Genomic DNA, 121,896 nt, shown 5'->3' on the forward strand with positions numbered 1-121,896 from the left:
GAGAGAAGTTGTTGTCGGGCCCGGAATTGACATAGCTGTAACCATTTTTATTTAGCTCTTTAGTATACTCATTGGTTCCTTTTCTTCCTCTTAACTATGTAAAGTTGTTTTTCCCAGGCTCGCCAAATTCTTAAGGTGGGGGGGGAGAAGGAGCAAATAAATAGTGAAGATTGTTTTGGATAGGTTTCCCATGGGAACAGTGGCTGCTCCTGGTGAGACCAGAAGGTGGAGATTGAAGACGCTGGCTACTGTGGATTGAGTGCTATTGGAAAATATGACCTTGATGGGGTGTTTCTAAGTTACAATATTATGTGGTGTTAATTCCAGTTTGGGTCAGATTGGGAATTAAACCAGACTTTGTCAATTTGATGTCTACTCAAATAAAAAGAATTGTTTAGGAGATGGACTCTGCTCTACTTTTTTTTTTAGTGGGTTTCATTACCTGGAAACCTGACAATTGTATTCAAAGATGCCTAATTTGGCCAATAAGAGCCAAGGAGCTCCTAACTTCCGACTGTATCCTCAATCACAGATGAAGCAGGCTGGATTTTATCCTTGGTGAAAACTATTTAAAGGCTGCTTTAAAACTGGAACAGCCAACTTTATTTATTTGCTTTATTTATTTATTTGCTTTATTTATTTATTTATTTATTTATTTATTTATTTGTCAAACGTGTATAGGATAGAAGTAGTTTGTATAACTATAACATAAGTTTTAAAAATGTAACAATAAAAGAGGAAGAACAATAGGACAGGGACGGTAGGTACAGTGATGCGCTTATGCACGCCCCTTAGGAATGGGGTGGGGTCCACTGTAGACAGTTTAAGATTAAAGTTTTGGGGGTTTGGGGAAGAAACCACAGAGTCAGGCAGTGCATTCCAAGCATTGATCACTCTGTTGCTGAAGTCGTATTTTCTGCAAAATAAAATAAAACTTGAAGCTGTTTCAGCTATGGGCTGGGTAGGAGACAATAACAGTATCAAGAGGAGATGGCAAAGAGCAGAGGGAGGGGAGGAAGAAGAAGAGGAAGAAGACTGTAGCATCAAGCAGCTGCAGGGGTTACCAAGACAGTTTGTCCAGTTTGAAGGAAGTGAGAAAAACCCCAATGTTCAGTATCAAGAGAACAGAAACAATTCAACTTCCCAATAATCAATCAATTCACAGTAAAACACAATGTAGCCTCTATCTCACTAGACCTTGTGGAAGGAGAAGCAGAAAGAACATAACACCGCAACATTTTTGTTTTGGTGGGTTTTTGGTTCATCTCGTTTCCTGGTTCTAAAATAAAGGAGAAGGGAACTACATTCATGTTACGATGAAATAACATTTACCTTGTTTCAATACACAGTTTCAGCATTTTCCCTTGACATCTATTGCAAATCTGAACTATTAAGTTCCTTGCTGCTTATTTGATCTCTCTAGCTTCCTTCATGTCACAAAAAATAAATAAAATAAAACTACCTTTTGTATTGACTTGTAAATCTTTCTTCTCCTGTGTCATATTATCAAAAGATTTTCCCTACATTAACTCTGTAACTTTAACAAAACAAAATCCTTTTAGGCTGTTTAATGCAACTGATCAACTTTGATTTATTTCCCAGAATTGTGCAAGTCCAGTGGATTCAGCAGAACCAGCTATTTGATAACCAATGGTGGGTGAAATGAAAAGATTCCACAGAACTGTATATATAGTGATATAAATTCATCAGGGTACATTTCATCCTACATCTCTTCCCCACATGAATTTTAATTTACAGATTAAAGGAAGAAAATCCAAACCTGAAATCTGCTACCCATGTGTGTGTGTGGCCTGATTGACAAAAAAAACCCCTATCCTCAGCCACTTTCCCAAAAAGGAGGACAGATTTTCACTATGGCAAGGGAAGAAAGCAACCCTTTTAAAAAAGAGACATCTGGTTATATATCTTCAGATCAGAAATGCTATCTTGCAAAAAGCATTTATCTCTTTAGAAGAAAACTATTGCTTAATGGCCCTGAAAGTACAAAAATAGTTTATACCACCATATAGTTCACAGAGATAGAAAGAGAGAATAAATAAAGAGCCACTGCAAACAAAAGGAAGGAAACCCAATCCTAGTTAACTGCTAAAACCTTAATTGACTAGATATGCAGGCATGGACAATTTTTTAAAGAACCATTTTCCCACAATAGAAATTATGGGAGTTGAATTACATCTCTAGGGTATGTTTGGCCAAAATAAGCAGTATGTGGAACCACATGTCCAAGCAGATGGAACAATTAGCTTTATTTTTAAATCTCTCTCTTATATTTAAAGCAAACCATAGAAAAAGGGATACATTGCTTTTGCCTGAAATTTAGATTGCTGGAATGAAAAAATATATTTGAAATTAGACAGAAGCGTAGGATATTGGTTGTCTATGCATGACATAAACTGCTTAGTGAGGAATACTGATATTTTCATAATGTTCGTCCATCGTGTTCGAAGAGAACCTTGACATTTAATGGGTTGTGGGCTGTACGTGATGTGCCCGCAGGTGGCTGATAAGGCCTAAATGGGCACAAAATGTTCTGCTACGTGTTGGGCAGACATGTATGGGCACCATTGTCACAGCATTGGCAGCTCTGACTTTGTGGAGTGCTCGCTTCTCTTCTACTATGAATGTTCTTCTGGCCTCAGAGGTCTGGCAGCCTTGGTGGATCAGCATGCGCCATGTTGGTCGATCTTGTGCCAGGGTTTCCCGGGAAGTGGTGTTAATAGCAAGGGACTTGAAGGAGATGTTCAACGTGTCTTTGTATCGCTTCCTTTGCCCCCCATGTGATCGCTGTCCTTTAGACAGCTCACCACAGAGGAACTGTTTAGGGATGCAATAGTCTGTCATCCTAGCAACATGACCTTCCCTGTCTGGGCTTTCATTCTGCCGCACGAATCCCAGCGACCGGTTAGGTCCCACAGAGTTGGCCTTCTTCAGGTCCCGTCGACTAAACAATGTCGTCTGGTGGGACCCAGAGGAAAAGCCTTCTCTGTGGTGGCTCCGACTCTCTGGAACCAGCTCCCCCCTGAGATTAGGATTGCCCCCACCCTCCTTGCCTTTCGTAAACTCCTTGAAACCCACCTCTGCTGTCAGGCATGGGGGAATTGAAACATCTCCCCCTTGCCCATGTTGTTTTGGTGTTTGGTTGATTGTGTGCTTGTTTTTTATATATATTGGGGTTGCTTTTATGAAGCTTTTAACTTAAAACTGTAATTAGAAACATAGAAACATAGAAGTCTGACGGCAGAAAAAGACCTCATGGTCCATCTAGTCTGCCCTTATACTATTTTCTGTATTTTATCTTAGGATGGATATATGTTTATCCCAGGCATGTTTAAATTCAGTTACTGTGGATTTATCTACCACGTCTGCTGGAAGTTTGTTCCAAGGATCTACTACTCTTTCAGTAAAATAATATTTTCTCATGTTGCTTTTGATCTTTCCCCCAATTAGATTGGTAAATATTAGATTTGTCATTATGTATTGTTTTTGTCATTGTTGTGAGCCGCCCCGAGTCTACGGAGAGGGGCGGCATATAAATCCAATAAATCTAATCTAATCTAATCAGAAGGATGGGAGTTGATGGCAGGCCTGCTCTGGAGCACCTTATCCTGCTACCAGATCCTCAGAATTCTACAGACGCAGGTCATTTAGAAGTGGTCCAATTGCCTAGCATTTCTCATGTATACAGTCCAAATCTCACTGGCATACAACAGTGCCACTGCACTACTGCTCGTAGATTTGAGCTTTGTAGCAAGGCTTATTCCATGTCGGTTCCACACGTTGGTCATTAGTCTGCCACATGCAGAGCTTGCCTTGGCGATTCTGCAGTTGACCTCAATGTCAATTGTCACTGCACAGGAGAGGGTGCTGGCAAGGTATGTAAATTGTTCCACTGCTTTTAACTTCTGTCCCTTTACTGTGATGGTGGGATCTTGGTATTTATTTATTTATTTATTGGATTTGTATGCCGCCCCTCTCCGTAGATTCGGGGCGGCTAACAACAGTAATAAAAAACAGTATGTAAATCCAATACTAAAACAACTAAAAAACCCTTATTGTAAAACCAAATATACATACAAACAAACATACCATGCATAAATTGTAAAGGCCTAGGGGGAAAGAATATCTCAGTTCCCCCATGCCTGACAGCAGAGGTGGGTTTTAAGGAGCTTACGAAAGGCAAGGAGGCTGGGGGCAATTCTAATCTCCGGGGGGAGTTGGTTCCAGAGGGCCGGGGCCGCCACAGAGAAGGCTCTTCCCCTGGGCCCCACCAAACGACATTGTTTTGTTGATGGGACCTGGAGAAGGCCCACTCTAAATTTTGTATTTGGCTTTTGGACCTGGCTGATGCATCACTTTGGTCTTCTTTATGTTGATAAGGGGACCAAGTTGTCGCATGGTGCTGCAAAATTATCCACACTGCTTTGCATTTCTTGCTCTGATCCAGCATTCAGGGCACAGTCATCAGCAAAGAGGAGGTCACGTAGCACAGTCTCCTTTATCTTGGTGACAGCCTGGAGCCTTCACAGGTTGAACAGTTTCCCATCAGTCCTGTACCTCAGGCTAACTCCCAAGGAACTGTTCTGGAAGGCATCTGACAGCACGGCTGAAAACATTATACTGAACAAGGTTGGTGCCAATGCACGTCCTTGCTTGATGCCGTGTCTTAGCTGTTGATGATGGGTCATTTTGATAAGCAGGATGAGAATTAAGATAATCCTTCCCCTTAGGCTTCTACAATGTATGCACGGTATGTTTGTATGTATGGTTGGTTTTATAACAAGGGTTTTTAGCTGTTGTAGTATTGGATTTTTACATTCTGTTTTTTGTCACTGTTGTTAGCCGCCCCGAGTCCACGGAGAGGGGCGGCATACAAATCCAATAAATAAATAAATAAATGTATTTTTTAATATTATTGTTATTATTGATTTTTATTATTAGATTTTAACTGTTTTTATTGTTGTTGTATTTATTCCGATCGTTAGCCGCTCAGTCTCCTTTTGAAGTGAGCAGCATATAAATACGATAAATTAGACAACTAGACACAAGAACAGTTTTTTCCTGAATGCCATCGCTCTACTAAACAAATAATTCCCTCAACACTGTCAGACTTTCTACTAAATCTGCACTTCTATTCTACTAGTTTTTCTCATCATTCCTATCACCCATTTCCTCCGACTTTGACTGTATGACTGTAAGTTGTTGCTTGTATCCTAAGATTTTTATTAATATTGTTTCTTTATTGCTTATTTGACCCCTATGACAATCATTAAGTGTTGTACCACATGATTCTTGACAAATGTATCTTTTTCTTTTATGTACGCTGAGAGCATATGCACCAAGACAAATTCCTTGTGTGTCCAATCACACTTGGCCAATACAATTCTATTCTATTCTGTTCTATTCTATTCTAATTATTCAGATAGATAGATAGATAGATAGATAGATAGATAGATAGATAGATAGACAGACAGACAGACAGACAGACAGACAGACAGACAGACAGACAGACAGACAGACAGACAAATAAATCAGGAAGGTGAAGGCAATGTATGCCTTCCTCACCCACATTTGGCTGAGAGAGAATGACCAGCCCAAAGTCACCCACTGGGTTTCTGTGGCCCAGAATAGTTCTTGAACCTCAGTATCCCCATTGCCTGTCCAACAAAAGTAACAGCACACTACACTGTCTCCATTTATGTTCACATGCCATAAAGTTAGTGTTTATTAATCTTAGCAGCCCCACAGACAGGACAGGATATTCTGTTCTCAACTTGGCCTTTAATCTCCCAGTGTTGCTCCGATTACCAAGCTTATCCAGCCCAACGTTGCTCTGATAAGCAAGCCTATCTTTGCTGCTTCCTCTTTTTCCCTCCATTATAGATGCTTTGAAGAGGCCGGGTCTCTGCATGTGTTGCAATTTGAGCCAGTCATTTTTCTATTGAGAACTCTTGATTTCTCTGTTATCCATTTGTTTGTGATGATTTGAAATATGAACTTAGACATACTGTTTAGCAAGTTGGCTTCCGAGTACAATTCAAGTACTGGTTGTCACATATTAAGCCTTTCATGGCCCAGGGCCTGAACATCTGCATGATCACCTGTCTCCAACAGTATTTGCCCATTAGGTACATTTGGGTGTGGCTATACTACTCAATTAAAAGCTGTGAGCTTGTAGTACTAAGGAAGTGGAACTTCTCTGTCATTGACCTGCTTTCTTGAGCAGTATCTCTCCAGAGATACATATAACCCTCTTCTGGTTTCTGGAAGGTCCTTAAGACCTGACACTCTTTCCAGAACTGGGGTTAATGTGTCTCTGGAGATCCTGGATTACTTTTTATAGTTATATGGCTTTTTAGTTTGGGTTATATTTTTAATTGTTTTAATGTAGGGGTGTCAAACTCACACCGTCATGTTGTTGTCATGTGACTTATCACAACTCCCCCCACCCTTTGCTAAATGGGGGGTGGACATGACTACAAGTCATGCATCTGGCCTGGGGCCTGTGAATTTGACACTCCTGGTCTAATGTACACCACCCATAGACTTTTGGAGTTATCAGCCATAATAAATTTATAACATCTGTACCATCACCAGCATCAAGTCACAGGTAATACAGTGGTACCTCTACTTAAGAACTTAATTCGTTCCGGGACCAGGTTCTTAAGTAGAAAAGTTTGTAAGTAGAAGCAATTTTTCCCATAGGAATCAACGTAAAAGCAAATAATGCATGCAAACCCATTAGGAAAGAAATAAAAGCTCGGAATTTGGGTGGGAGGAGGAAGAGGAAGAAGAGGAGGAAGACAGACGCTGCCTGTTGTATCCTGAAATGGCTACCTTGTAACGCTGTAAATAGTTTGTTCCTCTTTTCCAGCGCTGTCTGAGCCCAAGCAGGAAGTCGCTCCTGATTGGCTCAGACGCGGCCGGCTCTCGCTTTGGCGGGAACCGCAAAAGTATAAAAGAAGCGGCTTCTCCCTGCAGAGCCAGTCGGTACTCGCTGAATCGTCACTTTACCTTGCTGAGCTGTCACTTATTCTCTGAGCTGAATAAAAGTACCGATTGCTCAAACCCTGTCTCTGGGTCTACTTCACTGGCGACGAACGAACGGAAGAACTTCGCGTGCAACATGGACAAAATCCAGATCGGCCAGGCTCCAGAACTTTTCGATGCCGAGAAAATGACTTGGGACGAGTACATGGCCACCTTCGAGATATTCCTCGAGGCGGCGGGAATGCAGGACGCCGGAGCCGATCGCAGACGGGCTATTTTTCTAAACTACTGCGGCGCAGAGATCCGTAGACTTGCCCAAACTCTCACCGAACCAGAACAAGCAAGAGCCACAGCGTGGGACGTCCTTCAACAGAAACTAGCGAGCCATTTTAAACCAACCAGACCAGCCGTGGTTTACCGGCATCAATTTCACATGATGGCTCAGAGAGAAACCGAGTCGATAAGCCAATTCACAACGCGGCTTCGAACGGTACTCGCTCAATGCAAGTTTCAAGATCCGGAAGCTCGCCTCACCGACGCCTTGATTTTCGGCATGAAGAACCACACAGTGAGAAGTAAACTCCTCACCGAAGATGAGCCGACTCTACAAACCGTAATCAAATTAGCGCAAACCGCGGAAGCAGCCGACGCAGCGGCAAGAGAATTAAAAGAGCACGGAAGGCGAGAAACCATTGCCAAAATCGACGCCGAGTCTCCCAGCGCCATGGGAACAGACGTCCGCGGCCAGCTAACTAGCAACGGGGACGACTGCCTCCTCCTGCAAGACCAACCGAGACACCCTAGAGCTACTCATCCAGCCCCCTGCGCGGGCTGCCGGGGAAATCACCAGCGCCATCGATGCCCGTTCCGCGACACCACTTGCCGCCGTTGCAACCGGAGAGGCCACATCGCCATCGCATGCAGGGCAACGGCACCAGAAGAAACTTTTGCCACACAACAATACCAGCGACCCCAAAACCACCCCCCCCAATCGCGAGAAAGGAGACCGTTCCGCAACTCGGGTCAAAGGAATTACCCCACCGCTAACCGAGACTACAATAGAGGTAACTCTCAATATTCCGTGAATAACACGGCAACCAAAAAGGGGGCTAAAATTGTTATCTCGTTGTTGCTAAATAACCAGCCTTGCTCAATGGAGCTAGATACGGGTTCGAGATATACCATCATGCCCTGGGAAAAATTTAAGCTATATATGCCTAATGTGTCTGAGGCTGACCTAATTCAAACCTCTTTGGTGATCAGAGACTTCCAAGGGGGGGTAATCTCGGTCCTGGGAACTGCAAATGTACCTATTGTATTTAAGAATGTCAAATGTACCCTTCCCATGCTTATTGTGACGGGGGCCAAACACTCCCTGCTAGGGCTAGCATGGATGGAACCGTTGGGGATTGAAATTTCGGGTGTGTGTAATGTAAACTGTGATATTATGCCTAACTTTGTGAAAGAATTCCCTGAAGTGTTCAGCCCCACCTTAGGATTGTATAAGGGAACCCCCATATCTTTCTCTATTGACCCCAAGGTCCCACCAGTTAGACTGAAACCTCGCAGGGTTCCCCTCCCGCTTCTCCCCAAGCTAGACTTACAGCTGGACAAACTCATTAGTCAAGGTATCTTGGTCCCTGTGGAACAGGGGCCATGGGAAACTCCCATAGTGACACCCCTGAAGCCAGATGGCTCCTTAAGAGTTTGCGCTGATTACAAATCAACCCTGAATAAGGCACTCCAACACCACCCCTACCCCATTCCGGTTGTGCAACAACTCTTACACTCCCTGGGGGAGGGGAAAAGGTTCGCAAAGATCGACCTGGCGCAGGCTTACCAGCAACTTCCGGTCGATGAACAAACAGCAAACGCTCAAACAATTGTAACGCACAGGGGGGCTTTCAAATGCACGAGGTTACAGTTTGGGGTGAGCATAGCCCCAGGGATATTCCAGAGCATCATGGAACGCCTATTGTCAGGGGTAAATGGGGCCATCCCATATTTTGATGACATCTTAATTGCAGGGGAAAACCAGGAACAAGTGAACAAAAGAATAAGGGAAGTACTTAAGAGGCTACAGGACAAAGGGTTACGAATCAAGCCTGATAAATGTGTCTGGGGAACTAACAGTATTGAATTCCTAGGATATAAAATAGATAAGGAAGGTATCCACCCCACAACTGAGAAGCTGAGAGCAATTAGAGAAGCCCCAGAGCCACGAGATAAGAGTGAGTTGCAAGCATTTTTGGGCCTCCTTAATTTTTATTCCGTTTTTTTAAAGCAGAAGGCAACAGTAGCAGAGCCTCTCCATCGTTTACTCCAGAAGGAAGCCCGCTGGACATGGGGGAAAATTGAACGTGAAGCCTTTGCTCAAATAAAAAATTTACTAACTTCTAAAAGTGTAGTAGTCCAATATAGTGCCTCACTACCCATTAGGCTCACGTGCGACGCTTCGCCGTACGGCATAGGAGGAGTCCTAGCTCACGTTCTACCTAATCAGACAGAGGCCCCAATAGCATTTTTTTCAAGAACCATGACCAGCACGGAGAGAAATTATAGCCAGTTAGACAAGGAGGCTCTGGCATTAGTGGCAGGGGTAAAGAAGTTTCACAATTACATTTTTGGAAGAAATTTTGAGCTAGTCACTGACCACAAACCCCTACTAGGCCTGCTAGCCCCCAACAAGCCCACTCCACCTTTTATGTCTCCAAGACTAATCAGATGGGCCCTTTTCCTCTCTGGGTATCAGTATGAGCTCACCCACAAGGGGGGGAAGGAAATCAATCATGCAGACGGCCTCAGCAGATGCCCCATAGCAGACTTGGTAGAAGACCCTGTTCCAACCACAGACGTGCTAATGATAGAACTCGAGGAAAACCCACTAACCACAGCAAAAGAGGTAGCTGCACACACGCAGCAAGACCAAATCCTGAAACAAGTAGTGAACTGTGTTCTAAAGGGATGGCAAAATGATATTGTTAAACCTGAATTGTGTGATTTTAAGAACAAAAGGCTTGAATTGTCATATGTAAAAGGTTGTTTGCTGTGGGGGGACAGAGTGATCATCCCCAAACGCCTAAGGGAAAAGGTACTCAGAATGTTACACGTGGGCCATCCTGGGATTGTCAGGATGAAGAGCCTAGCAAGGGGGCATTTATGGTGGCCAGGGCTTGATGCTGATATTGAAAGTTGGGTTTCAAAGTGTGACCCGTGCCAAGAGTCTAGGCCCAATCCCCCCAAAACAACTCCGGCTGAGTGGGAACAGCCTGCTGGCCCTTGGTCTAGGATCCACATTGATTTTGCTGGCCCAGTGGGGTCTCAGTATTTCCTAATAGTGGTTGATGCTTTCTCCAAATGGTTGGAAATAATAGCAATGAACAACATAACCACAAGTGCCACTATCAAGGTATTGAGCAGACTGTTTGCATCCCATGGTTGCCCTGATCTATTGGTGTCTGACAATGGACCACAACTAACAGCCAGGCAATTCGAATTATTCCTAGATGGCCTGGGGGTCAGACATGCCCTCATCTCGCCTTACTCGCCCTGGGCTAACGGGTTGGCAGAACGTTACGTAAGGGTGGCAAAAGAGGCATTGCACAGGTCAGGCCCTGGAGATGTGCAACAGAACTTGGACCAATTCTTATTAACCCAGCACATTACCCCTAACTCGCACACACATGTAAGCCCTGCAGAGTTATTGATGGGGAGAAAGTTGAGGTCACCACTAGACAGGTTAAACCCAAGGTTCTGTTTGAATAATAACCAAATGTGCATAAAACCAGAAAGAGAAATGTATTTGGGTCAAAATGTATATGTAAAATGCTTTGATGGAAATGTAAACTGGATGAAGGGAATTATTGTTAAGCAAAATGCACCCAAGACTTATATTGTTAAACTGGAGGATGGTCGTTTGTGGAAACGACACATAGACCACATTCGGAAACGAACTGAAAACCAATTACAACAACCCGCTGACTCGGACTCTCCCCCCTCAACAGACTTTTATACATTGCCCGAACTAAGAAACACGCAGAGAGACTTATCGGGCCAGGGGGAACCATCCAGCGACGCCGAGCCATCCTCGTCCTCCGAGGCCTTCGTTGGGCCCGCCAGGCCTAGTCCGCCGCACCGGGAGAACAGCGGCGAGCCATCCTCCACAGTCAGTGGCGAAGGAGAAAATGGACTGCGCAGGTCAGCGCGAGAGTCTCGAAGGCCTCACCGATTGGACGACTTCGTCACGTGGCTTTCTTGATGGATGGGTCCAACTATGAGGGGAGGGGTGTTGTATCCTGAAATGGCTACCTTGTAACGCTGTAAATAGTTTGTTCCTCTTTTCCAGCGCTGTCTGAGCCCAAGCAGGAAGTCGCTCCTGATTGGCTCAGACGCGGCCGGCTCTCGCTTTGGCGGGAACCGCAAAAGTATAAAAGAAGCGGCTTCTCCCTGCAGAGCCAGTCGGTACTCGCTGAATCGTCACTTTACCTTGCTGAGCTGTCACTTATTCTCTGAGCTGAATAAAAGTACCGATTGCTCAAACCCTGTCTCTGGGTCTACTTCACTGCCGAAGGAAGAAGAGGAGGCGAGGGGAATCAAAAAAATCCAAAACTTTAAGGCTTTAAAAAAAAGAGGGACTCTGAGGTGGTGAGGAGGAGCAGCACGCACCTCCCATACACCCAACATGAGACTGCCTTCCATACACTGCACCAGAGAAGGAAACCCAGGGGGAATGGCAGGAAACTGGCCAGGCCTTTGTGCTGCTCTCAAATTTCCTGGGAAATTTTTCCGGGATCGGATTCTTAAGTAGAAAATGATTCTTAAGAAGAGGCAAAAAAATCTTGGAACACACGGTTCTTATCCAGAAAAGTTCTTAAGTAGTGGCATTCTTAGGTAGTGGTACCACCGTATTACAATTTATAGAGAAATATTTTGGAAATAATGGTCTTTGTCACATTGTAGATCTGTCACATTAGGTAATAAGCTCAGTGGAAATAATGTAATAGACCAATATTATGCCCTTTGTTCTTAATTAAGAAAGTTTAATCCCATCATAATAAAACAAAAGGAAATAAAATTGTGCTGCTTTGTTGGCTAGCCCCTAAATCACAAAAGCAGATGTTGTAGTGAAAAGACAATAGGTAACATGCCTGGTAGTTTATTATTTGTACATAAAGATTACTAAGTAAATTGCACATAAGTGATACCGAAGAGGGTTATAAATCATTTGCCTAGTTAAGATAATGGAATCTTTACTTCAGTAGATTATGTCACGAAATATAAAAGCTTTCAGATAGATTGAATACTGTATAATTAATAATAGCCTTTGTAAGGTTTCAAGCAGTTCTAGAACAGTTGGGAATAGAAATTGCTACATAATGTTAACCAAATTCTTCTCACTGGAAAATGCATGCCTGAATCTTATTTATAGGCACTGGGCAGAACAATCATATAATTGCCCCACAAATCTGTAGGCTGTAGTTTGAACTGAAAATAAGATTCTGTATGTTGTTCAATAGAACTCAAAGATTCTGCATTAAAAAAAAACAACAACCAAGGAACTGTGTGTTACTGTGGTGAAGAAAATAATACTATCTTCTATGCAATTATTAAAGACAGAGATTAAATAGAAGAAGCTTAGCCTCATTGATTCATGTTTAGGTAACCGGAATGAAATACTGTAGTGCAATGAACCATAGGTTTTCCTTTTTTTCCAAGAGTTTACAGCCTCATTTTGCTGAGGTTAATGTGTTCTGATATGGACTTCACAGTATTGTTTCAGGGTTTGGGAATTACCTAAGAATGTGGCCTTAATTTTTGTCACAGAAATTTATTTATTAGTTTGTTGAATTATTACCAGCCACCCATTCACAAGCAATTCTTGTTTGCAGATGAAAATGCAATAATGAACTTCTATGAAAGAAAACAAGTCATGCCCTAAATTCCTTGCTCTTATGATCCCAGGGAGTGGTGGAATCAGTGTAGATTTTAGCTCTTAATTTAAGTGTCTTGGTTAATTTGGCACATAAACCTCTGTGACAGCTACTGAAAAATATGTTACTCAAGAATTCTATTTTGTATGCAATTGCTTAATCCTTGGTGGTATTTCTTAACCTCAGCAACTTTAAGTGGCTGGGGAATTCTGGGACCTGAACTCCGCACTTCTTAAAGTTACTAACACTCCTTCCTCTTCCTATTTTACCCACAACAGCAACCCTGTGAGGTGGATACAGCTGAACATGACTGACCCAAATCATCCAGTTGACTTTCATAGGTGGAACTGAAACCCAAAGTCTCCTAGATTCTAGGCTGGTGTCCCAAACTGTATAATTTTAATCATACTTCATTATTGTTTTATGGTATTAATGTTGTATCTGTTAACTGCCTTGCGCATCATTAATATCAGAATATATCATCAGTTCCAACAACCTCCTTGTCAGTTCTTTTTTGCTAAATCTAGCTACACTTAGAAGTTAGAAAGGCTGAACAAAAACCCTATGGGAAAAATGCATTTTATTGCTACCTCCAACCTCTTTCGGAGAAAGACTAACGTGATTTGGCAATTATGCATGAGATCACATTAGGTTCTTGGCAGGCCTATGAGCCTATGGATATATCTTATAACAACAGCAAATTACACATGGAAAATGGTTGATCCTATTAGGCTATTGAAGATATCAAAAGGAATACAATAAAGGAACACAGATTAATTACTAAGGAATGAAAAAGGCAATTTGCTATATAGTACTTGCTCGCCCTTGCCAATCTTTCTGGTTATTCTGCAATTAAGCAAGATGAGCTCTTCCACTTTTCCATAATCCAAGCTCTTCAACAAATTATTTACTGTAACTTTATGCAGCAAAATGTATTACCAAAAGGTGCCAGATTGTATCCTCATGAAACTTTGAGGGCATCAGTAGACCAGAAAATCAACCAGACAAAATGAAACAATCGGGTAGTTAAAGTCATAGAGATCCCCAAAACAGGAATACCCAAAATCTATATTAAATAAAAATGTAACTGTACGTTTGTTGAGGACATCAAATCTCCGAAGGTTTTTCACCAATTGCTTTGAAATTTTGACACAACATTGCATTCGATCACAGCCCTTTTTATATATCTATATTATATAGATGTCACACATGTGACAGTTAAAACCGGTGAAAAACATAGGATTTGGCTGGTGAACAACATAGGAGCCGTGTTTTGATTATTGGCTGGTGAAAAAACATGGAGTTACTTGGCATGAAGACTGGTGACAAACATAGGAAGCGCGTTTTGCTTTTTCAAATGCCACAGGACTTTGTGTTTTTCAACTGCCACAGAACATAAAGGAGCCATAGATTAGATTGCCTTCTAAGTATTGCATGCTTGGGTGGAACCAAGAATCCTGCAAGGTAGGTCGCTCTTATCGTCTTTCGGCAGATGGACCGGGCCAGTCTCTTAAAGCAATCGGGGGGGCAGGGAAGGAGGGGGAGAGAGAGATGTTCAAATGTCACCCTGCTCTCTAAAGTTAATTTCTTCCAACTCTGTTCTTATGAGTGCATTGAGCAAGGGGTTTGAGTCCCAGTGTTCCCTCTAATTTTTTTGGGGGGTGGGCAGAAAAGTATAGTGTCTGAGCGGCAGTCCCTTTGGGACTGGGCGGCACAGAATAAATAAATAAATAAATAAATAAATAAATAAACAAACAAATAAACAAACAAACAAACAAACAAACAAATTAAAAAACCACCCTGTTTTGCCTCAGAGAATTTCAAAATAAAATACTGTACTGTGTGTCTATAACAGTGAGCTCATAATAGGGCAACTCTATCAATATCAAAATGCCACTTAAATAGTTGAGCTAGTTTCAAACTAGATTTTGATTTTCTTTCTCTCTTCCTTACTCCCATTCTTTTTCTTTCTCTTTTCCTTCCTCTCTCTTCCTTACTCCCATTCTTTTTCTTTCTCTTTTCCTTCCTCTCTTTTTTATATCTGTTTCTCTCTCTCTTCCTCTCTTCCTCTCTCTCTCCTTCCCTCTCACTCTTTCCCTCTCGGCTTCTGGGCAGGTTTGGAAAACTCTGAGTTGATTATGATTTTTAAGTGAGCGATTGCTCACTGCTCAGCTTAGAGGGAACTATGGGTTTGACTAGAAGACCTCAAAGGTTGAGCCAGAGCAATGCATGGCTGGGTACGCTAGTATTTAATAAATCTGTCCCTTTACACATGTAGAAGTATGCCATAAATTAAACTATCAATATGCAACTCATACTGAACTGATTTTCTACAGCAATGGCACAATTCTAGCACTAGTCATGTGTTATTTCCCATATTTCTTGAGTGGCAAAGTTAGAATTTGCAACTGTCAAAAAAGAAAATGTTGTAGAATATTTGTGCAAGGTCATGAATTAAGGCAAAGTTGATCACGTCACATGATGTATTGCAATATTTTTTTGCCTTTGCAGAACCAAGGTGGGTGTGGCCTAGGTATGATGCATCCGGCCCATGGGCCCCCAGTATGACACCCCTGGATTAAAGGATTGGGATCAGATAAAGAATTATCTGAATTGGATTATATCTGTTTAAATCTAATACAGTGGTACCTCTACCTAAGAACGCCTCTACTGATGAACTTTTCTAGATAAGAATCGGGTGTTCAAGATTTTTTTGCCTCTTCTCAAGAACTGTTTTCCACTTATAACCCGAGCCTCCGAAACTGTAACCAGAAAAGGCAGGGAGAATCCTCCGTGGGGCCTGTCTAGGTATCTCCTGGGAGGAAACAGGGACTGAAAAGGCAGGGAGACGCCTCTGTGGGGCCTCTCTAGGAATCTCCTGGGAGGAAACAGGGCTTCCACCCTCCCTGTGGTTTCCCCAATCACACACATTATTTGCTTCTACATTGATTCCTATGGGAAAATTTGCTTCTTCTTCCAAACTTTTCTAATTAAGAACCTGGTCACAGAACATATTAAGTTCATAGGTAGAGGTACCACTGTAAATGAATGCTTTCCATGTGATGCAAATAAATGTTGATAATATTCTTGAACTTTAGAATGGATTCTATCAGCTTCTGACCCTTGTTCTGGAATTACTGACTGTTACTGCATTCAGTTGCAAATATTTTATTGTTGCCACTGCAACTAGGTATGTCTCTATTTGGTATACATCATAATCTTTCAAACAAAAAAGGCTCTTTTAATTACCAAAGCATTACTAGTTCAGCTCAAATTTCTTCTTTTGGCCATTAGCTACCTATAAATCTTTACTGACTGAAAGAAACTTCAATATGCTAAAAATGGAACTAAGCCTCAGAAATGATAGTACAGCAGAAGCAGGGAAACCAAACAATTGGAACTTTTGTTTGAATTTATTGGCTTGTCAAATTTATATGGCTGCCCATCTCAAACCAGGTGACTTTGGATGGCACGTAATAAAAATACTCTATAAAGCCAGTTAAAACTATGAACATAAACAAAGGAAAAAATCACAAGAGGAAAGATATATATAGATCAGAGGTAGGCAACATATAGAATAGATAATAGATATTACAGCAGCACGCAAGTTCCCTATTACCAGGAGATCCCAAAACTTGCTGAAAAATCTAAAGTTTAAGGAATTTTCCCAAGGGTTGAAGCTAACTTCACCTCAGGAGGGTTGGTGTTCCAGGGGTAGGTCCCATGGTAAGATGGAACTCCCTTGAGTAAGATGGGATCTGCAACATGCCTGTCCTGCTGGATCTGATGGGACAGGTAGAGGTAATTGGAGAGAGGCAAACCCTCAGATATGTGGCCTCATGCTATGTAGGGCTTTAAAGCTCAAAACCAACAACTTTAAGTGGACCTGGAAGCAATGATAGCTGACATATTTGAATGAAGGCTGTCCAATGTATTGTCCTTTTAGAAGCCCATACATTTTGCACCAGCTTTCAGGTACTTTTCAAAGCATATTTATTTGTTGGCTTGCTTGTTTGTTTTTGTGTGGCTGTCCATCACACCAAGTGATTATGGGTGGCAAATAAAATTCTAGATGATTTTCTATATAGAGAACCATTGGGGAAACATTGTTAATCACCTAAGAAAAGCAAAACACTCAAATTAGAAGCCAGATAGTGTAATAAAACTGAATGTGCTTTCAGTATATTTACTTGGCTGTCTAATTAGCTTGTATTCAAATAGTAGTACAATTCTGTGCAATGCTACTGTACAGTCATTGCTTAAGACAGAGCAACCTGACCGCTGTCCTTCACACTTTGGTGACTTCCAAATTATACAATTGTAAATATATTCTACTGCCTTCGAAGATATATTCTAACTGCCTTCGAAGATCATTTGAAAGTTCAACTATGGAAGAATGCAGCAACTTGCATATCTATGAGGCTGACTGATCTTAAGGTATATTTACAGTGAACAATCTTTGGGACTGCCAGTTCACCTGAATCCCATTCATGTAAACCCTGAACTCTTAATATTGAGATTGATAGGCTTAAAACACTTGTATCCCAAACTATTTAACAGATCTCCCTTCTCTTGCATATTCCTTTCCTTCATCTTCCAAACATGTTCTGTTTTCAGCCCACTCAAAATTTTGTTGAGTGGTTAAATTGATCTTGACTAAGATTATCTGTAACAATTACAATGTTGTGGACACTTTGGTCAAGATATTTTTTCCTGACAAAACCATAACAAAATATTTTTTTTGTTTTTAAAACAAAAACAAATGGGAAAACACACTATAATGATAGTATGAGTACCCTGAATAGTTCAGGCACACAAAATATATGTTTTATTTTGCAAGGTGATATAATCATTTAAAGGAAAGCATCTGACTTGGAGCATATGGTCTTGTGAACTATTTGAAAGAACCCAAATATGTTTGGACTTACTTCAAAGTTGCAGAAATAGATACACATGTAGTTATTTACAAAATAAGCACAGAATCATATTTGCTTCAGCGTTCACCACTTCATAAGCATGCAAAAAAGTTCTTTATCATGTCTGCTAAAGTTCAGTATAAATTAGGAAGTCGATGGATTCATATTTTTATTTAGATCAAAATGTGATTTATTTGCTTGTGCTTTATTATGTTGTGAGAAACAAGTTTGTGACTTATTCAACATTGGAGTTAAGAAAACCACAATTTATCAGACTAAATCATTTGCCAATGACAAGTCTTTGTTTCCATATTAAGTTCACTTTCCTGAATTAATCTGTACACCGGAATTCTATAAAGGGAAAGAGGGTTAAAATTAGATGCAACTAAATGTTCTATTCCACAGTTCAGTGATTTGTTAAAGCCAAAAGATGGCAGAACATTTTAAAGAGATTTCTTCTACAGACTCTGATCCAGTGTGTCTATTTCTCCTTATCCAAGTAACATGAACACGAGTCTTCGGAGAGGGGCGGCATACAAATCCAAATAAATGAAAAATAAATGAAATGAAGGACTATTGAGAGGGAATACCGTATTCATAAAAGATATATGCAAAACCAAGAAGATTTAATTATTGTATTGTTCCTTGCCCCTGCAGATTAGCCTTTGATTAGGTCAAAGGTTCATGTAACAGTTACCATTGCTCATTGCTTGGGGTTGTTTTGTAGATACCTTTGAGTCATGAGTTCCTTTCAAGGTATGTACAGTCTGCAAAGCAATGTCAAATGAGAAATGAAAAAAACAATTAAGCTTGCTGCAACTGTTGGAAATGCATTTAGTAACACTGAACAATAGTTATCTAAGGTTTGTAGTGCACAAGCATGCGGAATACTAAGGAAGAAAACGCTCACATTGACACTTTTAAATTTTAGTACTACAATGCAAAATACAATAAATATTTCAATATTGCTGTATAATTAGGGATATATTTAGATCCTTCAGTCTAGTTTCCCTTCCCAATTCTTGAGTCATATTAAAAGTTGCAGCGTATTTATTATATAAGCCAGCTGGAAGAACAGGCTACATGTAAATCTAGGCAGTTCTCTTGGTTTTGTTTTGGCAATTTAAATTTCTTTTCTGTCAATATGAGAGGTTCAGTAGGCTTTATTTGTTTTGCTCAAATTTTTACATCGTTTACTTTGACTGAAAACTAATTAAGAATATCGTTTTCTTTCATTAACATTTAAAATGTTATGGTCTTTTGAGAAATGGCTCAATTCAAACTTGGTATCTTAAAATATCAAAACTTTTTTATGCATAAACAGATGAACATCCCAAACTTGGGAAAACATAGGTGTGTATTTCCATGGATGGGACTTTTACCATACATGACAACAACAAAACCGCAACAAAAACCATTCCAGTGATTTCCTGATCTTCAGAATAATTTTCAAAATGGTTTATTATTTGCTTTCAGAATAATGTATCATAAAAGATAACAATACTATATAAAACTTCAGGAAAAAAGAGAATTCGTTAAAAAGCAGCAAACTGGAACCAGCATCAGAAAGAATGTACCTATCAGAGATAAAATTACTGGACAAAGCACTGGATATGTACTATAAGAAAACAAAGTTCAAGAGGAGACTGGAAAGGTTAAGAATTTAGCAACAGGCTTATTTCTTTCAAGGATTCCCAAAACTGAAAAATTCACCTCTTATTGAAAGAGCCCCTCTCTGGTTAGATATGATAATACAGTAGTCCCTCGCTATACCGCGCTTCACCTACTGCGGCTTCACTTCATCGCGGGTTTCTGAGGAAGTCGATCGGCAGATTTAAACTGCCCGCCGAACTCGATCGGCAGGGTTTTTTTAAAAAAATATCTAAAATTGTAAATACAGTGATCCCTCGATTTGCGCGTTCTCGATTAGCGCGAAACGCTGCAACGCGGTTTTTCAAAAAATATTAATTAAAAAATAAGTCCGCGTTTTTTTTCCTACACCACGGTTTTTCCCGCCCGATGACGTCATACTGATTGCTGATTGGCCAAAATCTCGACCAATCGTTGCAAATGCAAAAAAGGAAGGAAGGAGGGAAGGAGGGAGGGAGAGAAGGGAAGGAGGGAAGGAAGGAGGGAGGGAGAGAAGGGAAGGAGGGAGGGTTGCCATTGCCATTGCCGCCAGCGCTGCCCCAAGAAAGCCGGTGAGAGGAAGGAAGGAGGGAAGGAGGGAGGGAGAGAAGGGAAGGAGGGAAGGAGGGAGGGTTGCCATTGCCATTGCCGCCAGCGCTGCCCTGTGGGTAGCGGCGAGGAGCCCGGAAAAATCACCATTGCATTGCCAGCCTCCGAACTTGCGTCGCTCCACCTTCTGCGCATGTGCGGCCATGGAACAAAGGGCGCGCATGCGCAGATGGTGTTTTTACTTCCGCATCCAGTATAACGCGGAAATCGGTTAGCGCGGGAGGTCTTGGAACGTAACCCCCGCGCTAACCGAGGGATCACTGTACTGTATTTAAATACTGTATCTAAAATAAATACTGTGTGGGAAGGGTTTATAAACACTTAAAACAATGAAAACTTACCAAACAATTACAATATAAATACTTAAATAAGTACTATCAGTCGATAAATTCCCCATCGCGGATTTCACCTATCGCGGCCAGGTCTGGAACGTAACACCAGCGATAGGTGAGGGACTACTGTAGTGTGACATGCAAGAATTTTGTGCAAGAGCCTTTGTGATTCCAAGTCCTGGCTCCCAACAATTAGAACCAAGTTCTGAAATGGGCCAATGAATTTTGGCAAATGATTATACTGACATTCAATTTGATCACAACACACAATTTTAGACTGATTACGGACAACCTAATATATAATAACACAATACTAGCTTAGAAATGGCATCTTTGAAAAAAAATGTACAGGCACTATAATGTTGTATTTTTATATTGAAACATATATAATCATGGTGATTTCATTAGTGATGTCCCCAGGATTAGTTCTTCAGTTAAAAATGAAAATGTGGGGATCAAGTCCTATAAAATAATTTACATATTAATAATTCACATATCATTTCACTGCTACAGAATAGAGCCATTGTGGGGCAATCACTCTTGATAAGGAAGTCTATGGAGATTCTCAGTCAACCAGGTTATGGCTGTCCCAAAAGTGCTGGGACACACTGAACTTGGTTTTTTCGCTTCTCATCTTCATCTCTGAAGAAGCAGCTTCTTGGGTGTGAAATGAAACATCTTCAAAGAAAAAATAAAGCTCAATTAACTTTTTTTGGGGTGGGGAGTTTCTCTTTGGCAAAGCAAATCTTGCTTGTTAGAATGCCAAGACAAAGGCTAACTTTTTGATATGGCCCAGAAGATTATATTATATTATCATTAGCGTTGGAAGGGACCTTGTAGGTCATCTAGTCCAATGCCCCCACTTCAAGCAGGAGTACCTACATTATTTTGGACAAATGGCAATCCAATCTCCCTTTGAGAGTCTCAAATGTTGGAGCTCTCACAACCTCCGCAGGCAAACTAAGAGTTCCACACCTGCTTGCCTGTTATACCTGCAGATGCTACAATTCACTTTTCTCTCTGTGTTAGATCTTTCAACCCCGTTTGGTGAATATTCGGAGCCGAGAACCTTCTAAATGCATCTAAAATCGGTTCCCAATGATGCCCAACTAGCTTCACATCTGGCAGTTTTGCATTGCCAGAATCCAACTGGAGAGCACCAATTAAAGAAGGGTGGGCAATACTTACACACTGGCTGTTAACCTTATGCAAAAGCCTCCCCCCCCCCCTCCCCGAATGGATGAAGCTGCGTTCTTCTACCCGGGCGCTAACCTTATTTTATTTATTTATTTATTTTGTCAAGTACGTATTGGTAGTGTAGATAGATATAACGCTGTTTATATACATGAGGTGGGTACTAATAAGGAGGAAACATTAGGACAGGAACCGTAGGCACGCTGGTGCACTTATGCATGCCCCTTACTGACCTATTAGGAATCAGGTGAGGTCAGTAGTGGGTTGCTACTGGTACAGTAAAGGACGGTGCACCGGTAGTGATTGCTGTGCTACGCACGCAGCTTCAGTTATCTTGCAAGCGCACTCATGTGCCCCAGCATGTTTTTGCTTCTGCAAATACTCAGGAAGCAAACCAAAGGCTCAAGGTTGACTCAGCCTTCCATCCTTCCAAGGTGGGTAAAATGAGGACCCGGATTGTGGGTGCAATATGCTGGCTCTGTTAAAAAGTGCTATTGCTAACATATTGTAAGCAGCCCTGAGTCTAAGGAGACCGGCATAAAAATTGAATAAATGAATGAATGAATGAATGAATGAATGAATAAATAAATAAACAAATAAATAAATAAATATTACGAGGGGATGAGCGTACGCGTGACATTTCAAGGAATTTTTGCTTCTGTGCACACGTGGAAGAAAAAAAATCATCAAAATTTCACACGTGTGCGCAAACACAGAAGCAAAAATACAAAAATGCACACACAAAGTAACTGAATCTGCGTGCACAGCACACCAGTAGCAGTGCTAATGAGAATCCATCCCTGGATGAGGTCAACAGTGGATAATCTAAGGCAGTGATCGCAAACCCATGGCACGGGTGCCACAGGTGGCATGCGGAGCCATATTTGCTGGCACACAAGCCGTTGCCCTAGCTCAGCTCCAATGTGCATGTATGCACCAGCCAGTTGATTTTTGGCTCTCCCAAAGGCTCTGAGAGAGTGTTTTTGGCTTCCAGAGAGCCTCTGGGAAGATGGGGGAGGGCATTTTTACCCTCCCCCAGCTCCAGGAAAGCTTTTGGAACCTGGGGAGGGCAAAATACGAGCCCACTGGTCCCACCAGAAGTTGGGAAACAGGCCTTTTCCAGCCTCCAGAGGGCCTCCGGGGAGTGGAGGAAGCTGTTTTTAGTAATATATATAAAGAAAAGGATAGAAGATATAAAAATAGGAGGGAAGAAATGTGAAAGGAAAAAAATATATATGAGATAAAGGAGAGATAACTGGACAGGGGACCGAAGGCACACTAGTGTACTTATGTACGCCCCTTAGCAACTACTCGGTTGCTGAAGACGTATATTCTACAGTGAAATTTGGCGCGGTTTACTTTGAGTATGTATCTGTTCTGTGCTCGTGTATTGTTGTGGTTGAAGCTGAAGCAGTTGTTGACAGGAAGGACGCTGTAACAGATGATTTCATGGGCTATGCTAATGTCGTGTGGAAGGCGACCTAGTTCTAAGTCTAGGATTTCAAGTCAGGTTGCGAGTAGAAGAGCGGAGGGATCTTCTCGTACAGTATCTCTGGACGCTTCCTACTGTATTGATGTCCGAAATGCTGGCGCGAGGGAGCTCCCGACGCCTTCCGAGGCGGCGATCACCCGAAGGTAAGCAAGCCTCGGCTATACATACACCTGCACGCCTTTGTCGGCCCCGTGCGTGCGTGCGTCGGGGCGTGCGTGCGCAAGAGTCGCATCCTCCCTTCCTCCCTCCCTCCCCCGCGCTCACCGCTGGCGTGGGCTGGTCGGGAAGAAGGGAGAGGGGAGGGGTGTAAAAAGCGCCGCGGCTTTCCCATTGGCCGCTTGCCGGAGTGCCGTTTTCCCTAGGCTCGGCTCCAAAGAGCGTGCGGACGATTTCGAAAGGGGAGGCCGTCGCCGGAAAAAAAAAAGGGAGCGAGAGGGTGAGCGAGCTGGAAGGGGCGGGTTTTTTCCTCCCCGGTCCTCTCGCCGCCCCAGCAGAAGGAAGCTCCCTGCGCCAAGGAGAGCTCCCCGGCGCGCCTCCCCCTCCTCCTGCTGTTGCGGCGGCGACTCCCCCAGACTGGGGGGCTTCCGTCCCTTTCTCGCCGGGCTGCTTCCCTCGTTGGCCAGCGAAGGAGGGGAGGGGGCGGAGAGTGGGGCAAGGCCTTCCCAGGGAGAGCCAGGAGCCAAAGAGGGGAAAGCGCAAGGCGCTCCTTTGCGCTCCTCCGAGCAGGGCGCAAAAAAGGGGGAATGCCCGCGCCTGGCTAGCCGGGAGGATTTCAGGCAGCGGCGGCTCCTCCCGGTTGCACGTCCTAGTTGACCGGGTAACGGAGGTTGTGTGGCGGCGGAGCAGAATTGCTGAGGAATGTGGCGTCCGTGCGGCTCCTGGCTCAGGTGAAATGGTGGCTTTGGGGGCTCCCGCTTGCGGCGCGGGCGAGAAGGTGAGACGCGCGCGAGGAAAGCGGCGCGCGCGGAGTTTTAAGGAGGCGCCTTTCTTTCCTAAGCGAGGCGTTGTTGTTCTGAGGGGGAGGGAAGAAAGGGGGGTGACTTCTTTTTTCTTTCCCCCCCCTTCCCCTGGCTGTTGTTTCCATTTCGAGGCGAGGGGGAAGAAGAAGAGGCCGGGCGACGAGGGGAAAAAAAGACCCCGGCGGCTTCCATTTCTTGGAAGGCGGATTTTTTTTTTTAAGGGAGCGAAGTTAACCAAGCCGGCGGTGTCCACCCGGGACCGCTCTGCTTTCCTCAACCCTGCTCGCTTTCCGGCGTGGTGTATATATGGTGGACCTGTGTAGAAAACCGTGACATAACCGCACCCTTCCTGCAAACATGGGCATTATAACTCGCCCCTTGTTTTGTTTTTTTCCCTGTCTCTCTTCTCTAGAGCTTAGCGCCATGCATCTGAAGTCCTGGAAGATCCTACCGAGCTGGAGGTGATGACTTGAAAGGCAAAGGCAGGTTGTTGGAAGCTGGTTGTGGGCTTTTTTTTTTTCCCCTTCCACGGCTTATCATGACTGTCTTCCGGCAAGAAAACCTGGAGGATCACTACGAGGTTGGAGAGGAACTCGGAAGGTAAGAGTACCTGTTGGGAGGAAAGTACGTGGACTGGGTGGCCTTGATTGATTTTTTAAGAAATGTCCCTAGGAGACAAAAGCAATAGCGTTTAGACTTATATACCGCTACATAGTGCTTTTATAGCCCTCTCTAAGCGGTTTCTTTATATTATAATTGCACATGAAAACAGAATCCGCATATTGCCCCACAGAGCAAGTGTTTTGGGTTGTGAAGAAGGCTGGAAGGTTATGGTGACCACAACATATCATGGGAGCCAATCGGTGGCATATGCACAAATCAGTAAACTGGGAACTGGCTAAGTGCTTTTTTTTTTTTAAGTCTTCTGTGGATTGTGAAATCAGGCTGCTTGATAGATTGCTGTTTCTGTCTGGCATGCGAACCCAGAAATGTGGGTTAATTGACTAAACTCCAGTTCAGTTGACCAAGATAATAAATATATTGTAGGAACAAAGTCACAGGACTGAACTGTAAACGTGTTTACCATTCATGCATTCCAATGAGCTGATTAAAATGCTGCAGATTAAGAGAGATGGTATCTTTTAGCAGCTGCATGCCTTTTAAGAGGGGGATCATTAGACCACCAATAAAATGTATTAGGCTATGGCAAGGAACTGAGTGTTGATACTGGTGTTATGTAGGCATTTTCCCTCAATATTCTGATGAAATTACCTCAACAATGATTCAAAGCAACCTCTTCGTTTAAAAAATACTGGATTGAAGAATATTAAAATTGTCACCTCTATGTTTGTTTTATGCTGATAGTAACTGATTATAAGAACAGTTTGCTTGATCCCAGCCTCAGCAGTAAATTGTTAGTGGATGTGGTAGAAAACAAATTGGTATTAATCTATTTAGTTGCATCTTAAACCTTAATATGGAAGGTTCTGAATCCAATTTTTTTTTAATGTTATCCATTTTGTTGACACTTGATAATTCTCAAACTATCAGAGTTCTCTTATTCATTTCAGTCAAATGTCATATCAATTAAGTTATCATCATTATGCAGTGTAGTTTTAACAGAGATTCCATGTAGCTTGTTGAACATTATAGCATGCTGGGTGTGTACCCAATAGGTTTGTGATAGGAAAAACAAAACACTTGACGACTGATTATACTTCCATTTTATTTTAAATCTCTGAGTTTAATTGCTGAACTGCATTTGTTTTAAAGTGTTCAATACTACATTCTGGTTGTCTAGATATTTTTAGGCTTTCAGTAAAATCCCAAAGTGAATAGTACGTAAATGCTTCCATCTCAAGTATTATAGTACTCATATACCCTCATAATTAGCCCGTAAAGAAAGTTTAGATTGAAAGTTTGCTGTGATTTCCAAGCCATAACAAAAACAATATGAAGGTTGGCAAGATTATTGGGAACCAGTTTAGCAATTTAGATGTCAACGCAAATTTGTGTGGAAACAATGATGTAAACAAAACAAATATATCAACTTGCAGAAAGACTTCTAGCCGGTGAACTGATGAGCTATGTAAACTTGGAAATGAGTTCAAAATAACCCCTAAGTTTGGACTTTTTTGAGGAAGCATTTAAATTATGGTCTTCTTGAATTTACTTCTTAGTTATATACAATTAAGAGAACCAATTTAATTTGGTTAAAGATACCAGGCTAGGAACCAGTCACTTTCTCTCAGCCGTAGGAAGAATGCTATAGCAAACCACTTCTGAAAATTTTTCAAGAAAACTTCCAAAATTGCGAGAAGTCATCACTTACTTGATGACATGAGTTTATTTTTTTATGTGCAATTATAATATAAAGAAAAGACAGGGTTTTTTTTTACTTTTAATTATCAACACTCAAATTATTTTTGAAATAGGCAAGAGTTTTACTGTATGTATTAGGAACTGACTATATACTGATTACTCTATGGCTACAGGGAAAAATCCAGGCCTCCTTCACATTAATAAGAAAATAGCAACTAGGTGATTAACTTGAATTCTGACATCATTCAAATTAATTTTCTACAGAAAATTATAGGCTACTGTGAAAGTAAAAATAAATTTATCTCATTTTATTCATTGTTATTTTATATGCAATATGTAGCTAATTATAATGTACAAGATAATTGTGGGGACTGTTTTAATCACTGAGCACTATTTTAAGAATTTCTAATTGTTGCCAGGAGTCTAATGTTAATTCAGAATAGTAATGAGAATAAATTGTAACAGCATTAAATGTATACAGAATTAATGTAAGGAAAGGATTCAAAATAAAGAATGTATTAAATAGGAGATTCTTGGGTTCTAAATACCAGGATAAAAAAAAAAGTTAATTTGCAAAAAATAATAGCTTGTATTTCCCTTTCTTAACTGCTGCAAAATTTGTAGTGAGCTATATCTTTTTGTTGTTCAAAATTAACTGATGTCAATTTGCTGTAAACATGCCAAAACTGCAAAATGTACTGTATCTTATTTGAAAAGATAATATATGATTACTAACCAAGTACATTTTATTTCATAAATTGAAATTTGTCTGTTAATCTCTATGGGACATGTTAAAAAGTTGTCTGAAAACTCTTAACTTGCTTTTATACTGACTTGCAACACCAATTATTTTACTTCAGTATAATTTTATGCCTCTAAATGGTGATAACGAATGTGTAGTTTACATTTGGTAACAGTGATTTGAACCCACAGCCATATTAGCAAAATAATTACGGGTAGTACTCCCTTGCTTGTAACTTAAACAGCAGTTATAAGCAACCAACACATTGTACAGTTTCAGAAGACCAAAACAGATTTCTGTTCCATTTAAGAGGAAATTATTATGAAATGCATGTATGCCTTCGCTGTTGCATTTTGTCCTTTGTGGTTATGAACAGTGTGACTGTGCATTTTAAATACTGTATTCTCTGGTCTGTTTGATATGCTCTGCTGTTTCAGGGACTCTATATGTAGTTGCCAGAGTGCTACATTCTTGCAATACTTTTTTTAATTATCTTTGATGAAAACAGCCCAGTAATTTGTTCCCATGACATTGGCTTAACATTAAACCCAGCATTATATTGACCTTGAAATTTTAAGATTAACCTGAAGTGAAATAGTTTAAATGATGTATCTGAAATACCTTGTACTGGTAATATTTGTTCAACAACAGAAATTGGGACCAGGAATTCTAATGCTAAAGGACACATTTGTAAAGTGCATTACATGACCATGCCAACTTACAGTAGCAGTCCCATTTGACATTATCAAAATACTCCATTGTGGTTGTTAAGTGTGACATCGTGTGATTGCCGTTTGCCAAAAGCCTCAATCACGACTATATATTGCAGGGGTGCTGCAAGGACACAATTTTGAGGACCATCTGTAAGTGCCTTTGTTCAGTTGTACTGTCTCTGAACAAGAATTGTTAATCGAGACAAAGTCATGGGATCAAGCAGATATTTTATGATTATTTTTTATGTTTGGTATGTATGTGTTGTTTGGTTTTAAATGATGGGGTTTTATATGTTTTTTTTCCTTTTTAATATTAGATTTGTTCCACTGTAACATTGTTTTTATTATTACTGTATTGTGAGCCGCCCTGAGTCTTCGGATAGGGGCGGCATACAAATCTAATAAATTATTATTATTATTATTATTATTATTATTATTATTATTATTATTATTATTATTATTATAGTACAGCCTCAGTTATGTCAGAATAGGAATAGAGCTGGAAGGGACCTTGGAGGTCGTCTAGTCCAGTCCCCTGTTCAAGCAGGAGACCCTACCATTTCAGATAAGTGGCTGTCCAGTCTCTTCTTAAAAATCATCAGTGATGAAGCACCCATAACTTCGGTTTCACTGGTTAATTGTCTTCACTGTTAGGGAAGTTTCTCCTTAATTCCAGGTTACTTTTCTCCTTGATTAGTTTCCATCCATTGTTTCTTGTCCTGCCCTCTGATGCTTTGGAAAATAAATTGACCCTTCTTCTTTCTGGCAGCCTCTCAAATTCTGGAATACTGCTATCATGTCCCCCTAGTCTTTCTCTTCTCTAGGCTAGCAAAGTCCAAATCTTGCAATTATTCTTCTATTTGTTTTAGTCTACAGGCTTTTAATCATCTTAGTAGCTCTTCTTTTCACTTTTTCAAAGTCTCAACATTTTTTTTGTAATGTGGTAACCAAAAGTGGATGCAGTATTACAGATGTGATATTACTAAGCCTTTATAAAGCAGTACTAACAATTCACGTCATTTTGATTCTATGCTTCTCTATATACAACTAAGGATTGTATTAGCTTTTTTGGCAGTGGCTGCACACTGCTGACTCATGTTTACGTGATCACTAGGACTCCAAGGTCCCTCTCACACACGGTGGATAAAAATCATTGATTTTTTAAAAATTGGATCTTTTTTATTTAAATTGGATTTTTTGAAATTTTTAGAAACATAGAAGACTTTTTTATCAAATTTATTTTAATAAAATGTTTTTGGAGTAAAAATCTATCTAAAGATAGTTTTCTATTTAAGATATATTAATAATGTATACAGCATGAAATAGAGCTTAGTTATGTAGCATGAGCCTGTATATATGGCCTGCAATATTTCAATTTTTGGTAAACTCATTCAATGAATCCAAACTAAATAGGAAATCTTCATTTTGTTTGCAAATAATAACATTAAAGATTATAACTACCAGCAAGAATTACATTTAAAGAGCACCTGTCATTCCAGATCCATCATGGCAGCGCCTATTAGCGAGCATCCACTCACCTACTGCCTGCCGTGTCCCTCAGCTTGTAAAGTGAATGGGATTGTCGATGAGTCAACAGCGGGTCAGAGGAGCAGCTGCAGAATAGAGATGACAGTTGCTATTTAAAAATTATGATTTAAATTGCGTTGATTTAAATCAAATCCACCCTGCTCTCGCAGTTACTGTTTTTGAGCCAGATTTCACCCAATCAGTACTCGTACCTTTGATTTTTCCTGCCCAGATCTAAAACATAGCTTTTTTTTACATTCAATTTCATTTTGTTGGATAAAGCCATTATTCAAGTCTGTCAAGATCTTTTTGGATCCTGAAAATTTCTTCTAGGGTGTTAGCTATTCCTGTCAGCTTAGTGTCATCTGCAGATTTGATGAGTTTCCTTTCTATTCCTCATCTAACTCATTTATGAAGATACTGAAGAGTACTGGATTTAAGACAGAACTTTATGTTACCCCACTGCTTACTCTTCTTCATGTAGATGTAGCACCATTAAGGACTACTCATTTAGTACAGTTTCTCAGCCAATTACAAATCCATCTGATAGTAATGCTGTCTATCCCACATTTTTCTAACTTATCAAGAAGTAGGTTGTGGTCTACTTTGTCAAATGCCTTGCTGAAATCCAAATATACTATGTCCATAGCATTTCACTGGTCTACTAATTTAGTCACTTTGTCAAAGAATGAAATAAGATTGGTTTGGCATGATCTGTATTTAAAAAACTAGCTACTAATTATAGCTTTATTTGTTTCTAGGTGTTTGCAGAGTGGTTTTTTTACTTATTTTTTCCAGTATCTTCTCAGGTATTGATGTTAAGCTGATTGGTCTGTAGTTTCCTGGATTTCCACCACCACCCCTTTTTTTTTTAAGATGAGAATTACATCAGCTCCTTCAATTCATGGTAGATTCTGTCTCACATCTGAATAGAAATACAATTTGTACAGTCAGATGTACAAATAGGCCATTTCTCTAAATACAAGTTTTTTTCAAGTCAAATAGAGATACTATTTCCCATATCTGCAATCTAATCCTTAGTGGCATTTCCTTGCCAATTGCTTCAAATAGATTGAAATTGGTTAAGTGCAGAGTTCATAAATGGCAGTGGGACTTAAATTATAAAAAGCTTCCTTTGAATCTCTTACTCACTGCTATAAAACAATACAGCACCCAATTTTCTGAAGGCTAGCTGCTTAATTTAGAGGAGCTCTTACCTCAAATCAATGTTTCCTCATTTGATTTAGTACATGCACATCTAATTGCTTTTTAATGCAAACTTTACATTAATTTTCTTCTAGTTTCTGTACAATAAAAATAAAGTTAAGGAGTAGAAGAATAGAAATGGAGAATAATATGAAAAATATAAATAGTATAGTAATCTGGAAAAAAATATTGGTCCAACCAATCAGTGGTACCACTTGACATGTGTGCTAACATCGAAATTCCAAAATATAAGTAGTCATGTAGAATTGTACGTCAGCTATGGCATTGGAGCAACACAAAGTATAAAACTTACTTCTTCCAACATTTAAATCACGAAAGCTGGCTGTGCTGCTTTATATTAAATGTTTTATTTAGGGGAACTCTCCAGTGCTAGAAATGCCCTAGTTACAGAACCCAGCTAGATTGCCATACTGCATACTTTGTTTCAATTGCAATTATATTTCATCAAGATGAAACCTTGAGCTAGGTTAGAATTAATTTAACTCTCGGGGGGAACACAATCCTCTGCAAAATGGCATGGTTTGCAATTTGGGGGGTCTGCAAACTTGCAACTCTTGCTTGAACAACAGCTGGAGGTCCTGGCTAGGAGACATTTTGACCACCTTCACTTATACAGCAGCTGCAACTGTTTCTAGAGAAGCTGCTGTGTCAGTGCTTCCTGTCCTTGCCACTATTACTCTACTTGGGTCTGCTTGTGAAGACTACTTGGCAATTGGTTCAATATTCAATAGGATAATTGTGGAAAGTACATTTGTTGCTAGTTTCTAGGTACACTTCAGAGAGTTGGCATTAAAAGTTTTTGTTTCAGATTTTTGTTTCCTCTGCTGTTCTGTTTAAGAAAAGTAACAAATCTTCTGTTCCCGGGTCACCCTGACCCGGACCGAAAACTCTTCATTTGCAGTGCTTATGTTTGGTCAATTTGAATACTTTTTTCACTTGGAAAGTAGTCTGAACATTTCTGCACACAATGATATGAAAATTGAACTGAAGAAATTAATCCTTATTGGTTTATTTTGCACATAAATATGCCTCCCCCCCCCCGTTTTTGTGAATTTTCTTTAGGTTTATTGATAATTATGCCTGCAAAATACATTCTATTTTACTAAAGTTGGTATGGGATTGGTAGCTTGAACATTTCTGAACATAATGATATGAAAATTGAACTGGAAAAATTGATGCATATTGGTTTATTTTGTTGATGAAATGCACGCCCCCCCCCCCCGTTTTTTTTAAATAGTCTTCACTTTATGGATAGTTTTGCTAGCAAAATACATTCTATTTTACTAAAGTTGGTGTGGGATTGGTAGCTTGAACATTTCTGAACATAATGATATGAAAATTGAACTGGAAAAATTGATGCATATTGGTTTATTTTGCACATAAATGTATGCCTCCCCCCGTGTTCAATTATTTCAATTTATATAAAAATTATGCTGTTAATTTCAAACTTACATACTTTTTTTTAGTAAAATGGATTTGTTTCATAAAATTAGTTCTCTGGCTACAATGTGGTTGATTTTCAAAAGGATATTCCAAATATTTCTAGACAAATATGTATAAACACTGACAATAATGGCACATAGCAAGGCCGGGGGGTGGGGGGTGGCCCTTTTGTGGCAAAAATAAACCAATAAGAACCATTTTTTTCAGTTCATTTATATTTTTCTTATATTCAGAAATGTTCAATTTAGTATATCAAACCTTTTGGGGGGAAATTCCTTAGGGATTTGTAGCCTTAAAAAATAGAAATTGACACGATATTAAAAAAGGATGGGGGGAGGGGCTTTTTGATCAAAATAAAAATCTAAGTCTCAATTTTTCCAGTTCAATTTTCATATCATTATGTTCATAAATGTTCAAACTAGTTTTCCAGTTGAAAAAGTTTTCAAAAAGATCAAATTCAAGTAACTAAAAAAATTATTTTGGTCCGCTCATATACGAACAGAAACAGATTCGAAGTTATGATTTTTTTTTGCCCAGAAAACAATTAGCCACCACCCCAAAAATACTTTTTGATGATCAGCATTGTTAAATTGAGTAAATTAATGCCTAAGATTTTAAAGAATATTTCAGATTTGGAGCATAAAAAAATAAAAAGTGAAAATGGTTGCAAGCAGCCGAGGGGGGGGGGGAGGCCTTATTTCTGATATTAAAAAACCAATAAGAATCATTTTTTTCAGTTCCTTTATATTTTTCTTATATTCAGAAATGTTCAAGCTACCAATCCCACACCAACTTTAGTAAAATAGAATGCATTTTGCAAGCAAAACTATCCATAAATTGAAAAAAATTTCACTAAAACGGGGGGGCGTGCATTATATCCGCAAAATAAACCAATAAGATTTACTTTTTTCATTTCAATTTTCATATCATTGTGTGCAGAAATGTTCAGACTACTTTCCAAGTGAAAAAAAGCTTTCAAAAAGACCAAACATAAGCACTGCAAATGAAGAGTTTTCGGTCCGGGTCAGGGTGACCCGGGAACAGAAGATTTGTAACTTTTTTTGCCCAGCAAAAACTAAGCCCCCCACCCCCCTAAAAAAAATTCTCATAGAGAGAACCCCTGAAATGATGAAAAGTCATGAAATTTCAAGTTTCAGATATGCAGGGAAAATTTTTTACAGGGACTCAAACTTGGCTTCGGGTCGCATACGACCCGAACAGAACAGCAGGGTTTAAATAGCACCTTCGTATCCTGTGCATTCTGTTCAGGAAGAGATCCTGAACATTCATTCCTACCTCTGGTTGAGAGGACAGCAAACCTTTTCTGTGTTTGCCCAGCCTAACAGATTTCGTTGTTAGCTCAGGAGTAGGCAAAGTTGGCTCTTCTATGACATGTGGACTTCAACTCCCAGAATTCCTGAGCTAGCATGATTGGTTCAGGAATTCTGGGAATTGAAGTCCATAAGTCATAGAAGAGCCAACTTTGCCTACCCCTGCTCTAGATGAATAGATGTCTCCTCCCAATCATCTGTTAGGAAAAAGACAAAAACTATGGAATCAGAGTAGCTGTTACTTGCTGTGTCTGGCAACTGCTTTTACTTTATGGTTTTTATGTTGATTCTTGGAGTTTATGTATTTTCTAATACGTGTTGTGAGTTGTAGTTTTGTCATTTGCCTGGAGCTGATGACTGGAGTTGTATAAAAATGCTGTGAAATAAATAATGAATAGGGAAATGCTGTGTAAATTCAGATATACACTAATGCAAGCAGCTATATATATCCTTGAAACTATGGATAACATTATTAGGTCTTAAAATTAAAATTAATTGCTGATTATATATTTAATATATTATAATGACATGCCCTAGAATGTCATTCAGCTTTTGCTTCCTACAATTAGAGTGGTGTCATTTTCAATTTCACAGGATTGAAATGGTTTTGACTGCAGTAATATTTGAGAAATATAATGGTATATAAAAAGCTTATGAAGTAACAAAATGCTCAGAATAGGTTCTTGTTTCAAATCTAATATTTGGGAAAATTGCAGGTCCTTACACTGATACTTGCAAAAAAGATCTGCAAAAATAGTATGTTAGGGGATGCACCTAAAATATATTTTGTTTCAAACTTAGGGGGGTGGGGCCAAGTATTCTTTCCAAGCTAATTTGTTTCACAGGATAAAGATAGAAAAATTGTTTAATGTCTATAATCCAATGGCCAAAACAAAATAGGAAGTTGAAGGGGAAAAAAACTTATTTCCTCTAGGTTACAAAAATGGAAGAAATGGTAATCCATATCAATTGGTATGTCTCATCCAACCTATGAAAAAAATCTGGACAAAGCGATTATGCTATGTTCAAATTTGGATAAAGTGTGGCTATTCTTAGTATGGCTTATTGAAAGAATTAAATTTCATAAATCATGATTGAATTTTATTATACAATAATATGAAATTTGATTCCTTCAATAAGCCATATTTAATAGAAGCAGAGTTTAAGTTGGAAGTAATATCACATTCTCTTCTGGTAGCCATATTACAGTAGAATGTCTGAGCTTATCAAATTTTGTAAACTGCTTATTCTTATGCTTATAACATTTAATGAATCCCTGATTTTTAGTTATAGTTCTATGTGATGTCCAAATTAACAAAATATAGTTAATGATGAAATTTTCAAATCAACCTATCACAGAATTGGGATTACAAACTATAATTACACTAATAACATAATTTGTACTGCTGAATAGAAAATTAAAGATGGAAAAAATAAAGTAGACAAGATATTGAAATGCTTCAGTGATTTGATGTACTATCTTTAACTACTGGTGTTATTAAGATAACATAAATGAGCCCTACCAAACACAATACGTATTGGACTTTCATATTGCATATCCCTGCCTCCTCTGATATACATAGCCACCAGTAATGGCTAACGATTTTTCCCTCGGGTGCCAAAAGTATGCATGTGTGCAAGCCCACACCCATAATACAATGCCATCCTGCGGGCCCCACGCATACGCACTGCCCCACCCCCTGTGCATGCGCACGTGATCTCTGTGCTTCTGTGTGCAACCAACACCCCGTCCGCCCCATTTTGGGCCTAGCAGGCCTCCATGAAGCCTCTGGAGGCCAGAAACTACTCATTTCTGGACTTCAGGTAGGCTTGTCTTTTTGCCTTCCCTAGGCTCTGGAGGCTTTCCTGGGGATGACAAAAATGACCTCCCCTGGCTCCTTGGAGGCCCTCTGAAAGCCGGAAATGATCCATTTCCTGACTTCCTGTAGGCCCGTTTTTCACCCTCCCAGAGCCTCCACGCAAGTCTTGTACTTACCTGGCATCCAAAATGGGCCAGGTGGAGACTACTGGAAGGGGAGGGGAGGGGTGGCTTGGGCGGGACCAACCAAAAACCAACTGGCCAGTACACACACATGCACACTAGCAACTGGCCAGTACACACACATGCAACTTCTCATATGCCCACAGAAATGGGTCCGCATGCCACAGGTTCACCATCACAGTTATATACCAAAACTTGAAACTTCTTTCATTTTAGATTAAATGCAGTTTGTGGTCAAAACTGGACAAAATTTCTATGTAATGTTAACTATGCTTTATTGAAAGATGCCAGGTTTAATTTAAAATTTTGGCACTGCCTTTTTTTAACCCTGCTGTTCTGTTTAAGAAAAGTAACAAATCTTCTGTTCCCGGGTCACCCTGACCCGGACCGAAAACTCTTCATTTGCAGTGCTTATGTTTGGTCTTTTTGAAAGCTTTTTTCACTTGGAAAGTAGTCTGAACATTTCTGCACACAATGATATGAAAATTGAAATGAAAAAAGTAAATCTTATTGGTTTATTTTGCGGATATAATGCACGCCCCCCCCATTTTTGTGAAATTTTTTTCAATTTATGGATAGTTTTGCTTGCAAAATGCATTCTATTTTACTAAAGTTGGTATGGGATTGGTAGCTTGAACATTTCTGAACATAATGATATGAAAATTGAACTTGAAAAATTGATGCATATTGGTTTATTTTGTTGATGAAATGCATGCCCCCCCGTTTTTTTTAAATAGTCTTCACTTTATGGATAGTTTTGCTAGCAAAATACATTCTATTTTACTAAAGTTTGTGTGGGATTGGTAGCTTGAACATTTCTGAACATAATGATATGAAAATTGAACTGGAAAAATTGATGCATATTGGTTTATTTTGCACATAAATGTATGCCTCCCCCCGTGTTCAATTATTTCAATTTATATAAAAATTATGCTGTTAATTTCAAACTTACATACTTTTTTTTAGTAAAATGGATTTGTTTCATAAAATTAGTCCTCTGGCTACAATGTGGTTGATTTTCAAAAGGATATTCCAAATATTTCTAGACAAATATGTATAAACACTGACAATAATGGCACATAGCAAGGCCGGGGGTGGGGGGTGGCCTTTTTGTGGCAAAAATAAACCAATAAGAACCATTTTTTTCAGTTCATTTATATTTTTCTTATATTCAGAAATGTTCAATTTAGTATATCAAACCTTTTGGGGGGAAATTCCTTAGGGATTTGTAGCCTTAAAAAAATAGAAATTGACACGAAATTAAAAAAGGATGGGGGGGGGAGGGGCTTTTTGATCAAAATAAAAATATAAGTCTCAATTTTTCCAGTTCAATTTTCATATCATTATGTTCATAAATGTTCAAACTAGTTTTCCAGTTGAAAAAGTTTTCAAAAAGATCAAATTCAAGTACCTAAAAAAATTATTTTTGGTCCGGTCATATACGAACAGAAACAGACTCGAAGTTATGATTTTTTTTTGCCCAGAAAACAATTAGCCACCACCCCAAAAATATTTTTTGATGATCAGCATTGTTAAATTGAGTAAATGAATGCCTAAGATTTTAAAGAATATTTCGGATTTGGAGGATAAAAAAATAAAAAGTGAAAATGGTTGCAAGCAGCCGAGGGGGGGGGGAGGCCTTATTTCTGATATTAAAAAACCAATAAGAATCATTTTTTTCAGTTCCTTTATATTTTTCTTATATTCAGAAATGTTCAAGCTACCAATCCCACACCAACTTTAGTAAAATAGAATGCATTTTGCAAGCAAAACTATCCATAAATTGAAAAAAAAATCACAAAAACGGGGGGGGCGTGCATTATATCCGCAAAATAAACCAATAAGATTTACTTTTTTCATTTCAATTTTCATATCATTGTGTGCAGAAATGTTCAGACTACTTTCCAAGTGAAAAAAGTTTTCAAATTGACCAAACATAAGCACTTCAAATGAAGAGTTTTCGGTCCGGGTCGTATGTGACCCGAACAGAAGATTTGTAACTTTTTTTGCCCAACAAAAACTAAGCCCCCCACCCCCCAAAAAAAATTCTCATAGAGAGAACCCCTGAAGTGATGGATAGTCATGAAATTTCAAGTTTCAGATATGCAGGGAAAATTTTTTACAGGGACTCAAACTTGGCTTCGGGTCACATACGACCCGAACAGAACAGCAGGGTTTAATTGACTAAGTTAAAATTAACTGTATTTAGTGTTCAAATAAAAGCATATAAAGCAAATAAAAGAATGAAGCACGTTGAATGAAATTATAATTGTTAGGTGTATCAAGTGCATAATTAAGTTTCTGCATTTAAAAAAAAATATTTCACTTTTAAACTACAGTATTTCACTTTTATTTGAGACAAAGCCAGTAAAAGTTCATTCTGGGTTAAAACTGCATGGCATAATTTCTTGTAGATTTAATAATGGGTAGATATTTTAAGAAGTGGTTCAAAGAAGCTTGTATTTATAGAAATTAACTTTCTTCTGTATATTCATGAATTTCCCTTTAAGAAACATCGTGGATGGGATTTTTTTTTTCTGGACAGGCAAGGTAAAACATGATGGCATCTTTCTTGCCTGTAGCAGAAACATTTTATGTCTGAATGGATTTCATACATGCATGAATGCTTTTTCAAGAAAGTAGGTCTTGTGCCAGCAAGGTGAGATAGAGTATTTTTCCACTGAAAATTTTCCATTTCTAGATATGCACTGCTTGATTAAATTAAATGAATGTAATATTTATTTATTTATTCATTCATTTATTTATTTATTTATTTATTTATTTGACTTGTATGCTGCCCCTCTCCGGGCTTTGGGAAAAATAAGGTGTGTTTTTTCCCGCATAATTAACTTTATGAAGTGTGTATGCATTTGCTTCTTTGGATATAATTAAAATATATGCTGCCAATTATCAGTATCTTCATTTTTTTTCTTAAAATTGTGCGAGCAAAATCTCAACTTTTGTCTATCTGACCTTTCCTCGTCACCTTTCATAAAGTGTCAGGATTGATCTTAGTGTTTCCCAGAATGATTGCTGACAGTCATTCCCCATATATATTCAGCACAACAAGGTTGTTTGGTTTGAAGCCACATTTTCTGATGATTGAATTAACAGTGGCAACCTCAGTTGCAGCTTCCAGTAGGTGAGTGGCTGCTTGTATACTTGTTTAATATTTATCTATTTGCCATGACAGTATTACCTGCACAAGGCCTTTTAATTAAATGGTATATTAAATAAACATGCCTTGCTTTCATAAGCAGTATAGAAATTTCTTAAACAGACTTCTTGAGCAATTAATATTTATAGAAGTATAGGGAGTCTTCGATGTATGATAACAATTGGGACCAAAATTTTCACTGCTAAAATATGCTATCAGAAAGCACAATGTCATATGGTTTGCTTAGCGACAGCACTCCCAACATTTCTCATTGCCATTGCTAAATAAATTCCATTGGTTACTTCCCACGCCAATTTAAGTCAATCAGGGCTTGATTCCTCCCATTCTCAACTCTCAGTAAAGAAAGGAACTACCTCTAACTCCCCTCCCCCCCCCTGCTTTTCATCCCCATCCCTGCCCATTTAGCCATCCTGTATTCTGCCTTGTGAGGCAACAAGAAGCCCCAAAACTGATCCTGGGGCTACCTTCTACGCTATGGCTCAGAGACATCTTAGTCTGACTTGGGTTGCAAGAAGGCTCTGGCCCACAGTGTGATACAAAACTGCAGCCACCCTTGGAAGCCTCAGCTATCTAGCTCAGCACTGCACACAATGCAGCTGCATCCTGGCGAGCCGCAGCAGCACATCACAATGCTGCAGCATTATTATTATTTATTATTATTTATTAGATTTGTATGCTGCCCTTCTCCGAAGACTCGGGGCGGCTCAGCATTCCAGAAAGCCCCAACAGCATGGTCCCCAGGAAGGCCAGCTGTCTTCACTGCCAGTCACCCATTGACCTTCACTGTCTTCTTGCTTCTACAGAGGTGTACGGCCATGGCCCTTTGCAAGGCAGCTTCTCACCACCTGAGGCCATTTTTCCCTAAGTGTCTCAAAGAATCTGCTGTGCATGACCTTGGGAAGAAAGCTTCATGTGCCAGCAGCTGCATCACCAAAGGTCGGGACAGGCATGCTTGGTCACCAGTGGAAACAAGAAGATGGCAAAGGTTGCCTAGATCGATGAGCCACCAGTGCAGGGTGCCCAAATGGCATAAATTGTAGGAAGATAGGTGGGGGAGGGGGAAATTGAAGTGTCTATACACTTAAGTAAAGGCAGACTACTGAGGACCCAAATTTTGATCTCCGGGGTGCTGCAAGGGCTGTAATTTCAGGGATAGGTCATAAGTACCTTTGTTCAGCATTGTTGTAATTTGAAATGGTTGCTGAATTAATGGCTGTAATTCGAGGACCATCTGTAACCCGAAGCAGCTGACAGTTTGGTCTAGTGATTAAGGTACCTGGCTAGAAAGCAAAAGACGATGAGTTCAGGTCCCACCTTAGCCACGAAAGCCAGCTATGTATCACTTCACTATGTATTCATCGCATAGAGTTACTGTGGGGAAAATAGGAGGAGGAAGATGTGTTGGATATGTTCACTGCACACATTGGGTTATTTGTGAAAATAATAAAAGGCAGAATATGAATTAAATAATTGTAAATCGAGATGTCTAAATAAATAAAGGCAGATTACTTCCTGATTATCTTCAACTTCTCTATAACACTAAACACTAATACCAGTATATAAAACTAAATTCAATAGAATAAATATTTGTAGAAAGGAACTAGTTTTAAATATTAGCATTTGTTGTTGACAGCTATTTTTCATTTTTGGCCTTAAAACAGAAGAAATTCTAATATAAGACTGAACATTTAATAATACAGTGGTACCTCAAGATACGAACCCCTCATCTTACGAACAACTCGTGATACGAACCCGGGGTTCAGCAAAATTTTGCCTCTTCTTACGAACTTTTTTCGAGTTACGAACCTGTGTTCGGAGACTGCTGGGAAGCCGTGCGGCTGTTTTAAAAGGTAACAGCCGGGCGGCGGGGCTTCCCAGAAACCTCCCGAACGCCGGTTCGTAACTCGAACAAAGTTCGTAAGAAGAGGCAAAATTTTGCTGAACCCCGGGTTCGGTTCGGGAGGTTGCTGGGAAGCCCCCCAGGCTGGCTGCGACCTTTTAAAACACCCGCACCGCTTCGCAGCTGTCTCCCGAAGCCGAACGCGGAAGTTCGGCTTTAGCGTTCGGCTTCAGGAGACAGCTACGAAGCGGCGCGGGTGTTTTAAAAGGTCGCAGCCGGCCTGGGGGGCTTGCCAGCACCCCCCCGAACCCCGAACTTTTGCCGAACTTCCGGGTTTGGGGTTCGGGGGGTGCTGGCAAGCCCCCCAGGCTGGCTGCAACCTTTTAAAACACCCGCGCCGCTTCCCATCTGTCTCCTGAAGCCGAATGCGGAAGTTCGGCTTTGCTGTTCAGCTTCAGGAGACAGCTGCGAAGCGGCGCGGGTGTTTTAAAATGTCGCAGCCGGCCTGGGGGGCTTGCCAGCACCCCCCCGAACCCCGAACCCGGGTTCGGGGGGGTGCTGGGAAGCACCCCAGGCCGGCTGTCACCTTTTAAAACAGCCGGAAAGCCGTTTTTTTGCGGGGGGGGGGGGTTTGGTTGCACGGATTAATTGACTTTACATTGTTTCCCACGGGAAACAATGTTTCGTCTTACGAACTTTTCGTCTTACGAACCTCCTCCTTGCACTAATTAAGTTCGTATCATGAGGTATTACTGTAAATGAAATTTAGAGAAAATATTTACAATACAAAATTCCAAGTTCTACTGTTCAAATCATATGATGGGCACTTGGCAATGTTGTATTTTACCTTGCTACTCTTGAAATGACGTTATACATACAACCACTTTTATTATTGTATAGTTTGGATAATAAAGGTTGTATCCCCTAATGGTTGGCAAATAGCAGAAATGCATATGTAATCATCATCTCACCAGGAAAGTGCATTTTATTTTCTAATAAGATTTATCCTTCTTCTTCCCCACACCACCAGCCCATGCTCTGAATTTATTGAGGACAAAATTAGGCTAAAAACCTAACTTGTTTTCTGCTGTGCATTCATTTATATTAATAAAAATCTGCCAGGATACATTGATTCCAGAAAATGGAAAATATATTATTAGGAATTGCATAGTAGATCAAACTTTTGATATCTTAATATACACAAGCTTCAATCCTCCTTTTGTTCACTAGGACCCAGACAGTATATCTTAAAATATGTAGTATAAGCACATAATTTACATTCCCAATATGAAAAAATCATTTAGGATATATATAATAACATACCAAATGCAAGGCTCTTAGTAACCTTTGAAAGTTACAACAGACCTCCCCAGAGCTACTTATAAACCAGATTCAAAGTTGCAATGGCCCTCCCCCCACCCATTGATATGTGAGTGCATTTTGAGTGTTTGGCAACTGGCATGCATTTACAGCCATTTGCAGCATCCCACAGTCATGTGGCTAGTTTATAATGTTTTTCCCAGAAGCCTGTGTTTATTTGTGATTTGTGGCAAAAAGTGTCTCTTGTGGACAGTAGATTTGCTTAATGACCACTGTGTTTTCTTAGCTACAGTGATTCACTTAACCACCACCACAAAAAGGATTGTAAAAGAAATGTGGTCATGTAGCAAACTGCTTAACAACTAACATATCTTACTAATGTAATTCCAAGCTCAATTACATTTGTAAGTCAAAGTCTGTAATTTGATTGTGAATTCCTATTTGTATTACAAGCTATATTTCTGTTCCCTGAACAGATATATTCTGGAATCTAGAATTTTCTATTTGCTGATCTTTTTAAAAATGCAGCTAGTCCTTGATCTATGACTACAATTAGGAGCAGTATTTCTGTTGCTAAACAAGGCAGTTTTAAAGTGAGTCAAACCCAATTTTACAAACGTTTTTATCATGGTTAATGGATTACTCAATCACTAAGTGAAGAATGGGCTGGAAGGACACAAATAGCAATCACATGACTCCAGGAAACTGCAATTATTGTAACCATTGTAAATACATGTTGATTGCCAAGAGTTGAATTTGGAACACATGATCTATGGTAATGCTGCAATGGTTGTAAATGCAAGAACCAATTGCAAGTCACTTTTTTCAATGCTGTTATTTCAACTTCCCCTGACCACTAAATGAATGATTGTGGGTGATGTATATTTTTCTTATTCATTATTTTCACATGCATGCATTTTAAGTACAGATAGTCCTTGACTATGGTCAGTTAGTGACTTTACAAAATTACAACACAAAAGCTATTTATCACCCAAAATTATGGCCTGTTGGGACTTGGGGCTGGCAGGAGATAGGCAGAGCAGAGGCACTGTAGCATCTTTGCAATGTGTTGTAGGGGTGAATAATGTGGGGGCATTGCGGCCACTGTAATTTCAGGACCTCATCGTAAGTAACTTTTTGAAGGGTCCATCATAGTTTTGAATGATTACAAAACAACCATACATTCTCAAATGGTCTAAAATCTCTGATTTGAAAAGGATAGACATATGTATGTTGCTTTCACTTAGTACAGTATTCAAGTTCAAAATGCCGAATGTATTTTTCTGTACGTTACATATTTAATCTTACATTGAGGTCTGAATGGGAATTATTTTCATTTCATGCTTAAATTAAATTATCTTTCATTTTATTTCCAAGATTTCAGATTTTTTCTTCAACCTACATTTACTTCATCTAATCTGCTGTTACAGTTTTAGTCAGCTGTGATTCTATTTTTTAGTATGTTTTATATAATGTTCCTAATTGTTTATCTCAACAACCTCTTCCATTTTATCTCAATCTGTATATTAATGCTGGGTACTATAAACAGATGTAAAAAAATACTTCACTGATTAAAATGTGAACCTTGTGTTATACTTACACTTAGTCTGCTTTAGAAAGAAGTGCTAAAAAAATTTGATTCAAATTCTCAAAATCTGATACAATTTTTACTTATTGAGTTTTTCTCATAATAAGCACATATTGCATATGCTATATAAAATATATCTGATTTTAATTTTAGCCCTGACCAATATGATTATGAAATCCAATTCCAGAACATGTCATAGACCTGTTTGCACTCAGAAGATATAAAAAGGTTCTCTGTATGTATATATGTGTGCATTATTGTTATTCCAGTCAATCGTGTCTAATTCTCAGAAAGTACCTGGGCAAGTCAGACAAGTTCCTGCAATTTTCTTAGCAAGGTTTTTTAGTTATCAATTACCTCCTGCCTTGCGTTGAGAGAAAGTGATTGGCCAATGGCATCCAACTGGTTTTATGCTTAAACGGAACTAAAACTCATGGTCTCATGATTTCTAATTTGGTGCCTTAACCACTACATTAAACTGACTCTCAGTTTATATGTTTATATCATGTGAAGAATAATTAGTGCCCAAATATATATCCTATGTGAAGAATTTTAAGTACAATGCCCCCACCGCCCCCCGCCCCCCCCCCCCCCACACACACACAGTTTCCCCTGTGTCGGTTAAAAATGGTTCAGTTGCTTTTAAGTCTGATAAAATGTATTCATAAGTAGTAGAATAAATTTGTGGGTTTTTTGCATTGGTTTTTGATGTATATCTTTACCTGAATTCTCTTTTGCTTTTGTAGAGAGTCACCTAATTATGACTCAATGAGTATGGAAACAGGTTGGGAAAGAGGGTATTGAAAGAAATAAGTTTAAAGTATTATGACTTTATTATTTTATAGTGTTAATTGATGGTATTCTTTTTTCTCTTTCAATATTAGATTTGTTCCACTGTAACATTGTTTTTATTATTGTTGTGAGCCGCCCCGAGCATACAAATCTAATAAATTATTATTATTATTATTATTATTATTATTATTATTATTATTATTATTATTATTTCTAGGCAAATATCTAGCAATCCTAAATTTAGTTCTGTATATCCAATGTTCAAGGAATTTGTCTCATTTGCAGTTTTTTTATGGGCATATTCTTCCGTTCCTTGAAACTGTTCATAATATTCCAGTAGCATTAGAAATAGGACATTTGCCATGGAGACTATTATTTGTGTGTGCATTTTACCCAGCTTTTCAGGCAAAAACAAAGAGTTGTAAGACTAGAAATGGAGAACTATCCTTGTCCTGAGGCTTCCATATGGAAAAAACAGGACATAAAAAGGGAGGGAGGGACAGAAAGAGAGGAAGTAAAAAGCACACCAGATCTTAGTTTTTGTAATCAAAGAAATAAATTGAAATAAGGGTCCATTTAATGCAATTTGGGCATGTCTTTTCTAACAGAGCTTTCTTTCATTTGAAATACTTATACATCTTGCTTATTTGTCTTATGGAAGTAGACATAGTCTTTTCCATTTAATGTCAGAATTATTGCATGACAGTTTATATTACTATTCACATTTGGAAACATTTATGTGTAGATTCATTCTATGTCCCGTTCTCAATGTCTTTGTGATTTTAAAACATGAAGCAACTTGACATTTTATAATTTAAATTTTAAAATCTACACAAATTATTTTTTTAAATTATTTCCTCAGCAACTTTGGAAACATTGTGCATTGATTATATGCTTCCTGATAAAATCTCAATAATATTTTATTATTTATTTATTTATTTATTTATTTATTTATTTATTTATTATTTGGATTTGTATGCCGCCCCTCTCCGAAGACTCGGGGCGGCTCACAAGTGAAAACAAATCATAAATAATCCAATTAATTAAAATATTTAAAGATTTAAAAAAACCCATATACTAACAGACACACACCTTCAGATTTGCTTTATATTTTTAAATTCATCACAACTTGTGATAAAAACCATGATCAATTATGCAAATATACGATCAGACATAGTAGCCTACTTTTATACAAAATTATAAGTTGATAAGCGTGGGTGAATTTGTTTACTTTAATTGCTTCTTAATGTATATATTTTATTTAATAACCAAATTTCTATAGCTGAAATACATGATGATAGTGTATTATATTCTTCATCCTGGATGGAGCCTATTTGTATGGTGATTGTGAATTGACTGATTTAATGGCACATAACCATTCAGTTAGCACTGTGTTAAGTTTCCCTGCATTATTCTTTGAATAAGAGGAGGGAAATAATTATCTCATGGGATTTCTAGAAGCACCTGTGTGAAATGAAATACTGGATTCGTAGGTATTGCTTATCAGAACTGCTCATATTATTAATATCATTCTTTGTTATTAAGTTTACTAGTACAGATATCCTTCTAAAAGCATGTTATGCTACTCATAGAAAGATTATTACAAATCTACACATTCCTTACTAGTGATATATCATTTATATATCTCGTACTACAAAAGTATCTGTAGCTAATACTCTGTAAAACAATTTGGACAATTTTTTGAATTACACAGATTCAGGAAATAAGTTGAAGGGGATTTATTTGGTTTTTTAAGGGACAAATTAAACTTCTATCTTAAAAACCATTTTGCTCTGCTTAGAATAGATTAATCAAATCATAAATTTAAGTTACATCATATACTGTAGCTGATCATAATTACATTACCACCTCAGTCCCATAAATGTTTACATTACCAATTGATATATATTGCAATTACAACAGATAAAAAGGAAGACACTTGAAGAAATCTTACTTGAAACTCTTGATAGTTATAAGATTTTTATAAACAATGTTTAAAGTCTGAATTAAAAGCTGAAATGATTGAAAAGATGTTGAGGGCTGTATTGATTTTCTCTCCGGTAAATCAATGTTTTGGTGTGATCATAATCATAGCAGCCAGTTTGAATTCACACAATTTGTTCTCAAATGTCTAAATATGATTTTAGAACAATACCTATAATAATATCCTCTACAACTTTGTAGTAGAGAGATGATTTAACTATGTGAGAACCTTAACAAAATGTATTCCTAAATGTAATTCTATGATGGCCCAGACAGCTAAAGTTCTTCATCATAGTTGGAAACGGTTGTAATATCATTTTCCGATGGATCATTTTTAATCTGATGGCCCATATATGGCTGCCATAGGTGATCCTTCTGGGATTTTATGTTCATAATAGTGTGGCTCATATGATCATTGGAATGCTGCAAGTTTATCAGTGATAATGAGCCATGAAGGGAGTAATCAGTATGCATATTGTATTTTGAGAATATTGCTGGTCTTTTTTTATTTGCCATCTGCTCAAAACAGAGCTTTTTTAGACATACATTTTATAGCAGTCTGTTTAGGTATCCCTAACTGACTTTAACTTCTCAGTGGTCAGCAGCTGAGTTATCAATAACACAAACTATGGTTTTCAAATCACTTTTAATTTCTGATGTGGTATATTAATATAGCAGAACTGTTTCAATTTTGAATATCGTATCATGATTAAGAAGTAGACTTGCACATATATCTGATCTTTATGTAAACTAATTATCTTCCTTTATATTATTTTTTATTAGTATCAATTGTTACTTAATACTAAAGCATGTTTTACATTGATTTTAAAATTCTATTGTTTATTAGTGTCAGTTTTGGCACATGTTTGGTAAAGTGATGCTTTTGAATGCTATGGCACCCACACACACCCATTTTATGATATATTTGAGGATATTGGTGGTTCTTAGAAGTGAGCCCTACAATAAATACCTTATACAGTACATTTGTTCCTACTTGAAATCCTGTAACTAGTGCTGAAAGAGTTATATCTGATATACTTCTATTATAAGCATTTTTTTTTAAAAAAAAATTCAGGGGTTTTATATTTTCAAACAAGCTTTCTTGTTCAAATGGGTATTGAAAAGTTGTTTACCAACAAAAAGTCAGGGTACATTTAAGAAGTTTTAATTTTAATGTTTCCCTGGATATGTTCTTTATGTACTTATTTGACTTCCAACTTAACTAACATTAACATATTAACCACTTTTCTAACTGTACTGCAATTGTTACCCAAATTCTGAGTGAAATATACCTTACAGATGATAGATGGATGGATAGGTAGACAGACAGACTGAATGATAGATTGACTGATGTATAGATTGACTGATAGATAGATGATAGATAGATACCATGGGTTCCCCGAAAATAAGTCCTCCCTAAAAATAAATTCTCCCCCTGAAAATACCATTTTCTGTGGTTAAGGTTAGGGAGGCAGAGTTGGAAATTAGGTAAGACGGCAAGAGGAGACCCATCTTGCTCCATGCACCCAAAAATAATAACAACTCCCCAATAATAAGCCCAAGCGCTTATTTCAGGGTTCAAAAAAAGTATAAGTCAGGGTCTTATTTTGGGGAAACACAGACAGACAGTCTGATAGATATTAAGTATCTAAGCATCATGAAATGCGAAAAATTATGTTTGCCAAGGAAAAAAGCTTGCATTGTATAAAACAGTTTTTAAAATTTTAAAACCTTTTTGTTAGTGTGACTCTCAGTTTCAGCTGCATCCCTTGAGCCACTTCTAAAAATTCTTCCTGGATTCCTTGACAGTTCTTGAAGCATTTCAATTTTTATTTATTTAGGCTTTTAATCCCAATTTTCTTGCAGTTTTCTTTCTTGGTTTTTAAGCCTTCTTTCTATGGCAACTCCCATGTGAAAAGCTACAGTTTCTTTTCAATCTCACGCAACCAGAGAGAACTGCCCTGTACCATATACTGTCATCATATCCAATGAAGGAAGGAAGGAAAGAATAGAGAACCTGCTTGAGCAGATCTGAAAAATTTACATGTTTTAAAAAACTAAATCATTGTTTTGTCAGGATTGACATGATTTTATTTTTCTATGAATGCCAAATATATGTTGATTATAGATGGCCTTTTAAAAGGATATAGACTATAGATATATGAAGTAACTTTACAATTATTTTTATTAAAAAAATTAATTATAGAAAGGAATGTGGTTTGAGATGGTGAGATTGAAACCAGAGGTGTTGAGGTCAGATAGACAGACAGACAAAAACATTTAACAGATTTATCCCAGTCTCCAAGCTAGGTAAAAAAAATGGCTGCAAGTCCATTAATTTGAACAGGTGGGAGGAAAGTCTGAAGATTTAACCCTAGGGCTGACCTATATAGAGAGCTGTTCATTACACAGATTTACTGCATGTGACTTTATTCTTGTCTGCAGAAAAGCGTCTTATTTAATCATGTCAAGTCTGAAGTTTCTGTTGTTTGCTAGTTATGGAATGCAAGATTGAGTTTCTGGATAATGTAGATACTGTACGTTGCCATGCCTGTGTGAAGCCTGACAGCAAAAGTCAAACTGGGGTGGGGAATGACCTCTATCTTTTAATCTTTTTCTGAGTACTACCATTTTTGATGGTGAAGAGAGTAAGTTGAAAAAGGAATAAATATAATAAATGTTCTCATATAAATATATATTTTGGTTTTAAATTCATTTTGAAGGCTTTCCAAAAAGAGGCATATTTTTCTTTTTACATATTTTTATTTCGGTAGAGCTGGAGTGTTTTCTTTTATCCCCCACATTGCAGTTAAATATTGACTATATTTAAAATGTGGATGTGTTGGCAGAATGTTTTAGCTTAAAAGGATCAGGATAAATGCAAAAATATTTGTAGCTTTTCTCCATTATTGATTGATGTGATTTATATTTCACCTTTCTGTATTCCTGCGTGGCATTTACTAAGGTAGCTAGACCAATGAACAGAGTCAATGCAAGGCGACATCCTGTACTTTTGTGTAACAGTTCTTATTACCATCAAGATGTTGTTGTTATTATTATTTATTAGATTTGTATGCCGCCCCTCTCCGCAGACTCGGGGCGGCTCACAGCAGTAATAAAACAATATACAGTAACAAATCTAATATTAAAAAAACCCTTATACCTTAAAAAGCACTACTTTTCTTTTCTTTTTTCTCTTTTTTTTAGTGGCCAGTTTGCAATAGTAAGGAAATGCCGTGAGAAGACTACTGGGGCACAATATGCTGCAAAATTCATTAAAAAACGAAGAACAAAATCCAGTCGTCGAGGAGTGAGTCGTGAAGACATTGAACGAGAAGTAAACATATTAAAAGAAATCCAGCATCCCAATGTGATCACACTCCATGATGTCTATGAAAGTAAAATGGATGTAATTCTTATATTGGAACTGTAAGTAATTTTTAAGTTGTTTGAAATGTCCATTTTGGAAATGAAGAATTATCTTCTCTTCTCCTTCCTTCCCACCCCCAATAATTTTCTTTGCATTGGGAGGGTCATGCTCATAAGAATAGAATAAACAGTTGAAAATAAAGGCATTTTTATGCAGGGATCCTTGTCTTCATGTACTATGAAGTGTAAGTACCTTTGAAAATTAATCCTGGAGATTATCTGCTTGTAAAGAGCTGAGCCTGTTGAATTTTAACTTTTATAGTGCCTGTCTTTTTTGATCCATCTACCTTTTTCTCTCTCATTAATATCCAGTTTTGTCCTCTCCTTTCTTTCTCCCCGGCCTCCCACCACCATTTCTGTTTTCTTTCTTTCCCGGCTTGTTATTCTTATTTCTCACCTTATATGAAAGGGAAAGAAACTTCTCTGATAGAGAAGTATGTGTGGAGGAGAGTAGTTGGTATAAGCAGATGGGAACCAATTGATTTTGTAAATGGCTTACATATTTAAAGGCCATTAATTTTAGTTGACAGTTAATATAGGGGCTTTTGTCTGTATTTCTTTCTTCTGCAGACAAAAAGGGCAATGAATTATTTTGTGGAATAGCAGAAGTGGAATTTTCTACATTTAGTATAGCTAGTTTTGTCAATCCAGGGCAAGGAATCTGTATATCAAATAAATCAGTGAATTTGCTTTCTTTTGCATAATTCCTGAAATCTGGGTTTCATTTTGAAGATCACTGCTTTCTTTCTACCAAAGCAATGTTGGAAGCAATATTCCTTGCTTTAAATCTGCATCTTTTAAAATGCTGCAAATCATTTGCAGACTGTAAGTTATTTTTGTGCTTTCTTTTTCTCAGCACAGGCAATTTGAGCTAGTCTACAGCCTGTTTTATTTCCCTTCCAACTTGATTCTTCAAAATCCCTTCTTCCACTAACTTTGTTCTTCTTTAGTGTCAATTGCTTGTCCTTTCTTCACCCCCATTGTAATTCCTTCTGCAAGAGCAAAACGTCAAGTTAGTTAGAATGCTATTCTTCGTTGAACAGCCTGAAAGCAACAGACTCGGTGACATATTTTTCATTTTCACAAACATGAGACCAGGTTTTTTCCACAGTATTCCCTTGTGTTTTTTGTTCATTTGCTGAACTATAAAAGCCTATCTGAGCAAAACAAGAGAGCCAGATATTCTTGAGGCCTGAATGGCATAAGGAAGGAACTTGTTCATTTCTGACATATATATTGGAAATGTACCTCATCAGTTTTCCTTTTCAAAATCTGCTGGAAACATAAAGCTGTAATTCTCAGAACTATAACAATACTGTTATCATGTGATGCAACAGTATGAGACTGGGATCAGGTTACCCATACTTAGCAATATGTGGTCTAATAAACAAAAAACAATTATATTAAAGAATATCAATTAATTGAGTAGGCTTGTGCAAATCTTCCAGTGAAGCCTTGTTCATAAATGAAGCACCCCGCTGGATCTGTTCCTTGAAGCTGCCACAGCCACTTGAAGCTTGCTATGTTGGCTTGGAGGACCTGCCAAGCTTTAGAGCACATAATCGAATGATTTATACAATTCTAGAATAGAATAGAAAACTTTTAACTTGAACATTTGTTCCCACTAATGCATGTTCTTGTAATTATTGGTTAATTCTCAGCAGTTATGAACAAGCTGGAAAATGTCATATTACTTTTTAAAGAATCAGGAACAAATTAATTAACATTATATGAAAAAAAATCCAGTGCATTTAAATACAGTCAGAATATTCACACCTATAGGGAGCATATCATCAGAAATAAGATTTTATGAGAGACTGTCTGTCAGAAGCTTAAATTGACTGCCAGGTTTTTAATACAGTGATCCCCCGCTCGTTGCAAGGGTTCCGTTCCAGGACCCCCCGCAACGAGCGGGTTTTCGCGAAGTAGCGCTGCGGAAGTAAAAACACCATCTGCGCATGTGCAGATGGTGTTTTTAACTTCCGCAGCGCTAGCGAGGAGCCGAAGATTGGGGGCGGCGCGGCTGTTTTAAAACGTCGCCGCCGGCATGGGGGGCTTCCTAGCAGCCCCCCAAACCCGGGTTGGGGGTCCGGGGGGTGCTGGCAAGCCCCCCATGCCGGCGGCGACGTTTTAAAACAGCCGCGCCGCCCCCAATCTTCGGCTCCTCGCTAGCGGGCTTTCGAGATGAGTCCTGAAGCGAATTCGCTTCAGGACTCAGCTCGAAAGCGGCGAGAGCTAGCGCCCAGCCCCGTGACATTCGCTTTCCTGCCGCCCGCAGCCGAGTGATCCTGGGCTCCTTCGCAACCTCGGAGAGCTTCCTGGGCATGAAAGCTCACGAAAACCAGGAAGCTCTCTGAGGTTGCGAAGGAGCCCACGATCACTCGGCTGCAGGCGGGAGGAAGGCGAATGCCACGGGGCTGGGCTCGGTTCCGTCCTCGGCTCCCCTCCTACCAGCCCCGCCACGGAAGGCTCCATTCTGTTCCCTGAATGGAGACCGCCGGCCGCTCAATCGGGCCGGCAGGGAACAGAATGGAGCGTTCCGCGGCGGGGCTGCTAAGGGGGGGGAGCCGAGCCCAGCCCCGTGACATTCGCTTTCCTGCCACCCGCAGCCGAGTGATCCTGGGCTCCTTCGCAACCTCGGAGAGCTTCCTGGGCATGAAAGCTCACGAAAACCAGGAAGCTCTCTGAGGTTGCGAAGGAGCCCAGGATCACTCGGCTGCGGGTGGCAGGAAAGCGAATGCCACGGGGCTGGGCTCGGTTATCCCCTCGGCTCCCCTCCTACCAGCCCCGCCGCGGAAGGCTCCATTCTGTTCCCTGAATGGAGACCGCCGGCCGCTCAATCGGGCCGGCAGGGAACAGAATGGAGCGTTCCGCGGCGGGGCTGCTAAGGGGGGGGGAGCCGAGCCCAGCCCCGTGACATTCGCTTTCCTGCCACCCGCAGCCGAGTGATCCTGGGCTCCTTCGCAACCTCGGAGAGCTTCCTGGGCATGAAAGCTCACGAAAACCAGGAAGCTCTCTGAGGTTGCGAAGGAGCCCACGATCACTCGGCTGCGGGTGGCAGGAAAGCGAATGCCACGGGGCTGGGCTCGGTTATCCCCTCGGCTCCCCTCCTACCAGCCCCGCCGCGGAAGGCTCCATTCTGTTCCCTGAATCACTTTGAATCCAGCAGCTTCTGCTGGATACGGGCGGTGGGTGGGACGAGCGGTGAGGAAGCCAGGGGCTGTGGCAGCTCGCCCCCCCCCATCGCCCGTATCCAACAGAAGCGGCGGGATTCAAAGTGCTGGGGTGGGGGGGGTGTCCCGACAGCCCCCCACCCCAGCACTTTGAATCCAGCAGCTTCTGCTGGATACGGGCGGTGGGTGGGACGAGCGGTGCGGAAGCCAGGGGTGTGGCAGCTCGCCCCCCCATCGCCCGTATCCAGCAGAAGCGGCGGGATTCAAAGGGATTCAAGGCTAACTTCTGCGCTTGGCTTGAGGACTCAGCTGGGAAGCGGCACGGGTGTTTTAAAAGGTCTCCGCCGGCATGGGGGGCTTCCTACCCCCCCCGAACCCCCAACCCGGGTTTGGGGGGGTGCTAAGAAGCCCCCCATGCCGGCGGAGACCTTTTAAAACACCCGTGCCGCTTCCCAACTGAGTCCCGAAGCCAAACGAACCCGGGTGGCCGGGCGAGCAGCGAGCAAATGGCGGGTGGCCGGGCGAAGGGCGGGCGAACGGAGGGCGAGCGGGTGCTGGGGGGGGCTTCTCGCCCTCCCGCCAGCAAGAGGGGAAAGACCCAGGGAAGCCGCCCAGCAGCTGATCTGCCAGGGGGAACAACATCTACGCATGTGTGGCCATAGGAAAAAAGGGCGCACATGCGCAGATGGTGTTTTTACTTCCGGGTTGAAAAATCGCGATGTAGCCCATTCGCAATGGTCGGGGACGCAATAACCGGGGGATCACTGTATTGATTAAATATATTTAAGTATTATACTGTTTTATTATTATTGCTTTAATTGCTGATTAGGAGCCACCCAGAGTTTCATATGAAATGGGAGTCTATATAAATGTTTTAAATAAAAAAATAATTTTGGGAAATTTCTGTTGATAATGGATTTTTATTTTTTACGATACTTCTAAGATTAAGTTGTTTATTCATTCTGTATTAGTTGTTAGCTATTATAAATCTTGGCTATTCTCTTAACTTCAGAAGATATGTCTGAAGTTGAAAGAACATTCTCTACTTAAGATGGATATTTAGAAATGATATTTTATATGCTAATCCAAGCAGGAAGTTGCTTTTAGTTTCTTCGCATTCTCTTTAAGGTTGAGTCCTATATGATTTATCATGGGGGTTTTTTGGAAAATAAATAGGAGGGAGGGAGGCATCTTCCCATAAGGAAACTCAGTGGAGAAGCTGGCAGGAAGTCATTCTCATTCCCCATGCTGATTCCTGGGTCATGTTGTTTCTCTGTTTAGATAAAGAATTTTGAAATGGTGACCCAGTGGGGCACAAGTTGTCTACTTTAAAACAGAAAAATCATATCCTAGCTATTTATAAAACAAAGATAGCTATTCAAGATTGATTTTGTAGTAGATATGAAAACAAGCTCTCCATATCCAAGATAGTGTCCAGGCTTAAAGAAACATGATGTTTTAATGAGATTTTAAATCTTTCCTTCCATTAGACTTCCAGTGATAGAAGGCATTATGTCAGTCTGAGAGCTTTCTTGGTTAAGAATTAATCCTCTTTTTCTTGTTTAGAGAATAGGTTTGCATCTCCAAACAACACTTTCAGATTGTTATCTAGAGTCCATTTAAATAGTGAACATGTAGTTGATAAAGCGCATGTCTTTTATAAATAATGAAATTATTATCTATAAGGTTCTTCTCCCCAATAGATAGAAGATACCTATATCGTGCTTTAATACTTTATCAAGCAAGAAAAGGGTTTTAATATTAAGCAAGAAAAAGTCTAGCAAATTTAAATATTTTCTATGAATAAATTATACAATGAGCTGATTTTCTAATATGAAAACCTATCATGATAATCTAATCTTTGTTAATATTGCTGATTTTTCTGACTACTTTCAGTAAAAGTCCTATTAATTTTGTTAAACCCGCTGGGATTAAAAATCTCCATGGACAATTCTTTAGATAGTGCCTTAATTATTTAATTGGTTCATTAATAAAGGCATATAAATATGTTGGTGCTAATTCATTAAGAGAGATAATACTGTTTCTCTAAGATAATCTGTTTCACATTAAATGCTTAAGACCTATAATTATATCTTGTGGGATATAGTTTGTAATCCCAAAGCTTGGATAACAGTTTGCTTGCTAAAAAAATGTTTTCTGATATAATGTAATCCACTTTTCTTCTCAAAGAAAGAAAAGCATGTTCTTGTTTGCTTTAACTGTTTTTATTTAATTGCCTTTATTTATGTGAGATAAAAGATAAAAAAACCTATTGGAATTTCATGTAAACTTGCTGTGGGCCTTCTGTGTTTCATTTATATAGGAAACATAATAAGTACTTTGAGCCATTGCAATAAAATTAAGACATTTAAATTGTTTTCTTCAAAAACAGCTTTTTGGGTGTACTGTAATACATTATAAACCATAAGAACTTATTAACTTTGAGTGTTTTGCTCTGGATTTCTTAATTATAACACTAAAATATCCTAATTTCCCTGTTATTCACCTTTTTATAATCAGTGTAAATAATTTATTTTTAAATAACATCTATTTCTTGTTACAAATTCTAAAATACATTTTCTTTACTCAGGACACAAATTATATGTACTGGGCAAAACTTTTATATTGATAAAATGTTAGAAATTTGAAGCTGTGAATGGTTTCAAAACTTGTATTGAATGGATTCTTGCTTTGATGTGTAGATAATCATTATCAATACAGTGATTCGTTTATTTTTAATTTAGTAAAGGAAAGGTACTTACATTTTCAATGGAGCTTGAATAACATAGCCAAGCTGCAGTAACCTATTTTAGGTGTCTAAAATAGCTCCTCCTTATATGTTCAATAACATGTTGCTATTATTGGTGGTGGTAATATAGCATCCGAAGTCTCAGGATTTTGTGTCTCTCCTGCTGTGGCCCATCACTGCATAATATTTTGTTCTTGTGTAAAATTTATCTTTAGGTCTGAAAACTATTGTAAATATTTGGAAGAATAAACAATATCAAGTAATAATAAGCTGACGGGAAAAAAATTGTGCGAAGAGCTAATCACATTAATTTTTTTTAGCAATAATAAGCATAGAACATGGATGTACACGTCGTTTGAGACACTTGCATATATTTTTATATTTAAGTCTTAATTCATGTAATCAATCTTTACTGGAAAAATATAATTGAATATACGCTATGAAGCATTAATTATGAAGGCTATATTGCATATTGAATTGTGGTTATGGATACCATATTCTTTGCATCATCAATCGTTTGGATTTTTGTGTCATAAGATAAGAGATGGTATCTGTATAATGTGAATGTTTCTTAGCTAAGAAAACCTTCTCAGAAGCAGAAGTCAGAAACATCTGATTAGACCTTTTAAAAACAGGATGTTATCTATAAGATGGTTGTTCCTGTAAAGGTCTGGACTAGATTTAGTGGCTACAATCGGTAGAAATGGGAATTTGGCCTTTGTCATACAGACATGGTTATTTCCAGATTGAATTACATGATGTTTTTTGTACAACTGCTTTTGAAAACTGAACATTCCAATTGTTCAGCATGAATTGTTCAGCATGAAATAGCCAGATTGTTAACCGATCACAGAGAACATACTGTGCCTATTTTATGTAAGTCTGACCAGTTATTTTCCAGACACAATTCAAAATACTGATATTTGTCTTTAAAGCCCAAACGTTCTAGCAGTACTGCACATGCCTATTTCCATATAATCTTCCTAATTTATTAAGAACATATAATAACATTCCAGCCAGTACTTCAACACTAATATGCTAAGATAGCTACACAGATCTACTGCCCATGGTGTAGCATACAATGAAAGCTGGGTCAATAAATTGTATTTTTTAATTTAAGAGACTGTTTATCAAAGCATATAAGAATTTACTTATTAACTATAATTAATTTAGCGTAATTTTAATAATATGTTAATATTAAATATTAGTATAGTTAGTATTTTAATTAAATCAGAGGTTGTTTGCCTATTGCATTTTTTCCTGTTGTTTGGATTATGGTTTTTAGCATGACATCCATTCAGAAAGTACTCAGTTGGTCTCCGTGGTCTAGGATTGTGGTTGTAAGAAGACGGACCTTATGCAATTTTTCACTGCTAACTTGAGAACAACTGATAGAATGGAGAAATGCCAATCAGAAAAATATGCTAAAAAGTAATTATTTTTCATGCTGGCTAAGACACTATCAGGAGGTGATTGATAGACTAGGAATGTGTGTTTTCGGTTTTTTATTTTTTTTTTAAGTGAAAACCAAAGTATTGTATTTAATAGTTTTATCAATATGTATGTTCCATTCAAAGACTATCCAATAATATATAGAACATATGAAAGTGCATTGTAACATTGAAAGAATAATTTAATTTCTATGACTTAGAACACATTTGAATACAAAAGAAAGTAGAATTGCATCATAATTGGAGATATGGAGATAATATTTTTGCTCCCACTCTATTTTTTAAACTAATGTTTTATTTTTAAGATATTGAAGTTTCTCGTTTGCAAAGATTTGCCAGTTCTGTTTTGTTTAAAAGTGATTTTGAACGTGTTTTGGTAAATTTAAATTTAAAACATTGTTAAAATAAAGTAGCATGAAAAATCCTTAAAACATTTAACCACGAGAATATTTCTGGATAACTTTTTTGCCTTTAAAAAAGTTATCCAGAAATATTCTCGTGGTTAAATGTTTTAAGGATTTTTCAAAAATCTTTATACATCCTTATTAATGCTTGGCAAATTTAATTAAACATTTTAATAGTTTTCAAAATCTATTCATAATCTTTTAAAGCTTTTAAGAGTAGATATTTTTCTTCCTAAAGTGTGCAGAATCATTCACATTTGATTTATTTTTTAATGAAAAGTATTCAAGTTATAATTAAAGCTCCTATTTTTACAGCGTTGCAGGAGGGGAACTCTTTGATTTTTTAGCTGAAAAGGAATCTTTGACTGAAGAGGAGGCCACAGAATTTCTCAAGCAAATTCTTAATGGTGTTAAGTATCTGCACTCTCTGCAAATTGCACATTTTGATCTTAAGGTACATTGAACGAACAACTTTTTCAAACCTTGGAAATGCTACATAAAATACCCCTTACAATTTGGGTCTCCGGAATAAATGCTAATGTAATGTTTTGTTCAGGAAAACAAAAGATATTTTAAAGGTTCTTTATATGCCAAGACTATAATAGATTGTAATGGAATATTAGAACAAAGTAGGATATAATAGATTACTGATTACATTTATGGAGCCATATCTTTATGGATGTTCTCTACACAGTATACATTGGATAAATTCGTATATGTACAATATTTGTGCATGTAGTTGTATATTGGTATTTGTCCAACTTCATTTTGTTAGAGATTTAAAAATGCAGGGGGAGAGGCATCCTCAGGTGTAGTCAAGATGGGCCAAATGATGAAATGCTTACTTACCACTTTTGTATGTACAATGTTACAATGTCTACTCAAGAGATAAAAGTTGCATCACAACTCTGCAATACTACTACTGTCCTTTTGATGAAAGCCTCAATCCTGCCAACCTTGTCAAGACAGGGCTACATTTACCCATAAGAACTTATCAATTTAAAGTATTTTTTAAATAAAGTCTACCACTGGTTTGGAAATGCTCACATGCAATCAACTTTTTTCCTTGAAGCCTGAAAACATAATGCTGCTGGAAAGAAATATACCAAAACCACACATCAAGATCATTGACTTTGGCTTAGCACACAAAATAGATTTCAGCAATGAGTTTAAGAATATTTTTGGGACCCCTGAATTTGTTGGTAAGTATTGCACTTCATTATTTGCTACTATTAAAATTTGTCTGATAGTTTTAAGCAGACATGTTCTTGATAATCCACCTAATGATATTTTTTATTAATTTAGTCCTGGGTTTGCCTTTTGCTTCCTGTACTGAGATTGAAAATGGGTGATTGGAGGCAGAGTTCAACTTCTTTTCAGTGCATGTAGCAATATAGATATATAGGCAATTTCTTATAGATATTGTACGTCCATATATATTTTTGCAGTCTGATTTTATACAACTGTGTTAACCTTATTTAAAAGGGAAAAATGCCAAAAAAGGACCAATTCCATCTTTTTATGGAATTATAAAGATGAGTTATAAAAATCATCTTTTCACTTAAAAATCCTATTTGGCTATTAGATGTATTACTTACACCCTGATTCCCAAAATATCCTTGGATAACCTTATTCTAACTATCTGCCATACATGACTGAGGAAGATAATAGAATTAATGTTATCAAAAAGCAATGAAGAGAGCTGTAAATATCCTATACAGAGTAGGCATTTTACCACTGTATGACACAGAGTGTTAGATTGTGGGGGTTCTTCTTAACATTATCCGATTAGAAATTCAGTTTCTTAGTTTTTAGCATTAGATATGATACTGTATTGAAGATTGTAATGTAGCACTATAAGAATTATGGTATAGTTCCAATAAAGTCTCATAAATAATTCCTTGCTGTTCAACATCACCACAATATAGTATATTTCCTGAGATATGTCATCAGGGAACCCGGAGTTTAATTATAATTATGAACTGGTTATACTGCGTTCTGTTTCTTCTTTAAATTTATCCTTATAATCTGTATCTGGAATAAGTAACAGATTTGGATAAGAGTAATTCCATACAAATAAAACTCCTGTTGATTAATGATTTATCAGTTTGGGGAAATGGTATTACTTCTGTTTTGGATAGATTTAATCAGATGCTGGACTTTCAGCTGAAACAAAGAGCTTTCTCAAGAGCCAGGAAAAGCATGTCCTGTTCTAAAAAAGCTGCAATATGATATGTCGGTCTACCCATGACCACAATGTCAGTTTGCTCTGCCTTTTCCATGTAGAATCTAATATTATTTGGAGTTGAAACTACCTCTTTTGTTAATTTAAGAGGGAATTTAAAACATAGTTTAGATTTTTGTTCATGAATCAGGATGATGTAAATTTAATTTTACATAGCTTCAATTACCAATAACCACATTGTTGTTGTTGTTGTTGTTATTATTATTATTATTATTATTATTATTATTATTAATTGGATTTGTATGCCGTCCCTCTCCGATGGCTCACAACATATCAAAACAATATACAGTGTTCCCCCGATTTTTGCGGAGGATGCGTTCCAAGACCGCCCGAAAAAGTTGAATTTCCGCGAAGTAGAGATGCGGAAGTAAATACACTATTTTTGGCTATGAACAGTATCCCAAACCTTCCCATAACACTTTAAACTCCTAAATTACAATTTCCCATTCCCTTAAGAACCATTTAGATTGTTACTCACCATGTTTATTTATTAAAGTTTATTTTAAAAAATGTTTTTTAAAGACAGACGAAAGTTTGGCAATGACATATGACGTCATCAGGCGGGGAAAAACGTGGTATAGGGGGGGAAACCGTGAAGTATTTTTTAATTAATATTTTTGAAAAACTGTGGTATAGACGTTCTGCGAAGTTCAAACCCACAAAAATCGAGGGAACACTGTACATATCTAAAAAAATCCAATTAATATAGCTTAAAACTAATAACATTTAAAATCATTCATTCCCATTCAAACAGCACTACACTCGTAGGCCAGGGGGATAGGGTCTAATGGTCCCAAGCCTGGCGACACAGATAGGTCTTTAAACTTTTACAGAAGGCAAAGAGGGTGGGGGCAGTGCAAATCTCTCGGGGGAGCTGATTCCAGAGGGCCAGGGCCTCCACAGAGAAGGCTCTTCCCCTAGGTCCCACCTAATGACATTGTCTAGTTGACGGGACCTGGAGAAGGCTGACTCTGTGGGACTTAACTGGTCGCTGGGACTCATGTGGCAGAAGGTGGTCCTAGAGGTAAATGGCAGCATGCTAAAATAAATAAGATAAATAATATTGGCTCTTATAGTAGGAACTTTTTTATATTAAGGATGAAAACATTTGGTGCTATTGCTAGAGATTTTTGGAAGGTAGTATTTATTTAATTAATTTAGTTATCAAATTATTCACTAATAATTTCTGAGAAAGAGATTGATATGTGACTAAGGATAATCCTATTAACTATATTCTATTTTAATTATATGAATGAATAAATGAATAAATAAAATTTAATTTTGGATGTTGCCCCAAGTATTGTGTTACGAGTGCTAGGCCTATTGTGTATTTAAAAGTGTCAGTTGTAAAAAGATGTTTGTCTTGTTTTGCCTGTTTGTTTTTTCTCTCTAGCTGTTCAGTAAATTTGTAACATTTTTAATGGAACTATGTTTCATCTGCTGTGAGGAACTTCTGGGATGTAAATCCCTACTAAAATTATCATTTGAAATCATTTGACAGCTTTCTGTACTTACTTTTGTACAGCAGAAACCAAAAAAAGAAAGTGCCACCTAAATAGAAACTGGCAAAGAAGATTGAAAGATGCTGTTATCTCCCAAGTGCCTGCAGGCCTGCCTTGGCCTCCAGCAGGCTTCAATTTGACTGGTAGGCTGAGGACCAGGCTGAGTCCTCAGAGCTGCCTCCAACTTCTGAGGCACTCTTATCACTTAACATGCACAATGGCTTAATGTCAACAACTAGGAGAGCTTTGCTTAATAACCAACATTACAGTCCTAATTGTCACTAGTCAAGGAATACCTGTAGGTTTTTTAATATGTTTTAAAAGGAAGAAACAATAGTTAATTAAACACAAGAAATTAAAATAATAAATTTAAATCTAATTACATACACACGCACGCACACACACAAAAAAACCCCAAGAACATCAGGAAAACAATATGAGCAAAATAACAGTACTGTATAGCAAGCATATAGGAGAATATTTACTGTATAATTTCAGTATATAGTCTGTATGGACATAGGATTCTTAAGAATTGCCTATTTGCAGTTTGTAAGATTCAGTCTTGCTGAATTTGTTAAAGTTTTCTCTTTGGTAAGGATGCATTTATTGGAGCCTTAATGGAAAGCCCAAATAGTACTAAAGTGGATCTAGCTTGATTACCTCCTACCTAATCAATAAAAAGGGACATTTGAAAGTAAGTGTACAGACTTATGGCAAATTTCAGTTGAACAGTTGTTAACGTTTCAATCAGGATATATTGAACAAATGCTTACTGGAAGCCCAGATTTCTATTGGTCTAAAGTAATGTAGCTTTCTTAAAATTGATATAAATTGTTCCAGCATTTTTTCTCTTACTCTTTCTAGAAAGTGGAAATTAGATTCTATGTAATGTTTATAGCTATAGAATGTATTTTGTTAATACTTCAGCTGCCATACAAAATAAATATTTATATTATTTGTGCATGTGCGTGTGTTTTAAAAAACTAACAAATACTTTATTTCTTAGCTCCTGAAATAGTAAACTATGAACCACTTGGTCTTGAGGCAGATATGTGGTAAGTTCTTGGTTTTTTTTCTGGCACTTGTTGGTAATTATTATAGGAGGCTCTTAAAACACTGAAAAATACTTTTCTCCTTCTCCCATATCTCTTTGCAGGAGCATTGGTGTAATAACTTACATTCTGTAAGTATTAATATACTAATGTGTATGTTTTTATAATTACCTCAATATTATTCAGTCCTGTCACTGATAATTTCATCTATTTACAACCATAAAAATCATCTAATGAAATTAGCTTGAAATACTTGCAGGAATAATTATATGAAAATATACTTCAGAATATAGTGAATAGAAAGTGTAAACTGTATTAAGAATTATTTTGATATTTGGGGATATAACTTGGTATGTCTTAAATGTACTTTTCCATCTCCATGAAGTGAGAAACTTGAATATTGTTAGATTCTAGTCCAGCCAACAAAGAAAAACAGTTAGAGCTTTAGGGTATAATCTGAAGAGCCATGGATTTGCCATTTCTAAATTATTATTTTAAAAATAGATATAAATTACTTTAAGTACTTCTACTTTCTGGTTTAATGATCAAAGTAACTTGTTTTGAAATTGTTAAAAATCCTGGTGCTTGATTTCCATTTAGAGATAGAGGTGGTATCAGTAAAAAAAAAATTAGGTGCTTCAAAGTGATTTTTTTTATCAAACATCCTTTTACATTGTAAATTTGATGAAAGAGATAAACGAGAGGAAACAGCTTGTTGAAGCAGCAGAGGATGACTGTGGTTAAGACTAGAGAATCGGGGTTCAATGGGAGACTTGCTTTGCGTCTTTTAAATGAGCTTGTGAGTTTTTTAAAAGCAACAACCTACAGAAGAAATCTGTATATTTTAAAAGGCAAGATCAATTTGTCTACCAGTTTTGGCTTGAGTAAATGCTGAAACTAGAACAGAAGAAAATAAGCTGTGATTTTTCCACCGCCCACCTTTTTCTATGTAAAAGTGAAGGTGGTGGCAATGTTTAAACTAATGTTAATCAACTTATTATAGGGAACATAAATTTATTTGACAGGTAGAGATAAAATGTTTGTGTGTATGTTTGGTTTTATAATAAGGGTTTTTAGTTGTTTTATTAATTGGATTGTTACATGCTGTTTTTTATCATTGTTGTTAGCCGCCCCGAGTCTACGGAGACGGGCGGCATACAAATCCAATAAATAAAAATAAAACATTATTTTATAGTTTTAAGGGGTTATTTGTATTTTAATTAGTAATTTTATTAGTAAAAAATTAATTTATTTGTTGTGGTCCATCCCACTGCGTGGATGTCTATGCTCACACAGCAAAGCCATGTTAAACTTACGCCGCTGTTTATTTCTTTGCTCCAAATACTCTGAAATGTTTGACTTCTAATTTACATTGGCCTGAGCATTGGTGATTCATGTATTTTTAATTAAAGAATTATTCTTTTTTATTTCAGCATATTTATTTGGCCCACAACTCAGTCTCAGTGACTTAAAAGTCACTATATGTATTGAGCCCCCAACTGAATATAAAATCAATAATAATTTACTGACATTTATATTTCCTCTGCTCCAAATAGATTCTAGAACTGAGATGTTTCTGTTCAAGTCATGCAGCATCATATTTATTGTGCCAAAATTAATTTTTGCAGATTAAGTGGCGCTTCGCCATTTCTTGGAGAGACAAAACAAGAAACGCTAGCCAATGTATCTGCAGTGAATTATGACTTTGAGGAAGAATTCTTTAATAATACCAGTGCTCTAGCTAAAGATTTTATAAGGCGACTTCTAATAAAAGACCCAAAGTGAGTTTTTTTCATTTATTATTTATGATGGGTATGCTTTTTTTTATTTTATGCTTTAGATTACAGTGTTCCCTCGATTTTTGCGGGTTCGAACTTCGTGGAACATCTATACCACGGTTTTTCAAAAATATTAATTAAAAAATACTTTGCGGTTTTTTCTCCTATACCATGGTTTTTCCCGCCAGATGACATCATATGTCATTGCCAAACTTTCATCTGCCTTTAAAAAACATTTTTTTAAATAAACTTTAATAAATAAACATGGTGAGTAATAATCTAAATGGTTGCTAAGGGAATGGGAAATTATAATTTAGGGGTTTAAAGTGTTAAGGGAAGGCTTGGGTTACTGTTCATAGCCAAAAATAGTGTATTTACTTCCGCATCTCTACTTCGCGGAAATTCAACTTTCGCGGGCGGTCTCGGAACGCATCCCCCGCGAAAATCGAGGGAACACTGTATTCTTCTTAGTCAAGCTGGCATATGGCAGCAGCATCTTTAGGAACATCATGTGAACACCATTATGGGAGGTGGAGGTTATGGGTGTAATACAGGTAATCCTCAAGTTACAACCACAATTGAGCCCAAGGTTTTTGCTACTAAGCAAGAGAGTTGCTAAACGTGCTATATCCCATTTTACAACATTTTTGTCGTAGTTGTTAAGTGAACTATTGCAGTTGTTAAGTAATTGACTTTGCTTGTCAGAAACCAGCTGGGAAAGTCGCAAGGGATGATCACATGACCCAAGGACAGTGCAACTGTCACAAATACATGCTAGCTGCCAAGCATCCAAATTTTGATCATGCTGCATGGGATGCTGCAAAAGTCATAAGTTTGATAACTGATCATAAGTCACTTTCAGTATCATTATAACTAAACAAATGGTTGTATAAACTACCTGTACATAATTTCATCAGTTCATCAACTGGTATACTGAACTTCTAACTGCATTATATACTTCCAGCATGATAACCCAAATACCTTCTGCAACATTCTAGTTGGAAATATATGTGTTTCTAAATGTAAGCTTTATTTCTTTTGAAACTAATGACGTGTTTGCCCTGGACTTCATTAAATTAAGACTTTGGGGGGGAAATTGCTAGAGTGAGACAAGAACATAACTTTTGAATTCTGCCCAGTAGGTTTACAATTGTAAAGTTATAAGTAGGTGAGGAAAACAGAATAAGAGAGTTGTATTGGTTTACTTAATTAACTTGTTTCTCATTTAAAAGGAAGAGAATGACTATTCAAGACAGCTTGCAACATCCATGGATCAAGGTCAGCATATAATACATAACATTAAATTGTTTGATTCTGTTTGCCTATTTTATTGCTCCTATTTGTAGTTTTGTTTGCTTTTGAGTCATACAAGTATAAGCATTTTCTTGCTTCCTCTAAGGCACTGATCAAATTATTTTCTTCCTATCTAGTGTATTTTAATAGTTAATCTAACCCTTGAACTAAATTAATTTTTCTGTAATATCAAAGAGTAAATAATCCAATAGAAATGTAGTAAAAATAGAAGATGATCCATAGGAATTATATGTCAGAGAAAGGCATTTATACTGTACAATATCTACTGCACACTTGCATAAAACAACTGCTTATGTATATTCTATAGTTGACAGGCAATAAATTCTGCCCTGATTCCTCTTCTCCTTGGACTAAGGATTATAATATTTTGTGATGCCATTATCTCCTAAATTAACAAATGAATTTGAGAACCTGGATGATAACTATAACATTTGACAACCTTGATCATGACAGTAGCATTTCAAAATGTTGTTTTAATTTTTTTCACAGCCAAAAGATACTCTACAAGCCCTGAGTAGAAAAGCCTCTGCAGTAAATATGGAGAAGTTCAAAAAGTTTGCTGCACGAAGAAAATGGAAAGTAAGTTTAATGATTATTCATGATAATGCAATTTAGCTTTCTCTAAGATGTGTAGTATCATAACAAAAATATTAAAAGACTAATCAGTGACTAAATTTAATACAAATATTGAATTTTCTGTTTGTTGCTTTTAATTAGTAATAGTGCAAGATCATCTGTTCATTAATCTGAGCAATGTAGGTTTCTAAACATATGCAGCATTTCCACTGTAGCTCAGAAGAAAAAGGAAGGAACAAAGTTGTAAGAAAGAGATATGCATAAAATTTTCAAAAGCAATAAAATGTCACAAATAATGTAATTACTATGTGAATGGATATGAGATTGAAATATCTATCTCTTGATACAATCATGATTTTTGACACTTTAAGAACTTGTTCTAAACTGCTTCTCACTAAAATTTTGAATTGCCAACAAACTACAAATCAATGTTTAGTAACCTACATTTTAATATATCCTTTTCCTGTGATAGATCTCATGTGACATAAATTTCCTCAGAAATAAATGTCTGCTTCTTTTTTTAATAAAAGCAATCAGTGCGTCTAATATCATTATGCCAAAGATTATCAAGATCGTTTTTGTCCAGAAGTAATATGAGTGTGGCCAGAAGTGATGATACTCTGGTAAGTAGTCACATACAATTTAATAATTTCCTTAGGAAATGTTAGGTGCAGTATGAAATGTTGTGTGCAAATCAGGATTCAATTTTATTTAACTTATTGATAAATTGAATTTCAGGTTTCAAAGGAATTACTAGTAAGAAATTAATGATATTTCTATCAAGCAGCCACCCAAATTGGGTGTGTGTGCAATACATCTAGCATAAACATAACTGGCCAGACTGGGTATCTTGTGAGTCGGTCTGAACCTTAAAAATATCTTGATGGACAAAGCTAATATAGCTGAGCTTCCATCTCAGGTTTCCAATCTTTATGCACTGTTTGTACACAACAGTTTATATCTTTAATATACTAAAGTCAGCAGCCCTAAAAAAGAAAGTAGAAGTAGCCCTTGACTCACAATTACAATTGAGCCCAAAATTTTCATTGTTAAGTGGGACAATTGTTAAGTGGGTTTTGCCTCATTTTTCAGTCTTTCTTGCCATAGTTACAAAGTAAATCATTGCAATTATTAAATTAGTAACATGGTTGTCAAGTGAATCTGGCATCCCGATTGACTTTGCTTGTAAGAAATTGCAAGAAGTGATCACATAACTCAAGGAACTGCAACCATCACAAATACATGCCAGTTGCTATGTGTGTGCATAAGGTTCTTGCAATTGTCTTAAGTGTAAAAAACGGTCCTAAGTTACTTTTTTCAGTGCCATTATAAGAAATGGTTGTTACCTATATCTTTTTCTTGGTAAATTAAATGCAGCTTATCATTACTGGGCCAAGTTGTGATAAATTGTATGAAGTTGTAGTGAAATGAGCTGGACATACTACCATTTAAAATTCTAGCTTCACCATGTACTTGCACTCTGCCTGTGCATCCTGGTTCCAAACAGGCTGAGGCCCAGGCACTGGGGACTCCTGCCATAGAAAATTAAAACCAAGAAACAATTGTTTCAAGCCAAATAGAAGATCTACTAGATAACTTATAATTAAATTAGAATTTCTCTTTACATAAACTTTACGTTCTGAAAAAATGTAACAGTTATGTCAATTCAACTCTTTGTAGCCCTTAATCATTTAGGATAGTTTTGAAATATATAATTCAATTGTAGTTACAATTTAAAGCAGAGTATATTGCCTTTATTTTTGTTGACTCCTGAGGCTTCTATTCAAATGTAAAGATCTATGAATATATATTTAATACAATTTTGATACCTTTATGTTTTTAAATACTGAACAAATTGTTCTTGAAAAGGAAAAGTATAAGAAATTTTGCAGAGTGATCCTTTTTTCTTTTTGTCTGTCTGCTAATTTTCTAATTATTGTAAATGTGATTTCTACTTGCTAGGGTACTTTTAAAGCCAATTCAGTTACTAAACTAACCTCAGAAGATTAATTTCAATCTTGATGTCTTGTGACATAAAATATAAATAAACTTAAGGCTACTGTTGCAGGACTGCAACATTTAGATTATGTAATTTTTTACTTCTGCAAAATCTTTGCTGATCACTCCTAGCACATGTTGAAATATTTTAGAAAACTAGATAAATTATTAATTCAAAATGCAGAAAAGGGGTAACAAATACTGAGCTAAAGAAATGAAAAATATGAGATTTAAAAAAAAGAAATATAACAGAATTCTTTATTGGCCAAGTGTGATTGGATACACAAGAAATTTGTCTTTGGTGCATATGCTCTCAGTGTACATAAAAGAAAAGGTACATTTTTAAAGAATCATGAGGCACAACACTTAATGATTGTCATAGGGTACAAATAAGCAATCAGGGGGAAAAAACAATATATATCATAAGGATTCAAGCAACAAAGTTACAGTTATGCAGTCATAAATGTAGGAAATGGTTGATAGGAACGATGAGAATACTAATAGTAATGCAGCCTTAGTAAATAGTTTGACAGTGTTGAGAGAATTATTTGTTTAGCAGAGCAATGATTTGTTTTGAGAGTTGATTGAAGCAAATTATGTCCAGAATACGAGGGGTCTGTAAGTATTTTAGTAAACCTGTTTGGCCTTTTCATTATATTTCAAGTCTTTTAATTATATTTCTTTGTGCATTACCTCTTTATACTTGCAAACGGGTCAGTTTAAGAAAGTAAAAATCTCTTTAGAGTAGAATAAAGTTAATACATGTTAGATGTTTGCAGTGACACTGAAGAATTCCTTGGGTAGAACCATTGGAAAATGCATGCATCTAATACATATAGTGTAACAACATAATTCCTATTAAGAATACTGTTGTAATCCTGTCAAAACTGCAGTATATTGCTATGGCCCTCATTTTGACTTTTTTTGCTCCTTATAAGGTATTTATCCCTAAAATTAATTATCTTTTTATTTCCTATTCCCCTCTCTATTTACACCTCTATGCTTCATTTTGTTTAATCTATGAGGATGAGGAAGATTCATTTGTAATGAAGGCCATCATTCATGCTATCAATGATGACAATGTTCCTGGCCTTCAGCACCTTTTGGGGTCTTTGACCAATTATGATGTCAATCAACCAAACAAGGTATGTTGTCGTCTGTTTAGTCGCTCACGGTTTAAAAATATGTGGAGGGGAAGATTTGTTTATCTTTTTATATGATAACATAATACAGTGATCCCCCGAGTTTCGCGATCTCGATCTTTGCGAAACGCTATATCGCGATTTTTCCACCCGATGATGTCACTCCCTTCCTTTCTCATCTTTCTTTCTCTCTCTCTTTCTCTATCTTGCTTCTTCCTCTCTCACACTCTCTTCCTCCCTCTCATCTCTTTCTTTCCTTCTCTCTCTTTCTCTATCTCTCCCCCTCTTGCTCTCGAGCGGCAAGCGAGCAGCGGGGCGGGCGGGTGAACGGGCAAGCGGAGTGGCCGGGCGGGCGGGTGAACGGGCAAGCGGAGCGGGCGGGCGGGTGGGCGAACGGGCAAGCGGAGTGGCCGGGCGGGCGGGCAAGCGGAGCGGGCGGGCGGGTGGGCGAACGGGCAAGCGGAGCGGCCAGGCAGGCGGGCGAACGGGCAAGCGAGCAGCCGGGCGGGCGGGTGAACGGGCAAGCGGCAAGCGATCTTGGGGTTTCCCCTTTGCCTGGGCGGTGGGGAAGACCCAGGGAAGGTTCCTTCGGCCGCCCAACAGCTGATCTGCTCCGCAGCGCAGCAGCAGCGAGGAGCCGAAGATGGGGAAATCCCATCTTCGGCTCCTCGCTGCTGCCGCGCTGCGGAGCAGATCAGCTGTTGGGCGGCCGAAGGAACCTTCCCTGGGTCTTCCCCGCCGCCCACACGTAAACTCCATCTGCGCATGTGCGGCCATGAAAAAAAGGGTGCGCATGCGCAGATGGTGTTTTTACTTCCGCACCGCTATATCGCGAAAAATCGAGTTTCGCGAGGGGTCTTGGAACGGAACCCTCGCAAAACCCGAGGGATCACTGTATATTTATAAGATATTGGAGAAAATGTGCATTATTTTCTAGTATTCTGTTAATGTATTTTAACACCAAGCATACATCACTGCATTGATTCATCTGTGATCATATCTTTATTACTTGCATTACCCCCCCCCCCAAAAAAATTAATAGAAATAAACCAAGCAGTATGAAAATATCTCCAAAATAAATAAGAAAATGCATTATATAACTTCAAAACTGAGCACTGCTAAGTCTACAGAATTATGTTCTAATTGTACTGCTATGGAATCCTTATGGAATTTCACATTGTTGTTTTTTCCTAGCATGGAACACCTCCATTTCTGATTGCTTCTGGATGTGGGAATATTCAGATGCTACAGTTATTTCTAAAGCGAGGTGCCCGCGTTGATGTCCAAGATAAGGTGGGAAACTAATTGATCATTGGTAATAAAATAAAATGTGACATATTGATAGTGTAGTATAGAAGGATAGGCATTAAATATCTGTGTTTTATAAGTGATCATTGTAGATTATGAATATTGTTTTAGTTAATTCAGGTTCAAATTACAATCTTGCAAGTTCTTCCTTTTCAATTCATGAGCTGTATCTTATCTGACATCAAACTAGAATTCTGAGGATGTATGCAACAAGTTGCTCAAATTAGTATATTGTTTTATTGATTACTACCATAAAATATTTTGGACAGGCAGGATCCAATGCAATATACTGGGCATCTCGACATGGTCACATAGAAACTCTGAAATTTCTCCATACAAGTAAATGTCCTTTGGATGTTAGAGACAAAGTAAGTAAAAAAGTTTCATTTTTTTTCAATAAAAAAACCGCACCACTTTAATAAGCTACATTTTTGCTAGGTGGGCATATTTCAAATTTAAGACCAAGTAATTGAAAATATAATTTATTCATAGAACATTAGCCATAGTAAAAAGAGGAGAAGAAAAACATTTTGAAAAAGGGTTTCACCCACCTGTTGAAAAGAGCTGCTTTAAAGATGTTCTTTACTACTCCCACATATCTAGGTTTTTATGTGCCAGTAGATGTAATAGAATTCATGAGCTGTATTTCCATATTATACTTAACCATAAAATACAACCATATTTTGTTAAGGATGTTGTGCAGTCATAACCTATATTTTTTTCCAGTGAATTATGCTAATGAATAAAATTAAATTAGTGGAGTTAATAATTGGAAATTGTATTATGTAAATGGATTCATAATGTAGGTATTTGAACAGTCTAATATTGCATGTGGTTGTCTTCTAATACAGTCTGGAGAAACTGCACTCCATGTGGCTTCTCGATATGGTCATGTTGATGTAGTTCAATACCTCTGTAGCATTGGATCGAATCCTAATTTTCAAGATAAAGTAAGTAATGAAGATTTATTTATACAGATTCTTGCGAAGTGAAAGTAGCTTCTGAAATGCAAATATAGTTGTGAAGTGCTTTCTTATTTAAAATTGTTAAATTCAGAAATATAAAAAGCTTGTTTTAGTAATAATTCAGAATTTGGTCTTCTACTATACTTTTTTCTATATAATATTGCTATTCAGAGTTGAAAAGAATCTCAACTTTAAAAGCTCACTCTACATATTCCACAAGCTCTGCACTATATATTATTTAAAACACCTAAAAAGTCTTGTAATATTTGTGAAGAAATAAAGGCCTGATATAAACTCAAGATATTGCAGAGAACTAACCAACCTTGGCATCAATTTCTTAATTTATAATTTTCTAGTTCAGTCACTTGAATTGATTAATAATACTATGTGTTCATATCGTAAGTTGTAGTCTGTAAACATTGAAAATTACTGCATGTATGTGTGCATTTTGGACTATAGAATTAACTATTGAATAAACACATCCATTATTGAGCCAGTAACTCATTGGAAGAATCAGAAGCTGAATCATAGTTTATACACAAAATTGAAACTGATAACCAAAAATGTCAGAGCTTGAAGCAAAGTCCATTGTAGTTCCAGGTTAAGATTGCAATAATAAATCATGCCTATGATGAGTTTGGAGGTTGGTAATTATTTTAGTTAAAAGTCTGGAATTGCAACTTTGTAAGCCTGAGTTTTATAAACCTAGCCAATGTTCAAATTTCTCCTTATTCTAGATTAGATCTGTCCTTGATAGGTTTCCATCTGTTACTTCCTGTTCTGTGTTCAGGTGCTTTGGAGAATAGGTTGACTTCCCCTTTTTTGTGACTTAGATATTGAAAGACTGCTATGATATCCTATATTTATAGCATAGCTCATGAAACATGAATAAATAATGTCACAGAATATACCCAAGTGGCTTATTTATTGAGCCAAGTTTAAAATAGTGTTTTAAATAGTGGTAAAGCAAAAGGATGTGAGACATAACTTTATTAATGTAAGTCCTTCAAAATTACTTTATAGGAAGAAGAAACTCCTTTGCACTGTGCTGCTTGGCATGGCTATTTTCTTGTTACCAAAGCACTTTGTAAGGCAGCCTGTAATGTGAACATTAAAAATAAAGAAGGAGAAACTCCGCTTTTGACAGCTTCAGCTAGAGGTTACCATGACATTGTGGAATGCTTGGCAGAGCATGGTGCTGACCTTGATGCAACTGACAAGGTTAGTTTATGGTTGACTGAGAAAGTTTTAACAAGCTTTTAAATAAAACAAAGCTGTATGTGTTATGTTATTTAATACCTCTTTGGATATAGCAGTCACTATTTATTATTAAATAAAGGTATTATTTAAAAACTAAATATACTCATAAGCACTCCTGTTGTAAATACAGTTATTTTTAAGAGCTCTCCGCACTGTGTAGTGATTAACTTTGCTAACATATTTTAGTTATTTTTTGACTTCACGGTTGACTCATATTTCAGTCTCCTTTATTGTTCAACATCCTTCTCTTATTTTTCTCATTTACTTTCAGATTTCATTTTTCAGTCAATGATCCCCTTTTGTATAGCTATCTAAAGGATTATTCCAAACTAAGTTTTTTTTAAAAGCATCAAGTAACTAAGTTATATCTCTCACTTTTTGGAAAGGCTCTGTGGGAGAGATCCATTGTAAGCATTCACCTGCAAAGCCAGCTAATAGTGGCAATTCTTCCTACTCATTTGCTTTAATTTCAAATGCTTGCTTTCATTGCACATTCTGCCCATTTGCTTGCATTCATCATCATCTTTTATTACATGTACTGAACAAATATAAAATAAAATACATGCATGTACCTTATATTTGCAGAAATATGGGAATTTGGAAAAGGATGCCCATTTCTTTTTCTTGAAGATTAGATCTCTTGAAATATATGATTATTGAATTTAAAAAGCAAAAAAACCCCACCCTTATTTTGCTGTAGAACTCATCCATAACTATAGCCATGTAACATATTCCATATCCATACCTACATATGACAGGTATTGCCATAATAGGTACAGTGATCCCTCGATCATCGCGAGGGTTCCGTTCCAGGACCCCTCGCGAAGATCGATTTTTCGCGAAGTAGCGGTGCGGAAGTAAAAACACCATCTGCGCGTGCGCAGATGGTGTTTTTGCTTCCACTGCCGGCCGCCCTTCGCCCGCCCACCCCGTTGCTCGCGCCTGGGGTGGCGCGTTGCTGGGGAAAGCGCGCGCGCTTGGGGACTCCCTAGGTCCGCTCCCCAGCTGGGGAGCGGACCTAGGGAGTCCCCAAGCGCGCGCGCTTTCCCCAGCAACGCGCGCGGGGTGGGGACTCCCTCCCCAGCTGGGGAGCGGACCTAGGGAGTCCCCAAGCACGCGCGCATTCCGCAGCAACGCGCGCGGGGTGGGGACTCCCTCCCCAGCTGGGGAGCGGACCTAGGGAGTCCCCAAGCGCGCGCGCATTCCGCAGCAACGCGCGCGGGGTGGGGACTCCCTCCCCAGCTGGGGAGCGGACCTAGGGAGTCCCCAAGCGCGCGCGCATTCCGCAGCAACGCGCGCGGGGTGGGGACTCCCTCCCCAGCTGGGGAGCGGACCTAGGGAGTCCCCAAGCGCGCGCGCATTCCCCAGCAACGCGCGCGGGGTGGGGACTCCCTCCCCAGCTGGGGAGCGGACCTAGGGAGTCCCCAAGCGCGCGCGCATTCCCCAGCAACGCGCGCGGGGTGGGGACTCCCTCCCCAGCTGGGGAGCGGACCTAGGGAGTCCCCAAGCGCGCGCGCTTTCCCCAGCAACGCGCGCGCGGTGGGGACTCCCTCCCCAGCTGGGGAGCGGACCTAGGGAGTCCCCAAGCGCGCGCGCTTTCCCCAGCAACGCGCGCGCGCGCTGGGAAGCAGAGTTAGGGTGTCCCCAGGCTCGCGCGCACCGCCCGCCCGCCCACGCTGTTGCTGGCTCCGCTTCCCAGCTGGGAGGCGGAGGTGGGGTTTCCCGCGCGCGTGCCGCCCGCCCGCCCACGCCGTTGCTCGCGCCGATGCTGTCTTACCAGGGCAAGAGGGGGAAGACCCAGGGAAGCCTCTGCCCAGCGGGGAAACTCCACCATCACGCATGCGCAGATGGTGGAGTTTACTTCCGGGTTGAAAACTCGCGATATGGCGTTTCGCGAAACTCGAGATCGCGAAACTCGAGGGATCACTGTATAGGTATAGATATGGATATAATACATATGCATATACATATATACATCCATAGAAATTTTCTTTTCTGCAGAACAAATAATTACCTGTATTTATATTTTAGGATGGGCACATAGCCCTTCACCTTGCTGTACGAAGATGTCAGATGGAAGTAGTAAAAATGCTGATTAGTCGAGGTTGTTCTATAGATTTTCAAGATAGACATGGTAATGCTCCTCTTCATGTAGCCTGCAAAGATGGAAATGTCCCCATTGTAATGGCACTCTGTGAAGCATACTGTAACATCGATATGACAAACAAGGTAATAAAAATAATAAATCTAATCCTCTAAATATTTATCATGAGTGTACACTAAAACACCTTTTTAAAATGAACTACATTTATATTGGAAGAATACAGGATTCATTTTTTTTCCTACAGAAGCTAGAACAAATAGGAAAATAAATGTTGCAATGCATGATGCCATCAGCACCTGTTTACTAGCTTTCCTAATGAAAACTGTTTTTGTCATTTTTTGAAACTATTATCAGCTTATTTGGTTTTGAACTTTTGAAGCTCTATTATCTTGCATAGATATCTTTTCCATGTCATTGTCCAAATAAGCAATTAGTAGGCAGCATAGACTGTAGAATGGATTGAATATAATTAATATATATCTGTATTTCCAAGTTAATTATTAAGTCATTTTTCAATAGCAGGTAGATAAATCTTTCCACCTTTCTATCAACATAATTATCAAGCTATTCCATTCTGTGTAGTAGATGGACTAATAAGGCAGCTGGTCTAAGTAAACCATTATTTCATTGCCAAAAAGTGTATGGATAATAAAGGCTAAAAGAATTATTATGTTTTATAAATCAGAAAACGTTAGGGAGGACATCCCTCTGACAAACTCTATTTTTCTTTTTTCTTATTTAATTAATCACAAACATCTGTCAGATAATGTTCTTTAGCATTTCAGTATCCATTCAAAAAATAATAATGCAATGCGAAAAATATCTGATTTTCTAATAATGATATTTTAAAACTCAATACCTCATATACTTGTTTTGTGAAAATGCATTAATAAAGTACATGAAATGAGGGATTCCTTATAGGACTATTTCCCGTGGTGTTGATAGATGATGAAAAAGCAGATAGATTTGAATATCTAGTACAGTATTGTATAATGAACATCTGAATAATGAAACATTTTAGTTGCCTAAAAAAGCAGTTAATTTAAAAAATGCTAGCATTAAGGAACATTTTTGAATTTTAGAGAATTAAATAGAATTTCAGTATAGTTTTGTCAGCTAAAATAAAACCTTGTAACCTGTTTCCCATGCATGTGCTTGGCCCCCACATCCCAAAAATCAGCTGGGACATAGGGATGATAGAGCTGAGCTGGGAGAAAGCTTGCATGCCCAGAGAAAGGGCTCTGCATGCCACTGTGGCACGCACGCAATAGGTTCGTTGTCACGGTGATAGTTTGCCAATATATTTAGTAGTTCAACGGTTTGATTTTTTTTCCCCCTCTGTTTCACAAGGGGTGAGAAACTAATACTAGTCAGCATTCAACTGGGGAGTATGTTTTAGATGTTTTAGTTAGTTAATTGTCTTTTAAAACACTGTTTTTGTTAGTCTCTTGTATTTTTTATTTTCTTTTTAAATATTTTAGTGTTTTATATTTTAATTTTTTTTAATAAACTAAAAATTTTGTAAGATAAAAAAAAGTTCACCTACTTTCCAGGTTATGGATAGACGAGACAATATGTTTCTTTTATACCCATTTCTTATTTTTCTCTATTGCACAGTAAGCATTATTGTATTGTTCAAAATTAGATAGTTATCAATCTGAAATCTAAGAATTGTATCGCAATATAATTGAGAAGGGGATCCAGAGTAAATGTGGTGTTTTTCTCGCTTCCTTAAGGAATGTAAGAAAAGTAAACTTTTTCCTTACAGAACCCTAATTCCACATAATTTATAAACTGTTAAGAGATTAATCCATTTGTCAGTTTTTCCTACTAACTACTGATATATATTCAATTGATAAATTCATTTTTCTTCCTGATGTTCAGTTGGTTTAAAGTCGTCAGTACAGAATAAAACAATTGATAAAATTCAAAATTCCAAGAACGTCTGCTAATATAGTGGAATTCTTCCGCACCGGAACAGAAATTAAAACATAAAATGAAAATTCTCTTGTTTCCCTCTCATACAATGAGCTGAGTTATTTTAATATTTACCTATCTGTCATAATTCACTAGCTGATTGTGGATCTATTTTGAGTTTATGTGTCGGGTTTTTTTAATGTGAGGAAATTACCTTTTTTTATACTTGTCCTGTTTTTACTTCATATCAGTAGGCAAGATTAAGCTCAAAATAGATTTAAAAACTCTTTGTATGTTATAAATATATCTTGGAACACTTTATGCTTGGCTCAATAAATCAGTGCACTTTGTGGGAGTTGTCTGTATAGTAGGTGTATAAGTCTGGACAGCTCTAAAGAATTGCCGTCATCTGAATTGTCAAGATAGAAGTTCATAACATTTTTAAGAGCAAGGATATAGCAGTGCATGAAAATTTAAAATTAATTTTTAATTTCTAAAGTAATTAAAGTTTGATCACTTGGCCAAGAAGAATTGAAACCAAATGTGCATTTGAGATGACAAGCTGTCCTGTTGTTCTAGTTGTTATGCTTTTTTGTGCCTCGTTCCTATAAAATGGGTATTTTATGGGACTTTTCCCATTATAAGTTGTTTGATATATTTCAACTGTTCTTCTGAGGACATATTTTTCTTTGTCAACCACAAAATGAATTTGTAGATTTACTAGTTTATTGTGTAACAAAAACACCATGTTTCTTTTATAGTATGGGAGAACTCCTTTACATCTGGCTGCAAATAATGGAATCCTTGATGTGGTCCGGTATCTCTGTCTTAGCGGGGCTAATGTGGAGGCTTTAACATCTGTAAGTAGGACTTTTTGGTTTTCCGCATATTAGCAGTTTTCTATTAAAAATAATATAGTGCTTACTACTGCTTGAGTTCAGCTTTTTGTTTGCAGATGGTTCATTACCAAACTAGGGAACAGTGCAGGTGAGTGAGGCTTTGTTCTTTGTTTATATAGTGTAACTTTCTATAACAGTTTTGAATTGGCAGGGCAACTATAAGTTACATGTATATGCATCAATAAGTTTTAAGTCCAGCTGTATAGAACCTTTTTGAAGGCATGCTCAGTTCAGTGCTATAAAAGATGGCATTTCATTTTTAGTATTGTCAGAGAAATCAGCATTTATATAGTCTCTCTTTCTTCTACATATGTAGTCATAAAAAGGCACTTCTGACAACAGTCATGTTACTATTATAAAACTAACATTATGCAATTACTAACTTGAATCATTTGAATTATATCTGAAACTGCATAAAGAAATCAAGACACGGAATTTTATGTCCAGGTGCATGAAGGGGCATCTTTCATCAACCGCTAATAAGTAACTTCTAGAAAATACTAGGGGAGGGCATGGCCAAACGCTGCAATGACACAGAATTCCCCATGCTCCACGGAGAATCCCGATACCAACACCGCTTGGGGGACCTGGTTCATTTGGAACCAGGTCAGAACCACCCTGTTTGTAGCAAAAAGAAGCCCAAAACAGACTGTTTGAGAAAACTTAAAAGGGGAACAAAAGAACAGGAAATCTGGAAAGCAGCTATCTAGCTAATTGGGAACCATAGAGAAATTTTAAAAAGTGGAATTGAAATCAATGCCAACTTTTGGGTACTTAGAGTAATATTAAATTTGTTGTGATAGCTTAAAAGCCTCGCAAGGAAGTTGGAATAAGAATATTTTTGGGATAGAATTGATTTAAAATACATATGAATATTGGAGGAGGGAAATAGATTTGGAGAGCACTGAGTGCCATCTATTGGTTGGAGGACCTACAGTATTACAATGTGGAATATTTTAATCGACTTCTTGACAGCTGTTGACCTTGAATAAGAAAAACAACTTTGATATTTTCAAAATACAGAATTATGACTAACTTTTTTTCATAATAAAAGACAACTTCAATATTGAAAGATTAGAGGAATTTGAAGTTTGCATATTTTAAGTGTTGTAACAGACAGCACTACTTTTAAAGGAAGACAATTTAAAAAGGCTTTGAAATAACAATTGTTAGAAGCTGAAGTAGTTGCAAAAATTGTGAATTTTGATACCAAGCGTTTAGAGACGAGTGATTATAAAGAATTGGTGGCAATATTGAAAGAGACTCATGTAGTTATAAAAGGCATCCGAGAGGATTTGAAAAAAGGTTTTTGGGGATTTGGAGTAGTAAAAGGAAAAAGAACTAGAGGATAACAATGATGATGATAATAATAATGAATTAGAGAATAATAATGACAATAAAGATGAAATCAATGAACAAGAAGACAAGAAAGAAAAGAAGGAGTCTGGAAGTAATCATATTGATGAATATATTTGGATCAAAAAAAAGATATTGTGGATGGACAAATTGATGATCATGATGAAATTTATGATGATTACATTGGGTTTTGCAATGACAAAAAGACCAGGGAAAAATACTGGTACTGGAAGAAAAAATTCAAAAAAGGAGGAAATACAGAGAAGAGATTAATAAGAAGTGAACATAGAGTTAAAAAAGAGGGAAAACGTTTGGAGGGAAAGAAGCTTATAAAGGTAAAAGGAGGAGGGGGGGAGAGGTTAAGAAAAGGATAATGGAAATTTAAAGAAAATAGATGATTGAAGATAGAGATGAAACAGATTTCACTTACCATCATTTTCATTTTTTTATATTTTAATAATATATGATTGATAACAATAATAATGAATAAGATGTATTTAAAAGATATAGCTATAACTATTACTAATAGGGAATAAGATCCAATTAAAATATTAAAGATTAGAAGTATGGGGTATAGGTTAAAAGTTGACACCAACTGAATGGTACATGATCAGAAAATACTGAAGTATAGAATTCTATGTTGTTTGTAAACATGCTAACATCATCAAAAAGCAAATTAGGGACAAAATAAAGCTGTTATTAAAAAAGGCAATGGAGACTGAGAAAAAACTCTGATTATTTTAACTGTGTAAATTAACTTCTAGTAATACCAAGAATGGTAACCACTAGTCTATAATGCATTGGGCCTAAATGAACGTTACATTGTACACAATTCCTGCATTTTAGATAATATATTCATCTGGTTATTTCTATTCTTATATTTGTGCCAGCCAAAATAAGAAATTTAGATCTTTATTTGCATATGTGTATTTTTAGCTATCGCTTACATTGCATTTGTTGATCTAATTATTCTTCACAACAATATAGGGATAAAAATAAATATGAATTGTTCCAAGCTCTTGAATCTGCGAATAATATAACTCCCTCTTGCTTTTAAAAAAAAAAACCCCAACACTCAGATCCTCCTGAAAATAAAAGTTCTAAAAATATCAGAATACTGCTAAGCTTCAGATAGTGTTGTAAAGAAATAATTTTTAGGCCCTTATGCTGATTTGTAGTTGTGATCAGAAAGAATTTGGCATTTGTTAACCCCGATAAAAATATTAATCTAGGCTGGGCAGCATGGAACATTCTACTACTTTATGTTGCCATGAAATAAAAATAACTTTTAACTCTTCTAATGTTTATTTTTCAGAACTTAACCTTATAGAGTAGGTTACAACAATTTGAAAACATTAATTAGTTGGCCCATTATGTGCCATCTACATTAATATGCATTTCATTCTAATATTCTGCTTATATCATGTCTACGGGGACAATGAAAGCAATCAGTGCATCTCCTTGTTAAGTACAGATAGTCCTCAATTTACAACAGTCCACTTAGTGACCATTTGAAGTTGCAACGGTATTGGAAAAAGTGACTTAATGACAATTTTTGATGCTTATGACTGTTGCAGCATCCTAACGTCTGTAGTGATGAAATGCTCCGAGATATTGGTTCTCCAACACCTTAGATCAGTGATGGCAAACCTTTTTTTCCTCGGGTGCCAAAAGAGCATGCACGCACACTATCACACATGCGTGAGTGCCCACTCCCATAATTCAATGCCTGGTGATGGTGAAAACAGCTTCCCCCCCCCCCCGGAGGCCCTCTGGAGGCCAGAAACAGCTTGTTTCTAAACTTCTGGTGGGCCCAGTAGGCTCGGGTTTCACCCTCCCCAGGCTCCAAAGGCTTCCCTGAGCTGGGGAGGGTAAAAATGCCCTCCATCATCCCCTCCAGAGGTTCTTTGGAAGCCAAAAACACCCTCTCAGAGCCTCTGTGAGAGTCAAAAATCAGCTGGCGGGGTGAACTGAGCTAGGGCAACAGCTCACATGCCAGCAGATATAGCTCTGCGTGCCACTGGTGGCACCCGTGCCATAGGTTCGCCATCGCTGCCTTAGATCATGCCTCCCACCAGACTTTGATAAATACCAGTTTGCCTACAGGGGGAATATGTTGACAGACTATGCCATAGGTATTGCTTTACATTCTGGAGAAACCCAGAAATTATGTCAGGAGGCTTCTCTGCCTTCTGCTTCGCCTTCTACCTTATCGAAAAGCTGACTGACTTGGATTTTCCCTCTTCCATCTGTAACTGGATCAAAGATTTTCTGAGGGATCGGCTATAAACAATGTGGATTCGGTCTGACATATCCACCTCTCTGAAACGTAGCATTGGCTCCCCACATGGCTGTATGCTCAGTTCCTACCTATGTTCACTATACATACATGATTGTGCATTGCCTGACCCATCCACTGTGATACCTACTAAAGCATTTTTGTGTTGCTCACTAAAGAAATATAAAAGCACAATTTGAGAAATTAGTTGCTTTAAGATGTTAAAGTTTAAACATCAAATATCAAATAATTAAAAAATGATCTAGAAATGATGAGATAATTATAATACTACATACATTAAAGGTGTAAGGATGCCTTTCTGTCGTCAGGCATGGGGGAATTGAGATATTCTTTTCCCCCCAGGCCTATACAAGTTATGCATGGTATATTTGTGTGTATGTTTGGTTTTTAATAAGGGTTTCTTAGTTATTTTAATATTAGATTTGTCATATGCTGTTTTATTATTGTTAGCTGCACCAAGTCTACGGAGAGGGGCGGCATACAAATCTAATAAATAAATAAATAGTAAATAAAGTATACAAAATATATTCTATTTCTTTCTGAAAATTTATTTATCCTGAAAATTTTATCATCCTGAAATCAATAGAATGATGGTACTTCTTCATACATGAACAAAAATGTAACTGATTTTTGTCTTCTGATAGGATGGAAAAACAGCAGAAGATTTGGCTAGAGCAGAGCAGCATGACCATGTAGCTAGTCTGCTTACAAGGTTGAAAAAGGTAAAGGAATGAAATTGCATATTTATATTTAAGTTTATATCCTGTCCTTCTGTTTTTCTATTTAAGTAAGTTCTCATAGCATCTCATAGCAACAACTCAAATTGACCTTTAATGAAAAATCAAGCTTTGAAGAATCAACCTAACACTTTAAAATACATTATGAAAAAAAGTTTCACAAAAGTAGGAAATAGTGATTGTCTAATAATTTGTTATCAGTTCTCAATTTGACAGAGTTCTATAGGAGTCTTGAGGAATTCTGGAAATCAAGTAAACATTTAGAAATGAATACTTTATTTATAAGAAAATACTAGTTTCAGTTTAATTATAAGATAAAAATCTTATAGTCTTCGGAGAGGGGCGGCATACAAATCTAAGTAATAAATAAATAAATAAATAAAATAAAAAAATGCAAGTAAGTTTGATATTAATTGAAATTGCTTAGTGAAAAAGGACAAATTTCATTTGAAAGTAATACAGTAGTCCCTCGCTATACCGCGCTTCACCTACTGCGGCTTCACTTCATCGCGGGTTTCTGAGGAAGTCGATCGGCAGATTTAAACAGCCCGCCAAACTCGATCGGCAGGTTTTTCAAAAAAAAAAAATAACTAAAATTGTAAATACTGTATTTAAATACTGTATCTAAAATAAATACTGTGTGGGAAGGGTTTATAAACACTTAAAACAATGAAAACTTACCAAACAATTACAATATAAATACTTAAATAAGTACTATCAGTCGATAAATTCCCCATCGCGGATTTCACCTATCGCAGCCGTGTCTGGAACGTAACACCAGCGTTAGGTGAGGGACTACTGTAATGGCTTAAAATATATACAGCAGGATAACTCTGCTCACACTGCTAGGGGTTTGATTGCTTTTATCCTAACCATCTCAAGGTTGACTCGGCTTTCCGAGATTAGTAAAATAAGGCCCCAGATTGTTGCGGGCAATATGCTGACTCTGTATACTGCTTAGAGAGTGCTGTAAAGTGAAGTGAAGTGGTATATATGGTAAGTCTTAAGTGCTATTGCCTTTGTTATTTATCCACAACTTACAAAGCCTGTAAGTCACTGGGAGTTAAGTGGCATATAAATACCTAACTAGCATATATGAATGTGAAATCACAGCTGCTAATTATTTAACTACTGTTCACCTTAATATCCATTGAATTATTTTCAAGAACCTAGGATGTCATAATGTATTGGTGTATATCAGAGGTGGGTTCCTGCTGATTCAGACAAGTTCTATAGAACCGGTAGTAATTTGGCAGCCTGGGTTGCTGGGACCTGCAGCAACCCAGGCCTGCCACACCCCTGAGCCAATTCTCTTAATGGCACCATAAGCGCCATCATCTTGTTTTTTGCTTCTGTGCATACACAGGTATTGTGCATGGACAGCACAGCCCTGAGTGAAGTGGCAGTAAAGAAATCCAGAAGCCATCCCTAGTATATATGGACTGATCCAAACATTGTAGCCTTTTGTAATTGCTAGATGGAAATTTTGTCAGTACATAGATTTTCTAAGTGCCATTCAATATTTTTTTAATATGGTACCCGGTGTGTCAATAACCACTGAGATCACCATGGTTGATTAATGCCATAATCATTAGATATTCTTCAATGTTTGTCATCTATTCTTATTAACTATCCATTGTTTCATTCATTGATTGGCTTTGTATAGCCACACATTTCACATATGACTAGGTAGCTTGCAATAAAATAGATAAGCAGTTGAACAACTCTACTCTACCCACGTAGTTTAGAAATCTTAGGAATACCTATCAGTTCTCCCATCTCTGTTAAATAGACATGGAATATGCTTTTGATAGCAGATGACCATGGGCATCCTTGTAGACATGGCCATACTGGTTGTATTTTTAATTTTTAATTTTATTTTTGTTTTACTTGTTTTTAATTTACTTTGTTCTAAGCTACCTGGAATAATAAAATTGGGTACCGTAGTTAATAATATTGTTCGTTAATTAAATAATTATTTGTTATTTTAATCAGAAAGCTAAATCTGGATAGCTGTCCCTTTTAAAAATATATATTACACTGCTCAAAAAAATAAAGGGAACATTTAAACAACAGAAAATAACTCCAAGTAAATCAAACTTTTGTGAAATCAAACTGTCCACTTAGGAAGCAACACTGATTGGCAATCAATTTCACATGCTGTTGTGCAAAAGGAATAGTTGTGCAAATGAAATATTCCATGAGAATATTTCATTAACATCTAGGATATGTTATTTGAGTATTTCCTTTATTTTTTTGAGCAGTATATATTACAAAGTAATATTTCTTATCATAACTTTGTGTTTGATTTAATTCCTGTTTTATCTTTAGGATACACATAGGGCATTATTCATCCAGCATCTTAGACCTACTCATAATCTACAGCCAAGAATAAAACTTAAACTCTTTGGCCATTCTTCATCTGGGAAAACAACTCTTGTGGAGTCTTTAAAGTGTGGGCTACTAAGAAGCTTCTTCAGAAGGCGTAGACCTAGGCTCGCTTCTACAAATTCTGTCCGATTTCCTCCTTCACCTCTATCTAATAAACCAACAGGTACCACTTTAAGGGTGTTTATTTTGTCCTATCAACACTGGGAAAACATTTTGATAAGAATCATTCTTTACATTTTGTATTTATGGCCTTGTGGCCACATTCTGTAGTGCAATTCTGCACTCCTTTATAAATGGAGGCAGAATGGAATGAATCTTTTTAGAGAAAAATGCACACAATCTATTCCATCACAAAAGCAAGTGGAAGAAAAGTAGTACTTCAAAATAGTCAGTTTTGTGATTAAAGTGAAATTTGTTTCATTTTGCTAGACAGCCTGTTTTCTGTTTCAGTGATACCTTAAGGTAGTTGCATTTGGTACGCCAAGTGATCTAGTCAGTATTTGGATAATAGATCACTGGGGCTTAGATGGATAGTAGGCTAAACTAGAAACCTGAAAAAAGCATCTTTAAAGTTAGCATATCAAACTACCCTGTAGTTACTATGAGTCAATCTCAATCCAAGAGCATCTTTATGTTCCATAATTATGAAAGGTTCAAAATGGGCAAGATATGAAAAGTAATGACACACTGGAATTCATTATAGTTAATTGTGAAGGAAGTATGTTTTTCTACTGCCCGAATGTTGTTGTACAAGGAAAATGCAATATCCCTGAGGCATATATATATAGCTTTCAATAAAACCATCTTTATATCTGAAATAATTAGTAAAACTATACTGCTGAATTGATTGCCTTAGCTAAGTCTTTCACAGCAACTATAGTCAAATTGTTAAATAGAGCTTCTGAGAAAGAGATGGTTAGTGCTTAAGTGACACCTTGATTTATTTAGCTTCATGCTGTCTGCCAACATTTTTAGACACAGTAAACCTACTGGTCTTTCCTCTTCTCCCAACATAGTCACAGTGAAGTCAAGTGCTTCCTCATATTTCCTCGTCTTAGCTTTCACGACACATGTTTGTTTCATTATCTGTCTTTCTCCTCCTTTCTTTTAATCCCTGTTAAATATTTTTCCATGATGTCTCTTAAAGGTTTGTTATCTGCACTTCATATCTCCTATGCTGTGTGCTATTGTTCAGTGCAAAAAAACCCCAACCCCTCTACTCCCTGCAGGATCACGCACCCCCTTAGCATCGCTCCATACTCCCCACCCCTCCGAGGGGGACATACCAAGTAATGAGCAGCCAAAAATTTTACTGCCACACTGTGGGTGTGGCTTAATAGTCATGTGACTGGGTGGGAGTGGCTTGCCAGTCGTGTGATCAGGTGGGAGTGGCTTGAATGATCATAATCATTCAAGTGAACTGTTAAATCCTCAAGTTACAACCTTACCAGTGTCGCTCGCTGGGGTGACAATTTGCTTTGTGTTTTCCCGCGCTCTCCTTCCTGGGTCACACACACACACACCGTCTCAGGCAGGGTAGCTAGGTGAATGGGTGCTGCCAGAAGTATAAATGCTGCCAGTGCTGCTTCCACTCACGCCTTCTGCTTGCACCTCAGGAGGTAGTGGCCGTGTGAGGCTGGAGGAGAGCTGGGCAGGAGAGAGGGAAGCTCATCTGAGGCCAGGGAGGAGGAAAAGAGCGCAGATGCAGCAGCAGCAGGGAAGAAAAGGAGAGCCGAGCCGAAACCAGTAATCCAGAAAGTGATAGCCACCAATCAGCTGGAGCTGCGCATTCATCTTCATTTCTGCCGGTGGAACTGTGTTCCACCCCATCCTGCCTGCTGCCCATCCCTAGGTACACCTGATTATTTGAAAAGCACTGGGTCTAGGGTAAAAGAGAGATTAGAGTCCCTTAACTGAAATTGCACAGAGATTTATTTTATTTTACGAGTAAGAAAACTATCCTAATCTAATTAGGTTATCTAACAGAATGATAACTTAGTTTTGAAAAGATGAATTGTTACCTCAAAAAATTGCTTCTCTATCAGTGATGGTCAGTGATGTTTTCCAGGGACAGGGCTTGAATATCTGGAAATAACCTCCTTCATTTCTTTTATTTGGAGCTTGCCAGTATTTTCTTTTATTGGGATGCAAAATTCAATTATAGTCACTGGCCTTTCTTACAGAGCACAGGGGGGGGGGGGATCACTCAAAAACAGAATATAATTTTGAGTTGTGATTCCCAGTGAATTATTGAGAATCTATATTGAGCAGCTTGCTTAGTTTTGCTGATCCTTTTATTGATAAAGGGCACTCTTTTGATTCCTGAGGACTGAATGCAGCATTAGATTGGTCCATCTGAAAAACAGAGACAGAACTGAGCCAGTCAGTTGTCAAAAAAATCAACTTAGATAGTAAAACATTGAAAATTGTAATATTGGTTGAGGGGCAAGTCAGAGACAGGAGATGAAAATCTGAGCCATAATAAATTGTTCCATTTGGTGAAGAAATGTACCAGCATTTCCTGGGTAGCTTCGGATGTGTTGTGTGGAGAGATAGGATCTGATTTTTTTGAAATGGTTCAGTTTCCATTCAACTTGCCTCTGAAGTCAAAACAATCAACTAAATTGCTGTATTCCTCCCAGATCTGTATTCACAAGGATTACAGATGCTCTTCAGACAAAAATTTGAAAAGATGCCCTTTGGATTCCTCAATATATTTGTTGGAATTTTGAAACTTGGAATGAAGGATAGTCACACTCTTTGACACACACTTTTTAAACTGAACCCCTGGCCTCTGTCATATTCCTGAATGGTTACATGTTATATTAGAAATGAGAAATTGGAAATTAACTTTGATTTTTCAGGTTCTGTGGGCAAGGTCTGATTGCATTGCCTTTTGAAACAGAAAAACCTGAAATCAGTCAGACCATCAAAGTCTTGAATATTCTGCATTCAACCCTTTTGTTCTTTGTTTTTACTTGAGATATCATAACAGCTGAATCCTTTGGAAAATTTATGCACCAATTTCAAAGGTTGCACCTGTTTGACAACACAACTGTATACATACAGTCATTTAAGTTCATTATCACTTGTCAATTACAGAGCTTATATGTTCTGATATTTAGTACATATTCTTATGGATCATAATCTCTGACATTTCTTAGCAGAGTTAACTTGAAGATCGTTGTATCTACTATTTACTTAACCTTACCTTTGTTTCACATCTAAGAGTTTTCTCTGTATCTACAGTATTATAAATAATATTACTCTCAATGTTTTTAAAAAGAAATCCTACACTTAATGCATTTGGTTATGTAGAATCTGAAAATATCATTTTCTCCCATGCCTCTGGAAGGAGAGTCCAGCATGGGATTTAGCTCAAATCTTATTGGTAGGGACTGAGTTTTAAATTAATATAATTAACATATTAAGTAGGTATCGCCCCATTGCTGCCCCAGTACCTCAGTTTTAAAAAACTCAGTCTAGGATAGGGACGCTGAGTTTCTTGCTCCTGAAGGAGTGGAATTTTTTTTTTAAAAAAATGTATTGTAATAAATATAATAAATGTAAAGTATGTAAATTACCGTTTTAATGTTGTTTTTATGTCTTTACAGGTCTTTCCTATGTTAAGAGGTTTCTGCCCTCCGCGGGCAGCGCCTCCATTGTTCTCCTTATGGGGCCTCTTCTCCCCGCGAGTACTGCCCTGAAGAGGAGGGTTGAGCCGGAGATCCCTGACCTCCGTGGCCATATCTGGCTCTTTCACCCCAAGTGGGAGGGGTCCGTCCCCTACCCACTTAAGGGGGCGGCGGACAGACGGTCCAGTCTGGAAAAGCGGCAGGCGCGCTTCTCAGCTGACGCCGGGGGAGGCGTCTGAAGCGCCTCACAGCTGATTGCTTAAAGCGCGCCTAGCCGAAGCCGCAGAAATAGCGGGCTGCCGCAGGAGACATAGGCAGCGAACCGCTTGGCAATCAGGGCATGCTGACAGCCGAAAGCCACGGCGATTAACGGCCGTGCACATCGCCGCCAGGGGAGGGCTCACCCCCAAGGGCGGCAATCATTCGCGCCCGCCATGTTTTTAGGCATTTGACGCGCGGGTCGGAATTCCCGCCCGATTTTCGGCGCGCTTTGGCTGGGAGCCAGGAGCCGGGCTTGTAATCTGCCCGGCAACAAGCCCATTGGCTGAGAGTCTCACGTGAGGTGAGCAACGGCAGACATTTATTGCTGTCACTTGCGAGAGAGAGTCAGTCTCGGTGCATTGGATTTTTGACTTATTCTACCAAACGAACATTTGTGAGTAAACGCTGCCCCATTACTTTAATAACGATGGCCGACCAGCAGGTGCATCAGGGACAGGAGCAACCCCAGTCTCCTCCGGTGTCCTCCAAGGGCAAGGAGAAGGCTTCCTCTAAAGCCAAGGCCAAGTCTTCCCAGTCATCCTCCTCCTTGAAAGAAGCTGAGAGGAAAATAAAGGCGTTAGAGCAACGCCTGGATGCAGCTTTGTCTTCTCCAGCTTCAGGGGTTTTCCATATACCCCCCTTTCAGCCACTTACACCAGTGGGGCCATTGCCATTGGGGATCGTGGGCTCTGCCTCAGAAAGGGATTGGTCCCCAGACCGTCAGGCCTTGCCATGCCCAACTCCACCGTTGCCCTCGGCTCATGTCAGACCAGAGAGGCCTGCCTCAGTCAGTCAACCCTTATATGGGCCTTCTGCTGGATCACAGGCAACTGGGGCTCCTTCTGCATCCTTCACACCTACGGCTGCAGGGCTTAGATCCCAAAGTGATGTCTGGCAGACCTTCCCTCCATCCCTGCAGGACATGATTGCCAACGTATATGCGCAGGGAATGGTGGCTGGCGCCCAGCGAGTAACACCTCCATTACCACAACCGTACCAGCCCAGGGATCTTTGGTCAGCACCACCGCCCCCTCCTGGGCTGGACTCATTGGCGGGAGACACTGGGTTTCTGGAAGAAGACAGTGAGCATGGGCACAATGAACTATCTGATGATGATTATGCCTGTCCAGAACAGCCAGCTCCCGCAGGACTGTTTAAGCCAACGTTGTTTAGGCTGCTGTTGCATAAGGTGAAGCAGACCTTAGATGTGCCAGGGGCGAATGCACCTACAGATGCAGGGGATGGACTTAGGACTTCTGTTTCCCTGTGTAAGGAGCAACCTAAGGAATCCGATAACGTGCCTGCAATGGAGATATTCGTAGAAAATATTAAACGCACCTGGCAGCACCCAGCAGCGGCACAGGGTCCCTCCATGGTGGAACGTCGCTTCTATACGTTCGACGACAAGATGGAGCACCTGCTACAATTTCCGCCAGTGGATAAGCCAGTGGCCACACTGGTATCCAATGCCGTCGTCCCTTCGGAGACTGCGGACAGTCTCAAGCCAGATAAAAGATGGGCTGAGACACTCCTGAAAAAGGCCCATCAAATGGCAGCATGGGCTCTGCGGGCGGCATCTACTGCATCCATTTTCAATAGGGCATCCATTATGTGGATCCAGGAGGTACAGGCTAGGATGGGGCCTGAAGATTCTCGCTTCAAGCAGGACTTAAACAAACTCCTAGCGGCGGCCGAATTTTCCGCAGATGCCACCTTGCGCGAGGCGAAGTTTTCCGCAAGGGGCATGGCTTCCACCATTTCTTCTCGGCGCCTCCTTTGGCTTCGACATTGGCAGGCGGATGCCAAGTCGAAATGGTGCCTGTCATCTGCCCCTTTCCAGGGCACAAAATTGTTCGGGGAGGTGTTGGAATCCGTCCTTGTGGAGGACAAGGACAAGAGGAAGATCCTCCCCACGTCCTCTAGACGCCAGGATCGCAATAACACCCCGTATCGGCGCCGGCAGTCCTTTCGATGGGACCCAGCCTCCGGAACCACTCAGGCCTCCAGACCTTATTCACAGGGTCAATATGGGCAGTCCTATTCGTACCGGAGTGATAGGACCTACTTCCATGGCCGGGGCAGAGGTTACCAGCAGACGAGACGCCCCTTTCGGGGTTCCAATCAACGAGGCTTCCGTGGAGCCAAGTGACTCCATAGGGCAGGTCCCTTTGGGGGGAAAACTCCAAAGGTTTTGTACCGCCTGGAGGACCACATCCTCCGACGCCTGGATCTTGGACACGGTAAGCCGGGGACTACACCTGGAGTTCCTTCGTATTCCGCCTACCCATTTTGTGTCATGTCCAGTGCCCAAGGACGTTACCAATCGGACGTTACTAGAGCAAGAGATTGCGCATCTCCTGGAGATCCAAGCCATCGAGAGGGTGCCAGCCCAGATGGAGGGCATGGGGTTCTACTCCAGGGTCTTCATAGTACCCAAGTCATCAGGAGGTTGCAGGCTCATTTTGAATCTGAAACACCTAAACAGGTACGTGCTATACCGCAGATTCAACATGGCCTCCCTTCGCACGATCCTTGCGTCAATCCGGCCCAGAGATCTCATGTCATCCATCGACCTGAAGGAGGCGTATTTACACGTTCCCATTCATCCGGAGCACCGGAAATACCTCCGTTTTTATGTCCAAGGGATTCACTATCAGTACCGGGCGATGCCTTTTGGCCTCTCTTCCGCACCGCGTACTTTCACCAAGCTCCTGGATTCGCTAATCGCCTCCTTACGGTCCCGATCAATAAGACTTTTAGCTTACTTGGACGACATCCTTGTATTGTCCAGGGATCTGGCGAGCGCACGGCAGGATCTGCGGGACACGGTAGCGCTGTTGCAGGAACATGGCTTTACGATAAACGAGGAAAAAAGTCATTTTTCGCCCACCACCACTATAACCCATCTTGGCTCGGTTATCGACACCACCTCCATGAGAGTTTACCTATCTCCGGAGAGACAGCGCAACGTCCAGGACTTAGTCACCAAATTACAACATCAGAGGATGGTGCCGCTGGCCTTCCTTTCCAAGGTCCTAGGAACTCTAGTGTCGTGCGTGGACATCATTCCCTGGGCACGGTATCATTTTCGCACGCTGCAATGGACTTTACTTCCCTACCAAAAGCGACGTGTGAGTCACACACGCAGATAAATTACGGTACAACGAGGCCTGCGAGACTCCCTAAAATGGTGGAAGTCCCGGGCGATACATCAAGGGTCCCCCTTTGGCCACCTACAATACATCATTATGACTACGGATGCCAGCCTCCTGGGTTGGGGAGCCCATGTGGACCATCATATGACCCAAGGGTTGTGGCTTCCTCAGGACTTAATTCCTGTGAATATCAATTTCCTGGAGCTAAAAGCGGTACGCCTTGCCTTGTTAACCTTCACAACGCTTCTCCAGGGAAAGCATGTGTTGGTTCGCACGGACAATGTTGCAACCAGGGCGCACCTCAACCACCAAGGAGGGACCAGATCCCTCAGGTTGATGGAGGAAACGCAACTCCTCTTCGACTGGGCAGAGGTCCATCTTGCGTTGCTCCACGCAGAGCACATTGCGGGGGAAGCCAATACTCAGGCGGATTGGCTCAGTCGACAAGCAGTGGATCCCGCGGAGTGTAGTCTGATCCCACAACTGTTCCAGCAAGTGACCAAACGGTTTGGCAACCCGAAGGTAGACTTATTTGCGACTCCGCACAATGCCCAGCTCCCGAGGTTTTATTCCAGATTTCCCACACCGGGAGCCGAGGGGACCAATGCCCTGTACCTTCCGTGGCCCAAGGAATTTCTATACGCCTTTCCACCAATACCACTTCTTCCAAGGGTCATCGAGAAGATCCTAGTGGAACGGGCGGAGGTCATCCTGATAGCACCGCACTGGCCGCGCCGGGCTTGGTTCGCGGACCTGATGGGGCTCTCAATTGTCCAGTCCTGGAGGATCCCAGACGACCAAATCACCCTCACTCAGGGAACGATATTCCATCCGGAGCCGCAGTGGTTCCACCTGACCGCTTGGCACTTGAGGGGGACAGATTGAGAACCTGGAACATTCATGAGAATGTCATCGTTACGATCCAGTCGGCCAGGAGGCCTTCAACGACTAGGATCTACCAGGCTACGTGGGCTGCATTCACCACTTTTTGCAAGGTCAGACATCAACGGCCGCAGGATGCTAGTTTAGTCTTGGTGTTGGAGTTTTTACAATCCGGTCTGGAGAAGGGATTGGCTCCCAACACCTTAAGAAGACAGGTAGCGGCTTTGGCAACGATCATTCGATCTGAGGATGGTGGGTCATTGTCCCACCATTCATTGATTAAAGACTTTCTGAAAGGGGCTACCAATAGGCATCCTCCACCGATACGACGTTTCCCTACTTGGGATCTTACTGTGGTATTGCAAGCGCTCACAGCTCCTCCGTTCGAACCGCTGAGAACTGTGCCTTTGAGGATGTTATCTCTTAAAACAGCGTTCTTAGTGGCCATTACATCGGCACGGCGGGTGTCGGAGCTGTCGGCCTTGTCAGTAAGGCCTGACCTTTTTACATTTCAACCTAATACGGTGATCCTCCGTTTGGACCCAACGTTCATACCTAAAGTCAACACCCACTTTCACCGGACACAGGAACTTGTCTTGCCGGATTTCTGTGTGCATGGATCACATCCATTGGAACTTAAGTGGCATAAGGTGGACGTGCGCAGAGCTCTGAAACTCTATATCAGGCGCACAGCTCCTTTTCGCAAGACTGAGGCCTTGTGTGTATCCTTTGGCCAACATCGACTGGGTCTCAAAGTGTCATCACAGACCATTAGTCAATGGTTGAAGCTTTGTATAGCAGAAGCGTACAAAGCAGGTTCCCAGACATTGCCTAGTGGAATCACGGCTCATTCGATTCGTAGTGCCGCTACTTCAGCGGCATGGGCCACACAGGCATCGATAGAGGACATCTGTAGGGCGGCCACGTGGGCCACTCCTACCACCTTTATACGGCATTATAAACTGGACACGTTTGCTTCAGCCGAGGCGGCCTTCGGGAGGAGAGTATTGCAACGAGTGTGTGACACTACAGGGTCATGATTCAATGATGTCCCTCCCTTGAACACTGGAACTTGGGTATATCCCATGCTGGACTCTCCTTCCAGAGGCATGGGAGAAGAACCGTTGAACTTACCTGAACGGTCTTCTCCATGTCCTGGAAGGAGAGTCCATACCCTCCCATTGAACCATAGACAATTGTTGCATTCAGTTAATGGTTGTTGTTTCTTGTTAAATAAATTCTGTTTCTTAATTGAATTCGTTTTTTAAAACTGAGGTACTGGGGCAGCAAGGGGGCGGTACCTACTTAATATGTTAATTATATTAATTTAAAACTCAGTCCCTACCAATAAGATTTGAGCTAAATCCCATGCTGGACTCTCCTTCCAGGACATGGAGAAGACCGTTCAGGTAAGTTCAACGGTTCTTCTATGGGGTAACAATTTTAACCTATTAATACTTTTTCTAAGCAAATATAGTAGTAAGGCAAAGAATTAATATATTACTGTAATATATAAGCCACCAACAGTGAAAATCCCTAATTTTATATCTTTATGTGTAGTCAAAAGTTATATACAGTCTAAGGGAAAGTTTAATCTTATAATCATGATCTTTTTTCAATGCTAATATTTTTTTATTGTTGTTTATTGTCAGATTTATATTCCTGCTTTTTGCCACAGAAGTTGAGGGACCCCCCTCTTAGTTTTCCCAATAACAGTATCCTTATGAGTCAGGTTTAGCTGAGAAAATGTGGTTAACCAAGTGCCCTTCCTAATCCAGCATCTTAGAAAAACCTCTGGTTATTTTTAAATCTACAGTGTGCTAAAATTTAATGCTATGTAAAATGGTCCAATAGTATACAAAGACCATTTATTCATACATTTGGAAAATATATTTGCATTTGTATATATGCCATATTTTCAAGGTGTGAGAAAATTCTCTGTTATCTATCTTATATCTAGAGAAAAGGAATTCATTCCACTGAATCCACAGAATTACTTGCCTAAGGCTGAAAGTGAAATAATTAGTCAGTGCCCATCCTCTCATTCAGATTGTTTAAATCATTAAGACAGTTCTTAATTTCTTAAGTATTAAAGATTAAAAGTTATTTAAAGAGGTTTGCAGATTATCTTGTTTATCTATATTAAAAATATAGTGTAGTAACTTAGTTCTCCACTAGAGGATGTTAGAAGAGTACAAATATAAATATATAAAGTTAAAGCCTATGAGGCAAATCTATCCGTTAGGATTGGGACTTTTCATTGGTACCACTGGCCATGCCTTTTTCTCCTCCAGAATTTCACTTCTGCCTTATTATCCAAAAGCTTTTCTCCTTGGCTGGCCCTCCCCCATCCTTTAGCCCTGGCACATTTGCCACAGCCCCTTACGTACAGTTTGTGTCAGGAATTTGGCAGCCCAGGACAGTTCACAGCCAGTGAATCAGTACAGGAGCTTTGGGCAAGGTGCTGCTTTGGGGGAGGTCCAATGCTTGTTAGGAGAAGGAAGGGGAGGGGATGGAAGAGCAGAGGTGGAAGGGGTAAATGGAAAGATGCAAAGAGTAAGAAAATTGGGGGTGGAATTGGGGTGGAAGGGATAAATGTAAAGGTGCAAGGAATAAAATTGTGGGTGGAATTGGGGTGGAAGAGCAGAGGTGGAGGAGGCTAAACATAAAGGTGTAAGAAATAATTGTCATTCTTCACTTAAATACCACCCGTTTCCTCCAGGAATTGGTTTCTTCCAGTGGTTACAGCACTGTGTATACTGTTCAGGAAAGTCCAGCATCCTCAGTTAAGATTTATTGCAGAGGAAAATAGATAAACAAATTGCCTTCATAATCATCCACATGGATGCATAGTGCATGTGCAGATGGGAATTCTGCTGTTCATTAAATTACATTTTATTAAATAATTAAAAATCCAGCTGTTTGTTTAACATTTTTATTGAGTTATTAAACATTATCGAATAGATAAGTAAATAAAAAAGCAGTGGGGAAGGAAGGGGGAAGAAAAGTGAGGAAAATAAGAAAGAAAGAACACTGAATTCTGACTCTCTCTGTTACAGTGAAATAAGGCATTGACATCAAATCACAACTTTTTGCTTTTTCATAATAATATGAACAGGCCATTTCTATAGAGATCTATCAGTCTAACTGGTAAAACCCAAAATCAAAGTTTCATTCTTTTCCATGTGCAGATGAGAATTCTGACGTTCATTAAATTAAATTTACATTACATTAAATAATTAAAAACCCAGCTATTTGACTTTGGGCAAATCAGTTTCTCTCAAGCCAACTCACATCGCAGGATTGTTGCGAAAAACAGGAGGAAAAAGAAAGAATATTAGTTATGTTCACCATCTTAAGTTACTTAGAAAAAATAATAAAGATGGGATAAAAAATAAAAATAGATATTTGGAGGCCTACAAGTTTAGAAAGGCTAAATATCAGAGTTAGAGTAATAAATGATTTCTTATTGGGAACCCTACAGATTTTGCTCACTTTCTTTTGTTTTCTATTCATAATTGGGAATATGGGGGGGGGGGAGAGAAATGTGCAAAAAGGGCTGTTCCCAAAAACCTATTGTATTTTTCAGAGTATAAGATGCACTGTATAAGACGCACCTTAGTTTTGGGTGAGGAAATCAAGGGAAAAAGGCCTCTGCCTTCCAGCAATTTGCCTCCCAGCAAACAGCACAGATAATATACACTGTTTCCTTGCATTTCTGTGCATGTGTGCCTGACAAAGAATTGGAGAAATGTTCATTATGGCAGTATATCAATGCCAAAAATTTTCTTAAATGTAATCACACTAACTCCTCCCAATTATTTAAATAGACCTACTCGAAACATGACTAACTCAGGATTTAACTTACCTGCTTTATCTTAATACTAAACAGGACACTGTTACATTTCAGACTTATACTTGTACAGATCTGTTAAAATTGATGTGGCTTTCTTGAAGTATACATTATTCTCTGATTTTTAAAATAAGACACAATAGTACTGGGCCTCTTCAGATCAAGCATTTATTTTAAACAGCTTCTTCATTTTGTTAAGTTGTCCAGGACGATAATAAAGCAGTCTTTAAAAATAAGTCTATTAATTTGAATATTCTACAGATATTTATAGTTATTGACTTACCATCTTGCATCCAGATTCAGCAACTCATTGGTACAAGAAAAAAAATTCTGCCTCTCCCTCCCAATTTGCCTCCTTGCATCTTTAGTTTCACTTTCAATTTAGCACCTGGCTTGCCTGTAGCCTCAAATCAGCTCAGGGTCCGGAAGCTGATATTTAGTTGCGTGGCTTAACAGGCTTTTAAACAGGAGGTAAATTGCTGGGAGGCAGAGGCCACACAGTGGGGGTGGCTGGGGCTACATTCGCTGTATAATATGCATCCAAATTTTCACCCTCTTTTGGGAGGTGAAAAGGTGTGTCTTATACTCTGAAAAAATACTGTACGTCTTTTCTAAAGAAAAGCTCTGATTGCTAATGGTACCGAGACTTTTCACCATCTTACCAAGCCTGCACATTTACCGCTTTTAATTCTACAGAGTTTGAAATCATTATGTGGCCAATTTTCTAAAGTTTGTAATATTTAATTTATATTCTTTCTTTAATCCAGTTTCAGTAAGTATTTCAAATCTGTATCCTGGCTGTGAGAATGTTAGTGTGAGAAGCCGAAGCATGATGTTTGAACCAGGCCTGACCAAAGGGATGTTGGAAGTATTTGTTTCTCCCTCTCATCATTCCCACTGCTCCATGGATGACCAATCCACAAAGGGCCTTGATGTGCAGAATGCTTATTTGAATGGTAAAGCATAAACTTTGGTGCATTATAAGTTTACTTTAATATCACTGGCAGGGACTTTGGTGTAAACAAGTTGTATTTTAACCTCTTTTTATGCCTTGCATTAGATATTTTCAGTATTTCAGCAACATTTTTTTAATCTTGACTATATAAAATTTCATGTAATAAATAGTAAGTTCATTATAAGCTGCATAATCAGTATTTAAATCTAACTGCTGCAACCAGATTCTATGCTGCACATAAAGCCAATCCCAGGAAAAACTGCTGAGTTTAAGAAATGCTACATTTGCACCCTGAGAGCTCTTAAGTACCTTTTTGCCTAGGATTCCCCCAAAATGCTTCATGTTCTTAAGGATCATTTCATTTTTAATACATCTGGAATTAATTTTAGCACTAATTTTTTTGTTTAAGTACATGCTACTTTTTTAGCTGGATTTATTGTAGCACTTTTAAAGGTTAATTTTGAATAAGGTAAAAGTAAATTGGGGGTGGGATCTGAATGGAATCTTATAGGTAGTTTACTAAATAATGGGGTATCCAGCAAAGATAAAACAGTTTGAAGAAAAAAATATTGTGATTTCTCTCTGGAAATAAGAATGTTTTGTTAACATTTTGTAACTTCTTTCATTTATTAGTTTGATAACAGCTGTTTTGCTTTTGTAGGAATTGGTGATTTCAGTATATGGGAATTCTCTGGAAATCCTGTCTATTTCTGCTGCTATGATTATTTTGCTGCAAATGACCCCACCTCAGTTCACATTGTGCTTTTTAGTCTTGAAGAACCTTATGAAATACAGTTGAACCAAGTGACCTTTTGGCTTAGTTTCTTAAAATCACTAGTTCCAGTTGAAGAACCTATAGGTATGTCTATTTTTATGTAATGAATAACTTTTGCCAAGACATCTGTATATGAAGAGAAACAGATGATTTTTTAGTAATCATACATTTTTCACTGAGATTACTGATAAGATATCTTAATTAGCCATATGGTCTTAAATTTCTTATAAAATACATCAATTAATGGGATTGCTCTATATGTTAGAAAATATTTGATTCGTGTAATTCAGCACCCTCTTCACTTTATTTCCATGAAGCACTTTTCATCTGTTATGTGACATTTTCATTGAAAAATATTTAAATCAAAAGAATTAAAATGCATTGATTGCATTTCTGTCCAAATTCGTAATGATGTTACTAAAATTTTAATTAACCTCATGAGATTGAAAGGTTTTTATTCCATGCTGAGACCATTAAACATAACCTGTTCATATTTTAATGTTGCTATTTATTTCTCCTGTGCAAAGCTTTCAGTGACGGAATTTGCTTTCTCAGCTATGCAGATAAAGTGTCTTTTTTTCATTTAACCTTACCCCTCCTCCTCAAGACTTTTGAAGAATCTTGAACCAGCCATGGCCCATCTTAAAATGGCTGCAGCCTCTTCTTGGCTTTGAGATTTAGTTCCCCTCATGACACCTCCTCACCTCTTTTGCAAGACAAGTTCCTCCTTGAATGATTTGCATAAGCTGGGTATTTATCTGTTGCAAGGGTCACCCAACATATTTAGTTAATTAGTTAGTTAATTGGACTTGTATGCCACCCAACTCCCGAGGGACTTAACATGGGGAATTAATTGGCTTTTCCCAAGTCAGCTATATATATACATTCCTCTTCACTGCACATTCATTCAATATTTTTTTCTTTTGGAGATATTTACTCCATCAACCACTTGGAGAAAATAAATTCTGGAACTAAGAATTTTTCCACATATTTCAACAGTCATTGAAGTGTATGTTTAATTTTTTTAAATGTGCATAGAGGTTAAGTATTAACATTTAATTTTATTTTCAATGCAGCCTTTTTGCACATCATCAAGAACCAATACAGATCACATTCTGAGAAACATTTATACTGTTAGAAGTAATAATTCCTGTATAATTGAATGTATGTTTATATACAAAAAAGAAAAAAGTTTGAATTGTTTTTGCATTATTTGCATTTAAGATGCATTGGTTCTTGCTCATGTTTTGTGGTGCTGCTACTGAGCATTTGCTTTAATTTAACAATTGCTATTAGGTATAAATTACTATTTTTAAAAAAACATGACACGTTATTCCCCCAGATGATGTATTTGTGCAAAGTTGTCTTTAGTGTTACCTCATTCTTATCCCAAATGTATCGCTTTCTCACTCTCTCTCACTTTCCCATTCTTTTTCATGGTATCTCCAAGGCTTTCATACTTTATTCTCTCTTACATGAGAATGCTTTGTGTAAGTACTGTAAAGTTGCATTCATACCATTGTATGAATGGGTTTTAGATCAGTTGTTCCTTGCCTGTAATATCTACCATACATTTTCAGTACTGTAGACTATTGTATCTAATGGATAAACTCTTTTTTAAAAAAACCTCCAAAATGTGTATTTAGTTTATAAATGGACAGATTATGACTATTCCCATTCATAATGTGTTTTGTTTATTTTGTAAAATGGAGCGTTATGAATAAACGTAGAATAAATGTAGCCAGTCTCTTCAGACCAAGAACATATATAGAAACATATTACAGTAACAGGAAGAAAAATCTGTTTGTCCTGAAATTCTTCATTCTTTGTCTCCTGAAGCATTTGGAGGAAGGCTGAAATCTCCACTTCATGTTGCACTGGTGGCTACACATGCAGATATTGTTAATCTTCCACGTTCTGCTGGAGGAGAGTTCCAATATGACAAAGATACATCACTTTTGAAAGAAATTAGGAATAGGTAAGAGAGAAAACGTTGTATAAATTATAGGAATACCTGCCATATTAGCATAGTTTACACATAAACTAACTGAATCGATTTAATTTATTTTTTAATTTAAAACAATTAGGTGTTCTTATGCAGAGAGGATGTCCATATACTGTTTTATACTTCAAGAAGCAATCATTTTCTATTGAATATTTTCTAGGAGTGTGCTTCCATCATCTTGAAGGTTTTTCCTCACCTTCCATGTCTTAGCACAGTGTTTTTCATCCTTAGTCACTTGAAGATGTCTGGACTTCAACTCCCAAAATTCTGGGACTTGAAGAGCAGAATGGACTAGAAGCTTAGCATTATGAAATGGACTAAAAGCTTCTATTGTCTATAGTGCTTTTAATACATTTTAGTTTTAATATATTCCAGTGTAAACTTATTCTAGATTCAATAGTTCAAGTAAAGTAGAGCCATAAGTTCCTGATCAGTCTGTATTTAACATTTACAACAATAAATAGATTTCTGACTTAAGAAATAGAAAAATGAACTATGTTTAAAATAAAATTTTAAAAACCCATCCAGTCACCCTTTATTCTTGGAGAACCTGGGTAAGGGGCCAATATAGCCCCTCTCTGAGGGAGATGGGCAATTAAGTATGAAATATAGATAAAATATAAATAAATAAAAGTAGTAGTTAAAATAAAAATTAGTGATTCAATTTAATGGAATTGGCTTTTAAATACGCAGTTAAATAGCAAGTGGAATGCTTAATTTGTAATATCAAGAAAGATCTGCCAAAATTATTCAGTTAGAAAATGTAAAATTGAGCTTTGCAGCTAAAATGATAATTATTTGACTTTCCCTCCCCCCATCCCCGGCTTTTTTTTTTGCTTTTTTTCTTTAGGTTTGGGAATGATGTTCACATTTTGGACAGATTATTTATTCTAGATTCTGGGGCATCAGGTTCAAAAGATATGAAGATCCTCCGTAACCATCTTCAAGAGTTGCGCAGTCAGATTATCTCTGTAAGTGAGTTGTACAGCCACAGTATGGTCACTGACCAGGTCCTTACCTATATTGAATGCAACTACAGTTATGTCACTCTTACTGATATCAGAGAATGTTAAGAATAATAGTAATCTCTTTATGAATTAGAACGGAAATTTACTGTTTTGCTTATTAAGTTTTTTATCATAATACATCTATTTTTTAAAATATGTCTCAACAATGTTAAACTTTTTTGATGGGAGAGTTCCTGCCCATTTTTTTAGAAAACAACATTGTTCTCCAACCTAATGGTATCCAGACATATTAAAATAGCAACTTGTTGAATTTTCATATAGCTGTCTAAGAATTTTGGGAACTGAATTCCTAATGCATTGAAAGTCATCAGGTTAAGGAAAGCTAGTTCATAGATTTTAAAACTTGTCAATGAATATATTGCTGATTGTATTCTATTTCTATCTTGCATACCTTCAATTACATGTTGGTCAATCTTTTAGGTTGGTTGAATTATGGTAGTGTTAGTGCCATTAGCAGGAAACAAAATATACATTGCAACTAATAAAACATAATAATAATATATGTTAAAGATGTTGGCTTTCTACACTAAATTATTTAACATAGTGCTACTTTAGGTTTAGTAACTTCACAGATGCCTGCCCTTTTTATGAAAGAATATTCTATTTATCCATTTAATACAACTTTCAATTGCTATAGCAAATTAAAAAGGCAATTTCAGAGTATGAAATAAGAAAAGCAGAGATAAAAACAATAGAGAGATAAGAGGAAGCTCGGCTTCAGGTGGGATGGCTGTATTGATTGAAAAAATTAATATTTTCCCTGAAACAGGTCCAGATTTCATCCAACCACTGAATAAAACATATATTTGCACAAAATGGTATATATGTGAGTAATCTTAGTGCAATTGGCAATTTCACTTACAGGCCATAAAATGTGTATATACATTGCTAAATAAAATTATTTTGTTAAAATTATATATTAGATGAAATCTAAGCAACAATAACAGTTTGCATTCTAGAAAACAAGTGTACTGTTATTTTTTTTCATAGACATGTCCACCTATGACTCACTTGTGTGAAAAAATAATTTCCACTCTACCATCTTGGAGAAAAATGAACGGTCCCAATCAGCTCATGTCCCTTCAACAGTTTGTATATGATGTGCAAGATCAGCTTAATCCATTGGCAAGTGAAGATGAGATTAGGCATATAGCCCTCCAGCTACACAGTATAGGCGAAGTAAGTAATACATTAATTACATGGAAGATTCTATATAAATGTTAAGTATATAAATTTGTATGAAGGGCAATTTGCCTATCAGACTGATACCTAATAAGATTTTCTTATTCCAATTTCTGTAGGCAGGCAAAACATACATTAGAGAAACTAAGCAGAACCTACTTTCTGCTTCAACACTAAGCAAAACTACCTTTTTGCCAACTGGTGTTTTAAAAAGATAGAAACAGCTTAATTTGTTTCTTTCTCTTGCGAAGTTCAATATATTATTAAAGACCATAACTGAATTTACCACTAGAGAAATTCATACTGTATTGAATAGGATCATTGCTACTTGAAAATATTTATGGTAGCCTAGTGGTTAAGAAAAATAGATTTATAGGTAGTCCTCACTTAATGACCACAATTGAGCCTTGTTTTTTTGGTCATTATTCACCTCAGTCATTAAGTGGGTCATCATCATGACTTGTCTCAGTTTTCTAATCATTTTTTACAATTGGCATAAATTGGGTCAGCATGGTCATTAAACAAAACACATGGTTATTAAGTACAACACTAAAGATAGGGGGGGTTTCTCTTGTAAGCTAGAAATTACATGAGGAATGCTTCACCATATGGTATATTTGTCACCAATGTATGCAAAAATAAAGTATTGAATAAATTGGGAAGAAAACATAGTGTGGAACGAAACTATCTTTTTTTAGTTTTTTTCTGTGTTCCCCCTTATAAACTGAATTGTTCAACCAGTTAGGTCTGGTTGAAAAACCATAGAGAATATTGTAGATCTTGTCCTTTCTCTTTCATGTATATATGATTATTAACTACATGAATATTGTTTGATGTATATATGATTATTAATATCTTTATCTTTCTGAACAGATCAACATCATGCAGAGTGAGACAGTCCAAGATGTTGTCCTGCTGGATCCTCGCTGGTTATGTTCAAATGTCCTTGGAAGACTTTTATCAGTAGAGAATCCTAAAGCTCTCCACCATTACAGAGGTCGATATACAATAGAGGATATCCAGCGCCTTATACCAGACAGTGATGTAGAAGAACTTATACAAGTCTTGGATGCCATGGACATCTGTGCCAGAGATGTCAGCAGTGGAACAATGATTGATATTCCAGCCTTGATTAAGACTGATAGCCTCCATAGGTCTTGGGCTGATGAAGAAGATGAAGTTATGATTTATGGGGGTGTTAGAATTGCTCCTGTGGAACATCTAACCCCACTTCCTTGTGGAATTTTTCATAAAGTTCAGGTGAATCTGTGTAGATGGATTCATCAACAAAGCACAGAGGGAGATGCAGATATACGTTTGTGGGTCAATGGGTCAAAGATTATGAATCGTGGAGCTGAACTTCTTGTACTGCTTGTCAACAATGGTCAGGGTATTGAGGTTCAAGTTAGAGGCTTGGAAATGGAGAAGATTAAATGCTGCTTGCTCCTGGACTCTGTATGCAGTACCATTGATAATTTGATAGCCACCACATTGCCAGGGCTGTTGACAGTCAAACATTATCTCAGTCCTCAGCAGCTGAGGGAACATCATGAGCCAATCATGATTTACCAACCAAGAGATTTTTTCCGCGCACAAAGTCAAAAAGAGACTTCCTTGACTAATACCATGGGTGGCTACAAAGAAAGTTTTAGCAGCATATTGTGCTTTGGGTGTCTTGATGTTTACTCACAAGTAAGTTTAGGAATGGATATCCATGTATCAGATTTGAATCTACTTACAAGGAGGAAACTGAGCCGACTTTTGGATCCACCTGATCCTATGGGCAAGGATTGGTGCCTTCTTGCAATGAACTTGGGTCTCCCTGATCTGGTCGCAAAGCATAATATAAACAATGGTAGTTCCAATGACTTCGCCTGCAGTCCATCCTACTCCCTTCTCCAAGAATGGGGAAATGCCCCTGAAAGTACTGTGGGTATTCTGATGTCCAAACTGAGGGAACTGGGCCGCAGAGACGCAGCTGACTTTTTATTGAAAGCATCTTCTGTGTTCAGAGTCAGTTTTGATGCAAATGGTCAGGAAGCTTATGCTTCAAGCTGTAATAGTGGGACATCTTATAATTCAATTAGTTCAGTCGTCTCTCGATAAAAGTAATAATGTGGACCTTTTTCTAATTTCAGCTAATGCGAAAGGATTCAGGATGGCAATCTTTTTGGTATTTATAAGTTCTATATATTACTGTAATAAGTTGTCTCTGTTCTCCACATTGCTTTTTAAGTGACTAAAACCCTGAAACATTGCTTTTTATGTAACACGTTGCTCTTACTTTAGTTATAAAAGGCTAGTATAATTTCAGCTTATTTTGCAATATGCTTTTTAATGATTATTGTCCTTTTTTTAATTCTATTGGTTTAACAGTTTAATTCTTCAAAAGCTGGTCATTTTAACAAACCATCCTTCCTTGTACCGAAGACTGCACATTAATTAAGCTACATTCCTTACCTACTCTTTCCCCACTCCCTTGTTTATTTTAAAAACATAGCCAAACAATGCTAATTGGTTTGGATTTGAACACCATGCTTAGCAATGAAAAAGTGAGTGCCTTTTGCAGAAGACTCTTGTGGTTAAAATCAAGTTGTTTCTGTGGAAGCTGTAAGACAATGCTACCTCTATTTCATGTCTGCATGCTGGTTGTTGCAAGTGATTGTTGCCTTTGTGTCATAAAGCATAAGATACTTGGAAACATGAAATCTGTTCCACCGAAGAGCTCTCATGTAGACTATCATGAGGGTAGAAATATGTAAGATGTTATGTTTATTTCCGTTGAAGTGGAATGAAAACTTTTGAACTCCATAAACTTGCACCTTCCATTATTTCTACATATCTCAGGTAAAGATTTTACACAAATGTAAAGTTCACCAAGGCACATATACAAGTGTTAGCTAACTATGACTTATTCTGTATTTAACGGTGATCATTTGTGCAAAGCAAATGGTTTTTCACTTTCAGATACTAGTGTGCTTATTTCTTATACTTGAACGTTTAATTTCATTTTGTTTTTATTAAAGCAAGAGCTTAAAATTACTATGAGGGAAAATGACTTTCTTCTTTTCTGAAAAGCATGTAATATTAAAGGTACACTATATATTATGTGTATATACATATATAATATATGTATATATTAATACTGTTTTCATTAATCTTTGTTGTAGTACAATTTTAAATTTTTTTACAAATAAATTGTTGCGTGTTGCAACTTTTTCATCATTCTTCATTTCCTGTTTGCATTCATATCATTAATTACATTAATTATTTGGTTTATGGGCATGCAGAACAACTAGCTCTTAATTTTAACTATCTAGCCAACAGCAGCTACAAATTTTCATTCCAAGAAACCATTTCATGTATCACAATTTTCTGTGACAGGACCAGACAGAATTGAGTATAAAATTTTACCTGAAGCATAGTATGTATTTTAATGCATCAATCCATAGTCAGCAATCTTGTAATATGTCAACTTGATGAGAAATAGTATTAAGTAATAATAGTATTATTATTAAATAAGGGTATTTTTCTGATCATTTTTTTAAATATTCATAGGAGCTAGGCAAGAAGAGACTAGCTTTGTATTCGGAAGGCTAGCTCATGCATACTAGAATCTAAGAAGGAAGGTACAAAGATAAAAATGTGCAAATATGTTTTTGAGGGTTTTGCTTTGCTAACTAATCACTTTTAGAATGTGTGAAGAGGAAATGACTTCTTGTGTAAATACAATTTCGGCAAAGGTCTGTGTTAATTTCCTTTCTGATACGATGATTCTGCAGCTTGAAGCAGTGAATGGTTTTGATTGCTAATGTTATAACATAATTCTGTACAAGTGATGATAAAGACTAAAAAATGTGCGTGACTGTGAATCTTGGTCACAAGACCGTGATTAATTTCAACAAATGTTATATGCTGTATTTTAACTTGTAAAAATGGTTGCCCTGTGACTTCCTTTTTTAAAAAACTAGTGTATGTTGGTAAGATTGCTTTGGATGGAGCCTCCAAGTTTCAACTCCAATTTATTTTCAGTGTATTTCATTGTTTTGCAAGTCTGTTTCGATTTGCATTCATTCGCATCTTACAAATCCACGACTGAAACCCATGGAATGGTCACACTGGCTTTGAAGGCAGCCCTGTATCTGTTCATGTGCATTCAGACCAGAAGTAGGCTGCTAAGGTGGAACAGTGACCTGTGTTTTCCCTTGTGGCTCCGAGTGCTAGCGGAGTCCAGCGCAATTCTGCTACTGCACCTGGGCAGCTGGCAAAATCGTGCATGGACACACAGGTGCGCCACAGGCAAGCACACACATCACCGTTCCACCTTAGCAGCCCACTTCTGATCCAGACAACTGAAAACAACCTTCACAGCCATGATGGAAGCCACACAGCTTCTTTAATATTTCAAGGACCTTTAATGCACATCTTCTAAATGCTTTGCTTAGCCCTGATGATTATGTCGTACTACTTTACCAGAATTGGTAAGAGGATAACAATCGGTCTTGAGCTCATAGTTTTAAAGTAGAAGTAGCAACTAAAATGGTTATATATAAAATACAGTATTTTTAGATACAGTTTTTCTCCATAGGATAATTTCAGCACGCATGGGACTCAAATCTCCATTTGATGTCCTTGAGAGGTTGAATATTATCATCAACCTGCTGTGCTAGTTAGAATTAAACCCTCATTAAAGCACATCTGTGAGGAAGCAACAGTTTGAGGAATGTTGCTATGATCTATTACTGGCAGAGGTCTGAAAGGCTCTGGGGGATTAGATGTAGCTCAGTACCAATCCAAAACATTGTATCTTGGCAAATTAAAAAGAGTTGGTTGCTAGTTGTACAAAAAGACATATTTTTTGTTCTTACCAGCATTTTACATGTTCCCCACCTAATTTCTCTTTCTCTAAAGGCATACAGAAATTAAAATATGTATTTTTGGGATAATTTTCAGACAGGGTTATCTGAATTTACTAGAACAAATTGCTGCTGTTTCCTCCTGTTTTCTGCAAGTAAGTAAAACCAACCGAAAAAGAAAGTTCTGATCCTGGTTTACAAGTTTCTTAATCATAAGTCATGAACAAATCCTATGATTCTTTTGCTTACAATGCTGAGCTTGAAAGGAACAATTGTGGATCATAGGTTTGCTTGTTAGATGACCTAGTCAAGGGCTGCCAAACTCCCAGTACATGGGGCAGATGCCTCATGTACTGGCCATTCTCACACCCGGTTTAGCGAAGGGGGGGGGATTCTGATACATCATGTGACGGCATGAGTTTGACACCCCTGCCTTAGTCTTTCATAATTTATGCACTATTGTGAAATGAAGATTGGGCTGTATGGAATAACATACTGCTTATCACTGATCAAGACATGCAAATATCTGCTAATGTAAGCAAAAGAAACTCTTCAAATCAGGGGTGTCCATTCTTGGTAACTTTAAGACCTGTAGACTTCAATTCCAAGAATTCATTAGCCAACTATACAGGCTGCAGAATTCTGGGAGCCAAAGTCCACAAGTCTTAAAAATTGCCAAAGTTGGAGACCCCTGGTTCATAAAAAGATGCTAAAAGTCTGATTGTGTTCTCCTAGTAACTATTATTTTTAATATAAATGAATTATATTAATAAGTTCAGATTTGCAAGTTAACTTTCTTTAGAATGCCCTACCAGGAAACAAGGACATGAATGAAAATTAAATTTCAGATTTAGTTTTCCCAACTGCCTTTTTGAGAAATGCCCCAAAAGGAAAACGAATAACACGGAGATAATTTTGTTGATAAAGCAGTTTGCATTATTCAGAAATTTGTTATGTATTTGCGCACTCTGACATTTTAAAGCAACCTAAGTAAGTGATCACATGAAAGAGTAGAATGACTGGGGGATAGGAGACAAGTACCCATTTCTAGAGATATATTTTTTTTAATTAAGAAAATTTGAAATTGAACATTTGATCCTGGGAAGCTTTGCTACTGGAAATTAACATAATTCATACTAAATGTGCTTAAAAGGGAAATATTATACGTCTCTGTCCTTCTAAATCAGGGGGTCTCACATTGTCATAGGCAGCAATGACAAGTTTCCCCTGGCCTTTTAACTTCTTGTTCAGTACATTAAGCTCATGTATTGATATCAACAAAAAAGCTAAGTCCATAAGCCATTTTGGATCACTTAGCACAGGAACAGCAACCCCATCTTTCTCCATGAAGGTTTTCACTTCCGCTCTCAACTCAAAAAATCTCTTCAATATGTTTCACCTTCTGAGCCAACGTACCTCAGTAAAGTAGAGCACATCCCCATATTCTGACTCCATTTCCTCTAAACAAGCATGAAATATTCTGTGCTTTAAGCCCCTGGATCTGATACTCCTCAGCATGTCTAGTTATGTAATGACATTTCAAATTGTATTCTTTGTGCACCATAACTTTCTCTGTGCAAATAAGACACGTCGGGATGCCCCTGTGCTCAACAAAGAAATATTGCACTTCCCACTTTCCTGAAATTGTCTGTGCTCATCACCAACCTTTCTCTTCACTGCAGGCTTTGCAAAAGACATGTTTGGGGCTGTGTAATATATAATTCCACTTGGTGTCATTGTTTCAGTGTTTAGCGGCTAAACTTTAGCCAATGTGTCTTTTTCCGCTTTTCATTAAACTTTGATATTGAGGTGGGGGCCTCAAACTATTGTCCCGAGGGCCGCAGTTGGCCTGCGGGCCGCATGGTTGAGACCCCTGCTCTAAATCAACCTTGCTTATTTAGAGCTGAATAATGTTCTTGCCTTTTTTGCTGCTAGGTGAGAACAAGAAGTTGAGATTCTAATGCAAAATCCTACTTTGGCTCATCGAAGGAAAGATTATACGGTGTAAAAGATTGTTCATTAGATTTCAACAGTTGTATGCAGAGACAAATTGTATATTTCAATAAATCCTTAAGTAAATGGAAGATAACAATCTATGTGGTAGAGAGTTAAGAAGCCCATTGTGCTCCAAATCTGAATGTATTTTATTTATCTGAAGTTGTTTACAGTTTCTGCATATAAACAGTGCGGGAAAGGATTTGGACATCATTTCAGTACTTCATAATATCTCCTTGGCAGAACAAACTACTTGCAAAATGTTTCCTGTTGCAAGTTAAACTTTTTTTCTTGTTTTGGAAAATGTTTTTCTTGCATAATAATTTTCGTTCAGAATTATTCTTAAGTCTCCTTGAATATACCATATGTTTGAGATTTTGTTTTCATTTGTTTTCACCCTGAATTGTATTCAGGGTGGGAGGTTGAAATTTTAAAAGGTTAAGAGCTTAGGGGTACATGGTGTCTGGGATGTACAGTAATACCTCATCTTACGAACTTAATTGGTTCCAGGACGAGGTTTGTAAGGTGAAAAGTTCGTAAGATGAAACAATGTTTCCCATAGGAATCAATGGAAAAGCCAATAATGCGTGCAAGCCAATTAGGAAAATCCAAAACATTAAGGCTTAAAAAAAAAAGCTGCCTGCAGACGAAGCTGAGGCGAACGGAGTGGGGGGAGGGACAGCGAGAGGTGGCAAGAGGTGTCAGTCCCAATGAAGCAAGTCGAAAAGAGCCTCTCTTGATCTCCATGAGTCCCTCCCGTTTTTTCCCACCCTGTCCTGCACCTTTCTCCTCTCTTGATCTCCATGGGACCCTCCCGTTTTTTCCCACCCTGTCCTGCACCTTTCTCCCCTCTTGATCTCCATGGGTTCCTCCCGTTTTTTCCCACCCTGTCCTGCACCTTTCTCCCCTCTTGATCTCCATGGGTTCCTCCCGTTTTTTCCCACCCTGTCCTGCACCTTTCTCCTCAAAAATGGGAGGAACCCATGGAGATCAAGAGGGGAGAAAGGTGCAGGACAGGGTGTGGAAAAACGGGAGGAACCCATGGAGATCAAGAGGGGAGAAAGGTGCAGGACGGTGGGAAAAAACGGGAGGAACCCATGGAGATCAAGAGGGGAGAAAAGTGCAGGACAGGGTGGGAAAAAACGGGAGGAACCCATGGAGATCAAGAGGGGAGAAAGGTGCAGGATAGGGTAGGAAAAAACAGGAGGAACCCATGGAGATCAAGAGGGGAGAAAGGTGCAGGACAGGGTGGGGGAAAAAGGGAGGTACCCATGAAGATCAAGAGGGGAGAAAGGTGCAGCACAGGGTGGGAAAAAACGGGAGGGACTCAAGTCTGGAGGTGGGGCATCCTAGTGGCCGGCGGCAGGTTCGTAAGGTGAAAAAAGTTTGTAAGAAGAGGCAAAAAAATTCCGAACCCTGGGTTCGTATCTCGAAAAGTTCGTATGACGAGGGGTTCGTTTCATGAGATACCACTGTACTTATATAGAGGGAGGGAGAGAAAGCTTTTGGAATGACTCACAGTCCTGAATATTACTGAAAAACCTGGGGGGAAATCTCAGACACGCTATACATGCCTGGAATCCTAATAACAAGTCTGATCTTGAAGAGTCCAGAAAAGAAGGAAATAATCAAAAGCTAGAATGGAAAGCAACATCCATTCTTCATGAACTACAGTATTTCTCCTTCCAAAAGAATATGTTGCTTAATTTTTCCATCTGCCATACTACTGTATTCTGAATCTGTTAGCAACTACGTATACCTAGGAAATATGAACTCAAATCTGAAGATACATACCATAGTTTGCAGAGTATAAGACGCAACGGAGTATAAGACACACCTTCGTTTTGGGGGAGGAAAATAAGGGGTGAAAATCTGCCTACCAAATATTCATCTGGCTAGCGTCCTTAGTCTGGTCAGCTTCAGCACATTAGTTTAACTACCGGTTAGGGCTTTTAAAAAAACCTTCCAAGAGAGTCACAATGAAAGAGCTTGCAAGCCAGTAAGAGTTGGGAACATAGTTAGCACCTCGTGAAGGCTGGAAAGAAACATTTGGAGCTAGTAGAGCAATGAAAAATTCTGCAAAGACTTAGGGCAGTGGTTCTCAACCTGGGGGTTGGGACCCCTTTTGAGATTGAAAGACCGTTTCACAGACTAAGACCATAGGAAAGAAGAAATTTATCATGGTGTTAGGAACTAAAGCTTCCATTCTGGTGCCTTGGAATATATTTTTACAATCTGACCAATCAGGCATTTAGAGTGGGGGTGTCCCTCTGACCTTCCTGCCAATCAGCTTAAAGCTCTGTTGGGAGAATTGGCACTAGACTTATGGTTGGGTGTCATCACAACGTGAGGAACTGTATTGAGGGGTTGCAGCCTTAGAAAGGTTGAGAACCACTGACTTAGGACTTGGAAAACACTCTTTGCAGATAGTAACAATGAAAGAGCTTGCAAGCCGGGAAGTTCATTAGGACCTACTTAGGGCTGGGGGCAGTGAAGGGCTACCAGAATTTTTACTACCACACTGTGGGCGTGGCTTATGCAGGACACCCTGCATTTTCTTTCAACATCTTTCAGTGCAAATTGGGTGTTCTGGGGTGGAGCTCCATTTTCGCCAGCCTACTGTGTCCCCCCCCTTCTGGGCAGCAGCCCACCCCTGGCTGGGTGGGGAAAAGCCACACCCAAATTTTCAGCCTCTTAGGGAAGAAAAAGGTGTGTCTTATACTCTGAAAAATATGTTAGCTTTCATGTGAAGGTTGAGTCAACTTCCATTAGAGATTTATTGCGCACAATTGAACAAAATTAATCACGACAATTGGTTCAGCTTTCCATAACCTTGTATCAGCAAATAGTTACTTCTGCCAGGAAATCGGCGCTCTCGTTTAATAATCCCATGTTCTCCTTTAAAAATTTCTGCCACAACAAGGTTCCTCAAAAGTGTTCCTAGCAAAATTTGTTGAGCAATCGAGTTCTGACATATGACTAAATTTGTCAGGGTCAGTGTATTGATTTCCTTATTACCTCATGCCTGTGGCATTTAATTTGCATTCTATGTGAATTACTGTGTCCTTCCACTCTGCTGAATCACTGAAGACAGTATTTTGCAACATGAGTCAATACAGTCAATCGGAGTTTTGCTTCGGTTGAAGAGTCCATACAATCTGTGTAGCCAACTCCAAATTATCCGGCTATCTATTTAAATACCATCTAACTCACTCATGGGATCCAAGAGAAGTTAAATTTTGACTTCCAAAATGTTTACAATCCAAGTGCAATGCTACTATCTGATCACATTTTTTTTAACACTGCTAAGTGATAACAAACCTTAAAGCATTTCTCAATTCAAGGAGACAGGCTACAATCTGTATTTGTTGACATTTGAAGCTCAGCCGCTAAATGTTCTGCCAGGTTCTAAAACCACCCAGTAAAGCTGTTAATCAATCCAGCCCATCAAAATTTCTTCAGGCATAAAATTTAGAATATAAATGCATTAAGAAAATTCATACCCATTATATAAAAGGCCATCATAATATTAAAGCAAGTGACTGGGGAGAAGTCAAAATGAAAAAAGGAAGGAATTCTATGCAGTCTGAGCAGAAAAAGAAGGGGTAAGATCTATACTCAATTGCTTATTCACTTTTAATAAATATTAGAACCCCGTAGAAGGTTCCTACCGGTAGGATAATTGTGCGGAGCTCTTAGTCTCTGGGAGATTTTGCTTCTGCGTATGTGCAGGAAGTAAAATCTTGTGAGGGGACGCGGTGTGTGCGAGATTTCAGTGAATTTATTTTTTCTAGTCCTAACTAGCTGCTAACGATATTCCCAGCATTTACCTTGCAGGCTCTTTCATTGTATCTCTCTGTGAAGAATGTTTTCCAAGCCCTAAGTCTTTGCAGGGTTTGTTTCATTACTCTAACTTGCTCTGAGTAAGTTTCTTTCCAGCCCTAACCAGGTGCTAACAATGTTCCCAGCTCTTACGGACTTGCAAGCTCTTTCATTGTTACTTTTTACCAAGAATGCATTCCAACCCCTGTGTTTGTAATTGCGCAAGCTCTGTGTCTCTGGCGTGCGTGCGCGTCCAAGTGAGATTTTGCTTCTGCGCATGTGCAAGAAGCAAAATCTTGTAATGGGACACGCGTGCATGCGAGATTTCAGGTATAATACTCTGCCACTTTTAGCTGATCCAGAAATTTAAAAATAAAAGACTGGAAACAAAGATTGGAATAGCTTTAAATACAGGGTGTCCTCAACTTGCAACAGTTCATTTAGTGACCGTTCAGAGTTACAGCAGCACTGAAAAGAGTGACAGGACTGATTTTCACATTTACGACTATTACAGTATCCTCATAGTCCTGTGATCAAACTTCAGATGCTTTGCAACGAATTCATATTTATGACAGTTGCAATGTCCCAGGGTCATGTGATCACCTTTTCAAGCAATGTCAACGAGGAAACCAGGTTCACTTAACTACCATGTTACTAGCTTAACCGTAGTGATTCACTAACTGTGACAAGGCAGGTCATGAAATGGACAAAACGGGCTTATCAAATGTCTCACTAAGCAACAGAGACTTTGGGCTCAACTGTGGTTATAAGTCGAGGTATGAGCTAGAATTGAGTGCAACATTTTCAATGTGTTTGCCAATTGTTTCCATATTTCCTAACTACCTTGTCTCAACAAGCTGTCTAAATGGCTTGGTTTAAAATGCCCATCAACTCTTGGTCATGCTGACTGATCCAGAACTGTAGGCTAATTATTCCAGTTTCTTACAGGCAGGAGGGGGAAGTATTTGCAAAATATATTGAAATAGATTCTTTGCAAAATCTATAACTGCAAATCTAGTTAATGTATGGAGGCATACAAATGTTGTTGTTGTTATTATTATTATTATTATTGTTATTATTATTATTATTCAGGGGTCTGCAACCTGCGACTCCAGAGCCACATGTTGCTCTTTGGGCCCTCTGTTGCAGCTCCCTGTCAGCCTGTTACGGAAGAAGGATGAAAGAGCCATCATTCTGTCAGCCATGCAGTGGCGGGAGCAAAGCCTTTGTGCACAACAGCATTCTGCCTCCATTGTGGTATATTTCCTGTTGTCACCAGCAAAAAGGGCTGGGAGAGAATGGTGGGGGCAGATCTTGTGGGGTGGGGGCCATCCCCCAAGCCTGGACTTCCTGGTTCCTTGTCAGTGGGGCCAAGAGTAAGAAAGGGTAAACACAATGATGGGCTGCCCAAACTTTTACTGCCACGCTGTGGGCGTGGCTTATTTTGTGGGTGTGTCTTGATGATCATGTGACCAGGCAGGAATGGCTTGCCAGCCATGTTACCAGATGGGAGTGGCTTGACAATCACGTGACTGGGGTGGCTTAAAGGTCGTGTGACTGGGTGGGAGTGGCTTACCAACCAAGATAAGTTTTCAAATAGGTGCTTGGACTCTTTTCCGTTGATTAAGTCACATTATTTGAATAGCCACAAAAAAAAAAACATTATTTGTTGAGGAGCACAATAACATTTTCAGTTTTTGTACTGAACCCACAAGGTACAATTGCTATAAAAATTCAGTTCTAGGTAATGATTAAAATGATTAAAGCATTTATGGAAAAAAAAACCCCATACTATTTAATTATTTCTTATTTTAAAAGTAATTAAGGATCATAATAAGTTTGCTAGAGAAGGAAGGACAAATAAAAAACAATTGTATTCAATAAACAGTGCATAAACCTACTACCCCCACTTTGTAACTCAAACACAGCCCATTACTGGGTAAATCTCTCTCTCTCTCTCTCTCTCTCTCTCTCTCTCCCCTCCCTCCCTCCCTCCCTCCCTCTCTCTCTCTCTCTCTCTCTCCTCCCTCCCTCTCTCTCTCTCTCTCTCTCTCTCTCTCTCCCAGAAGTAGCCATCCCCCCACCAGGGGGAGGATGGGAGAGAGAGGGAGAGAGGGAGAGAGAGAGATTTAGCTGGATTTGGCCCTCACCAAAGATGTTCACCCATCAGCCAATCTCTCCCTCTCTCTCTCTCTCTCTCTCTCTCTCTCTCTCCTCTCTCCCTCCCTCCCTCCCTCTCTCTCTCTCTCTCTGTGTATTACTCCCTGTCTGTGCATCTGTTCTCATTCTCTCAGAAAGCCCTGCATGCTCTCAGGCTATTCACTTTCTGTTTTTCTTTCTTCTTTTGGGAAATCCGAGCTGGCTGAGGAATGAGCACAAATTGCATTGGAGAATTCCCTCCTCCTCCCCTCCTCCCCTGGTGACCCCCTGTCTGGCTGTGGCGGGGCCAGGAGGGGGAGGGCGAGGGGGAAGGAACCTGCATTGTGGGTTGCACTCATTGCTCAGTCAGCCCAGTTGTCCAAAAATAAGAAAGTCTCAAGGAGAGCATGCAGGGCTTTCTGAGAGAGTGAGAAGAGACACAGAGACAGGGAGATAAAGCAAAATACACACACAGAGAGAAACAGACAGCGAGAGAGACAGATGGGGGGGGGAGACAGAGAAAAAGAAAGAGAGAAACAGAGAGAAAACTGAGAAGGTGATAGGGGAGATAGGAAAAAAGACAGATGAGAGAAAGAGAAAAATGAGGGAGGGAGGGAGATAGATTAAAGGAGAGAGGAGGAGAGAATGAGAGATGAAAGAGGGAGAGAGAGAGAGAGGAGGGGGAGAGAGGTGAGAGATGAGAGAGGGAAAGAAACAGAAAGAGGGAGATACTTATTTCCGATAGAAAACAAAACACGGGGAGCCACAAAACCTGTATAGGTACGGCTAGAGGTGGTCATGTGACTGGAAGGAAGGGAGGGATATCGAGTTAGCCAAGCCCATCCAGATTTTGTGCCTCCGTTATTTTGTTTCCTGTGGGAAACAGGCCCAAGTGGCTTTTTGGATGTTTAAGGTTGCAGACCCCTGCACTAGTTCATCAAGACTTCGTGGTTTTTTAAAATTTGTTTGTGTTACAAATAACTCAAGGTGACAACCATATTAAACACATCTTCCTCCTCTATTTTCCCTACAACAACTCTTGTCAGGTGGTTTGGGCTGAGAGAAAATGACTGGGCCAAAGTCACCCAGTTGGATTGCATGGTGAAAGTGGAACTTGAATTTGCTGCCTCCCACTTTCTAGTCTGGTGCCTTAACCACTAGACCAAACTGACTCTTGTATTATAACTCAGTGGTGCAGTGGTTAGAGTGTAGTACTGCAAGCTACTTCTGCTGATCATCGGCTGCCAGCACTTTGGCAGATCGAATCTCAGTAGGCTCAAGGTTGACTCAGACTTATTGGGGGTAGTATGCATACTCTCTATAAACCGCTTAATAAGTAAGGACATTAAAGTATTTAATGTGCCTTGGTTTTACTTAATATGGTAGTTGGAATATGCAATTTGGAAATGAACCTGCTCAGATCAAAAGTCAAACTTCACCTATATAACTTTTAATGTTCCTTACGGAAGAGAAAATTAAATTCCTTTCACAATATAGTATGTATGCTTAACACAGACTATATTTAAAGTGAAAAGTTATGTTAAATGTACAGTGATACCTCATCTTACAAACGTCTCGTCATACAAACTTTTCGAGATACAAACCCGGGGTTTAAGGTTTTTTTGCCTCTTCTTACAGACTATTTTCACCTTACAAACTCACCACCGCTGCTGGGATGCCCCGCCTCTGGACTTCTGTTGCCAGCAAACCACCCATTTTTGCACTGCTGGGATTCCCCTGCAGCATCATAAAAACTTGGAAGTCCGGAGGTGGGGTTTCCCAGCGAGGGGAGCCTCAGTTAAATTGCAGCATCACAAAAACACAGAGGTCCGGAGGTGGGGTTTCGAGGACTTCGGTGCTTTTGTGATGCTGCGATTTCACTGAGGCTCCCTTCACTGGGAAACCCCACCCCCGGACTTCCGTTGCCAGCAAAGTGCTCATTTTTGCGATGCTGGGATTCCCCTGCAGCATCACAAAAACATAGAAGTCCAGAAGTGGGGTTTCCCATGGAGAGGAGCCTCAGGGGAATGCCATCAGCGCAAAAACGGGGGCTTCGGTTGGCAAAAGGGGTGAATTTTGGGCTTGCACGCATTAATTGCTTTTCCATTGATTCCTATGGGAAACATTGTTTCGTCTTACAAACTTTTCACCTTAAGAACCTCATCCCAGAACCAATTAAGTTTGTAAGACAAGGTATCACTGTATAGGCATTTAGCAAGTCTAAGTTGGCCATGACTATTGTTAGTGACAAACAAGTTCAATATTTATGGCATCATACATCTCTATGACCTCCACACCCATTTTTGTTATCAAGCTAGAAACAAGCGTTTTAAAAGGAATATTTCAAACAAAAACAGGCTAATGGGAGCCAAACTAAGACCATGCCATGTCTCAGTATCTTACATGTATAGCTATCCCAGTGTGGGTTGATATTTAGATTCTGGATCCCATCATTAACCAAAGAACCAGTTTCAAGGTGCCACTAGACCTTTGGACCAGAATGTTGTCTTCAAGTTCCAACGATGTAACAGTCAAGAGGAAAAAGTCTGTGTAAACAATTTTGGACTTTCGAAGAAAAGGCAAGATGTAAACACCTGCATGAATACATCTTCCACCATGGGAAATGTTAGTTAAAACAATCACATCTTCTAGCTACTCCCTTTTTTCAAATATGTAACTCTACCACATATATCTCTTAAATAATCTTTCTCCCTAAAGGCAATGTGTAATGATTATTAGATAATGCATGTGTACAGTACAGGGTTTTCATCAACATAACTGCAACAACAACAATTTTACTAACCAGTTTGGAGCTGATAACCTATTAATAGGAATGACTTACCTCTCAATGCATTATTATCTAGGCGTGGTGCTAAATTAGAAACAAATACCTTTGACACAAATCCTAAGGAAGCACTTCCTCTATTTAACCTTCCAATGTATAAATAGATTGAAATTATTTGAATGGTGTCTTAAATTAATCTGGACTTTGGGGGGATTTCATTCTACTTTATCCAGGTCGTCCCTCCCCTTAAAACATTGTCTGTGTGTGTGTGTGTGTTTGTGTGTGTGTGTGTGTGTTTGTGTGTGTGTGTGTGTGTGTGAGACCATCCCTCCCCTTAAAACATTTTTATATGTGTATAGATATATGTGTGAGAGAACAGCATTTTTAGTAACTTGGGTCTCCTGTCAATAACTTACTCCAGTACTAATTATTTCCTTACAAGTCTTTGCAGTTGGGGACACAGTCTTTGAAACTGTGTGCAAATACTCCAATGTGTTTTTATTTCTGCTTAATGTTTTTTGGAGATAAGCTTCTACCCAGAATCACAAAATACGGGAGCGCAACTTCAGAGCAAAGGTACTGCCAATATTTCGTAGTACACTCACTGTTACCCTTCTCCCTTAATACCACCTCTAAAATGCATATTTTCCTGAGTCTGCCCGCAATTAGAAGACACCCAAGAGGTTGGTCTAAAAAGTTTGGTGATATAAATGTTTTAAATAAATAAAGTAATTATGAAAAACACACATACATCCCAAAAGAAGAAATGCCTCTTTTTTTTGGTAGATGCCAACAGATGAAGACAATGTGATCCATTCAGTGGTGTCCAAAAGCAACTGCAAAGCACTTCCCTCCTCCCTTCAGATTTGAATATTGCATATCTCTTGTTAGATGGAACAGGCTTTATAGCTAACCTTGCCCTCAAGAGTCCATTAAACCATTACTGGCAGGTAGTCCTTCTAAATCAAATACAGTGGTACCTCTACCTACAAATGCCTCTACTTAAGAACTTTTCTAAATAAGAACCGAGTGTTCAAGATTTTTTTGCCTCTTCTCAAGAATTATTTTCCACTTACAAACTCGAGCCTCCAAAACTGTAACCGGAAAAGGCAGGGAGAAGCCTCTGTGGGGCCTGTCTAGGAATCTCCTGGGAGGAAACAGGGCTGGAAAATGTGGGGAGAAGCCTCTCTGGGGCCTGTCTAGGAATCTCCTTGGAGGAAACAGGGCCAGAAAAGGCAGGGAGAAGCCTCCATTGGGCCTCTCTAGGAATCTCCTGGGAGGAAACAGGGCCTCCACCCTCCCTGTGGTTTCCCCAATTGCACACATTATTTGCTTTTACAATGATTCCTATGGGAAAAATTGCTTCTTCTTACAAACTTTTCTACTTAAGAACCTGGTCACGGAACGAATTAAATTGGTAAGTAGAGTAAGGTGGCCAGACGTCCTGCGTTTGGCGGGACAGTCCCGCTTTTGAATTATTTATCCCACATCCCGCCTGCTTTCCAAAATGTCCCAATTTTTTAATGGAAGAGTGGGACGGCCAGCGGCTGACGGAGAGCAGGAGGAGAGCATCCGGGGTTCTTCAAAGGATCTTCTCCGGGTGACCCTGCGGGCTCCTGAGCTGGACCGAACTGGGAAGGCTAGACTGGGAAGGCTTGGAAGGGATGCCATCACCCGGGTAGGAGCCCCAGCTGCTCAGGCACTGCAGGGACCCCTCGGGGGCATTTTAAGGCTGGGAGAACTTTTCCCGCCTTTTTTTCATTCCTGATCCCAGCCCCTGCCCACCTCGCCACCACCACCTTGCCTCAGCCTGCCGCTGGCTGCCACAGCCCCAGGGTCAAACCTGAAAGGAGGGCGGCTGGGGGCTTTGCCTTTGTCTGGGCTGGAAGATGTGAGCTGGCGGGGGCTACTGGCATCAGAGTGCCTGCTTTGGCACATCCCACCCAGGCCCTCGCCTTCCCCTGGTGAGCTAAACTAGTCCCAACAATGGGGTGTGGCCTTGTATGCCCCCCCACTGCCTCCCGTCACCTCCCATAGTACTCCATGTCCCTGGAAGGTAGGGTTGGGGGGAGAAACGAGGAGACTGTAGTCTGCGCCCCTTCTTGGATTGGCCTTCCTTCCTTCCCTCCATCCCTCCCCCCCTCCCCCCCCTCCCTCCTGAGGTCAAAAGCTCAGGAGAAGCTTGGGTTTTCCTCACTGAATCCTAATGCGTGTGCAAAGGCACAGATTTCCAAAGCCGGGCTGTTGCTCCAGCCACAATCTATTCTCCGCTTAGCCCTGGTTTGTTATGGATGTGAGAATGGGGTAATGCAGGAAGCCAAATCTAGTCATTTGCAATCAAACCTGCGTTACACATCGGATGAAGCTTCTCTGAACCTTGTACTCATCCGCCCGTCTTCCAGACCTCCAGTTGCACCGTCTCAAGATCTGGCCTAGCAGTAGAACCCCTTCACGCCACCGTTCTCCCGGGGTTAAATTCAAAACCCTCCACAGAGTTTTAATTTCTTTCTTTCTTTTTTCTTCCTTTCCCTCCCTTCTCTCTCCCCCTTTTTTCTCTAGCCTTCTTTCCTTCCTTCCTTCCTCTCTCTCCCCTCCCTTTCTTTTTTCTTTCTTTCTCTCTCCCTCCCTCCTTCCTTCCTTTGTCACTCTGTCTCCTTCCTTCCTCCCTCTCTCTCCTTCTTTCCTTTCTTCCTTCCTCTCCCTCCCTTCCCTCCCTCCCTTCCTTTCTTTCTCTCCGTCTGTTTCCTTCTTTCTTTTCTTCCTTCCTCTTTCTTTCTTTCTTTCTTTTATAGCAATAGCATTTAGACTTATATGCCACTTCATAGAAAAAAGAGAGAAGAAAGAAAAGAGAGAAAGAAAGAAAGAGGGACAGAGAGAGAGAGGAAGGAAGGATGAGAGGGAAAGAAAGAGTGAGGGAGAGAGAAAAATGGAGGGAGGAAGAGAGATAGAGAGAAAAAGAAAGGGATTTTTTTTTGCTCCATATAAACCAAAATTTTAATCAAGTCCCGCCCCCCCCCCCCCCCCCACTGGTGTCCCTCTTTAACAATGTAAAAATCTGGTCACTTTAAAGTAGAGGTACCACTGTATTTTACTGAAAGATAGAAGCTTTTCCTGTACTACATCTCCCTTCAACAGTGCATGGAGTAATTTTCTTGATTTGACCTGAAAAATCTTGCACTTGCTTATTGTTCCTTCCTTAGACAGAACTTGCAAAATATGTCTAGAATGACTGTTTGTTTCTTTTATTTGCATTCTGAAGAAATTACACTACTTTGTTTCTCAATACGTGAAATATATTTCCAACTTAATGTGGTTAAAAATACTGCATGATGGAAAAAGCTGACACATGAACACCTTGGAATGCCGCAATATTAACCAAAGTTAGCTTAAAGAAGAGTTTCTAAACAAAGAAAGAAACCCAGCTGGTTAAATTCATCATTGTGTTTAGCCATAATTAGTGATTTTACAAACCATCATAGCTGAATGTATATGGTAAGGTGTAACGTGGTTTGTTTAACTTCCAGCTTCATCAAAAAATTAAAAAACAAAAACAGCTATAGAAAATATTCTTTGTAAAATAATTTCCCATTGTAATACCAAGATAGATGGCTGTGCAAATACAATAAAAACACAAGGGCTGGAGTTCAATAAGTCTAGGGTTATCAGACCTCTGGCAACAGGAGGAAATATTACCCCCCTTGTATCCTCTCCCTGACAGGCAGAGCCATAAAATCAAATCTTGTTGGACTTTTTGAGTATCTCTTTTTTAAAATTAGAAGTGCTTTCCCAATAGTAGTCATTCAAACTCTTGTATTATGTATTGTGACCTTGTAAATTGCCTACTTCTTTTGCCTGCCTTATCTGTCAACAAACTCAACAGTCTAGAAATTTGTTTTCCAATTCTAGCAATCAGCTTCAATCCAGGCCCATCAAAACTGCGATTGCTGTGGTCTTTAGATCACACGGCTCATTTCTATGGTAAAATTTGGGCAACATGTTATTGTCAGTTCTGTATTCTCATCTAGTGGGAATTCTTGAAAATAAAGACGTTTTGAAAAAAATACTGTGACTGAAAAGACAGTCTGTCTGATGCTAGAAAAAATAATGTCATGTGCATGTAGAATTGGGTCTTCCTTTTTCTTTCTTTCTTTCTTCCCTTTCTTCCTTCCTTCCCTCCCTCCCTTTCTCTCTGTCTCTCTTTCTTTCCTTCCTTCCTTCCTTCATTCCCTCCCTCTTTCTTTCTTTCTTTCTTTGCATCTTTTCAACTTACAGTATGTTTGTTATGGATGCCAAGAAAATTAAACCCTTAGCTTTTAACTTCATTTCCAATTGGCCATCTCCTCCCTTGCTGGTTCAGATATATGGCAACTCAAAAAATGCCAAGACCAGAGTTTCCTGTGCAATCACTTATTATCTATTTTGGAAGTTTGTAATTTCTTGAT

The 121,896-nt window shown here is 38.8% G+C and overlaps 1 protein-coding gene across 3 annotated transcripts; it reads left to right on the top strand.

Moving 5' to 3' along the window:
- The first annotated feature begins 23,382 nt into the window (after positions 1–23,382).
- Positions 23,383–105,084, top strand: DAPK1 (death associated protein kinase 1). 3 transcript variants are annotated; one of them, XM_070742782.1, is made up of 26 exons: positions 23,383–23,546; positions 24,482–24,669; positions 49,285–49,506; positions 57,599–57,737; positions 58,356–58,485; positions 62,037–62,085; positions 62,187–62,213; positions 63,711–63,863; positions 65,093–65,138; positions 65,664–65,753; positions 66,281–66,373; positions 68,774–68,893; positions 70,085–70,183; positions 70,468–70,566; positions 71,050–71,148; positions 72,187–72,384; positions 74,455–74,652; positions 77,206–77,304; positions 81,643–81,720; positions 84,067–84,289; positions 96,680–96,868; positions 97,529–97,726; positions 99,482–99,620; positions 100,498–100,618; positions 101,666–101,854; positions 102,731–105,084. In XM_070742782.1, exons 2-26 carry the CDS (start codon positions 24,608–24,610, stop codon positions 103,961–103,963), a joined length of 4,293 nt encoding a protein of 1,430 aa, XP_070598883.1. In that variant the 5' UTR covers positions 23,383–23,546; positions 24,482–24,607; the 3' UTR covers positions 103,964–105,084. The 3 variants fall into 3 exon arrangements, 2 of the variants coding, with proteins under 2 accessions (XP_070598883.1, XP_070598882.1); XM_070742781.1 differs by having other exon boundaries at positions 23,535–24,044; XR_011558324.1 differs by lacking the exons at positions 23,383–23,546; positions 72,187–72,384; positions 74,455–74,652; ... (7 more) ...; positions 101,666–101,854; positions 102,731–105,084 and adding an exon at positions 23,776–24,044 and having other exon boundaries at positions 70,472–70,566; positions 71,050–71,149.
- Positions 105,085–121,896: the final 16,812 nt, after the last annotated feature.

This window comes from Erythrolamprus reginae, chromosome 2 (genome assembly GCF_031021105.1).
Source record: "Erythrolamprus reginae isolate rEryReg1 chromosome 2, rEryReg1.hap1, whole genome shotgun sequence".
In the NCBI taxonomy this organism is placed as follows: domain Eukaryota; kingdom Metazoa; phylum Chordata; class Lepidosauria; order Squamata; family Dipsadidae; genus Erythrolamprus; species Erythrolamprus reginae.

What these genes read in the sequence shown, in the direction of transcription:
- DAPK1 (XM_070742782.1), top strand. Translation starts at nt 24,608, where the DNA reads ATGACTGTCTTCCGGCAAGAAAACCTGGAGGATCACTACGAGGTTGGA. An exon ending in TTGCACATTTTGATCTTAAG is followed by an intron (nt 57,738 to 58,355) that starts GTACATTGAACG and finishes TTTTCCTTGAAG; the next exon opens with CCTGAAAACATAATGCTGCT. An exon ending in ATCCTAATTTTCAAGATAAA is followed by an intron (nt 71,149 to 72,186) that starts GTAAGTAATGAA and finishes ATTACTTTATAG; the next exon opens with GAAGAAGAAACTCCTTTGCA.